Source organism: Stenella coeruleoalba (assembly GCF_951394435.1).
Source record: "Stenella coeruleoalba genome assembly, chromosome: 5".
Lineage (NCBI taxonomy): Eukaryota > Metazoa > Chordata > Mammalia > Artiodactyla > Delphinidae > Stenella > Stenella coeruleoalba.
The window spans coordinates 48,471,548-48,593,753 of NC_137150.1; the positions used below are offsets into that span (position 1 = coordinate 48,471,548).

The window sequence follows — 122,206 nt, forward strand, 5'->3', positions numbered from 1 at the left end:
CAAACTATGAGAATAAGACCTACCTCTCCTCTTTAATAAAGCCATTAGAGGAGCTTCCGGGAAGATGGCGGAAGAGTAAGACGCGGAGATCACCTTCCTCCCCACAGATACACCAGAAATACATCTACACGTGGAACAACTCCTACAGAACACCTACTGAACGCTGGTAGAAGACCTCAGACCTCCCAAAAGGCAAGAAACCCCCCACGTACCTGGGTAGGGCAAAAGAAAAAAGAATAAACAGAGACAACAGGATAGGGACGGGACCTGCACCAGTGGGAAGGAGCTGTGAAGGAGGAAAGGTTCCCACACAGTAGAAGCCCCTTCGCGGGCGGAGACTGCGGGTGGCGGAGGGGGAAAGCTTCGGGGCCGCGGAGGAGAGCACAGCAAAAGGGGTGCAGTGGACAAAGCGGGGAGATTGCCGCACAGAGGATCAGGGCCGACCGGCACTCACCAGCTCGAGAGGCTTGTCTGCTCACCCGCTGGGGCGGGCGGGGCAGGGAGTTGAGGCTTGGGCTTCGGTCTGTCGGAGCGCCGGGAGAGGACTGGGGTTGGCGGCGTGAACACAGCCTTCAGGGGTTGGTGCACCACGGCTAGCCGGGAGGGAGTCCGGGGAAAAGTCTGGAGCTGCCGAAGAGGCAAGAGACTTTTTTCTTCCTTCTTTGTTTCCTGGTGCGCGAGAAGAAGGGATTAAGAGCGCTGCTTAAAGGAGCTCCAGAGACGGGCGCGAGCCACGGCTAAAAGCACGGACCCCAGCGACGGGCATAAGACCCTAAGGCTGTTGCTGCCGCCACCAAGAAGCCTGTGTGCGAGCACAGGTCACTCTCCACACCGCCCTTCCGGGGAGCCTGTGCAGCCCGCCACTGCCAGGGTCCCGGGATCCAGGGACAACTCCCCCGGGAGAACGCACGGCGCGCCTTAGGCTGGTGCAACGTCACACCAGGCTCTGCCGCCGCAGGCTCGTCCCGCACTCCGTGCCCCTCCCTCCCCCCCCCCCCCCCCGGCCTGAGTGAGCCAGAGCCCCCGCATCAGCGGCTCCTTTAACCCCGTCCTGTCTGAGCGAAGAACAGACGCCCTCTGGCGGCCTACACGCAGAGGCGGGGCCAAATCCAAAGATGAGCCCCTGGGAGCTGTGAGAACAAAGAAGAGAAAGGGAAATCTCTCCCAGCAGCCTCAGAAGCAGCGGATTAAAGCTCCACAATCAACTTGATGTACCCTGCGTCTGTGGAATCCATGAATAGACAGCGAATCATCCTGAATTGAGGAGGTGGACTTTGAGAGCAAGATTTATGATTTTTTCCGCTTTTCCTCTTTTTGTGAGTGTGTATGTGTATGCTTCTATGTGAGATTTTGTCTGTATAGCTTTGCTTCCACCATTTGTCCTAGGGTTCTATCCGTCCGGGTTTTTTTGTTTGTTTTGTTTTTCTTAATAATTTTTTTATTTTAATAACTTTATTATATTTTATCTTACTTTATTTTATTTTACTTTATCTTCTTTCTTTCTTTTTTTCCTTTCTTCCCTCCTTCCTTCCTTCCTTCCTCCCTCCCTCCCTCCCTCCGTTCTTTCTTGCTTTCCTTCTTTCCTTCTACTTCTACTAATTCTTTCTTTCTACTTTTTCTGCCTTTTATTCTGAGCCATGTGGATGAAAGGCTCTTGGTGCTGCAGTCAGGAGTCAGTGCTGTGCCTCTGAGGTGGGAGAGCCAACTTCAGGACACTGGTCCACAAAAGACGTCCCAGCTCCACATAATATCAAACGGCGAAAATCTCCCAGAGATCTCCATCTCAACACCAGCACCCAGCTTCACTCAACGACCAGCAAGCTACAGTGCTGGACATCCTATGCCAAACAACTAGCAAGACAGGAACACAACCCCACACATTAGCAGAGAGGCTGCCTAAAATCATAATAAGTCCACAGACACCCCAAAACACACCACCAGACGTGGACCTGCCCACCAGAAAGACAAGATCCAGCCTCATCCACCAGAACACAGGCACTAGTACCCTCCACCAGGAAGCCTACACAACCCACTGAACCAACCTTAGCCACTGGGGACAGACACCAAAATCAACGGGAACTACGAACCTGCAGCCTGCAAAAGGAGACCCCAAATACAGTAAGATAAGCAAAATGAGAAGACAGGAAAACACACAGCAGATGAAGGAGCAAGATAAAACCCCACCAGACCTAACAAATGAAGAGGAAATAGGCACTCTACCTGAAAAAGAATTCAGAATAATGATAGTAAAGATGATCCAAAATCTTGGAAATAGAATAGAGAAAATGCAAGAAACATTTAACAAGGACCTAGAAGAACTAAAGATGAAGCAAACAAAGATGAACAACACAATAAATGAAATTAAAAATACTCTAGATGGGATCAATAGCAGAATAACTGAGGCAGAAGAACGGATAAGTGACCTGGAAGATAAAATAGTGGAAATAACTACTGCAGAGCAGAATAAAGAAAAAAGAATGAGAAGAACTGAAGACAGTCTCAGAGACCTCTGGGACAACATTAAACGCATCAACATTCGAATTATAGGGGTTCCAGAAGAAGAAGAGAAAAAGAAAGGGACTGAGAAAATATTTGAAGAGATTATAGTTGAAAACTTCCCTAATATGGGAAAGGAAATAGTTAACCAAGTCCAGGAAGCACAGAGAGTCCCATACAGGATAAATCCAAGGAGAAATACGGCAAGACACATATTAATCAAACTGTCAAAAATTAAATACAAAGAAAACATATTAAAAGCAGCAAGGGAAAAACAACAAATAACACACAAGGGAATCCCCATAAGGTTAACAGCTGATCTTTCAGCAGAAACTCTGCAAGCCAGAAGGGAGTGGCAGGACATATTGAAAGTGTTGAAGGAGAAAAACCTGCAACCAAGATTACTCTACCCAGCAAGGATCTCATTCAGATTTGATGGAGAAATTAAAACCTTTACAGACAAGCAAAAGCTGAGAGAGTTCAGCACCACCAAACCAGCTTTACAACAGCTGCTAAAGAAACTTCTCTAGGCAAGAAACACAAGAGAAGGAAAAGACCTATAACAACGAACCCAAAACAATTAAGAAAATGGGAATAGGAACATACACATCGATAATTACCTTAAATGTAAATGGACTAAATGCTCCCACCAAAAGACACAGATTGGCTGAATGGATGCAAAAACAAGACCCATATATTTGCTGTCTACAAGAGACCCACTTCAGACCTAGAGACACATACAGACTGAAAGTAAGGGGATGGAAAAAGATATTTCATGCAAATGGAAACCAAAAGAAAGCTGGAGTAGCAATTCTCGTATCAGACAAAATAGACTTTAAAATAAAGACTATTAGAAGAGACAAAGAAGGACACTACATAATGATCAAGGGATCGATCCAAGAAGAAGATATAACAATTGTATATATTTATGCACCCAACATAAGAGCACCTCAATACATAAGGCAAATACTAACAGCCGTAAAAGGGGAAATCGACAGTAACACATTCATAGTAGGGGACTTTAACACCCCACTTTCACCAATGGACAGATCATGCAAAATGAAAATAAATAAGGAAACACAAGCATTAAATGATACATTAAACAAGATGGACTTAATTGATATTTATAGGACATTCCATCCAAAAACAACAGAATACACATTTTTCTCAAGTGCTCATGGAACATTCTCCAGGATAGATCATATCTTGGGTCACAAGTCAAGCCTTGGTAAATTTAAGAAAATTGAAATTGTATCAAGTATCTTTTCCGACCACAACGCTATGAGACTAGATATCAATTACAGGAAAAGATCTGTAAAAAATACAAACACATGGAGGCTAAACAATACACTACTTAATAACGAAGTGATCACTGAAGAAATCAAAGAGGAAATAAAAAAATAAGGGTAGGGTAAGCTGTGACAAAGCGAGAGAGAGAGGCATGGACATATATACACTACCAAACATAAGGTAGATAGCTGGTGGGAAGCAGCCGCATAGCACAGGGAGATCAGCTTGGTGTTTTGTGACCGCCTGGAGGGGTGGGATAGGGAGGGTGGGAGGGAGGGAGACGCAAGAGGGAAGAGATATGGGAACATATGTATATGTATAACTGATTCACTTTGTTATAAAGCAGAAACTAACATACCATTGTAAAGCAATTATACTCCAATAAAGATGTAAAAAAAACCATTAAAGGTAAGTCTTAGTATATCCATTTAATAAATGTGGAATCTGAAGTTGGGAGACTTATACTAGATTCTTTTGGCCAGGTCAGAACCCAGGTTAAAATCGTTTGACCTTTTCTTCCTGTTTCCTTTTTCTCTCAAGGAAGAAATGAGAATTTGAAGATACTGTTATCAAACAAAGTTTGTGTGCATGATGCAGAGTGAGGACAAATAAACCAAAACGTCAGAGTTTGGAGCAGAGGAAGGTTTATTGCAGGGCCAAGCAAAGAGAACTGGTGGCTTGTGCTCAGAAAACCTGAACTCCCCATTGGTTTTTGGGGAAGAGTTTTTATAGGCAAAATTTGGGGCGAGGGCTGCAGGGTGTATGACTTTCTTCTGATTGGCTGGTGGTGAGGTAACCCAGGGTGGTGCTCCAGGAATCTTGTGCTCAGCCTGAACTTGCCATCCTCTATCTGGGTGGGGACCTTAGTTCTGCCGAAGAACTCAAAGATATTGTTATAAATATTCCTTGAGGAGGGACTGGGACCCTGCCCCAAGGCTACACTATTGCTTCTTGACTGCTCCTCCCTTCTTTCTGCATTCTCTCTCCTCCCTGATTAGCAACTGTTTGAACCTGCCCTTTGAAGCTCAGGGAAGTTCATGGAGGCTAAGTGAAGCCTATTTCCTACAAACTATTGGGTTGGCTAAAAAATGTGTTGGGGTTTTTCCATAAGATGTTATGGAAGGCACAGTGGTTAAGAATCTGCCTGCCAATGCAGGGGACATGGGTTCGATCCCTGGTCCGGGAAGATCTCACATGCCGCGGAGCAACTAAGCCTGTGCAACTAATGAGCCTGCGCTCTAGAGCCCACAAGCCACAACTACTGAGCCCACATGCTGCAACTACTGAAGCCTGTGTGCCTAGAGCCTGTGTTCCACAACAGTAGAACCCACTGCAATGAGAAGCCCGCAACGAAGAGTAGCCCCTACTCGCCACAACTAGAGAAAGCCCATGCTCATCAACGAAGACGCAATGCAGACAAAAAAAAAAAAATGTTATGGCCAACCTAATAGAAATGGGCGACACAGAAAGGATTTGTACCCAGGAGCCCCACAGGGTCCTGCTTGGTTTCAATACTGCACACTGTGATGACTTTCTAAGAAGGGAGATCTAAACCAAGGTGGAGGAAGGGTATGGGAGAAATGTCCTCAATTCCACCAGGTGATGGTACAAGCCTCCTCATGTTACCAAGTCCAAGCTCGCTCTGCTTGCTGCATGACAGGCCAATGAGTCGGGAGATGAGGTGTTGAGATAAGGAATACAACTTTATTTGGAAAGTTGGCAGACCAAGAAGATGGCAGACTAGTGTCTCTGAAAAACCATCTTACTGGGGTTTGGATGCCAGTTTCTTTTGTAGAACAGAGAAGGGGAGGAAGTAAAGTAAGAAGGCCATAAGATTCACATATGTCCCCTGGAATGGACAGTCTCGAGGAGGGGATATGTTAATTTCTTCTTTCTTCAGCTATCTACAGGTGGACAGGGTCAGGATGTTTCCCTGAACAAAGGCACTTTTGTTAAACATTCAGGCAGAGGGGCAGTGTTCCCTGAGGCAGGCCATTGTGTATAGACAGTATCCTTTTAGAGAACAAAAGCAACGGGAAGCAAAGGTTAAAGTAAAAGAAACAGATCCAGCTTGTAGTCAGATTTCGCTCTCCCATGTTACACTCACAGCCCCACCAGGATCTGACAGAATAGACACTGAAGGACAGGCCTATGCCTCAGGCTGATTCATAGAGCAAATATCGTAGGTGTCCTAAATGTGGGGGAGGAGTTCCAGTTCTATTTTCAGAATATTATTAAAGTTTTATTTTGAAATTTCTGTCTTTAGTGATATTCCCAGGGGCCTATAAAAGATGCTAAGGGCATAGCCTCCTTTCACATACAATTACCTTGCATAGGCCTTTAACTGGTGGGATGGCCCAAACTCCCATACTTCTGGGAAAATCATTCCTGACTTCTAGTATCATTGAATTTGCGTAGGCCAAAGGTCACAGATTAGTAGCTATGATGGGCCAGACTTTTCCTCAAAAGGTTTTTTGAGTGGCCCATTGCAATGACTTCTGACACCAACACCCAAGTTAGGCCAAACTTCACAGGTTAAGGGCGCAGTTCTCCACAAGACTGCCCTTACTTCAGACACCAGCTTAAAGTCTGGGGTTCCCCAATCCATCCCCACTTCTGACCAGCTGGCTACAATTCAGCTGGCTAACCCTCAGGTTAGATAATTCACTGGAATGACTTGCAGAACTCAGAAAAGTGCTATACTTACGATTACAGTTTTATTATAGAAAAAGGATTCAAATCCAGACCAGCCAAAGAGAGAGATGTATAGGGTGAGGTCTGGGAGGGCCCCCAATGTGAAGCTTTCTCACCCAAGCTTCAAAGTGTCCAGAGTTTTGACTGGGACTTCATTACATCAGCATGATTTGTTGAGTCATTAGGCAGTCTCTAGCCCCACTCCTCTCCTAGGAGGTCTGGCTGATAAGGACATGTTTGGTCTTGTTGATGTGACCAGTCCCATCTAGGTCATCCCATAAGCTATTAGGTGTTGTCTGAGGGGCCCACCAGGAATAAGAAAGGCACTCCTACCAATCAGGAAATTCCAAGGATATGGAAGCTACTTCTCAGGACTCAGGAATAAAAGCCATCCAAGTTCTTTATTATACACACACACAATATGTAATTTTATTTTAAATTTACTATCAACATTTTAAAATCAGTCTTCACGTAAACTAAACTTTTTGTCTCCCCCTGAAATATTTCCAATTTTAGGCCTCCGTTCCCACAAGGCTGCTTCCCCTTTAAAAAGGATATTTCCCCACCATCTCCACAGTCTTATTCTTGGTGTGATTCACTCCTTTTGTTTCCTTCTGGTGCACTGCAGACATTTAAATTTGCAAACCTTGGCCTAAGCCTTGGGTGTTTTTGCTGTTTTTACTTCCATCACACATTATTACCTTAAAAGAATAAATGGGGAAGGAATGACAATTACCTTTTGTCATTTCATTCTCACCTTAGTTTAATTTAAAACTACTTTTCCTCTACACTTTGTGTGAGTGAGGGTGCAGGTGTCTTCTATTTGTCTCTTATGTCTTGAGCCAGGCCAACATGGAATTTTTAACCGCAGAACCAGGACAAACTAAATTAAAACTCACATCATCCTCAGAATCAAAAACTACAGCCAACCCAGGACCTTGGAAAATAAGCCTCTCTTTCTAAAGACAAAAACAAAACCCATGTTTCTCAATATTTTTAAAGCTGTAATTTCCTTCACAAGCATTAAATTCTCACATTCTCCTTTATTATTTGAAATTCATCATAAGTAACTAAAAATAAATAAATGAGACAAATAGTTATTTTCAAATTTCATTTACCCCTTCCCCCATTAAAACCCTTTGCAAATCACTGTTTAAATAATCTTAAAGGCATGAAATAAGCCCCAAGTACTTCAGGGGCCATGTGGATACATGCAGTCTCTCTCAGGTACAGGGGTTGCACAGACCTTGAAGTATAGGCAATCCTCAATATTTGCAGATTCCATATTTGTAAATCCACCTACTAAAATTTATTTGTAACCCCAAAATCAATAGCTAAAGCGTTTTTACAGTCATTCATGGACACATGCTGAGCAGTGAAAAATTTGAGTCACTTGACACAAAGTTTCCCTACTGAGGTCCAACAAGGTGACACGCTGCCTACTTATTCCAAAAAGAACACTGTAAACAAGTGCCCTTTTTATGATCTATTTAGTGGAACTTTTTTTTTTTTCATTTTTGTGCTTATTGATGATTTTGCTGTTTAAAATGACCCCAGGTATAGTGCTGAAGTGCTGTCTGGTGTTCCTAAGTGAAAGAAGGCTGTGATATGCCTACAGAAAATATATGTGTAGATAAGCTCATATACAGGCAAGAGCTATATATAGAGTCGTTGAATATGAGTTCAATGATAATGAATCAATAGTATATATTAAATAAGGTGTCTTTAAATAGAAACACACATAAAACAAGATTATTCATTGATCAGTTGATGAAAATGATGTGACTAGAGGCTCTCAGGAACCTAATCTTGTATTTCCCCTAGGAGAAATGGTTTCGTATTCACTAATTCAGTGTTACGGTGACTTTATAGAACGAACTACCACAAATAACAAGAATAAACTGTACTTGTAAACTAGTGAAACACACAATGGACTTTCCAGCACAAAATCCTATCAAAGAAGGTTGTGGAGGGAAGAGAGCAGGGGATGAAAACTAAGCTCACAGGCAAGTAACCTTTAAAGATGTTATTTTATTTTAAACCAGAAAATGGTGGTGGAGCTAACACTAATCATCTTTCCCAGACAAGCCAATGCAGCATTAAGGTGCCACAGAGTAAATAGAACACTGGACTTTAAAGTTCAGGGGGCTAATTGCTGGTTCCAACTCCGCAAAAAATTAACTTAGCCAAGGGAGTTTCTTCATCTGGTAAAGGGACTCAAATCTTGTAGCAATAAGAAGTCACATTTGTCATAATTATTATCTCCAAAATGTTATCATGTAAATTATCTCATTGGTTGAACTCTATGGCCCCTTCTTGCTCCAAAATTATATAATTTAAGGAAGAGAATCATTCTGCCAAAACAGAAAAAAATATATCAGATGTTCATAATACTGAGAATTTTCCTTTGGAATGTTTATAAGACATTTGTCAAGGAGAGGATTTCAAGTATAAGAACTAGAAAACGGCTGTGGTCTTTTAAATTGTATTTATTAAATCACTACTTTCTTTTTTAAAAATGAGAGAGAGAGGGACTTCCCCGGCAGTCCAGTGGTTAAGACTCTGGGCTTCCACTGCAGGGGGCATGTGTTTGGGAAACCCTGCAGGCCTCAGGAGGCCGAAAGAAAAAAAGAAAAAAAAAAAAAGAGCTTTGTCCCCAGTAGGTGGCCATCCTTGCCTCAGGGCAGACTCCATCACAAATTTTGTACATGTGGAGAAGCAAAAGTACCACTAGATGGAGCAGGAACAAAAGACATCTATTTATTTCTAGTTCAAGGAACCCTGGCAGTCTTCAAAAGCGATCTTAAAAAGTCACTTTCTGAGTAAATGGAAGCTTAGTGAAGCTAGCTGAGTTACCTGAAAAACCAAGAAAAATCTTTGGCAAAATCAGAACGAGAACGTCATTCACTAACTTACCCCATGTTCTTTCCACAAAACCATGCTGATGGGAAAACTTTTTCCTTCTTAGAGAACATTACCAGAAACAGTGCAGTCCAGGTTTTTCACATTTCTTAACTGAAAGCTAAGAATTGTATTAGACGACACTGAGGGACCTACTTCAGGCAACAGGATGAAATGCTAGACATGTTCATGTAGATACTGACATGGTCCTGATTTTTCTTTTCCATTGTCGGGTCCAGCTCCAGGCTGGATATCACACTGATAATTTGCCTTTACAATTCAGGCTGCAGGGTACTCTCTGTCCCAGCAATTGCCGCCAGAAGAGCTGTCTCAAGGAAGTGAAGGCACTGACTTCAATTCCCACATAAACCTGGAAGTTAGATTTCGGAGACGAATGGGCAGAATGACCTGTTGATTGTTTCCTAATGGGCCTTTTTCTTCCCCCCCCCCCTTGGCAAAGAAACCTCACCCAATTCTTGGGGGGGGTGGGGGTGGGATATATATTTCTTCGTACACTTTTCCGTCACCACTTAATACTTTGCACCCAAAGACGGAGACAAAGATGAAAAGCAACGACCATTAAGGAACAGAATTTCCACTGTTTTAAGAACAGACTAGATCGTCCAGTTAACAAATATTAAGTGTTTAATAATCTCACAAAAAAACACTTCTCTTCCATACCCGATTGTCGGGACTGATCGGGATATACTTTGGAAGAGGCAAAAACCTCGACAAAATCCGCAGAGCAGGAACTGCGTTGTGATACTATGATAAAGGGCAACAAAACCAGAGGAGAGGGAGGACAAAAAAGCCCTACACAGGAACGGCCAGCTGGCTATTCGTCTCACTGCCCATTCACTGGGACCAATTTTGGAGGTGCCTCCACGTGTCCTTCTGACAGTTGATTTGCACGCACTGTGGTCCAATCTGCAAGTTTGGAGGCCCACAGGCCCACCACTGACGGCGAGGGAAGACGGACGCGCACCAACGGAGTCCCTCCCAGGGAGAAAACAGACTGCCCGCGCCCCACCCCCGCAGCTCCTCCGGCTGCAAGTGTCTGAGCCGAGTCCCGGGTGCACGTCCCACAGCTCAGGGAAGCGCACCGCGCGCGGGGACCGGCTCCGTTCCTTTCCCTGCGGTAAGAGCCTCGCCTCGGCCCCCCAAGCGACCCGCGGCTGACAGAGCCCAACTCTTCGCGGCGGCAGTGGGCGCCTCCGGAGAAGCCCCGGCCGACCGCGGCCTCAGGCGGGGCGCGGGGCCTGGGCGGGCGAGCCACGCAGGTTCCCGGGAGAGGTGAGCGAGCCAGCGGCTGACATTTTTTGTTTGCTTCGGTCTGGATTGTGGATAGCGGTAGGCCGAGGCTTTTCCGCCCGCTGAAAGTCAGCGAGAAAAACAGCGCGCGGGGAGCAAAAGCGCAGCGCCTACGCCAGTCTCAGTTAGGGTTAGACACGAAATGGCAGCCACCACTCCCGGGCCCACCCTCCGCAACCCACAGCGCCTCCTCCAGCGTCTCCTTATAAAGGGAGTGGCCGCCGCCTGCGCGGATTGGCTGGGGCCAGCCCGCCGCGGCTCTCGCGAGAACCGGTCTCGCAAAATTTTTTTTTTTCAAAAGTTCTGTTTCCCGCCATGAGGACAATCGCCGCCCCACCCACATGTTCCTTACGGGAAGATTGGATCTTTTCTTCAGACGTATTAACTTGTAATTTGAAAACTAACTTGAATGCTTTTTAGCGCTGTTTTCCATCTCTTACAGACCAGGCGAGGTGCACGTTACTATCTTAAAGAAATGGAGTTCATACAAAAATTGTAGGGCCAAATTCTCAGTTCGGATCATCACGTTTGTTAGAGAACTTTACCAAAATAGATTCCCGAACAGAATCTTGGCTTGGCTCATTGGGCTGCCTCCGCGATCCTGACCTGTTCCCTTCCTGAGCAGAGGTTGTTTTATTACGTATAACTACTCTCTTCTCGATCTCAACATTGAGGACTGAATCTCCCTTTTATTAGGAAATAAAGGCTTTTCAGTCATTGACTTTGCTTTAATGTTGTGTCGTGATAGTGTTAAAAAAGAACAATGCACCATAAATTGTAGCAGGTTTTTATATTGGCCGGTACATGCTGTTTTTCATATAACTGGCTCATCTTAAAAGTTGAACTCTTCAATTGGGTGAACTTCATGGAGTTGTCGCTAGCGGCACCGCGATCTGAAAGAAAAGTAAAATGTTAAGGGGATTGGTTCGATATGGTTTAAGATAGGGGAAAATATAACTAAACGCAAATTTCACATTTTATTTCCTTTCCCTAGATTACCTGAAAAGGATCATCCATGACCCCAATGAAGAGGCTAGAGTCTGTACAGAATATTCCAGGCTAGTTGTTGGGTTAACTGCCTAAGAAACCACAGTTAAGGACCATGCCCCTGCCTAATCTAGCAAGCTACTTTGGAGAACACTTTAAATTTACATCTCTTAACCTCTTTACATCTCAACTTCTTAATTTGTAAATGGAAATACTATTTGTCTTGCCCATCTCTCTGGGATGTTGAAGTTTAAATTAGATAAATGTATCTAAACAGGTTAGCCGAAACTTCTTTTAGGAAAAAAGCACTTTAAGAATTCTAAAGTGAGGGGGTTGGGATCATTCTGTTAGGGGAACCACTGACTGAAACCGCCTGCCCTGGCCAGGTACCATAGTAACCACTTGCAAGAGCTATCTTAAGCAGGAGGTCCTGGTAAGGAATGCGGAACTAATAAGCTACCACCAACCGGAAGAATTTGGGGAAGATCAAAAGGAGAGAGGAGGGCTTCCTTGGTGGCGCAGTGGCTGAGAGTCCGCCTGCCGATGCAGGGGACGCGGGTTCGTGTCCCGGTCCGCGAAGATCCAACATGCCGCGGAGCGACTGGGCCCGTGAGCTATGGCCGCTGAGCCTGCGCGTCCGGAGCCTGTGCTCCGCAACGGGAGAGGCCACAACAGTGAGAGGCCCGCAAACCACCCGCCCCCCCAAAAAAAGGAGAGAGGAGACTCCAGTCCATGTGTTGTACCAACTTCCCAGAATCCTTCTCGCTAGAATCCATCTTGGCTGAGTGATGCGTGTGCCACCAGGAAGGATCCTGAGTCAGAGTGAGTGGCCAGAGACAACACAGAAATCAACCCAATTACCATAAAACCCGAGACTGCGAGCCACGTGGCAGCGCAGTTCTCCTGTGTTCCCTTACCCTGCTGCTCTCTGCCCCGCCGCCCCTTCCCAATAAAGCCTCTTGCTTTGTCAGCATGTGTGTCTCCTCGGACTATTCATTTCCGAGTGTTAGACAAGAGCCCACTCTCGGGCCCTGGAAGAAGGGGTCCCCCTTCCTGCAACAATTCTCTCTACAGTGCTTGTGACTCTAGTGAGTACGGCATCGACTCTTCAAACTGCTCTCAGATAATCATTTTCTACACCTTATCCAATCTAGTAGTTTTGCTTACAATCACTAAAATGATAAACACATGTCAAAAAATGAAATGCACCTCTTCACAAATGCTTCAGGCCAAACTGAATTACTTCCTGCTGCTTGTACATGCCCATGATTTTTACACCTTGGAGGCTTTGCCCTCATGTTCCCTCTGCCATCAGTGTGCTTCTGGTCAATTCTATATAACTGCATATCTACTGGGAGTGCACCACAGAAGTCATCAGGGAAGGGGACAGAGATGAAAAGAGAAAGCCCACAATCCCTGTCCTCTAAGAACATATCTAGTAAGGGAGAAAGACAAGCAAACCAAAAGATAAGGCTGCATAAATTAAATGGTCAATAAAAGTACAAGTAATATAATGTGCTGAAGGATACAAATAATCGATTTTGACTATGGAGGAAGTAGCATGAGCTGGACCTATAAATAGTCTAATTCTATAAGCAAAAAATAACATTGTGAAAGTTCCCATAGAGACATTATCTCATTTGTATTTCATAAGGACCCTGTGAGACAGATAGGGATTAGGATTAGCAACCCCACTTATCAATGAGGAAATTGATCTTCAAAATATTTAAACAATTTGTTTAAATCATGCAGCGGGTAGGTGGCAGGGCCTGGACCTGAACCCACATATACTGCCCCTAAATTCAGAAGGACGGGCACTCTATTAGGTTTAAATTTCAGCTTCAAGCCCAGTCCCCAAAAGCCTTCCCTGAGCCTTCAAGTTGTTTTCCCTCCTGTAAGTCCCCTTTTTTTTTTTTTTTTTTTTGCACGGGCTTACTCACTGTTGTGGTCTCTCCCATTGCGGAGCACGGGCTCCGCGGCCATGGCTCACAGGCCCAGCCGCTCCGCTCCGCGGCATGTGGGATCCTCCTGGACCGGGTCAACGAACCCGTGTCCCCTGCATCGGCAGGCGGACTCTCAACCACTGCGCCACCAGGGAAGTCCTGTAAGTCCCATTTTATATTTCTCTTAGAACACTAAATCACTTTCCACCTTATATTATTGCAATTAAAGTATGAATTTCACCTCTCACACTGGACTGCTGTCTTCTTAAGGACACAATCTGACTCCTGATTTAGCACTTACTGCACTTAGCACAGTGCTTTCCATAGAGCAGATACTACATACTTTGAGTTATGTCAACATTGCCATCATTCTCTCAGCTACCTTCGTCATTTCAGACCCTTCTTTCCCCTTCATAACTAATTAGGCACCAAGACTTGTCAGTTTTTCATAATTTCTTCTTTTTAATTCCTATTGCTTATAATCTTGAGTATAAGACTTGACTACTTTATATCTACACTAACAACTTTCTAATTGATCACTGAATCTCCAGGGCCTTTCGCAGTCCAATTTAGCCTCCAAACTACTACCACATTCATCTTAATTTCCTTATGTCTCCTCTTTTCAAATCTTTAAAGGCTCCTTTTTGCCTATAGGACATTTAAAACAAAGCCTTCCAGTCTCTGGCCTTAATTTACCTTCCTAGTCATTGCTCTTAGTCTGCTCGATATGAGCTCTTCATTTTTAACAAAACCAGTGTATTAAACATGCCTTGAGTATGCTTTGTTCATCCTATCTAGCTTCTTGCTCATTTCCACTATGCTCTTCTGAATATCTGCCCTCTTTTATTATGCTCCCACACCCATCCTAATACCACCCTATTCATGATGGCATACCTCTGCTATGAAATCTTCCCTTATAGCAAACTTCCTTCCATAAACTTCAACAACCTTCAATCTGTATCACTCATTTGGCACATATCTTGTTGTACCACAAATTGCTCTCTCCCTCCAAAGGAAGTGTAAGATCTCCAAGGTAAAGAATAACATCTTCTCAGGACTTCTCTGGTGGTGCAGTTGTTAAGACTCCATGCTCCCATGTTAGGTGGCCCGGCTTCCATCCCTGGTCAGGGAGCTAGATCCCAGATGCATGCTGCAACTAAGGAGCCCACCTGCTACAACTAAGACCCGGCACAGCCAAAGAAATAAAACTAAAAGAGTAATGTCTCCTCTAGCATTTAATTTGGTTCTACTCAATAAATATGTTATTTGACTGCTTCATCATTATTTTCCCCCATTATAGAAATGCAACAGAGACATGGACCTTCCAATAACTGAAATATTTTGTTCTCCCAGAAACATATAATATCCAAAGTTTTCTGTCACATGTACTCAAAACATTTTCTTCTAACCATTTTATCTGTATTCAGAAGCATCTTTGGTGTACTATGTTGGGTCCGACTTCTTTAAATTCTGCAGCGGTGATCCACATGTGCTGGAAGGCAGAGAGGGATGCAAGAATAGAGCCTCCCACCCACACTGATATTTTCCTTTCTGGGGGAGCAATAACCTGCACAGGGGTGTTGGCAGGCACCACCTTTGCTATATCTTTAACTAGCCGCTTATCTAAACCAGGGAAAGAGGTTGATCCCCCAGCAAGGATAATATTGGAGAAAAAGGAATTCCTCAGATCTGTATCACATTTCATTATGCTGCTGAAGCACATCTTATCAATGCCAGGGGTCTCAAGATGCAGGAGACTTGGAGAGAAGAGGGCCTCTGGACAATGAAAGAGCTGGTCATGGAGTTTGATTGTCTTCCCATCAGGTAGTTGGTAAACCTTCTCTATACAATCAGCTTTCTTGGCCTTTTCCTCTTCAAAGTTCATTGCCACATAACAATAGGTTTCCTTAATGTCTGTGACAATCTTTCTGTCTGAAGCACTAAGCAGCATGATGCCGTGCTCCTTCAACAGCATCATGAGGTAGTTGGTAAGGTCAAGACCTGCCAGATCTAGCTGCTGGACACTATGAGGCAGACAGTAACCCTCAAAGATGGGTACACACTGGGTAACCCCAGCACCTGAATTCAGCACAAAGCCAGTTGTGAGGCCAGTAGCAAAGAGAGCTAGCACCCCCTGGATGGACATATAGAAGGCAGGAACCTCCAGATGCTCAAAAAACACTTCAGTGACCCGTTGCCGGTTGGCCAGTGAGTTCAGTGCTGACTCTGTAATCAAGACTGGGCCATCACAGGGCTTTAGCTTCAGGTTATCGTCGTAGATATGCTTCCACATGATCTCCATGTCCCCCCAGCAAGTAATGAGACCACGCTCCACTGGGTAGCTGTAGGAAAAGCAATAAGATAAATGGCAGCTTTAAATTTTTCCAGTGTCTACTCTCTTCAAACATGGGTTAATCCCCATATTTATTACCAGTAGCACTTTATGGGCAGTGCCCGCCAGAGCCTCTCAGAGATGGTAACTGCCAGCAAAAGATAGCCCAGCTACCTTCCTCTGCAATTTTTGTTGCTTTCCATCTTCCCTGCCTCTTTGGAATACCCCTTTTGACTTTAAATATATATATAGGGAAATCTTCACAGTTTTAATATCAGTTAGTTGAAAACAAATAGCCCGGAAGACAAAGGTACCTTGAATTAACATTCCTAAATGAACTTGTATTTTATGAACGATAACTGTGTTTGTACGTTTGAATACATTTGAATAGATACAGCGAGCAAGCAATGTTCACTCTTTAGGTATGTGGTACCCTCAGAGATTTGCGGCTCGAGCGTTTGCAATAATGATAGCTGGCAGAGACTTTCCTGTTCCTCACTTCTTATCCTTTCTCTCAGTGTTGGGCCTCTCCTCTGGGATCCCCCTACTTTGCCTCCACGCGGGTCCTGCCCGCCGGGAGAAGGCGGTACCTGATGGAAAGTGCGCTTCTCCGCTGCTGAGCTTGGTCTCCCACGCACACTTCCTGCGCGCCCTCTGCCCCCCGGGTCTGGCCTTTGGCGCGGCCTATAAAGTTCGGGTAGACAAACTGGGGCTCCCGGGACCCAGCCAGGCCCGCCTTGATCACTCCTGAGCCGTTGTCGATCACCACCGGTAGCTGGTAGTAGCTCATGACGCCGCCGCCTCCTGTCGCCCGGCCGCTCGGGCTGCCCTGGCTGCGGGCTAGGCGGGGAGCGCGGAAAGTGATGTGCCGGTCAGACGACCTGGAACGCCGCGTCATAGAGACCCCGGCACGGCCCCGCGGGGCCTGAGCCGGGCTGGAGGGAGCCGGGGGCTGGCGGGGAGGCGGGGGGGAGTCCCAGGCCGGGGACTCGATGGATGCAAGGTGCACTCTAAAGTGCCACCCACGATTGCGTCTCACCCGGGTTGGGCCACTCCTCACCCCCTTGGAATCCGGGAATACCAATATCAGGAAAACCTGACTTTCTTCCCAGAAAGCTAGATACAAATCTAACCCTTCACAAGAGGCTTTCTCTAATACCTCGATGAGCCATAAAAACAGTTTTCTTTCTCAACGTCATTACATTCTGGTTCGTAGATATCTGTCCAAGGGCCTGCGGGAAGCTCTGAAATGCGCCCTCGAAACTGGAAAAAGGTGGAGAGATTTGACAGGGTAAAGTGTCGTAGCGGGGGAGGTACGGTTCATGCTTCTGAACTTCTAAAAAGAGAATTTCGTCAACTTGTAAAAAGAGAAAGGGAAAAAGTGCTAGGACTTAAAGTGGGTTTTAAATACTTTTATTATTATTTCTATATATTCTGGGCAGTACTTTGTTGTGTTTCTTTCCCCGTGTTTTCTAAGCAAAATGTACTCAAAACCAAAAAAGTATAATCTCACTTTTAAATTTTTTAAGAAATCCCATCAGGTTACCCACCCCACGCCCCCGCCCTCGGTGTAATATGGAAGCTCATTCTCATTCCCTAAAAATTCTTGATTTTTAGGCATAAGGATGTGTCTGTCTCTTTGCAGGAAAAACGATATTCCTTAGGTCATATGAAGCTCAGGCTTAGAAAAATTTATTCATGTTGCGTGCCAAAAAGGTGCATCTCGATGTCTGATTTTCTTTTTTAACCTCTTCAATTTTGCACACCCTGTAGAAGATTTTAAAACAAGTGCCGTCTAAAACAAGTACAGAGCAGAGGAAATTCAAAAGTCCCTCCACCAGAGGCTGAAAGGATCGCTTTCTCGCTAGCTAAGTAACAGCTAGGGAGTTTGGTGCTGCGCGGAGCTGCGCCCCGCTGCGGGAGCCGGGACTCCGGGATTCGCGTGCGGCCAGCCCTTCCTAGCCCGCCAAAGCCCTGAAACTCATCCGGTACTCTCAACAGAGTAACGCAAAATATAACACTTCTTTTCCGTAGAAGAAAGTAAACCGCAAAAAAGTGCAACCAACGGGTGCCCGATTTCTAACTAGGGGCTTTGCAAAAAGTGTATGCAAATTCCAACTTTTGAAATGGTAATACTGTTCAACTGGACATACGGTTATTTTTCCTTTTTTTTGGTTTCATTGTTCTTTCTATTAAAAGTTACGCTAACCCTACCTTTAAGCGCTCGTGAATTGCACGTTACAACAGCGATATCAAGGACTTTCTCAGCCATTGCTGACAGGCGGGTTTCCGTAGTGTAGTGGTTATCACGTTCGCCTAACACGCGAAAGGTCCCCGGTTCGAAACCGGGCGGAAACAGTGTTCTTATTTTTCCCCTGTTTACGTCCACTTACTTAACAGAGTCTTAGGATGCTCCTTATGTTTGCCCACTTACTTAACAGGGTCTTGTGATGATCCTTACGTTTGCTTTTTATTTTATTTTTCTTTACTCCTTTTCCCCCTGTTTACGTCCACTTAAACAGGGTCTTGTGGTATTCCTTATGTTTGCTTTTTATTTTTTTTAACATCTTTATTGGACTATAAGTGCTTTACAATGTTGTGTTAGCTTCTGCTGTATAATAAAGTGAATCAACTATATGCATACGTACATCCCCACATCCCCTCCCTCTTGCGTCTCCCTCCCACCCTCCCTATCCCACCCCTCTAGGTGGTCACAAAGCACTGAGCTGATCTCCCTGTGCTATGCAGCTGCTTCCCACTTGCTATCTACTTTACTTTTGGGAGTGTGTATATGTCATATGTATATGTCTCTCAATTCGTCCCAGCTTACCCTTCCCCCATCCCGTGTCCTCAAGTCCATTCTCTATGTCTGCGTGTTTATTTCTGTGCTGCCCCTAGGTTCATCAGACCTTTTTTTTTTTTTTAGATTCCATATGTGTTAGCATACGGTATTTGTTTTTCTTTCTGACTTACTTCACTCTGTATGACAGACTCTAGGTCCATCCACCTCACTGCAAACAACTCAATTTTGTTTCTTTTTATGGCCGAATAATATTCCATTGTATATATGTGCCACATCTTCTTTATCCATTCATCTGTCAATGAACACCTAGGTTGCTTCCATGTCCTGGCTATTGTAAGTAGTGCTGCAATGAACATTGTGGTACATGACTCTTTTTGAATTACGGTTTTCTCAGGGTATATGCCCAGTAGTGGGATTGCTCGGTCATATGGTAGTTCTATTTTTAGTTTTTTAAGGAACCTCCATATTGTTCTCTATAGTGGCTGTATCAATTTACATTCCCACCAACAGTGAAAGAGGGTTCCCTTTTGTCCATACCCTCTACAGCATTTGTAGATTTTTTGATGATGGCCATTCTCACTTGTGTGAGGTGATACCTAATTGTAGTTTTGATTTGCATTTCTCTAATGATTAGTGATGTTGATGAGCATCCTTTCATGTGTTTGTTGGCAATCTGTATATCTTTGGAGAAATGTCTGTTTAGGTCTTCTGCCCATTTTTGGATTGGGTTATGTTGGCTTTTTAAAAAACATAATCCTGATAGTAATTTGCACTACCTTGGGAATTTGAACTTTCAACTTGGATGTTATTTTGCTTGTTCACCAAATGTTTTTTTATTAACGGCTTGCACATGGAAGAAGTGTTTCAGACTTTAAAAAAGTTTTTAAAACTCACAACCTGATACTGAAAAAATAATATAATGTACATCCTAATAAGAGTAATCAAACACCGCGTAAAAAATAAGCTCTGTTGCCCCCAGCACTCTTTGTATTACAAGTCATTTGGTTTTCCATTAGTTTTCCCCCTGAGATTGCTGATTTCTCTAAACGCCAGAGACCATGTTTTATGCTTTTTCCATATTCTTAGTATCTGACACCTAGTAGAGACAAATATTTCTGAATTAATAAATTACTGAAAAGGATTCTGACAAAAATAAAGTGGAATCAGAAAAAAATTATATTCATAAAAATGAAATCAAGAACGAACCAGCCTCATTTTTTTTTTCTTATAAACCTAACGGTTGTGGGTTTTTTCACAAACATGATTCTTACCGGGAAGAAAGAATTTACAAAGAGAGCAAACAATCTAGTTGTAAAAAATCTCAAGAGAGAAGAAAAGAATAAATTCAAGTTGAGACTGTCCTTTAATATAAAATCACGAGTAAATTTCCTGTGGTCCTGACACAACTTTTTTTTTTAGTTGGAGTATAGTTGCTTTACAATGCTTTGTTAGTTTCTGCAGTACAGCGAAGTGAATCAGCTACATGAATCAGGATATATACATATATTCCCCCCTCCCTTGGACCTCCCTCCCACCCCACCCCGCAATCCCACCCATCTAGGTCATCACAGAGCACCAAGCTGAGCTCCCTGTGCTACAACTTTTTTTTTTTTACATCTTTATTGGAGTATAATTGCTTTACAATGGTGTGTTAGTTTCCGCTCCATAACAAAGTGAATCAGCTATACACATACACACGTTCCCACATCTCCTTCCTCTTGCGTCTCCCTCCCTCCCACCCTCCCTATCCCACCCTCCCAGGCGGTCACAAAGCACCGAGCTGATGTCCCTGTGCCATGCAGCTGCCTCCCACCAGCTATCTATTTTGTGCTACAACTTTTAACAAGAAAAAATGTTGACGTTTTGGTTTTCTTAGATTATGTTGTCCGCCGGTAGTACGAAAGAATTCACCCTAACATATCAGCACGACTTATCTTACCGTTTCTGCGTCTTTTTATATTACGCAGATAACTGGCACCCCTTTCCCTCACTGTACAAAATCTGTAAATAATTGTATTAAAAATTTTCTAGTCCAGACGCAAAAGAACCCTTTCCGGTACAAAGCCCACCTTTCCCCATGCGCATGCCCAGTGTACCCTACTGCTTTGCTCCGCTTTCATGCAGCTCAGACTGCAATCACCACGTAAGGGTATCCTGGAAACTGGGCTCCAGTTGGCTGATGCAAACAAGACTCGTGGGTTCCCAAGAGCTTTCGGGTACGTAAACTAAAAAGGGGTGATCAGTTTCAGCTCAAAAATTCCCATGGCCCAGAGCCCGAGTACACGCAGCAGCTGCTCCTACTCGTGGGGCCACAAGGAAGGGGAGGATGATGGGAGAAGACGAGCAACTAACTACAAGCCCCAGCATGCAATGCGCTATTTGGCTCCTGGAAAGAGGCCCGCGGTGCAGCGCGGTTCAGCCTCGGCCCAGAACGCGGGCGGAGCCCAAGATGCCGACTGTCCTCCAACCAGAATGCTCAGAATGAGGAAGACAGGTGTGGCGCTGTGAGCGAGCCCTTAGATCTCGTATCCAAGACTCTCCCTGTTTCTCCCTAGCTCCTGGCATGCTAGGTAGCGGTGTCTCTGTACGCCAGACTATTCCCCACAGGCCGGCATCGGCCCTCCGATGTTGCGTACGGTGTTGCCACGGAACGCCCGGAGCCGGATGTGACGTCGCCGTGGAGGAAGAAGGGAGAGGTGGAGCGTGGCGCGGTGACGTCCTTCCAACATGGCGGAGAGAGAGTGAAGAAACTGTGTTCCCCTTTGGGTTACTATAGGTGAGTTCTGTCTTCGCCCTCAGCCTGCTGTCCCCGCTCTCTCCAGACCCAGGGGCACTGGAGGGCAGGCTCCTTGGAGTTCGCGCTCAGGTCGGAGTGAAGGTGTTAGTGTGGAAAGCTTGGGCGAGGCAGCCCCCGTGTTGGCCTTGGCCACAACCTCTGCTGTGGGAATTCGCGGGAGTGGGAGCTCGGCGAAGGGAAGGGAGGCGGAAGCCAGGAGAGACCGGCTTTCGCAGTCACTCTCCGATGCCACCTCGAGTGGAGGCGGGGTAGGGAGGGGTGTGGCCTCCTGGGGCGAGTGACCTAACCTTTGACAACTCTTGGCCCTGCTGGTTCTCCGCCCCCTGGGCGCCCACCTTGCGTTTGAAGCCACTATGCTCCGAGGAAGCTAACAGGTTTCAGTGATTTGAGAGTTTTACATTTGATCTTAGCCAAAAGGCCGAGAAGCGATTGAGAGCAATTTTAAAGAACTCATACCGTGTCCTTTACCCCTTTGTCCCAAGAAATCATTTCTTAGTGGTTTATTAATTTTTTTCGTAATATACGTGTGCCTGCTGAGCTTGAAAGTCTGAAGGTTCAACTGATGCAAAAGCGTGAAATTTTGCGGTGCTTTTTGTTTTTCCACTTTGTGGAAAATGTTTTCGCACATCGCCATTTATTGACGTGTCCAAAGGATTGTGTTAGTTTACCAAGCTAAAATAAAAGCTAGAAAGACATTTATCCCTTCGGCAGTTTTATCCATATCTGTTTGATAAGAATTTTCTGGGGATATAAAATGAGAACAGACTTTATTCTAGTTCATGTTCTGTGTCTCTTCACTCACCAATTGCTTGGGTGAAAAGTTTGATGAAAACTTAGGGTTACTGATTTACTATTTCTTTTTGTTTTTTAGAGCAAGGGTAAAATTCGATTCTGATATCAAAATGCAGTATTCGCACCACTGTGAGCACCTTTTAGAGAGACTGAACAAACAACGGGAAGCAGGTTTTCTTTGTGACTGCACCATAGTAATTGGGGAATTCCAGTTTAAAGCTCATAGGAATGTGCTTGCCTCGTTTAGTGAGTATTTTGGTGCGATCTACAGAAGCACTTCAGAGAACAATGTCTTTCTTGATCAGAGTCAGGTGAAGGCTGATGGATTTCAGAAACTGTTGGAATTTATATACACAGGAACTTTAAATCTTGACAGGTAAGGTACACATTTTATTTCCACTTATAAAAGCTGGTCAATAGTCTTTAGAGCTAAAGCAGATTAGTTTTTTTCCATTTAGTCCCTGAACTCTGAGTCTTCAAACATTGATGTGCACAGTATTGTTTTTAATAAAGAAGTCAGTGTCTCTGATTTGAGATAAACAGACCACATTTCATAAGCACAAAAAGTATAGATGTTAATACGATTAAAGTATGGTTTTTGATACATTTGATTTATCTACTGAAACAAAGCTTGTGATTTCAGTTTTGTAAAGTTAAAGATCAAAATATGATGAATTTTAATTGAATTCCAATTTCCCCTTGCTTTTTGGTCTTTATGTTCCTCTGGTCTTCTCTCTCACTCTCTATCCCCTACCTCTTAAGGTGTTAGGGGTGGGGAGGTATAGGTGGAGAAAGAAGGAAGAATCTCTGTTCATTTAATAGTGCTCCCATTTCCAGCTGTAAATAGCAACCTGCAGGACCTCTTCCTGATCTTGATTTAGGAAAATAACTTCATTGGCGTGTTAATGGCCATGACTCCTGTTGCCTGGTAGAGCTATCAGTGCTAATGCTTAAGTCTGGTCTAAGATGCTAGGATGCTTCTCTGAGATGCTTAATGCTGTCACTGCACTGACAAGAAGTAGGTTCTGAGGAATCTGATAATGCAGGCATTTTGTGTCTTTCATACGTGATGAACTGTATAATTAGATTAATACTAATATGTTTACTCGTTGTTGAGGGAAAGGTGGTGGGGATAAAAGGAAAGAGAAACCAATCAACTTACTCCTGTCTTCTTTTCTCCATCTTTTATGAAAGTGTAAACATGAATAGATCATCATCTGACATAGAAAGATTATGGGCTTTAGAATTAGATCTTGCCTGTCAAGTCACCATGTCTCTGAGCAAGCTATAGCCTCTCTGGACCTCAGTTTCTCCATTTGTAAAAATGAGATGATAACTACATTGGTTGTTACTGTGAAGATTTAGGATTTACTACCTCCCAATGAACATTACTTTCCTTCCTTTATTTCCTCTTCTCTATCCTACTCTACAAGCCCATTAATTCTGCATTTATTGGAGAAAAATTAGGGAAAAAACAAAAAAGGAAACACCTGAAATTCTGCCACCCACTGATAACCACTCTTAACACTTCGGTAAATATTCTTTCCTTGTTTTCCAGATGATCTCTATAGATACATGCATGTACACATTAAGCAAAGTTCTTCCCTCTCTTTACACTGCAGCTGATCGTGGAAATATACTTATTGAAAAGCTGGAATTAGGATGTTCCTTAATCCTATTGAAAAGGAACCATTCATGCTGTTTGGAATTGCTTTTAAATTTTGATGTAATGAAATTTTTGAGTCAGTTCCGTGTAAGTTGATTAAAGGAATAAAGCAGTGTCATAGATAAATGTCATATGATGTTATTTAAATTTACTGAATATTTGGCTATACAAGTGCCTCTGATCTAAAAATTTAGAATACATAATATAAAATAATCACAAAACCAGTGAATTTTGGTTGATCTTCAATTTAGTGGTTTCCCTTTTTCAAATAACTTTACCAAAAATCTTTTTTTTTTTTTTTTTTTGCGGTACGTGGGCCTCTCACTGCTGTGGTCTCTCCCGTTGCGGAGCACAAGGCTCCGGACGCACAGGCTCAGCGGCCATGGCTCATGGGCCCAGCCGCTCTGCGGCATGTGGGATGCGGGATCTTCCCAGACCGGGGCACGAACCCGTGTCCCCTGCATCGGCAGGCGGACTCTCAACCACTGCGCCACCAGGGAAGCCCCAAAAATCTTGAACTAATTGGAACACAATGAAGAGCGCCTTACTTTGACCCTTCATGCAAAAAACCAATGTGAAGAAGAGCCAGATGTTTGGCTCAATCTTCTTTTTTTTGATGTGGACCATTTTTAATGTCTTTATTGAATTTGTTACAACATTGCTTCTTTTTATGTTTTGTTTTTTTGGCCCCAAGGCATGTGGGATCTTAGCTCCCTGACCAGGAAATAAACCCGCACACCCTGCATGAGAAGGTGAAGTCTTAACCACTGGACTGCCAGGGAAGTCCCTGGCTCAGTCTTTTTTGATACATGTCTTTCCTGGGGAGCTGGGGAGCTAATTGTTTGAGCTCAGACACAAATGCAAGAGAAGACATATACCAAAAATAGAAAGTCTGTACAATTTAGTGATTAAGAAAACAGTAATAAAGAATTAAGTGGACTCAGGAGCTAGATTACCTTGGTCAAATCTTAGTTCTAACACTCTGTGATCTTGGACAAGTTACTTAACTTCTTTGGACCTCTGATCCTTCATTTGTATGTAAAATGGGGATTATAATTGCTCATATAAAGCAGTTAGCCATATACCTGGCAATATGTAATTAAATGACTTTCAGTGACTATTCAAAAAGTGAAAGCAAGTTTGCAGGCACTTTAACTTCATGCTTATAAACAAAAGCAGATCAGTTATTGACATAAACAAATGCTGATTCTCTTAACTGTAACTGAGATTATAGGCTATCTGTGAAATAGACAAATAATTTGTATGAATTACTGTTTCAGTACTGAACAGTTAGTGTGTGACTCAATACTAGTTTGTATTGGTCTTAAAGGCTATCTCACCTTGTTGGTGATTCATTTTATGAAGCACTAAGCACAATTATAATTTGAGACCTAAGTATAATAAGTGATGGAGTAAATTTGGTTTTCATTCTAATAGTTTCTCTCATTTATTGTAACTTAATAATAGACTGTGTAACAGAATCAATAAAAATGCTTAAGAAATGTAATGTTTTTAGAGAGTGACAGTGCTATATACATGCAAAAAACATTTTGTATGGAAGATGAATAAGATTGTATTTATGTTTGGGGCATTCATGCTATATCTTTGCAAACAGGGAGTTAACTTGATTACAAAGATCATTCGTTATTTGCTCCAGAATTATAGCCAAAGGCCATAAGAAAAGACTATTGTAAGTAATGTTTTCTTAGCTAAGGGAGTCAGTTTACAAACAGATTGTTTTCCAAAAGTTTATTTGTAGTATGTTTAGGAACTTGGGATGGATTTTCCCAGAGAATAAAATGTTCACTAAAAGTGGTGATTAGGTTTCCAAACTAGCCTATAAATCTACTTAATTTTTCTGAAGAATTAAATAATATCTGGGGAAAATGACAACTAGGAAGGTTACTTGAGGGTGTGTGTGTGTGTATATATGTGTATGTTTATGTATGTATCCATTGTCAGATAATTAAAAGGGCATATTTTTAGTGTTAATACCAACTCAGCTCTCTGACTTTACAGCTAAGAAAATTGAAGCACCCAAAGATGCTGATTTATTCTAATTAATTCAGCTAGTGATCCAGAGCCATTGCTAGTGTAACTGAACAGCCAGCCTTTCACTACATTGTAAACTTCTGGAGGGCAGAGACTATTTGATATTTCTTAATATCGCTCTCAGTACCACACATGGTAAATGCTCAGTAAATTTTTTTTTCTTTTTCTTTTCTTTTTTTTTCATATTTTATTCAATACATATAACAATACATATTAAAAGATTTAACAGTAAGGAGATTTTTAATTTTTTGCTTTTATAAATTGCTTTTCTTTTTAAAAAATTTTTTTAAAAAGTAAGCTGCAGGCTTTGGCTTTGGCTTGGAAAATACCAGGGGAGTGGGGGGCATAAACCTGAGGCTGCTGCCCCTTATCTGCCTTCACAGTACTGTCCCCTTCTCCCAGCTCCTCCCTGACTGTGTGAGCCAGGCCTCAGACCTTCCAGCTAACCACTTCCCATGAGCCACTACTCTGATGTCAGCCTATAGCCAAAGGAGCTGGGTGTCTGGGCCTGGTGACCAACGCTTTGCCACCCACTCAGTCAGGGTGCTCCCCACCTGCAGGCAGGCGGCAACACCCTATCTGCTACCATCAGCCCCTTCCACAGCCCACTGCCCCACCCCTCCCTGTCTAGCCCAGCCACATGTAGCTCTGCCCCATCCAGGGATGCTCTCCTCAGAGATGGGCCAGCAGGGCCGCCACAGCCCCTCTGGTAGGCAAAGACTCTGGAAACTTCTGGGGTCCTGTGTTCAGCCATGTGATCCCAGGGGTGCACATGGGCCCCTTGGGTATCTGAACAGAAGGGCAGGGGAGGGAGGGCCGCACCCCTGCAGTCCTGCTCTGCTGGTCTAATGGGCAGCTGCCCACCCTACCCCACCCCGCACTGCAGGCTCCTGAGTTGGCAGATTAAGCATTTTATAAAGTGAAATGCTCAGTAAATATTGATTCGAATGTTGAACATTAATTTTTTCTATATAACTCTAATATGACAAACTCTCTAGCTAATTTGGATTGGGGATCATACACAAAAAAAGCTGAGAAGGTTGCTAGAGAGAGCTTAATGCATTCTAAAACCTTGTTCTTCCAAACGTGATCCATGGACCAGCAGCATTGGCATCACCAGGGCGTATGTTAGAAATGCAGATGCTCAGGCCCAAAGCAGACCTGCTGAATCAGAATCTACATTTAACAAATCCCTGGGTGACTCACATGCACAGGAAAGTTTGAGAAGTGCAGTTGAAGTTCTTCACAGGGGAGCAGAGGAAGATAATAATTTCTTTAGACTCTTCTTGTTGCCAGTCCAGAAAAGTTGGTTGGTATCTGAAGAGGCCTCAGGAGAAATGGGAGGAGGCAGTAAATTGCTAACAGCCACTTTCGTGTTCCAGCTGTTTTCTTAACAAGTAGAAATTTTAACATTTTGTTTTTCCATGGTTGTACATATGAATAATCCATTACTTTTCATCTTTTCAAGTTCTGTAAAACTGGAGATTTTTGCCTAAACATTCTGAGTGAATAAATTTTTTATAAATTTGTTCTCTTAGGCCTTTTGTATCATTCTACTTCATTAGGTCTTTAAAAGACAGAAATATTTGTGTAGCTCTGTTTCAAAAACGTTTTTTCTTTGATCAGAACATTGTCATTTAGCCTTGTTTCCTTACAGTTGGAATGTTAAAGAAATCCATCAGGCTGCTGACTATCTCAAAGTGGAAGAGGTGGTCACTAAATGTAAAATAAAGATGGAAGATTTTGCTTTTATTGCTAATCCCTCTTCTACAGAGATATCTAGTATTACCGGAAACATTGAATTGAATCAACAGACTTGTCTCCTTACTCTACGAGATTATAACAGTCGGGAGAAATCAGAAGGGTCTACAGATTTAGTTCAGGCAAATCCTAAACAAGGGGCTTTAGCAAAGAAGTCATCTCAAAGTAAAAAGAAGAAGAAGGCCTTCAACTCCCAGAAAACAGGGCAGAATAAAACAGTGCAATATCCCAGTGACATTTTAGAGAATGCATCAGTTGAAGTATATCTAGATGCAAATAAATTGTCCACACCTGTAATAGAACAAGTTGCACAAAGAAATAATTCAGAACTTGAGTTGACATCAGTTGTGGAAAATACTTTTCCAGCACAAGATATTGTGCAAACTGTCACAGTGAAACGGAAACGTGGAAAATCACAGCCAAACTGTGCTCTGAAAGAACACTCTATGTCTAATATAGCCAGTGTCAAGAACTCTTACGAGCTGGAGAGCTCCGGGGAAGAGCTGGATCAGAGGTATTCCAAGGCCAAACCAATGTGTAACACGTGTGGGAAAGTGTTTTCAGAAGCCAGCAGCTTGCGAAGGCACATGAGAATACATAAAGGAGTCAAACCTTATGTCTGCCACTTGTGTGGAAAGGCATTTACCCAATGTAACCAGCTGAAAACGCATGTAAGAACTCATACAGGTAAGACTGGTTTGTGGAAAGTATAATTGTTTTTATATTGTGACCGGAATAATATTTTTATAAACATATTAACATACAGTGTTGACTGTGATCAAAATTTGGTATATACTTGTATTCATAAAAGTATTGAGCATGTTAGACTTGAAAATGTCTTTGTAATTGTGACCAAGTATTTAATGGCTATTTGTTTTGTTGTAACTGATACTCTGAAGTCCCAGTGTGTGAACTCTTTAAACCATTTTCCCTCACAATTAAAATAAGCATAAATTTAGTTCTACCTTGCTAAATATTTAACAGACAATATATTAAAACTGATAAAAAGTAATTACAACTCAGGCTGATTCTCAGATTTTACCAACACATCTCACCACCTGTTTCTTTGTCGAACTTCTGAACATAAATTATATATACATTCCTTCCTCAGCCTCTATATTTACCTTTATTGGTACACTTAGATTTGTGCTTTTTAAGATGCATTATGTATTTCTCTGATTGATAACTTTTCACTATTATGGACTAAGAAACACTAATTTCTTTTAACTCTACTGGTGGTTTCAGTAATCAATCTGGAAAAATATCCTATTTGCTTTTTTACTTCTAGAGTTAATATTTTCTGAATACTGAAACTAGTACTGGTTGATGAACTCTTTTGAAAGCTTGTATGGCTTAAGCAACTAAAACAATATTTCCTTCTAAATATAAATTTTATTTACTTTTCTTTTAGGTGAGAAGCCATACAAATGTGAATTGTGTGATAAAGGATTTGCTCAGAAATGCCAGCTAGTCTTCCATAGTCGCATGCATCATGGTGAGGAAAAACCCTATAAATGTGATGTATGCAATTTACAATTTGCAACTTCTAGCAATCTCAAGATTCATGCAAGGTAAAAATAAAAACAAAAAAACAGATGTTTGATCTTTGAGTCTGTCATTCACTATAGCCTTAAATAGACTATTGTATGAGAATTCAGGACAGTAGAGTTCTAATTGTGGTACCACCACACAGTATTCTTTTTTTTTTTTTTTTTTTTTTACACAGTATTCTTAGTACAGTGAAGGAACCGCAAGGGAGCCATGGTGCCTGGAGGGGAATAGTGAGGGAGGGAAATAAGATCAGAATGGTGTTAGGGTGTCCAGATGGTGAAGGTTTTGTAGGTCATTATAAAGCTTTTACTCTTGAGAATGAGAAGTAAGTGATGTAATCTTGCTTGTATTGTAAGAGGATCACTGTGGATGCTATGTTAAGCAAAAGATTGTAGGATTGCAAGAGTGAAAGCAAAGTTACCAGTTAGGAAGCTATAGATAAAACCCAAGTGAGAGTGACAGTGTTCAGGTCCGAGAGATAGCAGTGGAAGAGATAAGTGGTAGTCAGATTCTGGATGTATTTTAAAGGTACAACAAACAGAATTTGCTGCACACTGGATGTGGGGTATGAAAGAAAAAAAGAAGAGTAGAATTAAAAATGATTCTCAGGTTTTGAGCCTGAGCATCTGAAAAGATAGAATTACCATTAACTGAAGTGGAGATTTGTGGACAAAGCAGTTGAAGTAGGAGTACAGGAGTTGAGTAGAGTTCTGATCATGTTAAATTTGAGATGACTATTAGACATCTGAATGGAAACGTGCATTAGATAGTTGGTTATCTAAGTCTGGAAGTCAGGACTGGTTTGAGTAGATAGTATTTAAAGTCATAACATTAGATGAGGTCACCAAGAGAATGAAGATGGATAAAAAAGAGATCAAAGGATGGAGTCATAAGGCACACTAACTAAGAGTTCTGGGAGATGGGCAAGTCACTATAAGTGACTAGGAAGGACCAACCAATATAGGGGCAAACCAGAAGATTGGGCTGTCTTGGAATCCAGGTGGAGGAAATGATTTCAGAGGGAGTAATCATTGTGTCAAATTCTGATAGGGAGATTAAGAGTGAGAATTGACTATTGGATTTGGCAAAGTGAGAGGTTAGCAGTGGTTTTGACAAAAGCAGTGTTAGCAGAGGCTAGTAGAGAAGAAATGAAAGTAGAACCATTGGAGACTCAAGATTTTACTAAAGGGGAACAGAAAATAGAGGAGCAGGTAAGGTCAGGGGTCTTTTTTTTTTTTTAAGATGGGAGATATTTCAGTATATTTGTATGCTACGATCCAAAGGGGAGGTGAAACTAGATGATATAGGATGGAGGAAATTGCAAGAGTGATCACTGAGTAGGCAAGGAGGATAGTATCTTAAGTATATAAACTGGAGTACTTGGATTCAGAAGAACTGTCATTCTCATATTAGAGTTAAGAAAAGCAAACCCTATAGATACAGATGCCTATAGGTGGAGATTTGTGTGGTAGAAATTTACTTCTGATTCCTTAAATTTTTCTCAGTGAAACAGGAAGCAAGGACATCAGCTGAGAGTGAGGATGGGTGAGGAGGTGCTGAAGGTTTGAGGAAAGAGTTTTGAAGATTGAGTGAATGGACAGACAAAAATAATTGCCTGCAGTATTATGGGCACACTTGACTACCACATAAGGCTGATGGCAAAACTTTGAACTAGTCTCAGAACTAATGTTTTGAAAACCAAAACATTTATTCTTGACAGTATACATTGAAAACTGTTGATTTTAAATACATATTGTTGATCTGTTAAGATGAAATGAAATAAGATACTGCATGAAGAATTTGTATGAAAAATGTTTGCTGTGTGGCATGATCCTTAGATTGTTTTACTTGCCAGCATGTATCTTTATATTTATTTACTAACAGGAAGCATAGTGGAGAGAAGCCATATGTATGTGATAGGTGCGGACAGCGATTTGCCCAAGCCAGCACATTGACCTATCATGTTCGAAGGCATACGGGAGAAAAGCCTTATGTGTGTGACACCTGTGGGAAGGCATTTGCTGTCTCTAGTTCTCTTATTACTCATTCTCGAAAACATACCGGTAAGGATTTGACACAGAGGTGGCTTAAAACAAGGAAAGTTGTAAATAAAAGAAAAAGGGAAATTGAGCCTTTACAAAAAGTAGGTTATAGGCTTTGTAGTTATATCTGTTGTGTCTGTGCTTCTTGAAGCTTTTTGTGTTTCTGATTTTCACATAAATATTAGATATAAAAGCAGACTTATTTTCTAGAATAATACACAGTGGGTGAAATTTTTTATCATGTAACTTATATACATTAAAATCAGATAATTTTGACAATATATAAACTTGAGTTAATAAGACATTTTTTATGACCTTAGAAGAACTCCTTAGGGTCTTGAAGCTTCATTTCCCTTGGATAAAACTGTAAAGTTAAGGGGTTGGGGTGAATTTGGGTAGAACGTTGATTTAATAACTTCTTAGGACTTTTTCTACAGACATTGTAAGATTTGCAAATTAAATAGATACTTCAAACCCAAAGTATCAATTTTGAAGCAAAACCTGTTGTTCAAAAATTTTCATTTTTTTGTAGGGTAATTTTTTAATAGATCTTTCCTAAATGATTTTATTCCCCTTTAATAATCTTACAGATAGCAAAAATTGAAATATGGATTGATGAATTTTCATGTTTTTAATTATATAAAAATCAGACTTTTTGCCCACCTCTAGTCTACTAGAAGGATATTTGGAGAAAGTTTTATTATATGAAAAGCATCAGGTTACATGCACAGTGTAAAGTAATTACTAATGTTCATTTAAGTTGGATCACATTGAAAATACCTCTGAAATACAATACAAAGAGGTTTTAATTTAAATAATATTTTAGAACAGCTTACTTTAGATTATTGTAATTGATAAATATTATATTGGTATAGTACACCACTTCGCTATCTTTTATTTTCCATCTAGGTGAAAAACCATACATATGTGGTATTTGTGGGAAAAGTTTTATTTCCTCAGGAGAGCTCAACAAACACTTTCGATCCCATACAGGTCTGTGTTTAGGGAGAACGTATTATTTTTTGTTCTCTCTAATTTCTTTTTATGTAAACCTTGACTTTAAACCATTATGGACTAGATGGTATCTAATCATACTCTAACTGTAGCTATATTTTAATGTATGAATATCAACTTTTTATTTGTTTATTTTTGTTTTTTTAGTTGTTTGGATTATGGATTAAATTTGGTCAAGAATTGTGTAGATTTTCTAAGAACTGTGCCAGATAATCAATGGTTTTTAAATGATTTGGATAAAATTACACAGATAATACCAAAAAATGAAAAGGAATAGATAATACCAAGATAATATCAGATTTTCTTATTAAACAATGTTCAGTATGCACGTTTTAGGAATATATTTTAATATTGACATGGTTATTGTAAAAGGTAGTATATAAGTAGTATGAAGAAAATATGAAATACACACAAAAATTTTTAAAACAAAGGAGAACACCACTTTGAAAATGTACTGTACTTTTTCTTTCTAAAAGTTATTTCTTGTAATCCCTATCTAGTATTGTGTGAGCACCTAGTAGTAAACAGTTAATAAGTTTACTGGCAACTTCTATATCCTCAGTTCCTTACTTTTGCATTATAAAGCAATGAACAGTTCTCATTTCAAAAGAATTATAATTTTGTAGTATTTTTATTCTGTGAGTATTTTTAAAGGATTTTCTAATTTATACGCTACCTGAGAGCAGAAACCATAATTACGCATTTTTCCTCCAGCTACATCTCTTAGCCAGAGTCTGGCATATAATTGGCACTCACTAAATGTCTGATAGAAATAAAAAAGTAAGTTTTTTTTAGTTTGAAGGTTCTGTTAGTGAAAATGCTCGATTTTTCCTTGAAATAGGTACACTTTGTATTATAAAGGAATGGAGTGCCTATGCGTATAGAAGTTTTCATTTCACTATATTAGAACCAAGAGATTAAAATGGTAACTTGAAACTAAATTTAAACAATATAATGTTTGCATTGTGTTCGTGAACATTGATATTTTTGCCTTAGTAGCTTCTGAAATACTGAGATTTTAATTTTTTAACTTGTTTTTCAGGAGAAAGACCATTTATCTGTGAATTATGTGGAAATTCTTACACAGATATTAAAAATTTAAAGAAGCACAAAACGAAAGTCCATTCTGGTAAATGCTTCTGTTTTTTAAAAATTTGGTGCTCTCATATTTGTACTATTCCTTAAAATGTTGAGATACACATTGTAACAGTTTATATTAGATATATATTTTTAAAAACTAGGTGCACACGTATGAGGAAGGTAGCTTTATAATGTGCAGATGAGTTCACTCTGAATTTCTTTCCATATTGACCTTGTAATAAACATTGCTTGAAATACTTCCTCCTTTAAAAACCTGATATATATATATATATATATAAAGCAATTAAACTCCAATAAAGATGTTAATAAATAACCTGATATATGAACGATTGCAAGAATGAGAGAATACATAAACAACTATATATCACTCTTTCCCATACTAGAATCTAGGTTAACTGGGGTTTACTGTAGTTATGCGAAGAAAGGAGCATCATGAACGCTAGTCCAAAAATGTATAAGAGGAAATAGGGAAACAGGTATCCCCAAATTGTTACGATGCATGAAATGGAAAGCCAGACTACACAATTTTTAGTCTGTTATTTAAAATGAATCCTTGAGAAAGTTTCACTGTGCTTACCATTCTGTCATGATTAGAAACAAAACACTAGTCTTCTTCACTGTGTAGAGATGATAGTCTTTGATAGTAAATATAAACATCGTAAGGATTGAGGTAGTGATGTCTGAAAACTTCAGTGAGTCATTAATTCAACAGGCATTTATTAAATACCTCTAAAGTACACATAACTATGCAGGGTACATGAAGTTGAGCAAGGCATAGTCCTAGTCCTCAGAGAGCTTACCATCTGGTGTGGGAGACCAGAAATCTACATAAATAACTGATTACAACACAAAATACAGGATATAATAGAGATGCAAGAATACTGAAGAAGAGATTAAGTCCTTCTGAGGTGAGTATTGGAAAGGCTTAATTCTAGGGAAACTGAAAGGTGGAGAAGAGTTCAAAGGGTGGAGATGGGAAAGGGAATGTTCATCCCAGGCAGAGAGAATATTGTGAAGAGAGTCATCGCAACAAGAGAGCGCAGGTTGTATTCTTGGCTGGCTGAACTGAAGAATAGTCTGGCAAAAACAGAATCATAACTTTAAAAAAGCAAATATGCAGTTTTGTCTAACAAGGTTAGTGAGATTCAAATCACGTCAGTACTTGGAAGTGAGAAGAGCGTGCGTGGTAAAGCTAGTGGAAAATTTGAAGGGAAAAATGTATCTTTAGTCAGTGGGGTAATTACTCCCTTGAGTAACACAGAATTTCTTCTGAAAATAAATGAAAGTGCCATACCTCTGAACTTGAACTCACAGAATAATATGAACTATTCATTAATACATTCACTGAATAAACTGGGTACTTACTATGTGTGTAGCACTATAAGGTACTTTGAAGGAATCAGAGAAGTATAATTAGACATTTACTTTGAAGGAATTTATAGTCTGTTGAGCATTCAAGGCACACCTAAGTAGAATGTTACATACCAGTAAGATAGACAGATGTCACAAGGTGGTATATGAAAAACTGACAAATGAGTGATAGATAGGAAACAGCTTACCCTGGTCTAGCACAGTTAAGTCCATTTTTATAATGGTGCTTAAACCTAATCTTGAGGCCCCGTAATGGATTTGTATAGATAATGCTAAGGGCAAATCAGCAAAAAGGAAACTGTGTGACTAAAGCTGTGGGGCTGAAATGCAAGTTCTGGGGGTGGTAAATAGATTGAGTCTTCCTCATGGTTTTTGTTTTGTTTTTAAAGATGGTGAATTTTTTTATCTTCCATTTCAGGTACAGATAAAATTCTAGATTCCAGTATAGAGGATCATCCCTTGAGTGAACAAGATTCCATACAAAAAAGTCCTTTATCAGAAACTTTGGATGTGAAGCCTTCTGATATGACTTTACCACTAACTCTTCCACTTGGGACTGAGGACCACCACATGCTTCTGCCTGTTACAGATAATCAGTCTCCTACATCAGATACATTGTTGAGGTCAACTGTGAACGGGTATTCAGAACCACAATTGATTTTTTTACAACAATTATACTGACTTTGTGAGGAATATGGAATTGCTAAATCGTCTCTGGTAGTAAACATAAACATCTCTGGTAAGGTGCATATATTCATATTAAATTAACCCTTCATTTGAGTTGTGGCCATTATTTTTCATTCACTGAAGTAAAAGCACCTGATGCTGCATCATAACTGTGCAATGCTTATTTTGATATTTGGCTTTTATGTCTACATTATACACACAGCTTTTAAAGGAATGAATTATACTACAGTAGCACTATTTGGGGTGGATAAGTTTTACTGTCTTTTAGAGCTGCCTTAATTCCATATTTATTTTCATTTTAGAATTGCCTTTCATTTACTCAAGTGGAATCTATCAGTTTATGATTCACTTATGACCTGTGGGATGTGTTTATTTTCTTCCCCTCAAAATTTAAACAAAATCCATAATAGTATCAGCCCAAGAGTGGTGCTGTTACTAAGCGCCACAGACCAGTACATAAACTATGGGGGAAAAAAATTCGTATCTCTGCCTAAGACAATTTAGGTACTGAGTAAGAATTGTGCTATTTCTCTATTAATATAGTCCATTGGAGGTAACTTTTCTAATGAAACAAAAAGTGCTTCTCTTAAAAACTAGAAAACTATGTATAAATTTTGTTCATTTAGAACTCAGTATTCTGGATAAAACCAATGGTCAGTACTTTTGATTTGAATTATCTGAGACTACATTTTCAAAGTGAATTTTAAATAGATATTTGGTGTTTTTATCTTATTAAAGACAGTTTCAGATTTGATGCAGATTGTTTTAATAGGTTTCTAGATTACTGGAGATGAGGAAAATATACTGAGTTTTGATAATTTTTGATAAGCCTCTCATATTCTTATGCACTTTTTAAAATATAAAATCCTAAGAAGAATTTTCTAAATAGAAACTTAATGCATAGTATAAAACACTTGTCTTCTGAATTTGTAATTATATTCATAAATAGTTAAGAAATTAACTTCAGTTATAAGTGAACATTTGAGTTATCAGAAAGCCAGTTTATTAAACATTTTATACTTGAGTTTTCTGTAAGTTTCGAGTTTTACATTTTTATAGATTAAACCACAACAGTTCATGGTGGTCGCAGTTTCACAGTAGTCCTTTTCCTTCCTAATGAACTTAGAAAATTCAGATTTATTCTGATATTTACTACCACTCTTCCCCCTCCCATTTTTCCCACATATTGATTTATTTCACTGCCTAATCTTTGGACAGTAAATTATCAGTTCCTCAAAGTCAGTTCCTATACTGCTGATCAGACACCATGGTGACATTATTTCTTATTTCTGCCGTGCATCATTTGTTTTCTGCTTTTAAACTATACCTGTAACAAAATTAATGTATTTTCTATTGGTATTGATTTCTTTAGTTGTATTTTCTCTGGGGTTCCTAGTCATAGGAACCAAGTAGAAGACTTAGTAAAACTAAATTCTTCTAAACTGTAGAGATCATCACCATTTTACAGCACATGCAGCATTTTTACAATAAATTGCCACCAGTGGGATTGACTTAATTAAATAGAGTTTGAAATACTGCCTTTGTATAACATACATCAAACTTAGTATTTAATTTATCTAAGAAATCTAATTATGCATATGTATTAATTTAATATACTGGGTTTAAATACAATTTATAAAGTTATAAAAATGTTCAACTAATCTATTCTGGCTTAAATTCAATAGGAATTTATTGGAATGTGAAGAAATTAAAGAAAATTAAGACTCAGCCTTTTTAAGAAGTCTGCTGAAATGGAGAGGCTATATTTAATTCACATCTTCATTAATCCAAGCATCTAATGAACAAAATTTCTTTTTAAAAGCTGCTGTAGTGATGTCATACTTCTGTAAGGGTAGTAGTTACCAAATTTCCTCTAACATGATGATAATTAGCATTTGCCTTTACATAAATTAGTCTTTAAATTTATTATATTTAGGATTATTGGAGTGACTGAAGTTGATCTATTCTCTTCATCACATTATCTGCTTCTTAGCTAAAATAATTTTATTTTAAATTGACATGGCTTGACGCTCTTCCAGAATGACATGTAAAGAAAGCTTGAAGACTGAGTATCTTTGTCTTGTCATTCTTCTCATAATGCTGTATTATTCTTTATCATAATATGCATGTATTTTAGTTGTATCTGCTATCATTGTAACACTCACAATTATCAGTTAAGTTCATCTTTAAATATATTTGCTACAATGCAGTGTTTTGGGAAAGTTCTATTCTTAATTATGTAAGTATTACTAAGTTTTTTGAAAGTCTTTTTAGGATGCTGAACATCTTATTGAGAAATTATTTTCTAAGTTAATTTTGTTTTGTATTTGTATTAGATTATTCTTTCTGTATCGTTAGGTTTTAGGCTTTTTAAAAAACCATAGATTATATATAAATGATTTTTTGCTGGTATTTGTTTTATGTTTAATTTCATAGAATGATTTTGATAGACAGATTTTAGAAAATTGTTTTATTTTTTTCAAAAGAAAAGGTTCTGTCATTTCTCTTGCAACAATAGTGTGTCACTTTTCTGTATGTTTCATTTCTACAGCAATTGTACAAACGAGAGTAGTTGAAATGTGCTTATATAAAGACAATCTACATGTACTCATTTTTTTAAATATCCTAGAACAGTAACTGACATTTGATGCATATGAGAAACATAGCTTAAAAATAGTGGTGTCCAAGCCCCACCCCACCTTAGGCTCTCTGAATCAGACGATCTCCAGAACATGCTGAAAAGCTCCATAGGTAATCTTAATGCATACCAAACACTGAGAACTATTATCCTAAACATTTCTTGGTGTTCTTCCTTTGGGCTCTTGATACGTGATATGTAGGCTCTATTTTTTTTTTCTTTTGGCCGCGCCACGCGGCTTGCAGGGATCTTAGTTCCCCGACCAGGGATTGAACCCGGGCCCTCGGCAGTGAAAGTGCAGAGTCCTAACCACTGCACTGCCACGGAAGTCTCTCTGTGGGCTCTTGATAAATGAAGCTCTTGATATAACTTTTCACTTTTTACTCAGAGATTTTGAGTCTTTAGAACTTGGCTAGAAATACCACCAAATAAAAAGAAATTGTACTTTAATGCAATTTCTGTAAATTCTACATTTTTACTCATTATGTATGAACAATACCGATATTTAGTTATTGGAGCATTTCTTGAGACAGTGATATGGTCTACTCGCCTGTCCTCTACAACCCCTGCCCCCCCTTCACTGAACAGAGATTTGGTGTATTTGCTTAAGGAATTTAGATAATTATCATGTAAACACAGTAATCATTCAGAAATAGGGTATTTAATTTCAAGAATATACTGAAATAAACACCATGGATGTGAATCAGATATTTGGATTAAAATATCTGGCCATTATTTCAAATGCTGGAAAATTATTGAAATCAGAATACATACAGCTGTAAAGATGAATAAAATGATCTCCTCTTTTAAGTTTACAGTCAAGTGGGAAAGACAAGCCTGAATGCCAAGTGTTATAGTGGAGGAAGGAAAGAAAGGAAATGCTGAGCAGTCAATGGAAGTTGAGTGGACAGAGAAAGGGCTGTTACTCCCCTGGATAGGCAAACAAGAGGAGATTGCTAATGGGAGGAATTTGTACACAGCTGACTGAGGTAGGGAGAATGGAGAGAAAGTCTGAAAGGTGGTGGCAGAGATAGGAATCAAAGACACATCTAGCACTATCTATACCACCTTGAAATAGTCCTCTACCTTTAGCCTGTGCTGAAAGAGTGGGATTAGATAGCCATGTTTATAATCCAGGATCTCACACACTCAACTACAGTTGACTGCTGAAGGGCAGGGATTAGACAGCCACACTTGTAACATATGATTCTATACTTGTGACCACAGCTGACGAACAGCTTACCAGGGAGAAACAAGTCTTAGCCAAACGGAGCGACTTTCTTAAGAATTTGAGCTATGAAATTCAGAGACTTCCTAGGTATTGGTGTACATGGAAAAGATCATTTAGATCTGGTCCAGAGTCACTGAAGCAAGCCAAAGTCTAAAAGAAATAGTGAAGAAGCAGAGAAAGCTGACCTGTAGAGCGAAGCAAGGGGATGAAGTAGGTTTGCAGAACCAAGCGACTGAGGCCCTGTGAGAGAAGTGGCTTGGTTTCTGGCTTTGCAGACCTTTCTTGAGGTCACACAGCTATGCTTCATTTCCTTGTTCTGCATGCCAGTGATTTTTGCCTATTAAATTCTTACAGTAAAGCCCCCTTTCCTTTTTCTTCTCTCTCTTTTTTTTTTTTTTTTGCCGTGCCGCGCGGCCTGCAGCATCTTACTTCCCCAGCCAGGGACTGAACCCGCAAATTCCCTAAATCCACCTTTTCTTAAGCAGGCTTGAGTCAGTTTCTGTTGCATGTAGTTAGGCAGTTTCAATTTAGAATCCTAAGTTCTGATCCTCAGCGATTGAGTATATGGAGGTGCCATTAACTGCTAGGCAAGATAAGGGGGAGGTTTATGGAAGAGAAGACTTTATTTTGTATGTGCTGAATTTGATCAGTGGTGAGATACCTATGTGAAAATGTCTAGCAGTAGTTGGAAATGGGGACTGAAACCCAGCAGAGTTTAAAGCTAGAGAAACAGATCTTGCAGCATAAGGCTAATAATTATTGTGATAGAAATGATTTAGGCAACCCTGGGAGATGGTAAAGAAGAACAAAAGATGAGGACAAAATCTTGGGGGAAATGCATTGTAAGAATGAGCAAAAGACAGAAAAGGCGATGGAAAGTGATAATAGGAAGAAAACCAGGGTGATGCAAGTTTCACGAAGACAAAAGTGGCTTTGTACTGATCACGTGGTACAGAGAAATTAGATAGGATGCAAATCAAAGACAACATTGGGTTGAGTAATTGGGTTGGGTAATTGGAGCATGATGATTCCCTGAGAAAGGCAGCTGCAGTAATAATAGTGGGAGTAGAACCCAGGTTGATATGGTTTGAGTAGCAGATAAGACATAATGAATACTACCATTTAGTTTGAAAAGCAGAGTGCGTACAGCAAACAAGATCATTTTATCAAATATCTAAAAGGTACAAACCACTTTATTTCTTGCTTTTTTGCTTCAAACTTGAAACTTTGTTAAATGATGAGCATAATAGAGTCTGTAACACTGTAATTTGAGCTGGATCTTAAAGGATGATTGCTAAGAGGAAAATGGAAGGAAATGTATAACATGTATATGATTGCAGATTTGCTCGTTACAATTCAGATGTGCAGAAGAAGGGGAATTTTCCTACAGAACTCTTGCACCCAGTGGGAAGTCTAGAAAAAAATTAACTTTTAGTCCTAGGCACTTTAAAACCTAATCTGATACAAAGCAGCTAGAATTTATAATATCTTAAGGTAGTGCTTAAACATTTTGAAAATTGCTGTCTTATTTCTACCCTTTGTCTTCTAAAATGCTGTCCACATATATGGGGAGGAGAGGAGGCTTGCATGACAAAATGGCATCAGGGAAGACACTGTCTTCACTCTACTCTCTGAGCATCCTGCTGGCCTCTCATGCAATAGGCAACAGCTTGTAAAATATGTCATCAGGTTTTCCTTAGCCTGGTCAGAGCCCAGTAATTCTTGGCTGACCTGGCTTCACCTTAGTTCTCTTGGATGTGGAGAAGAGAGCTCTGAGACTTCTGCAAAGATGTCTCAAGCAGTCCCGTGTAAGTCAGGTTGCAGGTTTAGCACATGCCACTCCACTGCAGGCTCCAGATAAGCCTACTTCCCATTTACCTATTTGCTTCCCACTCAGCTACCTTGTCAGTCTCCCCTTGGGAGAATAGAGGAACTTGTGGGTCCCCTCTGTAGTACAGAGGAACAGAGAGTAGCTTGGGAAAGCAAACTGCATTAGGAAGGTTTACTTTGATATGGCTGTGTCCTAGCCTGGGAGTATCTCTTCCAGAATCCTGTGGACTCCTCTACTACCCAGCATATTATGGAATACTTCAAAACAATGAAAGCTGAATAGACACTGCTACATTAAACAACATGAACGACTTGTACTAATATAATGTACAAAAAAGTCTGACACAAAGCGTATATATACTGTATGATTCCATTTATATAAAATTCCAAAACATGCAGAACTACTCTGTGATGTTAGACATCATGATAGTGGTTGTCTATTGGAAAATGGTTGGAGGTGGTTCTGGGGAAGCTTATGGCATTTACTATCTTTATCTGGGTCCTGGTTAACACAGATGGGTTAGCTTTGTGATAATTCATCTCGCTATTCACTTAGATACTTCCATTTAAAAGAAGTATATATTAAAGAAACTAATTTAAAGAAAGAAAACCAGAGCATTGGTTTTCAAACTTCAGTGAGATTAAAGATGACCTGGATTGAAAAACTGCGGATTCCCCAGACTGTCCTCAGAAATTCTGATTCAGTAGCTCTCACTCTAAGAATCTGTATTTTTAACATTTGCCCCAGGTGATTCTGATGCTCCATACTTTAAAAAATGCTGATTTAGTATCTTCAGTTTGAACTGTCTTTTCTCTTTGGACAGATGTTCAAGTGTCTGTGACAGAAGTCTGTCATAGTGTTTCTCAAGTCTGAGTTTATTGGCTATCTAATTGCTAGGAGTAGCATTTCCTCACCAGCTTAATGTTTTCCAAATGTAATGACAGTTGTTAGAAATGTTTGTATTTTTTCCTACACCATGGTTTTCTTGCACTCATTGAATTCTGCAGTTTTTCAAATTTGATCAAAAGACAAAATTTTTTTAAATTTCCTATTGCATTTTTAACACTATAGACATGACTTTCCTCGGACACACAACTTTTTTTTAGATACAGTTAATTATTTCTAGCTATATTCAGCATGTAATAATGTAAAAGAACTTGGTAAAAAACAGCTAGTCTCTATATCTGCAGAGGAGAGATCTTAAAGTGGAAAGAAAGTAAGATCTGAAACATGTAGAGAACACTGGAAACTAAAGTTTGATAAAAGCTAATAACTAAGTAAAATAAGATTCATCTCTCTGAAAGCATGAGAATGGATTTGGTAAGGCATTTAGGTCTTTTCTGGCTCAGCAGCTCTAGAACATTAAATGTAAATCATGGCTCATATAATTTATTCAGATGTTCTTCCCATTTCATAACCACCACCACCATCTGTGCCACCCCTTCATCACCACCACCCCAGTTTCCCCAGGGAGTATGGAAGTGTGGTATGAGGTGCTGAATATAAGGAAAAACCTGTTAAACTTTAAGAATCATTAAGTAGTGAGTAGGGCATATTTAATTCTTTAATCTATTAAAGGAATGGACAATGACAGATGTGGGGGTTTTCTGTAATGTTAAATTTTTTGAATAAATACAGCTGTGATTTGAGGAATTCCCAGTACTTTAAGTGAAGGCCAATACTTTGACAACTGTAAAGCTATCACCTTTATTCCTCTCAACATTTAGAGACAGATGGTTTTTCCATTTAGACTGCAGAACTTCAAGTAACCTCTTTAAATTGTTCACATAAAATTTTTTTTCTCACACTTTGCCAGCTTTAGCAGTAATAAATCATTCAGATTAAACAGTTAAGTGGTATGTATGAATTAATTTGTGAACATGGGTGTGTAATCAAAGGATCGTGGTGTCTGTTGCCTCTTCATAGAAATTTTAATTTGAAAACAGGATTGACCACAGACAACAGTAATTGTTTGCCATCAAATCATGAAAATGTTATTGGCATCCTCCAAAAGAGAGAATTATCTTTTTTAAAAGTTCACTGGCAGCACTGACTTGTTTGGAAAGTATACATTTATATGTATTTGTATATGTATATATATATTTGCCTGTATTTGTGAAATTGTATCAATACCCATTTGTAAAATACCTAAAATACTTTTTCAACCTCTAAACCCCTTGACAGTCCCTGGAATCTGCCACCTGAAACCTTTTTACCACTTCATGACAACTTTCAGTTAGGATACCTCTAATGACCTTTCCTTGTATGCTACTTTACTCTTTGGGTATATTTTCTTTATAAAAAGAAATTAGTTCCTTGATTTCCTTCTCCAGGTGTTCAAATTTTAGTCCTCTTTTGCTAAATTTCTTTGAAAAAATTACACTACTCAGTTTTTCACAATGGACAGTTACTCACAGTTTAGTATCTCTTTTCATTGTTCTAATTTATGAAAGAAAATTTAATAGACAATAAAATGTCATCTCCGTGAAGAGTAATAAGACAAATATATGAAAATTAAAGCTTGTTTTTCATAGATATTGACCTACTGGTACAAGAGTAAGACCTGCATTAGATGATAGGCTGCAAGCTTCTCCATAACCTGGTGTCCAGTAATAATGCCTTTTAAGGCCATTGGAGACTTCTGCAAGGTACACGTGTCCATCCACCACATATGGCTCCACATCTGTATTGTCTGATTTTAGACGGCCCATGTGAATTAAATCTGAATATGCCTAGGATTTTTAAGAAAAACTGTATCATTAAGAAAACAGTTTATTCATTTTACAGTGCTTAAACAAATATCAACATTCAAATTAAATGTGATAATTTATAGTTTAAAATATTCTGTATAACACTGCTGAATTTTATTTTCCAGGCATTGTAGTTTTTATTAATTCCACACAATGTAATTACAATCTTGCAAAACTTATTTCTACATTTTAACGTTATTAGGCATGTTTTGTTGTTTCATGACTCCCCGAGATAACAATTCTACGTATTACCAATTTTGTGGACCAGAGGTCTCATGGTCAAAATTTTCAAGTCCTAAGGTGACTGACTCATAAATAAGGATGGAGGGCTGTTGTATATGCCCTTGAAGATCCGATGACAGCCAGGGATCCATTTTTCAGCAAAATAAACAATCACAGATTTTGGCATACAACTGTATGGAGTTCATGGACCCTCTGAAGATAATCTATAGATTTAGGCTTAGACTAGAGACCATAACCATAGTATGAGATGCTGGCCTGGCTGGCCACTAATTATTTCTTCATTGTAGAGTTTTCTTTGTATATCTCTTATGGATCATTGATATCTACATCAAAGTGTCGTACAAACATGTTAAACTAGTTTGTCAGTAAGGTTGCGATTATAGAGAAAGGCAGAAATTAGACAGTAAAAGATTCAAAAGTCTAGTTGCTTTCTGCTGTAGCTTGTCATTAGTAGTTCCAACTCAGCTCAGCCTCTAGTGTATAGAATGTGGATATGATGTTTTTCTGAAATCAAGGGTTTTTTTTTTCTTTTTTTCTTTTTTTTTGCAGTACACAGGCCTCTCACTGTTGTGGCCTCTCCCGTTGCGGAGCACAGGCTCTGGATGCACAGGCTCAGTGGCCATGGCTCACGGGCCCAGCTGCTCCGCGGCCTGTGGGGTCTTCCCGGACCGGGGCACGAACCCGTGTCCCCTGCATTGGCAGGTGGACTCTCAACCACTGTGCCACCAGGGAAGCCCAAGGATTTTTTTTTTTAATAGTGTACATTTTATTAGCCTTTTTAGTGATAGAATTCTGGTTAGTCTTTTGGCAATTTTTGAGAATTCGAACATATATATATATATTTTTTTGGCTGTCTTGGGTCTTTGTTGCTGCGCGTGGGCTCAGTAGTTGTGGCTCACCGGCTCTAGAGCGCACGGGCTCAGTATCTGTGGCACACGGGCTTAGCTACTCCGCGACATGTGGGATCTTCCCAGACCAGGGCTTGAACCCATGTCCTCTGCAGTGGCAGGTGGACCCTTAACCACTGTGCCACCAGGGAAGTCCCCTAACATCTTGTTTTTCTTTCTCTTCTTTCCAAATGAAAACTATTTGTTACTATGCTTTTTGTGTGTGTTGAAAGCAGTATCAAGGGTTCTCTGTATTTACATAAGCAACACACCAAATATTTTGACAGCTTTTACTATATCTCTCTAAATTCTGTGTCTTGGTTTAATTATTGGGTAGCAGATTGGAGATTGTGCCACAGCAAATTTAAAATAAATCAACAATTGTGATTTAAAAAAACTTTGGAGAAATTGGGACTGTGTAATTCAGTGACCTTTATACTAATATGTAGTATTTGATATCTTTTCCTATTTCAACCACAAAACTTTCCAATAGCTAATTTTTAGGACTTAACATTAAAATTTATCAAAACTGCAGTGTCTCATTATACTTTGTAATCACGTCTAAGGCATCTGTATATAACATCTGACGTTATAGGGAAAACCCCAGAAAAAGCCTCAGTGAAGAAAAAAACTTACCACACATGTAGCTTCATCAAATTTGTTTCCCCACAGGTAGATATTAGAGAGTGTGGGATTTGTTTTCATTGATTGTGAAAGTGCAACAAGTCCTTCTCCCTTTATGTTGTTGCTTACCACTGACAACCTTTGGAAAACCAAAAAGTAATAACCCTGGAAACCAACAGTTCCACAAAGAGAATGCGTAAGCTAGCAACAGCATTTATTACACACATTTTTTTGTGTTAAGTCTTAGCATTAAATACATTTAATGTATAATCAAAATATTGACCTAATAATTCCTAAAATCCAAGAAACTTAGTTTTCTAATTGGATACTTCATGTACCTAAGTAGAGCTACCTACATTTTGGAAATAAACAGCCTATTGTTTTCTATTTATTATTCAGTAAAGGTTTGGGGTGGATTACAGATATATTTTTCAAGGTAAAGTCATCCAAGTAATATTTTCTTTGATTCATTCTTATTTTAGAGTCTTGATCATATTGAATGATTATAATTTTTCTGTTAGAATTCAGGATAAAATAAGAGTTTTCTCATTAATTTTAAGCAGTCATAACTAGAATCAATCTAATTTTTAAGATTACTTTTGAAAAATAGAAGAAATTGAAATGTTTCCTGTAACTTAATATGTCAGTTTAGAAACTGAGTTTTCATATTTCACCATGAATCTTAAGAGGTAAGAGGTTTAAGGTTAATATTCTAAAAAATTTAAGGTTTTCTTTGTTATTTTGGTTAAGTATAAAACCATACTAACGCTTTAAGAGTCCTGTTGTGTGAAGCAAGAGTGTCACTGAGATAGTTTGCTCCTGCATTTTCTATTCTGTTAAAAGAAAGATCTATTACTTCCAGGGTAGTATTCTTTTTCAGTACATCGGCCAAACACACCATTCCATCCTGAGTTATTTTATTGCTGGGAAAGGAAAAATATGTAGTTATATTTGGAAATATGAAGTATTCTTTTATTCATAGAGATAGCATGCTTGAAAACTTATATAGTAATAAGTACTTTCTATTTTAGTTAAGATTTATTTTAATCACTCAATTTCCAAAAAGTTAATAAAAAGTTGCCATAAAATGTTGCTTCTATTCTGGTTTACATATTTAAATTGCTCTCAAGTTATTATATCGGTATAAGCCGAATAAATACTAAGGCTCAAGATAAAAAGTTGACAACAATGGCTGCATTTTCTAATTTCTGGAATTAGTGTCTAACAAAGAATCTTATCTACAGTGAATATTTACAGAGATTATTCCCATGATTTAACTCCTGAATTAATATATAAGTTATCACTTACCAGCTTACATCAAGGTAGCGCAGGCTTCTGTTCAGATACAGTGCATCACATAACTGTTTCATACCACAGTTTTTTATGTCATGCTTACACAGGTGTAGTTCAACAAGGCACTGATTTTCTTTCAACATGTGGCCTAGATGAACTGTGGACTCTTCCTAAAAATAGACAGTCTTTTTTCTAGAATATAATTTTGAAGCAGTACATGTTTATTCCAAACATGCAAAGTTATTTAAATTAGCTTTTTAAAAAGATTTTATCAGTTAAGACTATTATTAGTCTACGATTTGCAATTTGTTTGGCATGGCTTTTTAAAAAAATCATTTTGCCACAAATATCTTTACTGTCTTAGAAACAGGCAGCAGGCACTAGTAAAGTGCAGTGACTAAGTGATTTAAGAGATGCTGGTTAAAAAAAATCATTACTAAAAAAGCAACAATCATCTCAGCAGGAAAAATAAATCAAAATAATTGGTCCCATGATTGAGCATGAGGGAATTCCCTGGTGGTCCAGCGGTTAGGACTTGGAGCTTTCACTGCTGGAACTCAGGTTCAATCCCTGGTCAGGGAACTGAGATCCCACAAGCTGCATGGTGTGGCCAAAAAAAAAAAAAAAAAATTGAGCATGAAAGCTCCTTTACTGCTGTCCACTCAAGACAAGGTGTTCTTGCCCCTTACAGATGTTTCTAAACTTTGCTCTTGATCTCCACTCTTTGTAGTTTTTAGACTCCCTCCCTCCCTCCCTCCCTCCCTCCCTTCCTTCCTTCTTCCCTTCCTCTGCTGCTTCCAGGCAAAAGGTATATAACCTCAGTGAGAATCGGAACACCAAGCACTTTAAATTTTTAACAGAATCAGAGCATGTCTTAAAATGAATGGGCCAAAGTATTTTATGATAAGAAGTCCTGATGCATTATTGCTGTTTTTATAAGTTTTATAGTCACTGGAAATGCTGATCATGGATAGCCATATATGCTCGAATTATCTAAAAGTACTTTGAGAAAAAATAAAAGTTAAATAAAATCATATAGCAATAGCAGATTGTATATGAGCTTTAAAATAAAACTGTCCAAATGCTAGCTTTACCTTGTACTAACTTTATCACTTTGGGCTAATTATTTCATCTAGCTGAGTCCCAGTTCCCTTTTCTATATAAAATAGGTAAAATTTTACTTCCCTCACAGAAGTAAATAAATTAACAGAAGTACCTGGCACAAAATTGGTGTTCTATAGAAAACCACAACGCATTTATTATTGTTCAATATTCTATAATACGGTATCTGATTTAAGTTATTGCTTTGACACTGAAAATACATATGCAGAGGGAAGCTGTAGTCTGAAATCTTAAATGAAAACTGACCACTTACGAGGTCCAGTATTGCTCTGCATAGTGCTGGAGCAGAGGATATACTCAATACAGATATGATGTATGTCTCGACTGCATTTTTAGGTCAAGAAATTTGAAAGAGGGACCATCCTTATTAAGAAAGGGAACTAGTATCACAAATAGTAAAGGGTTTTTGTTTTTTGGTGTTTTTTTTTAGCTCCACTCAGTTTGTGGCTTAGTTTGGCCTAGGGTGGCACCTAGCATCAGCGTTTTTCTAAGCTCCCCGGATAATGAACAGTAAAACCCTTAAATGAAATAGGTTTGCTGGCTTGTATTTGGGAACAGCAGGTATGAGGAAGCACAAGAGGATTCTACTCCACAACCATTTAAGAGAATAGTACTGTCAGGGATAGAAGATGGTGGTTGCCTTGGAGAGGAATAGAAAGCAGGCTAGTTTATCTGACTGCCCAGAAGCACCAGGCTAAGAGCAAGGTCTGGGGCCTGAGAAAGAGCCCTGGGCTTTTTAAATTTTTATTTAATAATTTATTTCGGGCTGTGTTGGGTCTTTGTTGCTGCGCACGGGCTTTCTCTAGTGGGGGGGTGGGGGGGTGGGGGGGTGGGCCCTGGGCTTTCAATAACTATTCTCAGATGGATTTAGGAGTAATGACACTGCTCAACATTTAAAAGAGGGATTGTGCTTCTAATATAATTTCATATAGTTTAACATACTTCCTCAGGGCTTTAATCCGGGAAAGTTTGACTCAGCCTTCATATCTCTTAACATGTCCTCAATCTGAGAAGCTTCCCTGCCACCTCTCATCCCCCTGCATTGATTTCTATGTCTTTTCTCCTGCTCCCAAGGCACCCTGAGCATATCACTCTCCAGACTTGTGGATCTCCCTCCATGTGGACTGAAAAAAAGCTCTTTGAAAATGAGGGCTATGTGCTTTGAGATTATCCCTGGCACCAGCATTGTTTCTTGTTTAGGGTTGCATTCAAATATTTACTGAGTGAAGAATGAGAAATGAAGCAATTTACTGAATGCTTACTTTGAGCCAGGTATTTTGCTGGTCTTTAAAGGAGGTTCTTCTATTTGAGGATTCTGGTTGTCTTTTTGAGATTAAATTTGTAAACATGAAGCAATTAACATGATGTAAAATTCCAAAATTTTTTGTACAGGAAAGTACAGAGATAATTCAAAGGGAGAGATCTATGTAGACAACGAATGCAAAATATACTTACAAATATGAAAAATATTTTAAAAATATGGTTAATTCTCAGTTACTCATACTAATGGGGAACAGTGAAGTAGCTGATTTAAAGACCAAAGTCCTTGAACTTTTTCTTTTAGTAGATATTCTGTTTTTGTTTAGACCAATAGTAAAACGAGTTCTTATTCCCTAGCATTTTGCTGATAAGAGAGGAGAGCCACCTAAGAGTGTTAAGGGGCAAGGAGAAGCCTTGAGAGTTGGAACCATGTTTTTACCGTCTTTCTGTCTCTAGCCTGCAGCTTACCTGAAGCACCAAGTCCAGACCTCCCAGACTGCTATTCATATGCAATTTGCCATTATAGCTCAGGATTTCAAATGTAATGGTTCATCACATCAGTGTAACAAGAACAAACAAATCACAAAACAGTTCACACTGGGCTCTTATAATCCTCCAGCCTTTAAAACTTTCATCATTTATGCTTTCATTTTAAGCCCTCTGCCCCTCACAGGTTTACTCACTGAGAATGAGTTTATAAGAAAAATAGACATGTTTTCTGTTTAAATAAGCAACATCTAAAACCATATTTATAAAACTTTTACCAAGATTTTAAAATTTTCAAGTTTTTCTTTGTAAACAGTACTTTACGGTTCTAAAAATACAATGCATTCATGAATCTTGACATAACCTTCAGTAAGTAGTACCTTCATTTTATTCACATGTAGCCTTATTAACTGCTCACTTTGAATACATACCTGTTCACCATAAAGTACAGGTCGGTTTAGGTTTAATCCCTTAATTGTTTGGTTTTGAGTTAGGACTGTAGCGAATGCTATCACACTCTGCATTCCCTAAAAACAGGTAAATTCATTAAGGAAACTGACAAAGTATATAAATTAACCCCTAATATTTCAAGATCACTAATCTGGATTCTGACAAATCAAAATCGTGTTTTTAAAAAGTTTAAGTAATTTCCTGATCCTTCAATTGTAGGTTGATCAAATTCAGAAATGAATTGTTACTGTGTTATTTTCTCTCTGCCCTGAAATCTGTAACATACATGGGGAGTTTCTTAAGGTTTCAGTATCCATTTCCTCCGGTGTTTACCTCTAGGTTTGCTCCTAACCCCTCAAGGTTCTATATGATGCACAGAAATACAGACATACAAGTGGATCCCAGCTAGGGCTCTATACTACTTATAGTGTATATCCTTAATGCAAGCTTTCTTTTACATTCATACTAGTACTTTAGGTGTGTGTTTGTGGCAGGAAAGGGTTACTAATCACATTTTTCACTGCTGCCACAGGCCTCGCTCTACCTTATTGGAAGGGCCTAGTCCTCCGCCATCTCTGTGATGCACACGCATCTAGTTGTTATGCCAGAAAACCTGGGCTTTCTTCCACTTCACCAGTCAGTCCTCTTACTCTCCTATCAGTTGATCAGCAAGTCTTACAGATTCTGCCTCCAAAAGATGTTTCAAATTAGTCCATCTCTGTAGCTACCACCCCAACGCCAGTCCTCATCACCCACCTGAATTACTGCAGAAACTGCCTAAGTGGTCACTGGGCTTCCTCTCACCACCCTCTAATTCCCCACAGAGAGACAAGAGTGATCTTTTACAAGCACCAATCATATCATGTCACCCTTCAACTTAAAGCCTTTCCATAATTTGCATTTAACTCCCTTTGTGTAGCTACTCTGGCTTTTTAGTTCTCAGACTCAGTATTGCATCATTCATGTACTCCCCTCATGATTTTTGCCATATCTGAGTATCAGTTTTACTCTTTACCTAATACTTTTCCATTAAATCAACTCACTTTTCACTTATATTTATTTTAAAACTGTTTCACTACCATAAATGGAAAGCCACAATCCCTTGAAATAAATAGAAAGCATTTGTAAAAATAAATATGTATTAAAATTACCTCAAATTATGTCAGTCAGTATGCTACCCATACCACACTTGGGGAAGCACTAACCTAGAGTCTGTGGGTTCTGGACCCCCTGCCTGGAATGTTCTGCCATGGACCCTCTTCAAGGGAGCTCTTTCTCATCCTTCACGACTCCTAAGTATGACCTCCTCAGGTCTTCGGGGAACCATCCTATCATGCATATTACCTTCTGCCCATTATCAGAGTACTTCGCCAACTTTGTAGCACTTTTCTCTAATTTACTGATGTTTTCCTAACTAAAATATAACCTTTATAAGGGCAGAGATCATATCTGATGCACTCCTGTATCCTTAGAATCTAGAATTGTGACTGGTATGTGTAGACAATACACAGTTGACCCTTAAAGGGTCAAGGATCAACTGTGTACCGTGGTAGCCATGGATTCAAACAACCTTGAATCCTGTAGCAACTGTAGTATTTACTATTGAAAAAAATCTGCATATAACTGGACCCCAGCAGTTCAACCCGTGTTATCAAGAGTCAACTGTGTATTGGATTAATACTTTCCCAAGACCATACTGGCTGCATCTACCCGCTTCTTAAGCTTTAGAGCCTATTACCCCAAAGAGCCTCCTTGGCCCATCTTACTGTTTTCCTGTCCCAGTAATTTTGCATTAACCTATTAAAAATAGGTTCCTAACAGTAGGCCTGAAGGTTTGAAGGCATGTTTGAGAAAATGAAGCCTAGAATTTGAAGACGTGCAAAACAGACAAACTTCTCATTATCAGTCCAGATGAAGGCTCAGAGCAGCTCTTAGCATCATCTTAGGTTTTATGCTATAACATAACTACTCACTGCAAAATGTTTCCATAAGTAAAAAATTTATATTATACAAATGAAGTAGTATTTGTTTAATTAAAAGGAACATAATCATCTTCTTTAGAAAATCCCATACAAGTTAAGAAGGGTAACAGATGGAAGTTTAGGAAGATTTTTATTACACTGGATATTCTTCCATATTATTATAATCTGATTCTTATTTAAAAAAATATTTTCTCTGATATTAGACCTTAGAGACAAGCTTAATCATTCATAAGACTGTCATTTAGCTGGTCTCTGACACTTCTCTATGCTAGTTTCCAGGGAGAATGATCCAATATCTGAGTGACTATCTCATACCCAATTTTACTCACCAGATCACAGTCACCCAGATCTAATTTCTCTAAGGATGAATTAATTTGTAGCATTGCAGCAAAAAACATTCCACCCTTATTTTCAATCTTGTTTCCAGTCATTCTTAGGTGTTTGAGAGTTGTATTCTTCTGAAAAGGAAAAGAGGCAAAACTTGGTTAAAATTTTAACCCATCGAATTCTCTTTAGATTACATGAGTTAGGAGACTATATTACTATTTGCAGACTCATCAGTTTTTCATGGAGATAGAACAGGATATATTCCTTAAAGGTAACATTCAATTTCCCATAACAGATAAAAATCTAGTTTAATAGTTTAGTAGAAAGAATGCCCAGGAAATAGATACCAAAAATAATGACCAGTGAATGAAGCAGATTTTAATAACTTTCCTTTCATTAGAAAATCTATAAATTTATCTTCTAAGAAAATTATACCACCTTTTAAAATTGAGATGAAATTCACATAACACAAAATTAACCATTTTGAAATGTACAATTTGGGACTTCCCTGGCGGTCCAGTGGTTAGGACTCCATGCTCTCGCTGCTGAGGGCCTGGGATCAATCCCTGGTTGGGGAGCTAAGATCCCGCAAGCAGCACGGTGCAGAAAAAAAAAATAAGCAAGAAAATGTACAATTCACTGGATTTTACTACATTCGCAGTGCTGTGTAGCCATCACCTCTAGCTAATTCCAAAACATTTTTATCACCCCTAAAGGAGACCCTGTACCCATTAAGCAATCACTTCACATTCCCCCGTATCGTTTTGAAAGTGATACAATTTCTCAGACATTTGCAAAGTTTAATTCCTTCTCTTATTTCATTTCCTTTGATAAATCTTTCACAAAATTACATACATTTCATTGTCCTAGTGAATAAATATCTGGACATACAAGTGTAAATAATTAACTTTAAAATTAAGTCAAACCCCTTTAAGAGTGGGAAGAAGGCAAGGATGTCCACTCTCACCACTTCTATTTGACATTGTACTGGAGGGTCTAGACAGGACAATTAGGCAAGAAAAAGAAACAAAAAAGGCATCCAGGTTGGAAAAGAAGTAAAGCTCTTGTTTGCATATGACATGATCTTATATGTGGAAAATTCTAAGGAATCCACCAAAAAAAACCAAACCAAAACAAAACAAAAGCTGTTAGAACTAATAAATGGGGAATTCCTTGGCAGTCCAGTGGTTAGGGCTCTGTGTTCTCACTGCTGAGGGCCCAGGTTCAATCCCTGGTCAGGGAACTAAAATCCCACAAGCTGGCCAAAAAAAAAAAAAAGAAGAACTAATAAATGAGTTCAGCAAGACTGCAGGACACAAGATCAATATACAGAAATAACTGTATTTCCATACACTAGCAATGAACAATTCAAAAATGAAATTAAGAAAATTCCATTTATAATAACATCAAAAAGAATAAAACATTAGGAATAAATTTAACAAAAGGGCAAGACTTGCACATTGAAAACTACAAAGCATCAAAGCATGGTTGAAAGAAATTAAAAACAACCTAAACAGGGACTTCCCTGGCAGTCCAGTGGTTAAGACTCCGAACTTCCACTGCAAGATGCATGGGTTCAATCCCTGGTCGGGGAACTAAGATCCCACATGTAGTGCAATGTGGCCAAAAATAAATAAATATTAAAAAAGTAAAAAACTAAAATAAAAACAACCTAAGTAAATGGAAACACATCCCATGTTCCTGGATTGGAAGACTTAATATTAAGATGGCAATATTCCCCAAATTGATCTAAATATTTAAAGCAATGCCTCTCAAAATCCCAGTTGCATTTTTTGCAGAAATTGATAAACTGATCTTAAAATTCATGTGGAAATGCAAGGGACCCAGAAGAACCAACACAATCTTGAATAAAACAAAGAGGACTCACTTCTTGACTTTAAAACTTACTACAAAACTACAGTAGTCGAGATATTGTGAGACTGGCCTAAGGATAGACATATAGATTAAAAGAATAGAATGGAGAGTACAGAAATAAACCCTCACATTTATAATCAACTGACTTTCAACAAGGATGTCAAAATTAATGGGGAAAGAACAGTCTTAACAAAAGGTGTTGGGTCAAATGGATATCCACATGAAAAAGAATGAAATTAGACTCCTACTTCACATCATATATAAAAATTAACTCAACATGTATCAGAGAACTAAAAGAGCCAAATCAAAAAGCTGTTAAAAGAAAACGTAAGTGTAAATCTTCATGACTTTGGATTAGGCAAAGTCATGAAGTTGTAGCCTTCTTAGGTACATCACCAAAAGCCCAAACAACAAAAGAAAAAATAGATCAAATGAATTTTGTCAAAATTAAAAAATTTTGTGCTTCAAAAGACACCACTAAGGAAGTTAAAGGCAACCTACAGAATGTGCGAAAATATTTGCAAATCACGTATCTAATAAGGGGCTCCAGAAAGGGCAAAAGATTTGAACAGATAGTTCTCCAAAGAAGATATACAAATGACTAATTAGCATATAAAAAGATACTCAACATCTTTATTCATTAGGGAAATGCAAATCAAAACCACAAAACCTCTTCATACCCACTAGGATAGCTCAAATCAAAGAGACAATACGGCTTCCCTGGTGGCGCAGTGGTTGGGAGTCCGCCTGCTGATTCAGGGGACACAGGTTCGTGCCTCGGTCCGAGAGGATCCCACACGCCGCGGACCCGCTGGGCCCGTGAGCCTTGGCCGCTGAGCCTGCACGTCCGGAGCCTGTGCTCCGCAACGGGAGAGGCCACAACAGTGAGAGGCCCGTGTACCGCAAAAAAAAAAAAGACAATAACAAGTACTGGTGAGGATATGGAGAAATCAGAACACCCATACATTGTTGGTGGAATTGTAAAAAGGGACAGCCACTTTGGAAAACAGTTTGGCAGTCACTCAAAATGTTAAACAGAGTTTCCAAATGAACCATTTCACTCCTAGGTATGTACCCTAGAAAACTGAAAACATACATGCACAGAAAAATGTGTGCAAAAGTGGAAACCCAAATGTCCATTAACTAATGGATGAACAAATGTGATATTTCCAAACAATGGAATATTATTTGGCAATTAAAAGAAATGAAGCATGTTACAACATGGATAAAATCTGGCCAGTCACTAAAGGCCACAAACTGTACGATTCCATTTATAAGTGGCCAGAATCGGCAATCTACAGGTAGAAAGTAGATGTGACTGCCAGGTGCTGGAGAGTGAGAGAGAGAAGCACAGAGAGGGATTACTGACAGGTACAGGGCTTCTTTTTTGGGGGAAAATGCTCTAAAAACAGTGATGGTGCTGATGGTCACATAACTGTGAATATAACTGACTGTTGAACAACACAGGGGTTAGGGGCGACGACCCTCTGTGCAGTTGAAAATGAGTTTAACTTTACATTTGGCCCTCTGTATCCGAGGTCCTGAATCCTCAGATTCAACTGACAGTAGATTGTGTGGTACTGCAGCATGTATTTAGTGAAAGAAATCTACATATGAGTGGACCCATACAGTTCAAATCTGTGCTGTTCAAGGGTCCACTGTATTCAATATACTAAAAAAACACCGAATTGAACACTTACAAAGGGTAAATTTTGTATATGTGAATTATATCTTAATAAAGCTCTTTATGTTTTTATTCTCTATTTTTTTAACTGAAGTATAGTTGATTTACAATGTCGTGCTAATTTCTGCTGTACAGCAAAGTGACTCCGTTATACACATATATACATTCTTTTTTTATATTTTCCATTATGGTTTATCCATAAAGCTGTTTATTTTTAAAAATGAGTTCAAAAGTGCTCATGTAATGTCCAGATTTTAATAAACTGAAGTGAAATAAAAAATATACATTCGCACAATATTAAAATAAGTTGACATTAACATTTGTTTCTGTTGGTTCCAAGCTAAAACTAAAGAAGTTAAAATTCCCAAATAAAATGTTAGTTTGAGGTATACGAATGCTTACATGTAGTGCTTTAGCAATCAGTTCTCCACCTTCAGGCCCGATGTCATTAAACATAAGGTTTAAGTAAATGAGATTATGTTGTTTCTAAAATAAGGAGAGAAAAGAAGCTATTACATATATATTATTAGAAATCAATAATATGTTAAGAGCTGCTTTTTAAGTAAAAGTGTTTACCTCCAAAAAAAATCTTTATAACCAGGAAATTTCAAGGTCCAGCAAAAGAAAGGACCATTAAGGGAAAAAATCAACATGATCATTTAAACAAATATAATGGCAATATAAAGAAAAGAACTATATTCATTTTTGATCAATGATTCAAAGTATGGATGTGCTTTATGTACTTAACCATAGTGTATGAGTTTGCAAAAGATGACTCAGGAGGCTCTAGGTACCAGCTCTACTGAGACCAAATACACAAATGGGTTTTTAGTATATTTCAAGTGTTATAAATATGGCACAGAGTCAGGACACTTGACATTTTGCAAAACTAGTGTTTTGTGTGTGTGTCATTAGACTAGGTGATTTCACCGTAAACAGAACTAAGAATATTTTGATGACGATGCTTTTGCAGCATTTTTATTTGTGGTTGATGAAAATAACTTGGTTACTTCACTTTTTTTTTTTTAATCCTCACTCTGTCCTTACATTGTGTGCCATTTCATGGACATGAGAATTTTAAGTTCATTTTAAGCTCATTAGAAGCACTTGTAGCAGATGAGAATGGAACAAATAGGAAATTAAAAAGCCAATTTAAGGGAAGGATAAAAAATGATATATGCTGCTTTAAACATTTTATTTTAACTGAAAATACAGACATACATACGTATGTGCCAATCTTCTGAGGTTGAAACAAAGCCTTTTCTTTAACGACACCTATTCTGATTGGTGGGCCACACTGTCTTTCGCAAATAAAATGCAACCATAAAACAGCATTTCAGCTTGGGTATCTCCAAAGTGAAGTCTGCAATAAAGGGTTAGCTTAGCAGGCTAGGGGTGCTGAAACCCTGCACGTTCCAAAGAAAGGGCTGGTTCTTAACTGGGTCCTGGGAGAAAAAAAAAATTAACCAAGAACATTTTGTAGTAAAATAATACCTGAAGCAGTTCTGCAGCATAGGATGCACCAACATCACTTATGAGGTTATATCTAACATCCAAACCTGAAGAACACAGATGAATAGAAGCTGATATTCCTTCTAGTGAACACTTAAAATCAGGAAAATGAAAGCTGGAAGGAATGATTCTTAAGGAGACATACCATTAATATATGGATTATTCTTTAAAATTCTGCAAAGAATCCAAAAATCTTCACCTGTTACTCTTTCTACTGGCATTAAGCGACAGTTACCAGCAACATTTAATGTGATTCCTGCCAATCTGTTAAAATATAAAAAAGAAATCCAGTAAAGAAATAAAAGTATTTTTCCTTCATGTTTAGTAACATCATGGATAGAATTTACTGGAACCAAGTATGTACCACAGTACAGGTTTATATCAAGTAACTTAAAACTACTGAATATGCTACAGCTTTTGCAAAGCACCTTAATATATGCATAGTTTAGGGCTTCCCTGGTGGCACGGTGGTTGACCGTCCGCCTGCCGATGGAGGGGACGCGGGTTCGTGCCCCGGTCTGGGAAGATCCCACATGCCGTGGAGCGGCTGGGCCCGTAAGCCATGGCCGCTGAGCCTGCATATATATATATATATATATATATACACACACACACATATGTGTGTGTATATATATATATATGCATAGTTTAATTTCTCAACCACAAGAAAACCAAAGTATTCCCACTTGACAGATAATGACATTGAAGACTTCAATGATTTGCATAAGTAAACCCAGCTCACAGGAGTTAAGGACAAATCTGGAACTCAGTAAACTCCACTACCTCCAAGACCTAACTATGTCAATCATCTGTGCTGAATCAAAAAGTATGTCCACTTTATCAAGTATTTGCAAATGGCTTTCAAATCACTCAGTGTTCCAGTATTTTCACACAGATGAATATCGGTGAATGTTACTGATGTGATCAAGTATTTGTCTTCCTTACCCCTTTTCAATTTCTTCATCCACTTTTTGGAGTATATGCAATATAAAAGGTTTAATTTCCTGGGACTTTTCCACACATAGCTCATAATAATATTCCTGTAGACCGCCAATAGGTTCTGCAGCTTCTGAAAAATAAATGCGTTACCCTTCATCACATATACATTATCCCAGGAGCTTCCCCCCCGCCAAAAGAAAATCAAACTTCTTTCAAAGATACAAATGTGTGCGTATAGAGTTGAGGGCAGGGTGAAGAATAGGAGATGACGTTAAGAATACAGAAAGGGAAGAAAAATAAGAAGGAATGGGAGAGAAGAAAAATGCTGTTTGGAGAACTAGGGCCATAGAAGTACCCACTGAGGGTGGGCAGACACTAACTTCGAAGTGACACAAAGGGAGAACTAACCTCTGTTATGTAACAGGCCTGGCAGCTGAGGAAAATGATGTCCAGAGAAATTACGTATTTTGCCTAAAATCATACAGATAAATAAGGGCAGAGTACAGAATCATACTGACTCCAAAGTCTCTTCCTACTCTGCTATAATGGGTTAGGGTGAGTCAAGGTTGCTTATCATGGCTTCAAACAAAGACAATTTTATCACAGAGTCTAAACTCAAAAGGGATCTGAAAAATCACCAAGTCCAACAGGCTTCTTGGAGACCCTCTATACAATGCACGTTGATGGCATTTGAATACAGCTCTGTCTGTGCTTCCCAACACCAAGTTGAGGCCTAGCTCACAGAAGCACTTCACCTACCCAGGCCTTCCATTTCCTCTTTCTAAAGGTGATTTTCCCTGTCCAGTCCTTAGTAAGGAAGACAGAAACAAAACAGGAGTTAAGAACTTGTTCCTCTGTTATACCTGCACTTCTCCTTAATGGTCTTATTATTTTCAATATTACTTTTTAAAAAATTTTTATTGGAGTATAGTTGATTTACAATGTTGTGTTGGTTTCAGGTGTACAGCATAGTGAATCAGTTATACATATACATATATCCACTCTTTTTAAGATTCTTTTCCCATATAGGTCATTACAGAGTATTGAGTAGAGTTCCCTGTGCTGTACAGTAGCTCCTTATTAGTTATCCATTTTATATACAGTAATGTGTATATATCAATCCCAGTCTTCCAATTTATCCCTCCCCCCTCCCCTTCGCTATTACTTTAAAAGCATCCTTTTTGAGGCCCAGGCCTTCTTGGGTAGAAGGTATGCTGACACTTTTCTTAGAAGCACACACCACTGTCTGTATTTTCTGTCCTACCTTTTGGGTATGTCTCTTTAAGAGTCCATGCTCAGATATCACTACTCAATCAGCCTGAGGTCTTTAGGATCCAGCTTCTCTAAGTCTCTACATCTCAAAGATCTTATTTGCTGAGTGGATTTCTGCACTATATGAACTAAAGAGTTTGCTAAACAAATATGCAAAACAAGATTTAAGATGAGGAACATCATATTACAAGTGCAAGCAAATAAACTTTTCTTATAGTTTTTTAAAATAAACTTAAAAAAAATAAATTTAGGGGACTTCCCTGGTGGTCCAGTAGTTAGGACTCTGTGCTTTCACTGCACTGCAATGCAGCCCAAATAAATAAATAAATAAATTTAACCCACACTATTTCAGATAACTTGGAAATTTCAATATCAAAAAGAAAAAAGAAAAGAAAAGAAACATTCATCAGCAATCCCACTACCAAAGAACCACCACAACTGAGGTCTGGGGCTATTTCTTCCCTATAATTTTTCTTTTTCTATATCCTTTTTTTCTTAAGTTAACATTGTGAGCAGCTTTCCCATATCATTAGATATTCTCTGAAAATTTTTAATATCAGCATAATTTCTGTCTTGTGGATAGATGTACATAAGAAATCTTTCACTTACCAGATATAAAATAGATAAACAACAAGGACCTACTATATAGCACAGGGAACTATATTCAGTATCTTGTAATAGCCTATAATGGAGAAGAATGTGAAGAAGAATATACTTATATATACATATGTATAACTGAATCACTGTGCTATACACCTGAAACTAACACAACATTGTAAATCACCTACAATTTAAAAAAATTTTTTTAAAGAAATCTTTCACTTACTTTAGGAAATTTTCATGTATTTAAATAATACTTTAGCACAATATTTCCCAAATTGTGTTTTGTGGAATACTAATCTACAAGATGCTCCAAATAGAATAGGTTTTACTGTCAAATAAGTTTGGGAAATGATGAATTGAACAATGCTAAACAGATTCCTATCTACAACACTTCTCAGGACATTTAAAACTCTCAGGTGCTCAAAGATTCCTCAGATTGTTGAGCCTGGCGGGGAGGGAGGTTAAAAGTGCTCCCAGACTTAGGACTTTCGTGACCATGGTTAACATGGAATGCAATCCAAAAAATGCTAGTTTAGCGTCCTCAACAGAAAACAAAGCAAGTAGATCTCAAACGGATTTACTTCCTGCAGCTGGGCTCCCACTGGGTTTCTTTCCTCTCTTCTGGCTACTACTTTCCTCCGTATTAAAAATGTTAAACAAAATTTCAGAAATAGAGACCTGATTGAAATAAAGACGTGTTTATTTGGGGTTTGTTAGGACTGCAACCCAGGAGACACAGATCCAAGAAGCACTTGAACTGTGTTCCACCAGACTACAAAATGGTGGGGGCTTATAAATGCAAAAAACCCACGAGGTTACATAAATTGTTTGTCAAGAATTAGGATTGGAGCTGGCAAGAAGTAAGGGTGCTTGGTAAGCAAGGACTGGTTAGGAGTCTGAAACAATTACAAAATTGCAAAGGTGGGGGTAATTTAAAACTACAAGGTTGCAACCAGCAGCTGCTAGCAGATTCTGTTTTGAAAACAGCTGGTAGTGTCCTTGAGTCTGATACAGTTTAGAGAAAATTCAAGTTCTCAGTGATGAAGGAATGCATCTGAAATCATATCCACAGTGGCCACTTGGCTCCATGTTGCATGCCTGTACCACAGTTACTCCATTTTGATTTCTAAACGATCTTAAGTATGTCATCAAAGAAGAGAGGATTGCCCTGAGAATTTCTCTGACGTTCATTCTGCCTGCCCTCAGCTGGCACGACCGTATCCAGGACATGCAGACAGACAGACTTACAGGTCATGTTTTTGTGAAGACATGAAGGAATCTTAGATTACAAGCTAAATATAGCTAAAGAAATTTACAAGAATATTTCTATTTAATTACCTGGCCATGGATGTCGATTATTTTAAAGCTTCAGCTATATCTCTCTGCTACTCTCTCTTTTATTTAAAATTCACCTAAGTATTGTATGTCAGGATTCTACGACACCAATAATTTATTTCCTATAGTGTATTCATATTAGGAGAAAATAATAAACCAGTCTGCAAAGTGTAAAGCAAAACCTAGGAATAACCAATTACACAAGAAAATGTCAAGACTCTAACCTAGATTTCATTTTTAATCCACACCGGAGTCTTGAATTCCAAATAATTTTTACTTAACAGCCTGTTTAAAAAATTCTAGTTAAGGGCTCGTTTTGGAGGTGGTTCCCAATGCCCTCCTATACTGGAACAGCCAAGTACTGGGAAATCGAAGGGTTGAGGGTGTCATACTTGGGTGCCTATCCAGAACGTCTGTGTGACGCTGAACAAGTTACTTAAATTCTTCGATCTTAAATTTCCTCTTATGCTAAAAGCAGAGTATATCAATGCTCATCTCATGGTGCTTTGAGGAATACGAAGGCTTCTGGCACAATTCCGTATCTACAACAAGTGTCCAAAATGGAAATGGTGGAGGGAGAGGGCGTTCACACTATACCTAACTTGCTACCGGATAATTCATGGGTGCAGAAATACTTAAAACCGAGCTGGCGTCGAGGTGCAAAGAGCGGTTTCCAGACCCTCTCGCCCACCTGGGCCCTGCTCTCTGGAGACTGCACAAAAAGGGGCCCAAGAAGTATATCCAGACAACCTTCTCAAAGACCGTAAGAGCAAAGCGACACACACACTTTAGTACTTCAGGACAACCCACCGCGCGAACAGCGTACCCGCTGCGGGAACTTGGGGCTCCGCTCCCGCCTGCGTTTGGGGGCCCCCCGAAGTTCTGGCCACAGCTGGGGTTCCCAGGGGCACCCTCCCGCCGGACCACCTCTGGCCCGAAGTCTGCTCGAAGGAATGGGCCTGGCCCCGACGGCCCTCGCGCGTTTTGTCCGGGCCAGGCCGGCGCCAAAGGACCCTCTATTTCTTACCGCTACCGTCGGCCGCCGCCCACGGCGGAGTAGGGGTCGTAGATGGCGCGGAAGGTGGGGTCCGGGACTCAGGCCTGGCCTCCTGCGGGCTACGCTGCATGCTCTCTGCATCCCGCGGGCCGCAGCAGCGGCGTTGTCATGACGACCGCGCGCGTGCGCCAGCCGCCCCAGGCAGCCAACGATCCGCGCCGGGAGCGGATCCACCGCGCGACCCTGAGCGCCGGAACCAGCCGGCTGTGGCGACCTTCGCCATTACTCCCTTGGTCCCTGAGGCCTGATTGGGCGGGCAGTGACTGCCGATGCTATGGAGGCTCCTAGGTCACCCCGTCTGGGTCCAGGTCACCTGCCCTGGGTTAAAGACACACTGAGGGAGGGCACCCTGGCTCCTTTGCAGGGAGAAGTTCTCGAGGTTTAGGGGGCCCAGCTGATGGGCTAGGGCCCGGGGATACAAAGACGATTATGACACAGTCCTTTCCCCAAAGTGTGCACATACCTGCGGAGGCCAGGCGCAAAAGCACAGAGTGGCACTAGCACAGATAGGGCGCGAAGGTAAGGGAGCATAAAGAGGCTTGTCGATCAGTCTTGTGGAGGGGTGGGGGCATCAGGGAGGGCTTCTTGGAAGAGGTATCATTCTGACTGGCCGGGGTGAACCTGCCAGAGGGCAAAACTGCTTTGTGCGTTTCTGGAGATGTGCAGGTTCTTGGGGCTGCCCAGATGAGCCCAGACTGTGTATTGGGGGCGAAGGGGGAGCTGTGTGGCAAGCGAGGCCAGATCCACGTGGAGTCCTGTGCATCCTCTGAGAAGCAGAGCTGTTATGGGGCAGGGCGCTGGGAGCTCTCAAATGGGGAACAGCTGATGGAGGATGGATTTGACACGACCTAGGGGAGATGCAGTATGAAGCAGCTCAGGAGAGATCATAAAGCATCAGCTAAGACTGGACTTTGGGGAATGAGAAGGAGACAGAACCCAGCGACAGTTACAGGGTAACATGTTCAGGATTTGGTACTTGGGCCTGGGGGAGAGAAAAAAAGGAAGGAGGGAAGGAAGGCCCTCTATTTGGGGTTACCATAGATCGAAGAGAAGTGGAAGGCCCCTGTAGAGCAGCGGTCCCCAACCTTTTTGGCACCAGGGACCGGTTTCGTGGAAGACAATTTTTCCACAGACGGGGGTTGGGGGGGGAGGTATGGGGGGGTGAAAGGGGCGGGGGATGGTTCAGGCAGTAACGTGAGCGATGGGGAGGGCAGATGAAGCTTCGCTCACTCACCGCCACTCATCTCCTGCTGTGCGGCCCGGTTCCTAACAGGCTGCGGACCGGTACCGGTCCATGGCCCCGGGGGTTGGGGACCCCTGCTGTAGAGGACTCTGGAACCAGTCAGAGACTCCTTGGCCTGAGCAAAGGTGTAAGGAAGATCCTCAAGGTAAAAACAGGCCAGTTAGGAAGACAGTTCAAAGGTGAAAAACAAAATGTCTGAGTCCTCTCTTCTTCCCACTACCCCACCAGCCAATTCCAGACCACCGCTCCACTGCCAAGAAATTGTGCCAGGCAAGGCAGAGGTCTCTTGAAACCCTGTGCCTCAAGAGATTTTTAAGCATCACCCACAGATTTTAAGCATCACTTGTATTTCTTCAGATTACACATGATGATGATAGAAAAGACAATTATATTTTCATTTATCCCACGTGCTACCAACAAAGTTGAGAGGTAGCCTGAAATACTCAAGTGTGAGTGTAGGTGCAATTCAGCACCCGCCCTTCCCTATTCCTCCCTTAAAGTATTTTGAGTTAAGAAAATAGGGGAAAGAGAGGTTGAGGATTAATTAATTGCTGCTCCAGGGGAAGGGAAGCATACTCTTCCAAAGGAGCAAGAAGGGCAGAATTAGACTTTTGTTCTAGAGAGTGACTAACAAACAGGGTCAGAACAGAATAACCAGGAAAGAGCTGCTTTAACCAGGCAAACAGCACCTACAGCACTGTTCTCCCCATCTGCCTTAGCAAAACAAAACAGTATTTACACAGAACGACAGCCTGCAATGTCAAAATGCATATCAAATAGGATGGTCAAAAAGACACCACATGTATAGCTCATTTCCATTAATACCTTTCTCATCACCCCCAGTGATTTCCAGGTATGGAGGAGGGATGTAGTTTGGGAAAAAAAAAAACCCTCCCTGATTGGAGGGTAGGGGAGCAGGGGAGAGGGATGCTGAGTGGATTCACTGGGTGCTTATGTGTCAAGAACTCGGAGTAGAGGTCTAACTCGAATCTGAGATTTCTAGAAGTCAGAACCAAAGAAAATATGTGAGGATGTCATTGTTCCTTGTCGTCTCTCGGTGTCCTAAGGGATTAGTTCCAGGACCCACTCGGATCCCAATATCCGTGGATGCTCAAGGCCCTTATATAAAACAACATAGTATTTGCATATAACCAATGCACGTCCTCCTTGCATCCTTTAAATCACCCCTAGACCACGTATAATACCTAATACAATGTAAATGCTATATAAACAGCTGTAAATACCATGTAAAAGCTATGAAATAGTTGCCAGGGCACGGAAAATTCAAGTTTTGCTTTGTGAAACTTTCTGGATTTTTTTTGGGGGGGTGGTACGCGGGCCTCTCACTGTCGTGGCCTCTCCCGTTGCGGAGCACAGGCTCCGGACGCGCAGGCTCAGCGGCCATGGCTCACGGACCCAGCTGCTCCGCGGCATGTGGGATCTTCCTGGACCGGGGCACGAACCCGTGTTCCCTGCATCGGCAGGTGGACTGTCAACCACTGCGCCACCAGGGAAGCCCTCTACTGGCCTTCTTTACATCCACAACTCTCTGGGGGATTTAAGGAAAAATGCAATTTTTGTTTCGTTTTTTGGCCACGCAGCTTGCGGGATATCAGTTCCCTGACCAGGGACTGAACCCAGGTCATGGCAGTAAAAGCCCAGAATACTAACCACTAAGCCACCAGGGAACTCCCCAAAATGCAGTATTTTAAAGTACTATTTTTTTCCTAATGTTTTCTCGGTGTTTATGGTAAGATCAATGATCTTTTGCAACCTTCCACATCCAACCTGAAAATAGAATCAAAAGAGGCATTTCTAAAAATTGAAATTAGACAATCCTTCTTTTAAAATATAAGTCAACCTGTTAGGAGAAAGAGGGGTATTCTCCCAACATGAAACACAAAAGCCTACGTTTTATGTTGTGTTGTAGTGAGCACTCAATTTAATCAACTAAACTTTATTTCTCTTAAGGATACCAAATCTGGTGGCAAGTAAACTAATATTTTTTTTGTTTCTTTTCACAATATTTCAGATTTTGAATATTTGAACTTTCCATCAGAATAATGTCAAATGACAGCACAAAATCAGAACATTCATCTAGAATTCATCAGAAAAATGATCCACAACAGGTCTCTGATAGAACATTTTTCATTGACGCTTCTAATCAGAGCTTGCTTACCATTCCAGCGGAGATTTTAGGCTTACGAGAATTAGAGGAAGTGCATCTGGAAAACAACCAGATTGCAGAAATCCCCAAGGATATTCAGCATTTAAGGGATGTCAGGATCCTCTACCTGAACAAGAACAAGCTGAAGAATCTGTGCCCCGAGCTGGGGAAGCTGAGCAACCTGGAGGGCCTGGACCTGAGCGACAACCCGCTCCTGGCCTCGTCCCTTCGGGTCCTCGGCGGCATCCGCAAGTTGCGTGAGCTCCGCCTCTACCGCACGGACCTGGCGGAGATCCCCACCCTCGTCTGTAAACGCCTTCACCACCTCGAGCTGCTCGGACTGGCGGGAAACCACCTGAAATCTCTGCCCAAGGAAATAGTGAACCAGACTAAACTGAGGGAGATCCACCTGAAGCAAAACCAATTTGAAGTTTTCCCTCTGGAGCTGTGTGGTCTCTTCAACCTGGAGATCATCGACCTGGATGAGAACAAGCTAAGTGCCATCCCAGAAGAGATTGGGAACCTGACGAAGCTGAAGAAGCTCTACGTGGCCTACAACAGCCTGCCTGCTCTCCCGGAGTCGCTGTGCCAGTGCTCCAAGCTGTCGGTGCTGGATTTATCCCACAATCGCCTCCACTCCGTCCCGCACACCCTGGCCGAGCTCTCGCAGGTGACGGAGATTGGGCTGAGCGGGAACCACCTAGAGAAGGTGCCGCACGTCCTTTGCAGGTGGACCTCGCTGCACCTGCTCTACCTGCACAACACCGGCCTGCGGGTGCTGCGCCGCCCCTTCCGACGCCTGGTTAACCTGCGCTTCCTCGATCTCAGCCAGAACTATCTGGAACGCTGTCCATTGCAGATCTGTGAGCTGCAGAACCTGGAAATCCTGGCGCTGGATGATAATAAAATATGCAAGGTACCGATCCCCTTCCTGGCTGTCGCTATGCTCCCACCAAGGGCCCTTCTGGCCCTAAGCTGGTGTAGTTCTGTGTCTAAACATCAGGAAATTCGAACTGAGTTTACGAGTGAAAATCCGGGGTTAACAGATATATCCAACAGGGTCACCATTTATGTTACTTTTCCTGCTCTGAATAGCAATAGTGATCATAAATGGTAGCTGATGTTTACTTACAATATGTACGTGCCGGTCACTGGGCTAAATGTTTTACATGTATTGATATTATCCCATTTAATCCTCACAATAACTTTTCGACGTGGGTGATATTATCCTCAATGATCTATGAGGAACATGAGGCATGGGGAGCTTAACTAACTTGTCAAGGCCACACACCTGTACATGAGAGAGTCAGGATGCCAACCCACAGCACTGGGTTGCAGGGTTCATGTTCTTAACAAGACTACCTCCTACCGGGGTTTCCTGAAACAGCAGAGTTCTCTGACACATACAGCCTTAGGCTTTAATGTTTCATTCACGGGAAACTGCAAAATCAGTTTGTCCCTAGAGAAACTCTCCCACATGTGTGCAGGGTGGTGTGTTCAAAAACGTTCATGGTAACATTGTTGATAATCATGACGTACGGGAGATAATCTAAATGTCAGTTGGTAGAGGAATTCGCAAGTAAATTGCGGTATGTTTGTAAAATGGAATACTACACAATAACTTAAGTGAACTGGAGTTATACGTGCCAATGTGGGTAGATCTCAAAAGTGTGATGTTTATTAAAAAGTAAAACACCTAATGGCAGAATATTATATCACATATAAATCTTTAATCACACAAAACTACATACACACAACACACAACACATTTTATGGATATTTTTATATGTAATAAAAGTATAAAAATATGTACTGGAAAAAAACCTCACAAAATTCCTAATAATGGCTGCCTCTTGGAAGAGGGAGGAAGTCAAGGAAATGAGGATGGGATCATAACTCAATTTGTTTGTTTGTTTTTGCGGTACGCGGGCCTCTCACTGTTGTGGCCTCTCCCGTTGCGGAGCACAGGCTCCGGATGCGCAGGCTCAGCAGCCATGGCTCACGGGCCCAGCCGCTCCACGGCATGTGGGATCTTCCCGGACCGGGGCATGAACCTGTGTCCCCTGCATCGGCAGGCGGACTCTCAACCACTGTGCCACCAGGGAAGCCCCAAGTACTCAATTTTAATTGCAGTAATTCATTTTGTTCATTAACGAAAGGTTTGGATGGCGGGTACAGATGCTTTTTTTTTTTTATTTTATGTTTTTATTGAAATATAGTTGATTTACAATGTTGTGTTAGTTTCAGGTGTACAGCAAAGTGATTCAGTTGTGTATATATATGTTTCTTTTTCAGATTCTTTTCCATTATAGGTTATTACGGATATTGAATATATCTTTTTTTTTTCATATTTGAAAATTTAAAAGAACAGAGTTCTGTTAAAAGCAAAAGACAACTGTAGAGAGAGAGAAAGGGAGGTTTGGAAATCAACAACAGTAACCAAATATTAGGTCTGTTTTTCCTAGCCATGAACAGCACTCTCATGTACTTCATATATTATAAAAGACCTAGCCTTAAAGTTGTTTTTTGTTCTTTTTTAATCTTTTACTTGACTTTCAATTTCTAGGACTTTGGGTTTTTTGTTTTTTGTTTTGTTTTCCTCATTGCTAGAGAGTTTCAAAACTGCCTTTCAGGAAGTAAATATTTTGATGATGACTTTAAGATTTAGGAAGAGAATCTAGGACTCAATCTCTACTTAAGTAGCAGCCCACCTTGGAGGATTTTAGAGGTTCTATGAGAAGCCCTCTGCCCGGCTCCCAATTCTTCTGCAGCTCATGTAAGAAATTCCTTTTATAGTGAACAAAGACTGTCATTCCACAGTTGGGAGTGAAAGGCTCAAAATATAAAGCACCCTTGGGAAGTTCACTTAAATCCTATTGAGTCACGAGTGATACCTAACCCTTCCCTGTGAGACATTTTAAGAAATCAGGGTGGAGGAGGGAATCAGACACAGATGGCTCCTTAACAAAGATTAGCCTCACCCAACACCAAGTTTTACTGCAAGTCAAACTGCACCTAAATGTGAACACGTTCAATGTTATTATGTTGAACATGAAAATCTCCATGTACCAGTGCTTATTATTCTTCAGTTCTTATGATGGTATTTCTGCGGCTTTTGTCTTCCTTTTTCAATTCCCTATTATGCCTCCAGCAACCTCCCAATGCATTTCTCTCCATAATGACACGTTGCCTTTAAGCCAATGCCTTTTCACACCCCAAAATTTGCCTCATGGGCTTCTGGCGCTAGAAGCCTGGCCAGTTGCTTTTTCTTTCCTAGATGGAGGCAAAAATAGCTAACTTTCAGTGTGTATCTAGATGGATTTTATTTGTATGGTATTGTTGACTGAAAAAAGACAGACAACCTAAAAGTTGAGAATTATGTTTTATTTGGTGGACAAAACTGAGGACTTAAGCGGGGGATGCAGCCTCTCAGATAGCTCAGAGGGTCTGCTCCACAGAGGGAAGGGAGGAGCCGGGATATATAGGACTTTTTGCAACAAAGACCAGGTAGTCGGAACTTCAAAAGATTACTGTTAAATAAAGAAAACCAAATTCTCAAGTTAAGGAATTTAGCGCATTTCTGTGTATGGGAAGATGCAAGAGTCTGGGCTCACTGAAATCATTCCTTTGATATGCACCTCAGCTATCTAGGGCCATTCTGAGTCTCCTCAGGGTGCACCGTGGAGGGTGACTGCAGTGGCTGAGGGCTTGGGAGTGGGCAGCCCATTTGTCTCCATCCTGAGTTCCCTCAGGGCTCACTGTCAGGTGGCTGCAACATCTTTTGTTTTACTGATTTGGCTGGTAAGATTTTTCATTCACACTATTAAGGGGGAAAATTCAACCTCAGAATGGCTACAGCTCAATTATAGTGTCAGCAATAATTGTTCTCATTTGACGCTTGGCAGGTTTTCTGTACATCCAAGTTTACCTACACTATACTTTGATATGACTATGATGGGATTAATTATTAGATCTTAAATATCCTGGGGGAAAAAATCTTTAAAATTCAATGGGCTTTTGAAAAAGAAAAGCTAAACCTATGAACGAAGTAAACAGTAATAAGAGTGAAATGACTAGGTTGTAATGAAGTGGTTAGATTGAAAACTCTTTCCCCATTATTTTGGACTGCATTGAATGCAGATGCTTCCCATTGAAGGGATCTAAGGGCCTGATGAAGAATTTTGAAATAGCCAAGAAGGAAAGCTTAAACATCAGTTTCCCTGGAGGTTGACTTGTTCTGAGTTTTTTTTTTTTTTTTTAATGTTAATAAATAAGTAAAACTGTAAGCAGTTTATAACTTTTTAAGAAAATGAACCCTCACACTACACAATAAAGAGAAAAATGGCTTATGGCAGATTCCAAGTATATGAGACTTTGGCCTGTAGGTCAAAAGAAAGCCCACTATAGAGATAATCTATTCACTAATTATTTACCTATTCCACCCATCTAGAGAGAGATTGGGTTGAGCCAAACCCTATTAACCATTGTCATGAAAAGTAGAGTGACAGATTAGGGAATGGGTGGGAGGAAAGCCCAAAGGCTGAAGCAGGGACCCGTGAGGAAGGATTTGCCAGGGAACTATATTTCAAAATGAGTTAAGGAGCTATTAAGACACAGAGTTGGGCCTTTTTTCCTACAAGAAAATAGGTATTTCTGTAACATAATCAATAGGGTGATTGTGTCACATATTTTAAGAGTGAGATTTTTCCATGTGGTTCCAGAGGGCCAGAAAGAGGCCAATAGGTGGATGTATTAGTGACACAGATTTTTGGCTTGACAGGAGAAGGAAATTTGGTAAGTAGTGGTCTTCAGCCAATGAGCTTTTCATCCCAGGAGGTGGTGTTTAAATATGGGCTGGATGGCTAGCATGGAACGTGTTCCACCACCATATTAGAGGATTAGAATAGACCTTTTTAAGGCCTTCCAACTCTGAAAGTCTGGGAGTGGGAGTCTGTGAAATGCCTGCCTAATACCAGGACAGATAGCCTTGGGATTCACTGGAGGGCAGAAGATATAACAGTAATTCATTTTTTCCTTCCAACTGAGATTTTAACTAAAGTTTCAGAATTGCTGAGCTAAAGCCTTTAAGGGTGAGAGGTCATGTCACTAAATGGATCAGTTCCAATAACAGAATTAATTATGAATATTATAGTTGCAATATTACACTAATAAGCGTAGTACTTTTTCTTTCAGTAGTGTCAAGCATTTGATACACTACAGCTTAAAAATTTGCAATAAAGTAGGTTAAAAATTGCTCTAGTTTTATCCAGTGCGTAAAAGTAAAGAGCAGAGAGGCTGGGGGAAAGGTAGAACTCCAGACTTTATATATCTATGAGTATAAATACTATATATGCAAACATATGGGCTAACTTTTCATCAGTAGGAGATGCTAAATTGCTCTACTTATTTTTTAAACATTCTGCCTCAAAACTAAAAGCCCAATTTATTTTCTTACTGTTAAAAATAATCTTGACCTGAAACTTATCTTTTTGGAATACTTCCAGTTACCGTCAAACTTTGGTTTACTTTCAAAACTGAAGATTCTTGGACTAACCGGAAACCAGTTTCCTTCCTTTCCAGAAGAAATCCTTTCTTTAGAGTCTTTAGAGAAATTATACATTGGCCAAGATCAGGGAGCCAAGCTTACCCATATGCCAGAATGCATTAGGAAACTCCAGGTAAGCCTCCCCAAACGAGCAGGCAAAAAATTATACGCCCTGATTCCTTAAATTGGCTGATACTGAGAAGACATGGTGTTGTTCTCACAGGTTGCATGTGGAATCATCCATACAAGATTCCTAGCTCCCAGCAAGCAGTCACTGTTGCACTTTGAGGCTCCCACTGTCTTCCTAAACAGCCCCGGGATCCATCCTCCAAGAACATTTTATTGTAGTTGCTCTTGGATATGTCAAGCCATACTTGTTTCTACTGTGTGCTTTGGCATGTTTTATTTGCAGAAACTGAGCCATACCACTTTGCAATTAATTTCCACTTTTAAAAACTATTCCCTGAAAATGATACTATTTTGAAGTTAAGGTATCATACAGATGACATGGCTGGGAGTCTGCATTTTGGATGGGACAGTCTGATTTCCCTCCCTGCATGGTGGAAGGCGTATCATGGTGTACTTAACTATTGCACCAGGTTCAAGCTGAAGATGGGTCCACAGCACTATGCTAAATCCTAGCAAAGCAATAAGATGACATCATTCAAAGTAGCCATACCAGTGTGTCTTTATGTATGCGTACTTTAAAGATTTTTTTTTTCATGTTCCTGGTGCTACACTTTAATAATGATAAACTAGGTGTAACTTTAATAATGATAAAGTAGGTGTAACTACATAACTCCCAGTCCTGGAACTGAGCAATGGCATGTACAGAACAGGTACGTCTCACCTATTCCTAATTCTCTATTCCTTTGCCCTGTGTTCACAGAACTGCTTTCATCAACTTGCTCCTTGTACATGTCACGCCACACTCTCCAAAATCTTAGGGCGAAATGCAAACATTAAAATCTTGCCCAGTGAATCTGAAAATAGTTAACCTATTCTCTGTACATTTTGGTTACATCCACTTGGGCAATGTTGGATTGATGTCTGTGGCAATTGCAATTCTGTAGCAACTGCCACAGAGAATTAGCTGTTGAAAGGAAGCAAATGATATTTGTAGTTAAATGATCCAAACTGTTTTTCCATAAAGTTCTCGTGAACCAAATAAACACTAGATTCCCATGTTCTCTTTTCCCTGCATACGTGAGAACCGCAACTGATGGCTTAACTCAAAAATAATTGTAGTTTTTGATGATGATTCTTTAAATGTGTGTTTTTCCCTTTACCCCAATGCATAATATCCCCATTGAAAGAACATGGAGGGAATTCCCTGGTGGTCCAGTGGGTAAGACTCTGCACTCCCAATGCAGGGAGCCCAGGTTTGATCCCTGGTCGGGGAACTAGATCCTGCATGCATGCTGAAACTAGGAGTCCACATGCAGCAACTAAGACCCAGAACAGCCTAAGTAAATAAATATTAAAAGAAAAAAAAGAAAGAACATGGGAACTCACAGGTGATTCTGGTTACCATAATTCTTTTATCAATGTAAGGGTCATTATGGTATACTCTCATGTTATTTCAGAGTCTTAAAGAGCTGTATGTAGAGAACAATCATCTCGAGTACCTGCCTGTATCCTTGGGATCGATGCCCAACTTGGAAATTCTTGATTGCCGCTGCAATCTGATTAAGCAACTTCCAGATGCCATTTGCCAAGCACAAGGTGAGGAATCTCTGTAGATCCACAGCCCAGTGGAGTTTGAGACCAGCGTTGAAGGCTTCCTTGCCCTACTAAAGATCAATCTCAGTGACGAGAGCTTAGACCTACCCCATCACCTCCTTGCAGAGCTTCCTAGTAGTGTGGGGAAGGCAGGTGCCAGGTTAGCACAGCTAAGAGCCTCACAAAGGCAATTAGATTGTTTATTAAGAATTGAAAAGAAAATAGCAACTGCTAAGAAAGTTAGCATTCATCCATAGAGTCATTATGCCATGAACAAGAATTTACTGAATACCTACTATCTGCCGGAATTTGGAGTTGGGGGTCCTGTATTAAATTTGCTTTAGGTCAATAAGTCACTTGAATAAAAGGAAAAGGATTGACCCAGAGTAATGAAATTAGCAAGGGGGGACTTTTGGAGCTACATGATTGACATGAGAAATCATACATGATTCGTATTTGAACATGCAAACATTTTCCACTAGGCTAAACCACTATTTGTAAATCCATCCATTCACTGAACAGGCTTTTGCTGAGATCCTACAGGAAACAAACAAAAACTTTTTCTTTGCCATAATGTGCTGAATCTTCAGGTTTATAGATGTGTTTTCAAGCTATGACTTATTCTTTAATGAAAGAAGGATGAAGGAATATGAGTGGAAGCTGTTGCCTGCCCATACCCATAGGACATAATTCAAAGATTAGCGGCAGGGGTGGGTATGAGGTACTCCTTAGTCATGCTCCAGACCATGCATTTTTTTTTTTTTTTTTTTTTCAGATCATGCATTTTTATCCTCTCTTTGATCCCTGGAGCAATGGAACGTTCTCAACATTTTTTAGTATTTACTATTTTCCTGTCTGTAACGCTGATTTACACTGGCTCCAACAACTTTGAGTTGTTATGAAAAAGAGAACTTGGTTTGCCTCATTAAATGTGCCGTCTTTTGTTACATGGCATAGGAGGAAACATTTCAAAGTGATTGGACTCAAGAATGCATGCTTTAATTTTGCTTGTTTTTAAGACAAATTCATTATTTAAAAAAAATCATTTCAGCTTTGAAAGAATTACGGCTCGAGGACAACTTGATCACCCATCTTCCAGAGAATCTGGATAGTCTAGTGAATCTAAAAGTTCTGACACTGATGGGCAATCCCATGGAAGAACCCCCAATGACAGTGTGTGCCGAAGGCGCTGAGGCTGTACGGGCGTACCTTAAAGAAAGAAGAAATATGAAGACAATGGCAACAAAGGTAAAATCAGCAAAAATTTTGTATAACGTATTCACAGTTGCTTGGAGTGGGATTAGTGTTAAACTATAGATATATGAGGCTGCTCTTTACACATCTATACCTTGAGAATAGAGATTCTTATTTACTTTTATATCCCCAGGGCTAAGCGAGAGAGTTTTTAACATCATCCTAGCATTTTTTGTCTTTTCTGTTCCTTTTCTCTGTGTCAGATGAGAAGCCGACAAATAGGCAAAAGAAACCAAAACTTCAAATTCCCAAAGTATCTAAAACTGTTGGACTATTCACTGGAGTGAAAAGCTTATGTTAACAACGTCAGTAAGATGAGACTGAAAAATTAGAAATGAAAGCATTTATGGATCAGAGGTCTAGAGACCAGAGTTCTGCTCTGCCCCTAACTTAGCATCAAAGGGCTAAGAGCCCTGTCACTCTCCTCCTTGCCCACCAAGCCCATTGAAACATAAGGATATCCCAGACAGCCCAGGAACGTGTCCACTTCAGTCAGTATTCAGTATTCTTCATTCAACTGGTCCAAACCCCCATCATCTCAAACCCAGATGACTGCATTAGCCCTCCAACTAGTGTCCCTACTTCCTCACCTGCTTCCCCTGTGATACATCTTCCACTCAGCAGTCAGACCTACGCTGTTAAAACCTAGGTCAGATCTTGCCATGCCTCTGCTGAAGTGGACAACTCTCCATGTTACCTGAAATAAGAGTTAGTCTTTGGTCTGTAAGACCCTTTATCAATGGCCCTCAATCATATCAGACCTAACATCCTCCCTTTCCTGGTAAATATTGTGTGATACCTCCTTTACGCTTCTGAAATTAAACTCATAGATAATATAAGCTACCACAAACATAATTTTAATAAATCAAAATAATGCCCGAGCTGCAACATAAAGGAAAAAAGTTTATGTTAAAATATTAATTTTAATATGTATATACTCAGGAATGAAAATAATATTTGGGGGATATTTCTTAAAAGCATTTTGAAAAGCCATGCACCCTCTTGCACATTTTAAAATTGATATTTAACCTTTTTTGTCACTAAGTTTAAATCATTGCAAAGGATTTACTTTCCAGTGAATTTTACATACTGACATCTTAAAATAGAGTTGTTATATCAGTATTTTAAATGTATCCAATGGAATCTTAAGTACCATTATGATTTGGTATGTCAGTAGACAAGTTCTTATCTTACATGCAAAAATTTTATGTCATTTCTTTTTCTTCTTGAACGTGTATTTCCATTCCACTTTCCCCTCAGAATTAACCTTAGTGTGTGTGTGTGTGTGTGTGTGTGTGTGTGTGTGTGTGTGTGTGTGTGTGTATGTCATTTACGGATCACCTCATACTTCTAGGCTACAAAAATATTTATATAAATTAAAATTTTAAATTAAAATTTTCTTCTATGATCACAGTGTTGTAATGTTCTGGATTGAGTCTTAGTGAAATTAGTAGTAGTATAAAATTGACCAAAACAATATAAAATCTATTATAAATTTTGATATTTAATTATTTGACTTACAGGAGTTTTGGAAAGACTTTTTCACATAGTTTATACATTCTTGCATAACTATTAATTATTGCTAGAATGAGATAAAGTTTGGCATCAGTTCCATTCTTATTTTTTATTTTACAGATGAGAAACCTCGTTTAAATTCTTAAGTTGACAAGAATGGAAAAAGGTGTTTTTTTTGCCTATATTGTTTTGTTTTAAGTGACAGGGCCTCACATATCTCTGAACTTCTTCCAGATATATCCCCCAAAATAGATAGCAGGCTCTAAGCTGACAAATTAACTTCACTTTTCTTGAAGGCAAAGAGCCGGAAACCACCTGACTTATAAAAGGATTGGTTACCCAGTCTTTAGAGCCAACATCAATATTATTATTATTTTAATACATTTATTTATTTTTGGCTGCATTGGGTCTTCGTTGTTACGTGCAGGCTTTTCTCTAGTTGCAGCGAGCAGGGGCTACTCTTCATCATGGTAGGTGGGCTTCTCATTGCGGTGACTTCTCTTGTTGAGGAGCACAGGCTCTAGGTGCACAGGCTTCAGTAGTTGCAGCACATGGGCTCAGCTGTTGTGGCTCGCGGGCTTAGAGCACAGGTTCAGTAGTTGTGGCTCACGAGCCCAGTTGCTCTGTGGCATGTGGGACCCTCCCAGACCAGGGCTCGAACGCGTGTCCCCTGCACTGGCAGGCAGATTCTCAACCACTGCGCCACCAGGGAAGCCCCATAAATTTGTTTTCTAAGTCTGTGAGTCTCTTTCTGTTTTGTAAATAAGTTCATTTGCATCTTTTTTTTTTTTTTAGATTTATAAGGGTTTCAATTTAATGAGATGGTCAGGGTAGGCCTCATTGGGAAAATGACTGTCTTAGCTCAGGCAGCCATTACAATGTATCATAGCTTGGGTGGCTTGAACAACAGAAATTTATTTTCTCACAGTTCTGGAGGCTAGAAGTCCGGGATGGTCCATGGTGCCAGCATGGTCAGTTTCTGGTGAGAGCTCCCTTCCTGGCTTGCAGACAGCTGCCTTCTCACCGTGTCCTCACATGACAGAGAAAGAGCAAGCTTTCTGATGTCTCTTCTTATAAGAGCACTGATTCCATCATGAGAGCCTCACCCTCATGACCTTATCTAACCTCATTACCTTCTAAGGCCCAATCTCCAAATACCACCACATTGAGCATTAAGGCTTTTCAACATACGAATTGCGGGAGCAGGGGACACAATTCAGTCCATAGCAATGACAATTGAGCAAATTCTTGAAGAAGTGGAGGGGTGAACCATCTGAATATTAGGAAGAGTGTTCCAGGCAGAGGAAGCAGTAAAGGCAAAGGCCCTGAGCTGGAGCAGTGCCTGCGTGTGTCTGCATTGCTGGAGCAAGTGAGCAAGGGGGAGACAGTTAAGAGATCAGGAGGGAGGGGCAGATTGGATAGGGCTTTGTAAGCCATTGCAAGGCCCTGAGTTTTGGGGGGTGGTGGTTGTTTGTTTGTTTGTTTTTGTTTAAGACGTGGATTTATTTAGAGAGATACACATTCCATAGACAGAATGCCGTCCATCTCAAGAGGTGAAAATGACCTTGGTAGAAACATACTCCACAGACAGAGTGTGGGCCATCTCAGAAGGTGAGAGGCCAGGACTTGAGTTTTTATTCTGAGAGAAACAGGGAGCCACTGGCAGGTTCGAAGAGTCTACTACAGAAGAGATTTCCTGAACAGGTGCGAAGGAATAGGATCTCAAGAACAGGTAAGGGCCGCCTGTAGGTAGGAGCGCAGGTAGTCCAGGAACAAGAGGAAGGCAGGGTACAGGCATACCCATTCCCCTTGCTGTGCACTGTCACCTCCGCCATCTGGCAAATTATACAGTCATGTATTTATTGTTTATCGTCTATTCCCCTCACTGGGATGTGAGTTCCACAGAGTCAGTGACATTGGTATTTAGCTGCTGTTTCCCAAATGTCTAGAACAGTGCTTGGCACATAAAGCACCAAATACTTGAAAAATGCTTTGCCTGGATGACTGGCCAAGTGAGAAAGAGAGAAAATAAGGTTCAGAGTTCTAGTGACATTCATTCTCCACATCTTGAAAACTACATACCAGAACAAAGAGCTGTAACCATCCCCAGTCCACTGTGGTACGAGCTGATGCTGTTCTTGTTTTCAGATTCAGGCATGGTGGCGTGGAATAATGGTACGCAAAGGATTTGGGAAATTTGAAGACCTGCTAAAATTGCAAAAGAAGGGGAGGAATTCTCCAAAAGATAAGAAAGGAAAGCAGGATGTAAAAGGAAAATCTGTCAAGAAAAATAAGAAATAATTCTGTAAATGTATGAATTGAGGTAATGAACCCTGATGGATTAAGAATCTCTAGGAATTAGATGCCTACCACACAAAAATTATTCACAGAGTTATGGTTATATATAAAAATAAAGGTTCTTTTACTGAAATGTTGATGGATAAAAATGCTATGATGACTGGGAATTGCTTCAGAATAATATCAGGGAGAGGTAAATGTGAAGAATCCAACTGAAACAAGATTGGCCAAAAAGAAGCATGTGATAGGTACATGGAGGTTCACTGTACTATCATGTCTACTTTTAAAACTTTTAATTATGAAATAATTCACAGGAGGTTCCAAAGAAATGTACAGGGAGGTCCATGCATCCTTCACCCTCCCTCAGTGTTGACATCCTACATAACTATAGTATAGTAACAAAACCAGAAAATGGACCTCACTACCAGCCACAGAGCTTATTCAGATTCCATCACTTATACATGCACTTTTGTGTGTGTGCATGTGTGTGTCTGTGTGTGTGTGTAGTCCAATGCAATTTTCTTACATGTAGCTTTTGTGAAGCCACCACCACAGTCAAGATACAGAATTGTTCTATCAATCACCACCAATCTCCCTTGTGCTATTGCTTTTAGTCACACCTACCACCTACCCCTCTTCCAATCCCTAACCTGTAATTTTGTTATTTCAAGAAGATCACGTAAATGGAATCACATAGTATGTAACATTTGGGGACTGGCCTTTTTATACTGTATAAATCACTTCCAGTCCATCCAAGTAGTGCAAGTGTCAATAGTTCATTCCTTTCTGGTTGCTGAGTAGTATTGCATAGTTTGTTTCACCATTCACCCTTTGAAGGGTGTTGCTCTGTTTCCAGTTTTTGGCTAGTATGAATAAAGCTGCTATGAACATTTGTTCATAGGGTTTTGCATGAGCACAGGTGTTCATGGAATTCATGCGAATGCTGAAAGAAGTGAAGAATCATTACCTAAAACATCCCCATTTATACCACTCAAGACCTCCTCACCCCCTTTTTTTTTTTGGCCACACTGTATGGCTTGTGGGATCTTAGTTTCCTGACCAGGGATTGGACCCAGGCCAACAGCAGTGAAAGCAGCGAGTCCTAACCACTGGACTGCCAGGGAATTCCCATGATGACTTTTTCTTTTAGAGTGGTATTGATTTCAAATTCTACGTGTCTTTCAAGCAATGATTGCAGTATGAATTATTAGTGTAGCAAGAAGAAAGCAAAACATAACTTGACTGGAGCATATCAGAATAGAAATGTGTGAACAGACCCCTCTGCCATGCAATGAATTTCATGCTCTAGTAAGAGAAAAATAAAAAATTCCAAAAATCACTTAGAGCAGCACAGAAACTTTAATGAGTTAAGTAGGTTTTATGTGGCAAATTCCATGCCAAAGAAATGCTCAGAGGTAATATGTTAATTTGTTTATTTTAGCAATAAAATATTTTACTTTATTTTCACAAGGTATTTTTTGATACTGGGTTTTGAATTTTCGACCACTTTTAATGAAGATTTGTATGTCAGTGGCCATTATTAGTGTTCATGGTTTATATCTGAGATAAAAGCCAAGAGAACAAAAAATAATATACCACTGAAAGGAATACTTTCTGATAAAAATGTGAGTGGACCACATTAAGATACGTATAATGGTAAAGAATATGAAAATGTTCCACAGTTTGTGCCTTTCACATTAGAATTTCACACACACACGCACATACACATAAACACACACCCTTATATTTAAAATATTTAGGAAAAGAGAGGCAGAAAATTCCAGGGCAAGACAAAGGGAGATGCAGTACCAGAATCTAAGCGTTTTTGTCAGGGCTTCTAAACAGCAAGTGAACTAACTATATATCAAAACAAATGAAAATCCATTGAAAAGTATCATTCTTGTTTTATAAAATAGAGAATAAAGACATGCTCACATTAGATTATTATAGACAATATATATTTACAAAGCTCTTGTACTGTAAATCCCACCAAACAGCCCAGAAGCTGGTACTCCTTGATTTCACCGGGATTCACTCTTGTTCTTTTCCTCCCCCTTAGGATGGTGTGTAGCTTAGTTGAGGCTTGAGAAGTCAGCTTCCTGAAACCCACCATGGTCAAAGTGAATGCTGCTTTTGTGATCTTGGTCAAAGCCTTCTAGTTCTTCCTCTTGTGAGGCTGGGAGGACCCACCTCTTCATTCCTATCTCGGTGATCTCAGGAAGTTTGGTCACGGCACATAACAAGTGTCTAAACCATTGTCCACGCTCCTGAAAAGCTGATGGCTGAAGGCTAATATCCAGCTCGGTTAACTCTTTGAGGAGCCACAGGTTTTGGCAGAAGATGGTCCATTCTGCATCACAGATGCTGTCATTATAGCTCAGGTCCAGCTTCCGCAGCCTGGCCAGGTGACCTGTCTGGATTACCGATGCTGAAAAACAAAATCACTCTAAATGCTAAAAGCCAAGGATACTTTCTAGTGTGACCATTTCCCACTTCCAAAAACACAACACAGTAGCTCCAGGATTCGTAATGACAAGACTGATACTTAGTAATGAAATGTTATTAGCTAGCAGTTTTATTCAGGGCATCTGAAATTACTCTAACAAATTTCCTCTCTGCATTTCATGTACAGCTTGAAAATGGATTTTTCTTTCTCTTTCCAAATCCCATTCCAAAGAGTGTCTTTTTTGTCGAGTTCCTGCTCTCTGCTCCACTGGAGTCCCAACTCTTACTGCAGACTTTCTCTAATTAAAGGGGAAGAGTGATGGCTCACTGGCTTTAACTCAGGACCATTTCTGAATAGTTTTCATGCTGTTTAATGCTGTTTAACTATTCATTGCTTATTCATTCTTCATTCAACAGTTATTTAATTGAGCACTTTCCATGGGCAAAATATGCTTGGATAATTTCTAATTCATGGGTCAATTAGAGACTTTAATACATGGATCAAGTTTTCCTTTGAATAGCACATATCACAGTACTACCCATAATGGCTCTCAATAAATAACAGTTAATGATGAAGCTAAGAAAAGGAGCTAGGAGAGACAGCCAAAGCAGACAGGACATGCTTCCCTTTTCAGCCAAAAACAGGAATGGATTACAGAGGTGAGATGTGTAGAATCTCAGAGTTGGAAGGGACCTTGGAGGGCTCCTCATTCAACCTGATCAATGATCAGAGAGAAATCCCTCTCACAGCTTCTCCACTGGGGACCAGCCCAACAGAGGGCCTGAAGTCCCTCTTCAGGTTGCCCCAACAGAGGGAAGCAACTCTCAGCAGGAGGAAGCCATGTCTCTAGGCCCTATCTGACTTTCCCCACTGCCCACCTCAGCCTGCTGGGAACCTCAGCTCCTTCCTTGTGCCAACCATGCAGTGTTGGACAACAGTCAGGTCCCCTCAAATGTCCCCCCTATAGGCTTAAACACGCCCTGGTCCTTCAATCATTCCTCACACATCATGGCTTCCACACCAAGTGGGATGCTCCATCCCCATCATTTTCATCATCCCGGTCAGGACACTCAACAGCTGCATTTGGTCCCTAGGTGTTCATGTTGATCGTGTCCCTTCCTATCTTTCTGTCTCAGAACATTACTCACCATGTTCTCAAGACCTAGCTAAGTGTTAAAGATAATGTGCATGCTTTTTCCCTTTAGAAAATTTTCTATTACAGACATTTTCAAACATATAAAAAGTAGATGGAATAGGAGTGAGAACTCCCATGTTCCCATCAATCAGCTTCAACGCTATTTTCATTACACTGATCTTGGCTCATTCAGTCCCCTTCCCCTAATTTTTGTTTGTTTGCTTTTTAGTATTTTAAAGCAAATCTCAGACATTGTTTTACCTTTCCTATACTATCTGAATTTTCCAATGATGTGAGTACTCTATTTATTATATTTTAGTATTTTATATGTGTTATATTTTTTAAAATCTGGGTAATAGTATCATAGGTCATGAAAATACTATTTTTGTAGCTTACTATATGAAAAAAAACCAATGCTGTTATTTACAAAAGAATAAAACACAAACTACTAGGGATTAACAAATTCTTAAAGTTTCTATTAGAAATAATCAAAACAGTTAAGTGACAATGCTTAAAGCCACACACAGCAATACTTATCATTGACTAAAAATTGAAAGAACAAAAAATACCCTTGACAAAATGTAAAAGTATAAATTTGACCTGAGGAAGAAAACCTGGTAGTAAAAATTAAGAAACAATATATAATGGCTGGAGCTATGATTAATAAAATATGATGCAGACCAAAAAAATAAAAAATTGAAGAAGCAAATTTTAATAACTTTAAATGAAATAATTTAAATATGTTTAATGGTGTCCAGGTCAGGAAAACAAAACAAACCAAAGGCTTATTCTTTGAGAAGATTGGTAATATTGATAAACCTCTTGTGGTAATCAGAATTCTAAGGTGACCCCAAGATTTCCACCCTAATTCCTAGGACTGTGTATATGATGGGTTCCCATGATTGGGTTATATTACATGGCACACCTGAGTTTAGGAAACGCAGACCCAAGCGAGGTTAACCTACTCACAGGAGCCCTTTAAAAGCAGAGAATTTTCTCCAGCAGGTGGTTGAAGAGGAAGGAGGTCACAGAAGAAGTAGTCAAAATGATTATGAGACATTAACAGGATTATAAGAAAACAACTTTATTTCCATAAATTCAACCTAAGTAAAATGGGCCAATTCCTTGGAAGACACAAAGTACCAAAACTCAAGAAGAAAAAGATAACCTGAATGGTGCTATATCTATTTTTTAAACTGAATTTGTAATTTAAAACTCCTCACAAAGAAAACTCCAAGTTTAGACAGGTTCAGTGGTCAATTCTATAAAGTTTCAAGTTAATGAAAAAATAATACCAAGTCTACAAAATCTTTCCAGGAACTAGAAGAGGCAGGAACACTTGCCAACTCATTTTCTGAGGTCATTATTACCCTGATACCAAAGCCAGACAAAGATATTACAAAAAAACTAGTAGGCAATTACCTCTCGTGAACATAGCCACAAACATCCTCAACAAAACATCTTCAATTCATTATAAGAAATCTAGCCAGGTTAGGATTCCTTTACCTGATAAAGGGCACATCTACAAAACACAAACAAAAACCTATAGCTAACATTATACTTAATGGGAAAGACTGAGTGCTTTCCCCCCAATATCAAGAACAAGGCAGGGATGACTGCTCTCACCTCATTCAACACGTACTTGAAATCCTAACCAGTTAAATAACCAAGAAAAAGAAATAAAAGGTATAGAGACTGGACAGGATGAAATAAAGCTGACTCTAATTAGAGATGACATGATTGCCTACATAGAAAATCCTACAGCATCTACCAAAAATCTCATAGAACTAATAGATGAGTTTAACAAGGTCTCAGTATAAAATGTCAATATATGAAAATCAATTGTATTTCTACATACTAGCAATGACCAATTGGGAATCAAAATTTAGAAACCAGTACCATTTATAATAGCACCAAAAAATTAAATACTTAGATATAAATTTAACAAAGTGTATGCAGGATCTGCATGGTAGAAACTACAAAACACCAATGCAATAAATCAAAGAGGACCTAAATAAAAAGAGAGATACACTGTGTTCATGGATAGGAGTGCTCAATATAGTTAAATGTCATTTCTCCCTGAATTTACCTATAGATTCAATGCAATCCCAATCAAAATTCCAGAGGGATTTTTTGTAGATATTGACTAGCTGATGCTAAAATTTATATAGTAATGTCAAGAAACTAGAATAATCAAAATGATTTTGAAAAAGAAGAACAAAGTCAGAATGCCCATGCTACCTGATTTCAAGGCTTACTATAAAACTTTAGTAATCAAGACAGTATGGTATCAGTAAAAGAATAGATGCATAGACCAATGGAACAGAACAGACCAAAAATAGACCCTCACAAACTGGCCAATTGATTTCTGACAAAAACGCAAAGGCAATTCATTGAGTCTTTTCAATTAATGGTGCTTGAATAATTGAGCTGTCATATGCAAAAATATTTTCAGCCCATATCTCATGCCTTGTACAAGAATACTCAAAATGGATAATAAGTCAAAATGTAAAATATAAATGTAAAACTTTTAGAAGAAGATCTAGGAAAAATCCCTGAGAACTTGGGTTTTGCAAAAAGTTCTAAGATGCAACACAGAAAGCTCTATCCATCAAATTAGCAAATAGATAAATAGATCTTTATCGAAACTGAAAGTCTTGGGACTTCCCTGGTGGTCCAGTGGTTAAGACTCCACACTCCCAATGCAGAGGGCCAGGTTTGATCCCTGGTCAGGGAACTAGATCCCGCATGCCACACTAAAAGCTCCCTCACGCTGCAACAAAGGTCCCACATGCTGCAACTAAAACTCGGCACAGCCAAATAAATAAATATTAAAAAAAAAAACAACACTGAAAGTCGTGCTGTGCAAAAGATACTGTTAAGGGGTTGAGAAGACAAGTTACAGACTGAGAGAAAATATTTGCAAGCTATAGATCTGATAAAAGACTTGTATCCAGAAAATCTAAAGAACTCTCATTAAGAAGAAAACAAACTATCCAGTGTTTTAAATTAGGCAAAAGATTAGAACAGACACTTCACCAAGGCATATATGCAGTTTACAGATAAACACAGATAAACACATAAACACATAAAAACATGCTCACCGTCATTAGGGAAATGCAAAATAAAATCACAATGATTTGTCCACATCTTCTAATTACAGTGTTTGGCCATAACACTTGCTTTGAAAACATATATTTGTTCCAACTAGATTGAAATATCAGAGAACAGTGTGAACATAACACAAATTTCTTGTTTGCTTATGCATAATTTGTCCACAGGAAACAGTAGGTGAACACAGAAAACTGCACCCAGCTGAGCCAAGGTGGGTACAGGCGTAAACAAAATCCACACATGCACACACCTCTCAGGGACAAGGAGCCCCACCCATCCACATCCAGTGTTCCAACTTTCTATTCTACATCAGGTAATCCTCCTTCTTCCACCACCATATCTATGTCTATCTTCTTTTTTCTTTTTCTTCTTTTTCTTTTAATGTTTGGCCGCACCTTATGGCTTGTGGGATTTTAGTTCCCCAACCAGGGGTCGAACCCTTGCCCCCGGGAGTGAAAGCGTGGAGTCCTAACCACTGAACCGCCAGGGAAATTCCTCCATCTCCTTTTATGAAACACTCTCCACTGTCTTTTTGGTTTCAGAATTGCCCTTATCTGTTTTAACAAGCTCTCTCCTAAGCAGATGTCAGGGAGCAGGGAAGATGCGCAGAGGGCTTAGCTCCAGGCCTCGCTGCCTTCTCCACCTCCCTTGTCCTGGACTGCCAGAGCAGGCGCGCTGGGCTCTGAGTGCCAGGACTGCTTTGGATGGAACCAGTAGGTAAAACCCAGAAGAGCCACGTCCTCTGTCACCAGGGAACAGCTGCTCAGCCTCAGCACCTGAAGGGACGCTGAAAGCTTTAGCGTTTCCAGGAGCAGCTTTAGGTTGCTGCCAACACACTTATTCCAAGAAAGGTTGACTATTTCCAGAGCAGGGAGGTGAACGCAGGCTTCAGCTGAAATTGACAGTGATAAGAATAGCAATAATTTAGGTTTCCTTAGAGGCCATAAGCCTTGAATTTGAGGAACCTAGGCTAGGGCAACATGTTTCTATCAGTGAGGTTAAGACAGTTGTAGAGACCGTTTCTCCTGCCTGAAATTCATGGCCTCAATTTATGTTGTCTATTTTTATTGGGGAGAAATGTTGGAAACTTTAGAAAAGTAAAACTTGATTAAATGGGGACTTCCCTGGTGGCGCAGTGGTTAAGAATCTGTCTGCCACTGCAGGGGACATGGGTTCAAGCCCTGGTCAAGGAAGATCCCACATGCCGCAGAGCAACTAAGCCCGTGCGCCACAACTACTGAGCCTGTGTTCCAGAGCCCGCGAGCCACAACTACTGAGCCCCCGTGCCACAACTACTGAAGCCTGTGTGACTAGAGCCCATGCTCCGCAACAAGAGAAACCACCGCAATGAGAAGCCCGCGTACTGCAACTAAGAGTAGCCCCAGCTTACTGCAACTAGAGAAAGCCCACATGCAGCAATGAAGACCCAACGCAGCCAATAAATAAATAAAAATTTAAAAAACTTGATTAAATGGAATTCACTATTGACTGGGATTTCTTTCCTTCACTTCACATTTAAGAGGGAGAAAGAGACGAACAGTTTTCACAGTTAGTCACGATTTCCAGAGTGTGTCCTGGTTTTACATGTCCTGGTTGCTGTTGAAATTCAGAGACAAGGCCAAACCTCCCTAGAACTCTGAAACACCAAAATGTATTTGTGTTTACTTAACTGCAGTTAACAGAGACAAAGAAGGGAAATAGTATATATTGGAAAGATTTTTAAAGGAAATTCAAAGATTTTCTGCTTAGTTCTCGATTTCCCCTAACATTAAAATTAACTAGAGGGCTTCCCTGGTGGCGCAGTGGTTGAGAGTCCGCCTGCCAATGCAGGGGACACGGGTTCGTGCCCCGGTCCGGGAAGATCCCGCGTGCCGCAGAGCAGCTGGACTCGTGAGCTGTGGCCGTTGAGGCTGCACGTCCGTAGCCTGTGCTCCGCAATGGGAGAGGCCACAACAGTGAGAGGCCCGCGTACCTCAAAAAAAAAAAAAAAAAAAAAAAAAAATTAACCAGAGCAACTTATCCACGAGGTATAGCCACTAATTACATTTTAAACTATTCTTCCTTCTTTCTAAAAAATAATATCCGTTTGAAGGGTAGATATATATTCTTTTTATAATATCTAACAAGAGCACCCTCCCACTCCTATGGTACAGAGACGTATCAATAAGAAATTGAACTTTATTTTCTCAAAGTGATGCAGAGAAATATGTATTTACTTGATTTACTTCTTTTTTTTATTGTTGATTTACTTCTTAATTCAAATCGGATTAAACAGGTCTCCCTCGACTTATAGTGGGGTTACGTCCCAAGAAGTTGAAAATATCTTAAGTAAAAAGTGAATTTAATACACCTAACCTTCCGATCATCATAACTTTGCCTAGCCTACTTAAACATGCTCAGAACATTTATATTAGCCCATGGTTGGGCAAAGTCATCTAACACAAAGCCTATTTTATACTAAAATGTTGAATATCTCATGTAATTTATTGAATACCATACTGAAAGTGAGAAACAGAGTGGTTGTCTGGGTAGAGTGATTGTTAAGTTTACCCTCGTGATGGCATGAGTATTGCACCACGTATATATTACTAGGCCGGGAGAAGATCAAAATTCAAAATTCTAAGTATGGTTTCTACTGGTGTATTGCTTTTACACAACCTTGAAGTCGGAAAGTGTGAAGTCAAACCGCTGTAAGTCAGGGACTGTCTAAAGATTTATGTCAGATGATGTAATTTTGTGTAATATCTACTTGATTATGATCCATTGATTGTGTAGCTATAATTGAAAAGAGTTGTGCCTTCTGATGGCAGAAGACACAAACTTAAAAACAAAATTTTATTTAAAAATATTCAACATTTTCCATCTAGGAAGTATATTTATGAAATCTCATGTTGTCCCCAAATTTATCTTTTGTGGAATTTTCCTAACAACATTAGTCTGAGCAGTGGAATGTGGGGTGTGTGTGTGTGTGTGTGTGTGTGTGTGTGTGTTTACCTAGCCATTTTGGGGATTATAGCCCCCTTTGAGAAATTTGTCTGTCTGTCTGTCTGTCTATCTATCTACTAACCTGCCTATCTACTTACTGACTTACTTAACTAATACCGAAAACGTGCTTTGAAGGATGCAGTGAAGAATAAACACAATCCCTGCCCTCAAGAGGGTAACAGTCTGGGAGAAGTATCAACATTAAAAAACCACACAAGTAAATACATAATTATAAATACTGATAAAGGCTATAAGGAAGATACAGGGACTTCTAATTCAGAGAGAGGCTGTCTTAAAAGGGGACATTTACACTGAGACCTGCAATCAGAGCTCCCCAGGAAAGACTGGGGGGTAGGGAATTCTAGAGGACAGGAAGGTCAAATGCAGGAGAGAGCTCGGTGATATGAAGGAACAGAAAGAAGCCAACTGAGGCTGGGTTCAGGGAGCAAGGGGGAGAGCCGCCAGGGGGCCTGTTAGATCACATGAAGGAATCTGGATTTTACCAGAGGTTCTCCAGGCAACCGCTGGCTTTTACAATAAAATTTACTTTTTTTTTTTTTTCCACACCGTGTGGTATGTGGGATCTCAGTTCCCTGACCAGGGATGGAACCTGCACCCCTGCAGTGGAAGTGTGGAGTCTTAACCACTGGACCGCCAGGGAAGTCCCCAAATTTACTTTTTAAGTAAAATTTATAGACTCTCTCCCCATAATAATATTCACAACTGGCATATATTGAGCATTTACTATGAGTCAGGCACATTTCCAAGAATTTCATATGTAATAACCTGCTTAATTCTTATAACCCTATGAGATATGATCCTATTATTCCATTTACAGACAAGGAAACTGAAGCACAGAGTTGTTAAGTACCTCAGGTCATGAGAGCTAGAGCCAGGATTTGCTTTCAGATGTCTGATCCCAGGTGCTTTGGAGCCAGAAAAATGTACCATACATTCCCCACCGACAAAAGAATTGGAATCAAAAAAAAAAAAAAAAAAAAAAAAAAAGAATTGGAATCAGTTTTAGGGAGTTCACAGCCCCCTGCCCAGGCATAACTATAGACTGACTCTCTTAAGGGAGGAGCCGTGGACCTCAGATTAAGAGACGTACATATCCTGCTACTTTTCCCCATCCAGACACGTGGCCAATGAGATGAGCAGTGCTGGGGGAGGGCTGGGAGCAGTACATGGCAAGGACCAAGACCCTGTGGGTCGAACAGAGTACTTGGGATGAAAAGGAGAGCAAGAATACCTTAAATAGAGAGTTCTTAGAATTTGGGATACATTATATGTACTTATTTTTATTAACAGATATTAATAAATAACTACTTGTTATTTTTTATTAATAGAATGCCTCTTTTTCATTAATAATAGCCCTCTTGGGTCCATAGGACAATTCATTTTTAAGGGAGTGTCAACAAACATAACCCTTGAGGGAAGGCCAGAGAGAAGGGCTCTGTTTTCACTGTTACCCAGGAAGCACCAGAATCCAACCACACTAGTCTTGCGCATGTGTACAAAACAGAGTTAACCTAGCGGGCCTGAGACCACTATCCGTACAAAGTCCTGCTGGCAAGGTTGGCCCTTGGCTGACATCTGGGAACTTGGAAGTGTCGTCACCATTCCCTAACTTATCAGGGTGGTTTGTCGTGCCTACAGTGTTTGTGTACAAATAAGATGATTTATGCTGAACACTAGCTTTCCTTCTGTGAGTCTGGAATGTTGGTATGTGTTTCGTAGAGGGTGCCTGCATGACCAAGCCCCACTAAAAACCCTGGACTTGAAGGTTCAGGCGAGTCTTCCCAGGAAACATTTCAGACCATGACGTCACAACGTGCTGCAGGAACGGAGCGCATCCTTGTTACTCTGCTGGGAAAGGAATCTTGCAAGCTTGGGCCTGGTTTCCTCTGGACTCTGCCCCATGCATGTTTCCCTTTGCTGATTTTGCTTTGTATCCCTTTGTTGTCATAAATCTCAGCGGTGAGATCTGTGAGTCCCTCCAGTGAATCACTGAAGCTGGATGTGGTTGAGGACCCCTGGCACCATGTGCTTAAAGTGTTGGATGCCTGGGTGGTATATTTGGGAAAATTGGGCAAAGTCCCTTTGCCTCAAAATGTCTCCCTCTACTCGCTGACAGTGCCCTTGCCCCAGCATAGGCAGAAATGTCAGATTTAGTAAATCCCTGATGTAGGCCAGGCTGTATCCATGGTCTTCAGGCACGCCAAGATTCCTGACAGAGGACAACAAACCCTGTTGGGACTAGGTGCTAGGCAGCCAGCTAGGCTCACACACTAGTAAACGCCTCCCTTTCCAGCAATTCCAAATTATACTGTACAAGTTACCAGGAATGTGAGCCTTCAGAGTTGGTTATACAGCCGTCCCTCCGTATCCACAGGGGCATTGTTTCCAGGACACCCTGCAGACACCAAAATCCATGGAAGCTCAGGTCCCTTATATAAAATGGCACAGTATTTGTGTATAGCCTATGCACATCCTCCCATATACTTTAAATCAACTCTAGATTACTTATAATACCTATTACAATGTAAATGCTATCTGTGTAAATTGTTGCCTGAATGAGACAAATTCAAGTTTTGCTTTTTGGAACTTTCCGGAAATTTTTTTCCAAATATTTTTGATTTGCTGTCAGTTGAATCCACGGATTTGGAACCCATGGTTACAAAGGGCCAACTGTGTACACTTTAAATTTTAAATTTACAATGCTAGAAATCATTCATGTGGCTTTGAAAGTCAGTTTCAAGAGAGCATATTTCCTGAAAGAAAGACAAATTAATACTTTACGTTGCCTACAGCTGAGCATTCATTTGTAGGCAAAGAGAGGCCTCCCCTCTCAGATGTTATGGTACCAGTGCCTGCAGGGATTTGGGGAATGCTCTGACCCAGGGCAGTAAAAGTCTCACTTTCCAAAGCACAGTTGTTGATTAACAATGGCTTCAGTGCTGGTAAAAATCAGAGCCTGCTGAGTAGTTTTTCAGAAGAGCTGCCCGTCTTTCTGTTGGCAGATAAGTCCAATTCTTGAAAACTCGAGAGGAAAGGGATACCTGGGCTACTAAAAAATCAACAGTGACATGTTTTAGGCAGCATCTCACAAAGGGTCTTCTGGGTGTTTGGGTCCCACAGTCTTTTTTTTTTTTTTTTTGCTGTATGCGGGCCTCTCATTGTCGTGGCCTCTCCCGTTGCAGAGCACAGGCTCCGGACGTGCAGGCTCAGCGGCCATGGCTCACGGGCTCAGCCGCTCCGCGGCATGTGGGATCTTCCCGGACCGGGGCACGAACCTGTGTCCCCTGCATCGGCAGGTGGACTCTCAACCACTGTGCCACCAGGGAAGCCCCCACAGTCTTCTTGATCAGCAAGCACAGCTCTTCCCTCTCTGACCCCTGCCCTGCCTTACGCACAATTACACACCACATACACACCAGCCATTCTTCCCAGTATGCAGCTTGGGCTCTTCTCCAAGCCTCTCTCAAGGCTAGAAGTTAAGAGCAAAGACTTTGGAGACAGAACTGGTGATTCTAATCCTGGACTTGCTACTAAAGAACTGTGTGGTTTCAGACAAGTTACTTAACTTCCCTGAACCTCAGTTTTCTCAATAAGAATAACACTACTACTTCACAGAGGCAATGGGAAGATAAAACGACTTGGTATATGTAAAGTGCCTGGTACAGTGCCTGGCACACACTAATTGCTCAATTAATGTTTGATACGATCATTCTTTTCTCAGAATATAAGTCAGAAGTACTAGAAAGGCAATGAAATCAAGAAATCAGAACAGATATCTGTGGCTAGCAGCACTGGAGTGGGGCCCTGAAGGCCCTTGCTGTGCCAGGTGTTACCCCCGCTTCGCTATCTTCCTGCTGCTTTTCCTGCTTCTAGACCTTTGCCATAGTTCTTTCGAATGTGGGAAATGCAGTATCCTGGGATCTCTGTGGGGCTGGCTCACCTCCTCAGAATCTTCCAGGGCCACCAAACCCACAGTAACCCTTTGGTCACTACTACATCTCCCTATTTTCTTTTCCTCCCAGCACCCCCGTTACGTGATTTGTTTGTGTATGTGTTTGTCTTCTGCCCTCCCTCCCCAAAGGTGAGCTCTGTGTGTAGGGGCTGCTTCGTGCCCGGAGTGTGCCTCAGAGCCTGGAAACCAGAGGCACAAATGTTAGTGGAAAGACGAAAGGACAGGAGAAAGGAAGGGGAAGGGAAGGAAAAAAGGGCAGGTACTTGCTGCGGTGACTCCCTCTTCTAACGCCCCCAGCACCTTGTACTTCACCACGTATTTGGTTTATTGCTGCCCCCACCAGATTGAAGCTTCTGCCTGTGAATTTCCCTCAGCCCACAGAACAGTGCCTCGAACAATTAGATGATCAATCAAACGTTGTTGGCTAAATGACCTGTAATTCCATGCCTTTGGAGCTATCGAGAATGATCAGATAAAAGAATGTTCAATTCTTTAACATCATGAGGTATAAACAGGATGTATTTTCAATTCCATCTTTTCAAACTTAAGCAGGAGAACAATGCAATTCACTACAGTTATTAAATAACCATTACTTTTCTGGGGCCATTTACCCGTGTTGGTGGCAGATCTAGATAAGAGAGGCTAATCCCTCCGTTGTACTAGCGTTAACAATTCAGATCCTCTAGCACTTTAATCCTCCTCTGAGCAATAAGATGAGACAGGACGTTCGTGTTATTCAGTTGTAGCGTGGGAAATTCATTATTTGGAATCTGGTGGATTGGTAATTCAGGAGTGTCTCCACGGGTAGGACATTCATAAGAGGATGGTGACACTTCACAGTCTCCACCTGGAGCCCAAAAAGGAATGGTTTACTACTTTAAAATCTTCATGAAAGCCTTGAACTCTTCTCATTTTCCCCAATTGAGGGATAAGAGTCTAAGAAATAACTTAGCAGGGCTAAAAATCAATATGAGACCTAAAGACCTATTTTACTGTTTTTCTCCCCCCGTTGTACTAAAAACAACAAAAAATTCTTTTTCTCGTCCTTTATTGATTGATTCATTCAATCAATCACATTCTCAACAAGCATTTACTGGCTGCCAACTATGTGCCAGACCCTGTGCATGAGCAACAGAGAGATACTGAAAAAAAAAAAAAAAATCCCTACGCAGGAGGAGCCCGTAGTACGGAGGGAGAGCAGAGCACGGCTGGTGTACACGAGCGTCAGCACACATGCTGTGGCTGGAGTAGCCAATGCGGGGGAGGAAGAGAGAATGCAGTCAGAGTGACAGAGGAGCAGGAAAACCATCTGGACTCTTGTAATAATCTAGGCATGAGGTGACAGCGGGCTGGACCAGGGTAGCAGAGGTCTAGATGGTGAGCCATGGTCAAAGTCTTGATGCATTCTGAAGGTTTATTTTGGCTGTAGGTGGAATAAAATCGATAATCTCAAGCGTACGCTTGCTGTTTGTTAGGGGAAACTGCACTTATACATGACAGGTCACAGGACTATGTCTGTGGTAGGAAAGTAAGCGTAGTGACCTGAAGTTGTAACGTACACCCGTCATGCACCGTCCCGCCGACTTTCTGTAACTTCCTTTGTTTCTAAGTGCCTCGGCTTCACTTGATTAGCGAGAAAGACTCAACACCCTCCGTTTTGGCTTTCCTTCTACATCCCTATGTGTAATCCACTTTGTAACAGTAACAGATCCGTTTCTAAACAGCCACATACATTCAAAAATTTTCTCCCTCAAGTGCCACATCCATCCTTTACAGATGTGTCTAGGAGGAGTTTAGATTCACCAACAATTACTGGGCACGTAATACTATATTGGGGCCTTCACAAAACTTTTATGATGTGGTCCTTCTGGTAACTTCATAAACAGCACATCTCAAATTTGCCAGGTTTGCAAACACATGGCAAGGCTCCAAGCGTCCTCCCTCGGCTCTGCAGTACCTACTCAGCCACATCGTGTCGTCGGCCATCAGCGAGCACTGGTGAAGATCCAGCCCCTCCAGATGCTCGAGCACGGCCAGCCCCGGGGAGTCTTCAAACCCTCCACTCACCTCCTTGTTGCAGGAAAGGTCTAGCGTCTTCAGCTCACACAAGTATCTAAAAGCAGCATCTACAAAGAAGGTCAGAACCCCATTCTGACATATTACAAGGCGGTCGGCAGGAGAGGGGGCAGGTGTGGAGAAGGGAGACTGAGACAATATGTACACTATGTTGACAAAAGCCCAGACAGTGGGATAACTGTCCACTTTGTACCATCTACCCCTTTGGACCTGACAGTGGCTTCAAATACACACTCCCTGGGATCTGCATTGATCATCAATGGTTTTGATCAAAATCTTTCAACTAATGAATCTTCCCCTGCTATCCTTGAGCATTGGTGCTGTCATAGCATTCTAGACTTATTCAAACTGCCAGGGAGAAGGATTTTACAGGCTCTAGAAGTTGAAGGGATAGATACACATTTCATTTCCTATTCTTTAATGTGGATACTCTATAGCAGAGTCAATTTTAACTACAGATGTCACTGAAGCTGTTCTTTTTATCAATACCAATTCCTTCCTACTACTAAGCATAAAATAATGCTGCCATTTTCAAAAGTAAGAGAAAAATGGGGCTTCCCTGGTGGCACAGTGGTTGAGAGTCCGCCTGCCGATGCAGGGAACACGGGTTCGTGCCCCGGTCCGGGAAGGTCCCACATGCCGCGGAGCGGCTGGGCCCGTGAACCATGGCCGCTGAGCCTGCGCGTCCGGAGCCTGTGCTCCGCAACGGGAGAGGCCACAGCAGTGAGAGGCCCGCGTACCGAAAAAAAAAAAAAAAAAAAAAACAAAAAAGTAAGAGAAAAATGGACAGCTTTAGTAGCACACTTATTTTGCACAGTGTCTCTCTCAGACCTAAAATATCCTGGCCTTTTCAGAGTCAGCTGTTTTAAAAGATTATTTTTGTAATCATGAAAGTACATGCTCACTGTAAAAGACTTAGAAAATCAATAAAACATGAAGAAGATTTAAATCACCCATAATCTTATTCCCCAACATAACCACTGTTTATGTTTTGTTGTATTTCCTAACAGCTTAAAAATTCCGTATAATATAAAGTTATATACAAACTTTAGCCATTCCTAACTCACCCAGTAGTTTGACACTCTTTTGTGATAACCCACATGAATGTAACTTCAAGACTTTCAGAGTTAAGGTACTTTTTAATCCCTGAGCAATACTGTTGAGACTGCCACCGATGTTTCTGTTAATAGAAAGATCAAGTACTTCAAGGTTTTGCAGCCTAAGTAGCAACTGACCTGGAAGGAAGGAAATCCAAAAGACAACTCAGTAAAGATGCAGGGTGTGAAAGTTGGGGCAGGCAGGAGGGAGGTACGTCTTCATGTGACCTGGGATATAGTGAACCACTCCTTCAATTCAGGGTGAGAGAAAACACAGCCAACGTTGATTTCCAAGCTATCCAATCATGGGTGCCTTCACATGTTTTCCTGGGAAGGACTCTTCCAAATTCCACTTACCCACAAACGCCCCATCTTCTGACGTGAGGGCGTAGTCCACAAGCTCAGGCATTTGTATCTTGCTCCCTTCTCGGAATGTCCGGAGGATCAGAGGCAAGTTTCCTCCCACTTTACTGTTCCAGGACAAATTCAACTCAAGTTCAGGCAGCGCTTTAAGTGCTTCTCCTGTTACAAAATGGCCCAAAGATCAGGTTGATCGCTAATCCGCAAAGCAGGGACTTCGTTTCAAAATCAATACAGCCATTGTTTACGGAGTATTGAAGCCGGGCCAGCTACTGGTTAGATGCCAGGGAACAGGGAGGAGAAAAGGACCCAGTTCTTGCCCACTCCCAGCACGGTGAGCTTCTACATACAGGTACAGGCACAGCAAGTCTAGTCCCTCCAGAGTTCTGAAGCCATGCTCGTAAGCAAACGTTGTGTAAAAAAAAAAAAAAAAAAAAAAAAAAATCCACCTGTTAGTAGGGGTGGTTTTACCGAATTGTTTTCATGGTAGTAAATATTTCTACCAATCCATCTACTTTCTCTCATCCACCTTCTCCGGGGATCAGCATTGCTGAGAAGCTCGGCCAGAGGTAGAAGTGTGAAAGACTTAGAAAATAAAACATGAAGAAGATTTAAATCACCCATAATACTATCCCTCAGCATAACCACTGTTTACATTTTGGCCAGAGGAAGATTGGTAGAAGCAAAGCAGGGCACTGGCCACCACAGAGGAAAAGCTCACTTTGACATCAAGAATATCACACACAACTGATCCAACCACTGTGGGGAGGAACCAGTAAGAGAGCATCAGGCACTAGCAGCTCAGCAACCTTGGGGTGGAGGAGGATACAGTGAGGGGGGTGAAACTTGACATTTCTGATACCATTTCACACAGGAAACATCTGAGGGCTACAGAGTGGAAGCTGGGAGAGAACAGGGCAAGTGTGGGGAGATCAGCCCTTAGGAATAATTTCCACTGCTTTGGGGGCAGAACAGAATGGTGAGCCACACACATGACAAAGGTGCTTTCTCAATGTCTGGAGTCAATTTTAGCACCAGTTAAGAGCGTTGGAAGGTCCACTGTGTCCAGAAGCCTCTCTTCCACTGTCCACTACTGGTCTGGAACTTCTGCCACTGGTTATTTATTCCATGGTTTCAGGTTTTTGGAGTCCAGGAGCCTCAGGTTAAAATGCAAATTCTCCAGGAGTTATAATATCATAAGCCAGGGATAAAAAGGTGTCATTTTGTATGCCGTGGCCAGTCAAAGGGGCGTGGATATGTATTGCCCTGAGGCATCCCCCAGGATCAGGGAGAAAGAGTACATGATTGTCTGCAGCGCATATGGTACTGGAGGGCCTAGGCATTTGCAATCTTGCACTAAGCAACTGTAACAGGTGCAATAATGTTGAAATGCCTCTGATTTACGTTTTCTTATCAGTAAACCATTCATTCTCCTTATACTCCATCTGCCATTAAGGCTAAGCAGAGTATGGATGATAAGATAGCCCCTCCTGGTGGAGAGGATGCAGAAGTCCTTCCAGAGAGGATAAAATCTCGGGGAGAGGGGAAAGGACACAAAACGTTAGTGACAAGGGTGCAGACTCTCTCCTGGACCGGATGAGTTTAGAGTGGGTCCCAGGGCAGAAATTCCACTTCCTGGTTTCTTAAGGATGGTGGATCATGAAAAAAGATTAGATTAGTCATAGAAAATAATCTATACTTCTCTTCATGACTGAGTAACAGTATGTTAAATTTGAGACCCTGGTACACAATAACCAGCTGCTAACCAGTGGGACTAAATTGATCATGAAAAACCACAGAAAGGTAATTTTGGATGAGGGAATAGGGAAAGAAAGAATTATTGAGCGCCTACTAATGTGTCAAGCACATAGTAGGTACTTTACAGAAATGATTTAATGCTCACCATAATTTTTTTTGAGGTGGATATCACCCCTTTTCAGAGATAATAAAACTGAGGCTCAGAAAGTTAAGTATTTTGTCCATGGTCACAAAGAGAATTAGAAGTGGGACTAGGATTTCAAAGGGTCTGGCCAGCTCTGAGATGTATAACGTTTTTCCTTAGCTATAGGAAGGGTGAACCAGGAAACATCAGCTGGCCCCTATTTTCTAGGGAAGGATTAGAGAGAAGACATTGGCATAAATTTTGTTGCTTTTACAGAAATCTTTGCAGAGATTTAAATGATCAAAATACATGATCGAAATAAGAAACTTCAGACAAAAAGAAGACAGAAAAAGTATTAATTGCATCTAAAACCAGCAAGCATTCTAGATAACCCAGCATTCATAACCCAGTAAAGCAGCTGGGTTAATAGCATGACAAATTTTATCTTATGTTCTATGTTATCCAATGTTTGATATACTATAAACTAACTTAATTGAGGTTCTAGTCCTATTTAAATCATTGCTTTTAATTGGAAGATCTTGTTTTGATCATTTTTTAAAAAATAGGAATGGGAAAATAGAAGAGAGAAATACTATTTTGGAATTGGAAAAGAACTTAATTATTATCTATCCCAGCTCCTCTAATTTACAGATGAGGGAACAGACCCAAAGTGAGCAAATTCTACAGTTACTATCTCCACTTAAACTCCATGAGAACAGAGGCTTGGTCAGCCTGTTCCCTTCTCTGTCCCAGGGCTTAGCACGATGCTAGGTGCAGGTTACACAGCTCCTTAGAAGGTATACAAGAGCTCAACACAGCATCACATCATGTACAGGCAACACTCTCATCCTCGTCCATGGGCACTTGAGGGGGTGGTGACCCAGATAATTCGCCCCTGAGGGTTTGGGTTGCAAAGATCCTTCCAGGGGAGCCATCTCTTAAGGGAAGCATTCATCATACCCTGTGCTTGAACATCATCAGCAGTAAGTCTGCATCTACCCAGCCTCAGGATTTTTAACTTGCTGACAAGATGCATTTGCTGCATGAGTAAATGAAGGGTTCTGCCTATGAAATCATTCCAGGAAATATCCAGTTCTTCTAAGTCTGGAAGAGAAGGCAGCAAAGCAAGTAGAAGGGAACACAAGAAAAAACAGATTTGCATGTGTAATTTGTGATTTGTAGTCAATAGGATCCACTGCCTGTTGCTCTGGTAAGCGGATAGAAGGAGGGTGGACTTGCTGACTTTCCACAAAGCAGGGATCTCTCAGCCGCACAACTGGAGACATTGTGACATTTACTTTACCTATTTCTTGGGACATTTTCTATTTCTGCCAAATAACTGCATTCTGAAAATGCGGTGGTGTTTCCATAAGATTTCATAAGAACTCCTTTATTGTAGTGGAAATTGTAATTCTACTGCTAGGACTGTTACTACCACCGTCACTGTAATGTGTATACGGGTCCTTTTATTTCGCAAACCCCCCTGACGCCCGTCACCCTGTTGTCCTATTGGACCCTCAGGCTGAAGGTCTGGGGAATACTCCGTTGGCAGGACCGCTGAGACTGAGGGTGCCCGTTACCTTTTCTTTCTTATCTTGATCACCTGGGTGTCACCACTTTATAAAGTTCCTGTTATACCTACATGGGCCAACATGTGCAGGTTTAGACACACAAACCCTGACCAGAATCTTCTCTGAGTCTCCTCCATTGCTCACGAAAATTGAAGCTACTCTCTGTGAACAAGATTCTCAAAGGTCATCTTTATCTCCTGCAGCAACAAGACTTAAGAGTGGAAATGCCAAAGTCAGGGGGTGAAAGTGTCTTTGCTTGCTTGCTTTTAAACATCTGTCTTGAATGTTAAAATAGTGTCAGCAGTCAGATGCTGCATGGTGAGCTTCTAGAGTTACAGACATAGCAATTCCTGACCTTCCACCATTCCAAAGAAATTCTAAAAACATGCTTAGGGGGCAAAAAAATATGTTTTCTTTCTACTAGCATTCAAAGCACTTTAACAACTTCATCTTGTTCACCACGATCCTAACTTGATAAAGTATGAAAGACTATTGAACACATGAAGAAGGAAAAAAACAGGATTCCCGGGGCCCACCCTCAAAGATTTCAATTCGGTGGGTTTGGGTTGGACTCAAGTGCCTGCATTTCCACAAGTTCTGCAAGAGATTCTGACATGTACATAGGCATTTGAGAATCACAGACATGGTTAGAGCTCCCTCATAAGAGATCTGTCTCAAATATAATGGCATGGATTTTAATTAAAATACTCAAGGACCCCTCACTCAAAACGCAGTTCTTTTGATACCTCTGTTGGTAGACACACCTAATTTGATTCAAGATTTGATTTAAGGTATCTGAAAAAAGAGAGTTTTTAAAAAAGGTGGTGACAGTGGTGTTGGGAAGATGGTTCTTCACAACCAAACTCCTGCTACAGTGTCACAAACAGTAGTTGCACTTTTGTGTAAAACGGTGTGAGCAATAATTGCTGGTAGTGATAGTTTTCATTCCACAAATAACAACGAGATGCCCCTTTAAATTCCGAGCAGGGCTCAGTTTTATGGATGAGTATACATCCTATGCAGGAACAGGTGTGTTTCAGGGAGCTAGAGGTAATCAGTAGAGAAGTAAAATTGCTCAGGAAAAACAAACAAACCTCCCTCTTAAACTCGGCTCAAATCTTTGAAGCTTGAGGAAGAATCAATTAACTTGTTTAAAAAAAAAAATAGCGTTGCATCTGCGCTTCCTGAGTTGTCTGGGCCACCCTGCAGACCTAGCACTACCAAGTGAGGACCGAGCACTTTCCCTGCTCATCCCAGCCCGGAGGCCCTCTGTGCCTCTGCGCAAGGTCAATTCCATACAGACCTGGCTCCCTCACATCCGCTGTTGTTAGTCTACAGTTGTTCAAATCTAGACACTTGTCGACAGGGTTTTTGCCCAACTTCGGCGGGAACAGTTTTTTCCTCCATCCTGGGTCTTAATTCCATTTCTGAAGTGATAGTCTTAGCTGTATTATAAAAATAAAGAAAAATTTGCTGTGAATGACAGAGTGTATTAAAGATGCATAATGATCACCATAAGACAAGTGAGAAGACGGACAACAACCCTGAACTGGTCCCTTGTGAAACCTCACCTCAGAAGGGGACAAAACCTGACCTCTGTTCCTGCGGTCAGTGCTCAACACTGGCCGCTCCAGTGACCCGTTTCCTACAAAGGAGCCTGAGGAACTCAGTGGCTTTTCTTTCCTGGCTTGACCTGGGCTTCTTGCATGTAGATGGAGCTTTGCTCCTGGACAAAGAGGTAAACTTGGGCTTCCCTGGTGGCGCAGTGGTTGAGAGTCCGCCTGCCGATGCAGGGGACAATGGTTCGTGCCCCGGTCTGGGAAGATCCCACATGCCGCGGAGCGGCTGGGCCCACGAGCCATGGCCGCTGAGCCTGCGCGTCCGGAGCCTGTGCTCCGCAACGGGAGAGGCCGCAGCAGTGAGAGGCCCGCGTACCGCAAAAAAAAAAAAAGAGGTAAACTTGTTATTACAGCGTTTAAGACAGCGCTGCTGGAAGGATGCACAAACATCTTTGGTGAATGTAATGCTGGGGGTATGCCCAGGCACTGGCCTCCTAACCAGACAGGTGAGGAAGGGGAAGCACTGCGGTCACCACTGATGAGCCTCAGATGGCTAAAGAGAGCGAGTGAAACCCTCGCTGCTCATTTCCTAGACCCCTCAATTGACGCATCCGGAGAGAGTAGTCCCTGGGAGAGCTTTTGTATTTTCTCAACTCCTGCCAGAGAATACACTCAGAAAGCCTCATGTGTCCTCGTTATTAGGGACTTTTTAAGTGGCACCCTTACCAAGTTCCACTGTAATACCACACTACATGATATAACTACAACTTCTTTTTAAATAGGATTTACTTTTTTTTTAATAAAAAATTAATTAATTAATTAATTTTGGGCTGTGTTGGGTCTTCATTTCTGTGCGAGGGCTTTCTCTAGTTGTGGCAAGCGGGGGCCACTCTTCATCGCGGTGCGCGCACCTCTCACTATCGCGGCCTCTCTTGTTGCGGAGCACAGGCTCCAGACGCGCAGGCTCAGTCGTTGTGGCTCACGGGCCTAGTTGCTCCACGGCATGTGGGATCTTCCCAGACCAGGGCTCGAACCCGTGTCCCCCGCATTAGCAGGCAGATTCTCAACCACTGCGCCACCAGGGAAGCCCATCACTACAATTTTTAAAAGTTAAATAAATAAAAATAAAAAGCTATGATTTTATAGAGTGCCTACTGTGTACCAGGGCTTTACCTACTGAATGTGTCAACATTTAAGACACACGTGAAACACATCATACTTTTGTAAGGAAAAATGAATAGGCATGTATTGACAGTGACTTTAAAGAGGTTTTGCAAGTGAAAATGCACAGTTAAAAACACATGCAAAGAGTATACTGGAATCCAATAGGAAAGCATAAATTCTGAATGTGCAGTAATACTCTACTACCCCTGACAAAACGTATACAACCACATAGCAAAAAAGAAATATATTAGTACCAGTGGAAATGAAAAGATGATGGCATGACAGTAGTAGTAAATTTAGACTAAAATATTAGCAGGATAATAAAAATTCCCCCTCTCCTCCACAGTGTGTCTGGTGGCTTGCTATTTTTGTTTTGTTTTGTTTTGTTGCTTTGTTTTGTTTTGTTTTCTTGGTGGCTTGCTATTTTTAAGAAAACCACCTACAGGCTGTACATCTTTGTGGGGATAGTTGGTGTTGTCACATTCTACCAGTAGGAGGCAGCATCATCCACCTACCATTTACCTCTTCATTTCGACCTTCAATTTTTATTATGGTACATTGGATACAAGGTATTTTGTTTTGGGTAGGGTTGCCAGATTTAGGAAAAATAAAAATAGCACGTCCGATTAAACTTAAACTTCAGGTAAACAAGGAATCATTGTTTAGTAAAAGTATGTCCCAAATATTGTGTGTATTTTTTCTGGCAACCCTAATTTTGGGTGAGGAGAGCTGTGGATGGAGGATGTGAGTACAGGGCACTTTGTGTAAACTTAATGCAAAGAGTCACAAGTACACTATTTCATAGATTTGGAAACTGAGACTCAGAGAGACTGTTAAGTAGTAAGCAGCAGAGGCAGAATTTGAACCCAGAGCAATCGACTCCAAAGCCCATTATGTGCAGGTGCTTTTTAAAACTTTTGTTCTTAAAAAAATTTTCTCTGCATTGTATCTTATTGCTCTCTCTTTTGTTTTTTAGCTTTTTGTCTCCATAGGCTCAACCCACAATCATGCTCAAGTTCCAGCCTCAGCAAACCTTCTTTTTCTTTGTTTTCTCCTCAAACCACTGTTCTGTCAATCATTTCCTTTACTGTCAAATGTTTGGAAAGAATGGTTTGTATTTGCTGACCCCACTTCTTCACCACAGTTACCAATTAACCCTCTACATTCTGGTTGCCACACTGGCCTAGCCAAATAAATTGTTTCTCAGGGGTCACCACCAATGACCTACGTATGGTCAGGCCATTCAAGATGGCTGTTCTCTTGCTCTCCGTCCATCCCCTGTTCCACCAGGCCCTGCTTCACTCACATGACTCTCCAATCCTCTTAATTATAGGGCTTAATCAGTAACTGCCTGCCGTGCTTGCCCCCTGCCCCTGCTGCTGGTTTCCGTGGTAACTGATGAGCCCACCTGACATCAGTCCCCCTATAAATGGTAGCCTCCTTCTCCACCAAGTAGTGGAGGTTGTTGCCATGTCCTGTCTGCTGCCGGCCATCCGTGGAAGGAGTGTTGCTCCAGGACCTTTGTGTAAGATGCCCCTTAACCAATGAGCTTTGATGTCTCTGTTGTTGTCTCCAGGCTTTTTCTTTGGTCTCAAGGCTGAGCAGCTACAAGAGTTGCAGGCTGGTGGGGTGCGGTCCACCAACCAACCAGTTGACAGATTCAGAAATCGCTTCTCAGACCACAGCCTACTTGGGCGCTCTGTAATATTTATATGATTGGCAAGTCCAAGGCAGCACAACGGGAAAACCTGGTTCAACTCATGGGTCCATCAGGTAAGCAAGTCACTTAACTTCTCTGAGCCTTGGTTTACTCATCTATAAAATAGAAATTATAATTCCTGCCCGGTTCATTTCTCAGGAGCATAGTGACTTAAAGTTACTGAGGCCTCCCAGGAAGATGGGACTCTGCAATGCCTTTTACATCAGAGGCACTTTGTAAACATTTGTTGAATGAGCAAATAACTGAATGAATATTAGTTTTGCAGTTCCTCAATAACCAAAATAAATCAAGATGACAAATCTTTATCAAACCACCTAAGTATAAATATGAGTACCAATTTATGAGGCCCCTGAACATCTCCTTACAGGCCATATATTTCTTTTTTTTAATCTATAAATCCCTTCCTTCAAAAAATATCTTATGTCATACCTCATTATATAAAACAGACGAGTCAGAGCTGCTACAGGTTGGCTGAGGAGGGAGGGCTGGCACTCCATGGAGGGTGCAAAGTGACCACACGTAAGCAACTCCATGGAGTGACTCGGGGCCTTTTCTGGCGGCTTTACTGCTGAACCGAGCTCTTGCTTCTCCAGGTGATTCTGTGAGCCAAGCAGTATCTTCTCATTAGGTTCCTTTCCAAGCTAAACCTGTAGGGGCTTGTTTCCGTTGTTTACAACCAAGAATCCCGATGCTTTCATAAAACATTTTTACATGTTTGTAACATGGGTGATGCTGTACAGGGAACCAAGGTAACAAGTTCCTGTTGCCAAGGAGCTACCTGTCTGATGGAGCAGACAAGAAAGCCACAGAGGGTCCAAAGTCCAGTGGGTGCGTCTTGGGAAGCTTCCAGGTGAACGTGGTAGATAAACTGCACCTTAAAGGGTGAGTGAAAGTCAGCCAGGTGGGTGGATATGAGAGAGGGATAAATGGGGGAGGGGTGCAGAGGGAGGATGCCACAAGGGAAGGTCTTTCTAGGCACAGGTACCCATTTCAGGGGAATGTGGCCAGTTCAGGAGAGAGTCAGTCAAAACGTCAGGAGTAGAGGATGAACATAAGATTGGGGGGAAGGCAGAGGTTGTGAAGAGATATTCAACTGATCACAAACACCTTGAAGACCATGCTTGCGAGTATAGACTTTCTCTTCAAGGCAGGAAAGACTCAGTGAAGGATTTTAAACCGGTGAGAGACACCACAGTATCTGTGGTTTAGAAAGACCACCCGGTAGCAGTGTGGAGGACAGGCTGGCCACAGAGCAAGACCAGGAGCAGAGAAACCAGGGAGAAAGCTGTGGCAGTGGTCCAGGCAAGAGACGATGAAAGCCAGGACAGCAGCGAAGAGAAGGAACGAGGTCCCAGAGCTGTTCGGAGGTCAGAATTCACATGACTCCAGGGGCCACTGGACTTGGGGAGAAATGGAAATGGAGAAGCCATGCATGGTGTTGCCCAGCTGGGGTAACCAGCTGACTGGTCTTGCGCGGTTAATTTAATCATGGTTGTGGGTATCCATGAACCATGTTCCTGAAGCTCCAAATCATACTTTAGAACAAATATCAACAACTTTCTGACTGCCCTCTTTTAAAGGTAGACTTCTTAATTTTCTCCTTCCAAAAATGCATTCAATCTGCTTACAGGTAAAATGATATTTTTGGTATTTGGTGCAAATAATCTGACGGACATGAGGGTAAGTTTAAATGAAACAAGATTGGCCATGGATTGGTAATTGTTAGAGGGAGGTGGTCTTGGGGACTTATACTGTTCTCTCTTCTTTTGTATATGTTTGCATAAAAAGTTTAAAGTGTTTTAAAAATACATTTAATCTAATAATATAGTGACGGCATTGTATGTGACATAACTTTAGAGAGAGATTTAGCAATATTTTCATAACCCTTGTATTTGTAACCTCTGTTCTGGGAATTTGTGCTAATTAGCTGAAACAGACTGAAGCAGAAAATAGGGGAGAGGGGAAGCCAAAGATATTCACTAAAGGGCAGAAAAGGAACTTAAGTAATTCTGGCATAGGCATGTAATGGAATATTATGCCACTGTCAAAATTAGCATATGGACATCACGTAACAATACGAGAACTGAGCGGTATAATAATATGTCTCAGTAGGATCACAGCTCCGTGTCAGATCAAGCGGGCTTTATAAGCTCTTATAACCGTACAAAGTACGTCCGTTTGGCCCCAGCTACCTCTCTGACTGGTCTACTACTCATCCTCTCTCCATCTCTCATCCTGCTTCAGCATGCCTAGCCTCCTGGCTTGCTCTCAAGCACTCCAGGCTCACTCCCATCTTGGGCCTTTGCATTTACACATCCCTTTGCCTGGAAAACTACTCCCACAAATACCTGTGTAGCTGGCTTCATTCATTCTACGTGGCTGACTTTCAGATCTCAGCTCAAATGCCACCAAATCAGAGACTCCTTCCTTCCAACCACATCTAAAATAGCACCCCCAGCCCATCATTCTCTGTCTCCTCAGCCTACTTTGTCTTCATATGACTTATCACACTGAAATTATATCTGCTTTTGGTTCTTTACGCAAATGTTCTCTTTTTCATGGCTGTCCTTCTAATAAAAGTGATTGGCACAGATGCTCAGTGTTTGACTTGTTGGTTGACCATAAATGCATGTATATGAATAAAAGGCTGAAAAGAATCTTGAAGAAATGACCATTTGTGTTAGAATGAAAGGAAATAGGGTATTTTTCTCTAAACCTTTCTGCAACATATTACTTTTGATAATTTAAAAGGAAAGTGAGGGGAATTCCCTGGCGGTCCAGTGGTTAGGACTCCACGCTTCCGCTGCTGGGAGCCCGGGTTCAATCCCTGGTTGGGGTCCCGCAAGCCGTATGGCATGGCCAAAACAAAAAAGTAAAATGAGCAAATTATTTAAAGCATTTGACAAAATAAATGTTTAGAACAGACTCATCATATTAGGTTTCGGTGTCTCGTCGCTGGGTCGAAAAGCAGTTGTTTTAAGGTCATTGCTCTCTTTTCTGTTTTCAGCTTTGGGGGACCTGAATTTTGACCGCCTGATGCATTTGTTGACAAATAAAGTCTGGGGTTTAGTTTCTCCATCTGAGGAGCTCTTGTTCCCTGTTTGACTCATGGACAAGTTGAAGGGGGTCTTTCTCAATAAGCCATCTTCCTGTGGTTTTCTGTTTTCTAGGATTTCAGAAGAAAACAAGAGTCTGTCAAGCCTGTGTGAAATCCTAACTTCCCTACTCCTGTCTTTATTTCCCCCTTACTTTCTGTTTTTCTTGCTGGTAGTGTTTAACATAAAAATAAGAATGCTGCAACCCAGGATCCTGGAACTAACAGATGATAGCAGATAGAAATCCAAAGCAAATTTGAGTTTTAAACTTTGCCCTATTTTATTGTGAGATACAATTCATTAAACACCACTTTGGCAAGTGCATTAAATGTGTCAATACTTTTAAAATTTCAACAGTCAGTTACAGTTACCTTCCGGGAGAGAGAGAGTGTCAGAGCACTTGGCATGCCTCTGAGTTGTCTGGGCGACAGTTTTGCAAAGGGCCAGAGGAATCTGCTTCCAGGGACCCCAGTCGCATCTCTTGGCTTACCGTTTCTTTTTCTCGTGGCATTCTCACCTTCTCTGCTGCAGCCCTTCACCCACACCCCATAAAAACTCATTGGCAGTAAAGAATTAATTCACTCCATAAACAGAACTCACTGTTCTCGATGCTAAGAGATTCAATGATAAACAAGACACAGCTCATGTCACTGAAGTCTTAACCTGGTGGAAAGATGGTTACACTGGAGCAAGGGCTGTCAGGGAGGAGAGACCCACGTAGTCAGGGAACTCACAGTTGGACCAAGCCTGTCTTGGAGCACAGCCTTTGAACAATGAGTGGCATCGCCTGGGTTTTGAAGAACTGAGGTAGCTAAAAAGAGGAGAGAGAGGGAAGTGTCCCAGGAAGAAAAATCAGGCTCAGAAACTTCCAGGTATGAAGATCTAAAGGAGCCTGGGGTTGCCTCTAGGAGTGAATTCTGGTTTGCCTGGAGCAAGAATGGAGGATGGAGGTTAGGGGTAGTTCTGGGATGATTTGAGGCTCAAGATTCAGAAGGGTCAATCTACGAATCCCTCCGGGGATTTGCTTACATTTTAAGGGAGGGTTCAAGACTTAAAGGGATGAAACTATAAATGGAATTTTAGATTCTGTTAATAAAATTTAGATTCTGTCCTTAGGCTAGGGCCTAATAGGTATTCTTAAAGTTACAATGTTCATGGCTTCCTCCCTATAAAATAGGTCTTACAATGTTCCAGAATGGTTCAAGAAACATTTTGCACAAGGGGATCCTCAAAATGACTTTGCAGAGCCCACCTCCCTGCTTGGGGGATGGAATGTTCCATATACCCGGAGTACTATTTTAGAAGTCACAACTGGGCATCCTTTTTTTTTTTTTCTCCAACCTAGAAGCAGGATCCGGCCCACCAGGTTCACGCAGGAACAGACAGCAATGGAACCAGACAGGTGTCCCAGCCACAGCCCCGTAGCTGACGGAGCCTCAGTAGGGTGGGTGGGAAAGAGAGACCTTCAGCTTGTGAATCCAGCCACAACCTGCTGCCCTGACTGCCCCATCCTGATCCCACCGTCACGCCGGGGGGCGCTTTTCCTTTCACTGGTCCCCTGGCTCCCACCCAAGACTTACCTCTATGGTCAGTTTCACTCATTTTCACCTTTGGGAGGTTTATACACTGCTATTCTTTGGAGAGCCATCACAGTAAATGCTTTTACTCCCCCCCCCCCCCCCCCCCCAGTTGCTGTGACTCCATCTCTCACGTCTTAAGAAAACACTGCTGGATGGCGCTCCAGGATGTGGTAATTTCCCCAAGTGAAACTCCACCCGGCTGGTGAGGCCCCGCTGGGTTCTATGTGCAGATGAGTACACCACAGAGCAGGATGGGAAAGACCAGGGAGCCAGGGAAGGTCAGAAAGTACACAGGACTTGAGTGATCGGGAGAGGAAACAAAATACCACAGGGAACAAGGAAGGCAGAAAGGAGAGGAAGGCAAGAGAAGGAAGCAACTGAGAGCTAACAGGGAACCAGAAAAGGAACAAGTGCGAGAAAGGCAGATTTGTGAGAACAAGGGGGAGAGCACCTGCATGTTTCTTAATATACAGTGGGTTAAGCAGTAGGTTACCATGCGCGTGCTTAGAAAAGAATTTTTTTCAAAATGTATTTCTCTTTATATACAAACTTGTGCAAGTCCTCAGGCTTCCCACACCAACTCGAGCTTTAAGAATGGCTTCCCCCTCGTCTCTGCACTGGGTTTTACTCTGTGAAGGTAAATCCTGGAAACCGAATTTGGGGAAATTTTCAGATCACAACATAACCAGACTACAGCAGCTAAAAACAAGGGTTTTGCCTCTCCTCCCAGGATCAGAGGCATTCACTGAAGAGCCCTCTGGGAAAACTAATGGCTGGCATTTAACAGAGTAGTTACCGTATCATATTTACTGTATTATCAGTAGGTAAGGTTACTTGCCATGAAACCCCAAGGATAATACATATTTGGCATGTAATTTCTCTTGCACTGAAGCGATTTTTGTTTTTGTAAAAGTGAGGTATACGTTTCTTTCTTTTCCATCCTTAGGTTTAGGCTTAACGTATATTTTATTTTATTTTAATTTTTTTAACATCTTTATTGGAGTATAATTGCTTTACAATGGTGTGTTAGTTTCTGCTTTATAACAAAGTGAATCAGCTATACATATATACATATGTCCCCATATCTCTTCCCTCTTGCGTCTCCCTCCTTCCCACCCTCCCTATCCCACCCCTGTAGGTGGTCACAAAGCACCGAGCTGATCTCCCTGTGCTATGCGGCTGCTTCCCACTAGCTAGCTATTTTACGTTTGGTAGTGTATATATGTCCATGCCACTCTCTCACTTCAGGCTTAATGTATATTTGAAAGCATTTTTGAGGAATGCTTTCAAAGGCCTTAAAATTTTTGATCCAGTGTTTTCAGAGTGAATCATATTTTCAGTGTTGCTTCTTAAGGGGAAATGCATTTTCTTTCTCCACAAAACTTACTTTATTAAAAAGCATAACACATGCTACAACATGAATGACACTTGAGGACATAAGAGAAGAAAGCCAGTCATAAAAGAGGCAAATACTGTATGATTCCTCTTACATGAGGCATATAAAGCAGTCAAATTCATAGAAACAGATAGTAGAACGGTGGTTGCCAGGGGCTTGGGGGAGGAGGAAATGGGGAGTTGTCTAATCCGTACAGAGTTTCACTTTTGTAAGATGAAAAAGTTCTGGTGATCTGTTGCACAGCGATATGAATATATTTAACACCACTGAACTGCACACTTAAAAATGGTTAAGATGGCAACTTTTATATTATGTGGGGCTTTTTTACTACAATTATTTTTTAAAAATATATTTAAAAAACATGATTCAGGTGGCTAGGACTCTAAATGTAAAGAAGTTTTAAGAGTACCTTAATCAATTTCTGCTTTTATTTTTCTTCTTATGTATGTACAAGTACGACATGATTTTTAAAAATCCATACCTGAATGTCTAAATGTTTTAATAAGTATAAAGTAAAAATCCTAGGTAATTTTTAAAAACTTACTTCAGTCACTCAGCTCTAAAGCATTCTGGCGGCATGCAGTGTCTTGAGTTACATGTCTGATGGGCTTACTTCAGCCCTATTCAGACCTCTTGCCTTGAAAACATATTACTGTAGATATATTTCTACCGTTAGTTAGTATTACTATTCTCAATTAATTTAAGCAGAAAAGGGATGTATTAAAAGGATGACAAAACTTCTATTAAAAAGATGACAAAGGTAAACCTGTGTTTACCTCCACTCCTTTTGAACCCCATTTAAACAATTAAGGAATTAAAAAAAACACAATCACTTCATGAATCTGTAAGGATAAAGAGAACTGGACAGATTCCAACAAAATTTTGGAATCTAGAGAGAATGAGGAGGGTATGTTTACCTGACTTTACAGTTAATTACCTGCAAAGTTTGGGGTAACAGATTTTTCAAATTTCAGAATCCCCAGAGGTTCAGTAAGTGAACCAGTAATTATACCAGGTAACTCTGAAGGAAGAGGTAGGAATGGGCAGGGCTGAAAACAGGATGATTAGTATAAAAGTATAAGAAGTTAAACTATTAAATTCCATTTGTCACTCCGGGGCAGACAGGAGACCGTCCTCGTCCCCACCCTGGAAAAGACAGAAAGTTTATTTTCAGAAACTGTTGAAACACAGAGGTTCTGGATTCAGAGACACTGGTCATGGTTCAAGTACCGTATTGGATAGGGGGTGAAGTAAAGTCTGTGCACGGAAGCATGAGATCTCTCCCTAAGCCCCCTTTAGTTCCTCTAGGAACACACTGGCAGGCAAGCTTAATCACCCTCTTCCCCCGCCCAATAGAGGCAGGTGCGGGGACACCTACCTGGGAAACTGACCAGCCCAAGAGAAAAAACCTGCAGCTATTGACTGTGTAGAGTCCCTCAACTAAATGAATCTGTTGCTGCCCAAGCAATTACAGAGAAGCCCACTGATTGACAAGTCCTACCTATATACACAGAGCCCCTCATTCTACAAGTGCTTGGAGGACCAAAGACCTCAAGATGGTTGAGGAAAGACTCTGATATGAAAATGAGATGTAGAAACCGTAAGAAAGAGGGAACTTAGAGAAAATAAGGACAAAGTAAGGAGAAGAAAAAAAAGTTTTTAAATCACTATTATACTTAGTTCTTGGGCCCATAAACCAAGAATCAGAAGATGTAAAAAGGGGGAAATCTAGGGAATAAAGGAACTTCTAGAGATTAAAAATGTGATCATTTCTGTGCAAGATTAAAGTGGCAATCGTGTAGTTTTGAATCTACCTATTCCTCTAACAGTAACCACCACCACAACAAACGCACAACAATTATCTACTATAAAAATAGTAAGGTATCCTGTGAACTTCGAATACAAGGGAAGGGCGGATTAACTGACAGCAGAAAGACCCACAGGGTATCAGCAAGTGGGCAGGAGGACGTCGAAAGCAGGCAAAGGGTCTTCTGGTGGCACTGAACGGCATCAGACTTGTAATCAAACTGCCAAAGGTACTTACCCTAAAATCTAAATGTGCCCACTCAGCATAGAAAGCTAATTGGGTTTTTGGGGAACAGTGCCAGAGCTAGGTTCTAAGGGTGAAGGCAAAGGAAAGATTAGATGGTGCGTGACAGTCTGGGCCCTATTAAATCTCAGAACTAACCAATTGACTCTCCTTTCCAGGACAAAGTCCCTCATGGAGAAGGATCTGCTGGCAGTAGAATCTAAATTGAGCAGCACAGAGATACTATGAGCAAAGGCAAGAGAAGATCCAGATGAAGTGGGAGAAGGGGAAGAAAAGGTAATTTCAAAAAAGCATAAGGCGGGCTTCCGTGGTGGCGCAGTGGTTGAGAATCTGCCTGCCAATGCAGGGGACACAGGTTCGAGCCCTGGTCTGGGAGGATCCCACATGCCGCCGAGCAACTAGCCCCGTGAGCCACAATTACTGAGCCTGCGCGTCTGGAGCCTGTGCTCCGCAACAAGAGAGGCCGCGATAGTAAGAGGCCGGCGCACCGCGATGAAGAGTGGCCCCCGCTTGCCGCAACTAGAGAAAGCCCTCGCACAGAAACGAAGAACCAACACGGCCATAAATAAATAAATAAATAAAATTTTAAAATAAAAAAGGCAAAATTCCTTTAAAAAAAAAAAAAGCATAAGGCAATATTGTTTGACTCTTTAGCATAAGAACAGCAAAGCCATCGAGCTAGGAAAGCAGTTCCGGTGTACCCTCCTCTCCTAAGGTACACCATGTGGGCCTCTTCATAGGGCTGCCTGATATATTCTCACAAGCTGGCAGCTGACATGCCAGAGCACATGATTCGTGGGTAAAAGCAAGGAGGAAGCTGTGATGCCTGTGATGATGACACCATCCCTCGCACCGTATTCCATTCGTTAGAAGTGAGTCCCTAAGTCCAGCCCATACTCAAGGTGAAGAAAGAGATCCACTCTTTGAAGGAAGGAGTATCAAAGAATGGTAGGCATTTAAAAACTGCTCTGAGATACAAAAGGACCAGAGAGAAAGCGAGAGCTGTGAATAGAAGATAGGCAAAGACAAACCAACATTTGTTTGTCAACAGTTTTGAGGAACTGCCAGACTGCCAAAAAGTAAACGCAATCCAAGTGTCCATCAACTGATGAGTGGATAAATAAAATGTGATTTCATGCAATGGAATATTATTTGGTCCTAAAAAAAGTAATGAAGTACTGATATATGCTAGAACATTGATGAACCTTGAAAACATTATGTTAGGTAAAAGAAGTCAGACACAAAAGACCACATATAAGATTCCATTTATATTAAATATCCAGAATAAGCAAATATATAGAGACAGAAAGTAGACTAATGATTGCTTAAAGCTGAGAGGGGTAAGGGAAAGTGGGGTAGGGGAAGATGATAGTTAAAGGGTAAGTGGTTTCTTTTCGATGAGATTAAAATGTCCTAAAATTGTTTGTAGTGAAGGTTGTACAACTCTGTGGATCTACTAAAAACCAGTGAATTGTACACATTAAATGAGTGAATTATACTTTGTGAATTTTATTTCGATAAAGCTGCTACTAAAAAATGAAGCTATTATTAACTACAGGAAAAAATGTATATACATTTCTGACATACTTTATGGTTAAGATGGGAACAGTTTTTACATAGCTGTAATAATATAACAGTAAATGTTATATTACAAAACTGGAATAACCATATTGAAGGACTGTGGAAAGGGGAAATTTGTAGAAGTTTACAGAAATAAATTCTCATCTGCCCTACCAGGAAGACAATAGATAGTACCAAAGTTGAAATGACAGTGTAAGTGTATTATTTAGAAATACAGATGTAAATAGTAGACAAAAGAATAAAAGAGTTGGAATATATTGCCTGAATAAACTCTTATTACATTTAGTTTTTCTCAACTACTTCTTTTTTTGTGTGATCCTGGACATCTGTACCCTCTAAGACTCAATGCTGTCTTCTGTAAAATAGAAATCATAGTAACATATAATAGAGTATTTTGTGATGATTAGATGAGATGATCCATGTCAGATGCTTATTGTAGTGCCTGTGACATCGCAAGAACTCAATAAATAGATTCTGATGTCATCATGATCATAATCATTACCACCACCAGGACTATGAGGTAGCTGGCATTTATTCCAACCATTAGGGCTAATCGGATGCTCATGGGAAGATCTAGAAATAACCACCAGGAAGTAGGAATGATGGTTTGTCTTTGCTGTGAGGCCCTGCACTTGTACCCAAGGCCCCTCTGGGGTCCCAGGATAACAGAGGACAGAGACCAGTCTTGAGTGTAGGATCTTAGGTGCAGCCAATACCTTCCGGGCCTCTCCACAGCCCCTAATACTTAGTCCCTTATATCATCATCCACCCACGCATCCCTTATTATGCAGTGAGTTATCACGAAGGATGTAGTGACAAGCCTGCCCATGGGATCTTCTCTCCTGTTTTAGGGCTGTTGGTCATTAGTTGTTTCCTGCAGTGAACCCGTCTCCTTATTGGCAAATTGTGACACAGAGGTCCCCCAACCCCCAGTCCCTGGTACCCCCGGTACCGGTCCACGGCCTGTTAGGAACCGGGCCGCACAGCAGGAGGTGAGCGGCGTGCCAGTGAGTGAAGCTTCATCTGCCGCTCCCCAGCCCTCGCATCACTGCCTCAACTATCTCCTCCCCCATCCCCCGCCAACGTCTGTGGAAAAATTGTCTTCCAGGAAACCAGTCCCTGGTGCCAAAAAGGTTGGGGACCGCTGTTGTAGCATAAGGAATGTATCCATTTGAGCTCAAAAAGTCACCAGATGGGTTTAGATGCTCCCAACATTCTCCTTACCTAGATATCACCTTCCCTGTGCCCAGCACCAGGAGATCATCAAGACTCACAGAATTCTGAGAATCAAAGTTCTACCTAGACATATCCTGATCATGAAAGCAGCCCAAGATAAAGGAAATGCAAAGAAAATTAGAGAGTTGTAAAAGCACTGTCCAATTAGTCACAGAAAATAATATAGGCCTGGAGAGGTCTGAAGGATCTACCTTCCTCTGGTCCTTAAGCTGGAGGCTCAATGCAGCTCATCCCAACTGCATTACTTATGCTCCCTTTTAAATGTTCTCAAAACAGGAGCAGCTTCCTTACAGAGGAACTTAATGAGACAAATAACATTTGTATAATAAGCATGTATGTGTACCTTATGCAGTGCTGGGTTCTGACAAAGCTCATCTGTGATAAGGAACCTGCCCTCTTACAGCTTCTAATGTTCCTAAAGCAAGGAACAGATGGAGAGAAAGGCACATGCTTTAGCCAAATACAAAAGAAGTGGAGTAATAACACTTTTACAGTGGCTTTATTCTTGATAGGGGAAAAGATAATAGAAAGACGAGGAGAGTGGCACTAGATAAGTATAGGATTTTAAAGAGCTAATGTGAGAATTGGAAGATTTTCAAAAGGGGGATCTCACTTCGATTCTTTCGATATGTGGTGTGATGAACACCATGAATTACATGCTCAAAATCTCTTTCAACCCCGTCCAGCAGGTTTTCCCTACTGCAGAGACTACAAACTTAAAATGCCTTTTCCCAGCCTCCCCCAGAGCTAGGCTCTGGATGTGATTAGGTTCTGCTGATCCGCTGCATTTGTGCAAGCCTTGAATTTGCAGCTGAGGTACATGGGGAGAGGGGCGGGTTACGTGACGTCCAATTCCTGATGTGTGTGGTTTTGGGTCTGCAGCCGTAGCAGCTGCTTCCAGTTTCAACAGGCAGTGGCCTCATTGTGACAGGGCAGCAGTTTTCTTGGTGGCCCAGTAATATGGGGTGGCTTTAGGGTCTTCCTGGAAACACAACTCAGAATCCATTTCCCCATGATTCCATAACTGATATAGTACCTGTAACAAATCCCTCTTTGCCAATCTAATCAGAGCAGATCCTGGTCTCTTCTGAAGAATGCTGCCCGATACTGGGTGGATGGGATGGTGGGAGCTACAGAGGAGTGGGAGACACCAGTCAGGAACCTCATAGGACAGGAGTACGTGCTCAATCTCTCAAGTTGCTTAAATCTCTCTCAGCAAGAAGGAACTCCATGCCATTCCACAAGGGCTTCCAGGGTGGAGAAAAGTATGATAGGAGGGTGATACATGACCATTAATTGTTTCAGGAATACCCAAATAAGTTTTAGAAAAAGAGATTGAAATCTTTAACAAAGCCCACCAGGCCATACAATGTGATTTCTACGTGTTTCATGAACCTGGTGGACTGTGCCCTCACTTTCTCTTGTCCAGCCATGCTGGCCTTTTCTTCTTCAGATTCACTACTCCCTTCTCTGCCTCAGAACCCCAGCTGCGGATACTCTTTAACTGGTAACTCTTACTTGTTGTTAAATGAACTCTCTCATTAGACCTCAGGATGTCCATGTGATGTGCTCTCTTGACACGTTCTACCTCCCTTCATGAGTCCCAGCCAGAGTTAAATGCTGATTTATATAAGTCAAAAATATTAATAGATGTCTGCCCTGCAGACAGGAAAGTCCATGAGAGTAGAGGCTGTCATATCCTCAGTATCTAAAAGTGATTTGCACACAGCTGGGGCTCAGTAAGTATAGGTTACGTGTACGCACTCCATCTTCCTGCTCCGGTTTTGTTGCAACTCTATCTGAAAACCTGCTCCCATGACTGTTGCAGCAAACGAAGATAGATTGGAGACTTGGCCACCGGTTCCTAAATGCTTCTGCGAGGGAATGACATGCATCACCTCCATGAATACTTCGTTGGCCAAAGCAAGTCACAAGGCCACCTAGCTTCAAAAGGGCAATCCAGGAAGGGAAGGAGAGCTATGAATACTGGTCTGCTGCAGCCCCCTACCCTAGAAGCTGACCTAAACATTAAGGTTAGAAGGGGGAAAGTATTGATTATTCTATAACTCGTGACTTGAGTCTTACTTCCTAAAGCAAGCACATCATATTCTTTGTTCTGAGGCATATTTTCCCCATTTCACTTTTATTGTCATGTTCTCTACTGGCTAATGTGCATTCTTATCTAGGCAGTCCTAAGCTCAGGGCTTTACCAGAAATGTCCCTGTGAAAATGAACTTTAGGCCAATAGCAGAATGTGCTTACCCAAGCTGGCTCATCATCTATTCATTGCCTCAATGAGGACAAGCACATTTAGTCCCTTTGTTACACATGACCCCTGGCTGTGCTGCTGTTCTCATTCATTTGCCTTGAAATTAGCTGCTCTGGGAGCTTGGCAGCATGGGGCCAGCATCCACAATCAACCGCGTACGGATTGATCATCTGTTACCCATAGTTCCTTTACCAGGTGTTGATAGGTGCAGAGAAACACAGTTCATGACTCTTGTCCTCAAGGAGCTAACCCTTGAGGAAACGAGATGTAAATCCCCCCACTACTACCTAAATTCATGGCCGTGTATGTTTAAATACAGAATGGGTTGTCGGGCAATGAAAGAATTTCAGAGGCAGGAGAAAGAGGGGGGAAAGGGAGGAAGACGATCAGCTACAGTTGTAGAGGAGAGAGCCCCCGCCGTCAACGGGTGTGGGGGGCATGTTGCTGAAGTGGTGGGGAGAAATCCCGAAGGCCTCCCCTCGGCCCAGTTGTCTCGGTTCTGACTTTGAGTCTTCCCAGGTCATGACTGCACCTGGGATTCCAGAAATTCTACATCTTCTGGGAGTCCAGCATTTGGATTAATCTGAGAATGCTACTCCACATCAGAGATCTTTGTGTCCCAACTGACATCCTCCGAGCCCACAGCTTGCTGCAGGCGTTGCTGGGACAGCCGAGTGTGTGCAGGCCTCACGGGACAGCGCTGCCTTGGCGAACCCAGGAACTCTGCTTCTTGGCCCTGGAGCTTCTCTGCCGCCACCGTGAGGGAGGCTGAAGGGAGCTGCCCAGAGTTCTACTGCAGGTGCAAGCCTGGGAAGTGCCAGGAAGTTCACACGCCACTTGGACAAACCTTGGCCAAGGGGAACTTGGGGGCCGTGCAGCAGTTACATGCTCCCCTCTTCTGTCCCTTGAGCTGACAACTGTGAAGGTGTTTTACACATTTTCTCAGGAGTTCCCCAGAGGGGAGTAAACTGTGAAGAGTAACCTCCTGTTTAACACACACTGTACTGACTTTTCTTCCTTCTGTTTCACAATTCCATGTCCCCCAATGAGCAAATCCTATGCCCAAGTTAGGACACCCCCCCCAAAGAAAACTGTTTAAACTTCTTTACTTCTTCAGTAAAGCATTTACCCCTTTGCTTCAGAGTTATTAATTAAAAAATTAAAATTAAAAAAGGCTAATTCTTTGCATCTTGCTCTTATACTTTAATAAACTGGGAGATCTTTTCATGTTAGGACAAAAGTATCTATCTGATTTTAAAAATAATATTCACTCTATGGAATATCATAATTTATATAACCAGTTCTCTATTCACTCTTCTGATAAATACTTTGATGGACAGCTTTATCTGTGTATATGTCCTCTTTTCCCAAACTGCCCTTTATCTTTGTTTTAATATCATTTCTCCTGACCAAAATACTGGGAGAAATATCCTGGCCTGCGCTCTATTAGGATAGGTCAGGATTGATGGGTTTCAGGCAGCCCAGCCGAGCTGGTAGGGATTTTTGCAGGCCATACAGATGTGCCTTTAAACTTGTGAGAGTTTAGCCAACTGAGAAGTGAGAAGAAAACAGTCCACAGGAGAGACCAATCTCACTACTAACACAAGTTGCAAGTTCAGGGGTTCCCAAGACCACTCTTAGGTTTGATAATTTGCTGGAAGAATTCACAGAACTCACTGAAAGCTGTTATGGTTATCCTTTAATACAGCTAAACACTACAGATTAGAATCAGGCAAGGGAAGACGTACACAGGACAGAGTCTAAGAGAGTACGAAATGCTGTTTCTGTTTCCTCTTCCCATGGAGTCGTGACACCGTCACTTTCTTGACATTGATGTGTGACAATACGCATTGAATATCATCAAGCAAGAAAGTTTACCCCAGCCTCGGTGTCCAGTCTTTATCCAGTGGGTAACCTCAAGTTCCAGCCCCTCAAGAGGTCCACTGATACCACCTCAAAACACCCATCCTATCTCACTTTGTGACTAATTGCCTGGCCCCCAGGCTATCAAAGACTCTCCTGTCAAGAAGCTGAGGACAGCGTAGGTGGGTTCCCTTCTCTCCACACCCTCTCCAGCATTTATTGTTTGTGGATTTTTTTGTGACAGCCATTCTGACTGGTGCGAGGTGATATCTCATTATAGTTTCGATTTGCATTTCTCTAATAGCGATGTTGAACATCTTTTCACGTGCCTGTTGGCCATCTGTATGCCTTCTTTCGAACCCTCCTACAGTGTTGGTGGGAATGTAAATTAGTGCAACTACTATGGAAAACAGTATGGAGTTTCCTTAAGAAGCTCAAAATAGAGCTACCATATGATCCTACAATCAATCCCACTCCTGGGCAAGTATCTGGAGAAAAACGTGGTCTAAAAGGATACATGCACCCCAGTGTTCATTGGAGCACTGTTTACTATAGCCAAGAAATGGAAGCAACCTAAATTTCCATTGACAGAGGAATGGATACAGAAGATGTGGTGTGTGTGTGTGTGTGTGTGTGTGTGTGTGTGTGTGTGTGTGTGTATATATATATATATACACACACACACACACACAATGGAATATTACTCAGCCATTCAAAAGAATAAAATAATGCCATTTGCAGCAACATGGATGGACCTAGAGATTGTCATACTGAGTGAAGTAAGTCAGACAGAGAAATATCGTATGATCACGCTTATATGCGGAATCTAAAAAAAAAATGATACAAACGAACTTATTTACAAAACAGAAACAGCGACAGAGACTTTGAGAATGAACTTACGATTACCGGGGGGACGGGGGGGATAGTCAGGGAGTTTGGGATTGACAGGTATACACTGCTATATTTAAAATGGATAACCAACAAGGACCTACTGTATAGCACAGGGAACTCTGCTCAATATTATGTAACAACCTAAATGAGAAAAGAATTTCAAAAAGAATAGTTACATATGTATGTATAAGTGAATCACTTGGCTGTACACCTGAAACTAATACAACATTGTTAATCAACTATACTCCAATATAAAATAAAAAATTTTTTTAAAAAAGCAGCAGCTGAGGACAAAGGCCAGACCTCTTTTTGCAGTAAAAGATAGACTCTATAGTACACAACACCAAAACAGAATTGACTCCATTAGATTTTTCTAGGGAAATATCTAATTAACAATGTCTAATTTTTTTTCCCAAGATAGTTATTTAATCAAGCAAAATGGGAATGACCATCAGTTTGCTCAATAGCAAAAAGTGTCCTTGACAGCAGTCAGCTCAACATGTCGCAAAGAAGCCCTGGTCAAATGGTCCTCCCAACCTCACACCCTGCCCGAACATGGCAAACAACAGGCTGCACTGGCCACATAGTTTCCCCTTGGGCTGGGATCTCTGTTTATTTTAAGGGAAATAAAATCCTTATGTTTCTGAATCATTTACACTTAACTCATTAAAAAATTTCACAATGGAAATTCTTTGGTTCTCTCCTTCTTTAGATCTTGGGGAGTGGAGTTGTAGGAAACAAAGAAGTTTATACTAGCAGGTATTTCAAACATTCAACATACTGCAAACTTAGTTTCAGGCCAGGAAATCATGAAGAATATTGCTGGTGTTAGTGATACCACATGACTCTATTCTTCTAGAACTTGAGTGCTCAGATCACACCAGATCCACAAAGCCTTCTCCCAGACAGGAGTTTTCTTAGTCCCTTTGGGCTGCTTTAACAGACTGTGGGGCTTATAAACACAAATTTATTTCTCACAGTTCTAGAGGCTGGGAAGTCCAAGATCAAGGTACCAGCAGATTCAGTGCCTGTTGAGGACCTGCTTCCTGGTTCATAGACAGCCATCTTGATCTGTGTTGGTACACGGCGAAAGGGGCTAGGGAGCTCTCTGGGGTCTCTCATAGGACACGAATCTTATTCATGAGAGTTCCACCCTCACGACCTAATGACCTCCCACAGTTCCTACCTCCAAACACCATGACATTGGAGATTAGGTTCAACACATGAATTCTGGGAGGACACAAACATGCAATCTATAGCAGAAGGGATCTCTCAGCCTTTTGACTGTTTTGCCACACCTCTGCTCTGATCTAATATGATAATAATAATGCAATATAATAATAATAATACAATGTTGCATCTCTGTTCTGATCTAATATTACCTTGAGTGCTTATCTCTACAACCAAAGTGTTATCTCTACGCCAGAGTAGGAGGACACCTCATACCTGTGCATACACTGCACATTGCCCAGCACAGCACCCTTTGATGATACTGATGACAGAGCATGTAGTGGGGTTCAATAAACATTTGTTGACAATAAAACAATTTATATTTTTGCAAGTTCTTTTGCATATATTTATTTGTTCTAAATTTTAAAAACAAGCTCCTTTACCCTCCTGTCCTCATTCTTTAGTTACAAAGTACTGTACCACGAGTTCCAGTAAAGCCCTCAAGAATAGCGTTCTATACCTATTTATCACGTATCTTCTGCACTACGCTGAAAAGATGAAAGTAAACATGATCGAATGCAAAAAGAAGCAATCTGAGTGTAGGAAAGGAGGGATTTTGCCATTGGAATTTTACTATGGTTTTTAATTTTTTTTTCTTGCTGAGAAAGTAAGCAATTAACCTCAAGAACCACTGCACAACAAAAACCTACTGACTTTTTTGTTCCTTAAACAGGCTTTATGTAATTTATACATTAAATGAAGTTAGACCTTTCCTGGAGGCGCAATTACCACTAGTTCTCAAATTCTGTGGTGAGGAACAGTATCATTAACACACAATACCGGGTTTCTGCACATCACATTAAATTAACCCACTGGTTCAGGCACGACTGACTGGAAGACCATGTTCTGCCCTAAAAGAGCCCTGAATGACTAACTATTGTTGTCTACGAAAACAGTGAAATTCTGTGCCATTCAGAAAAAATACGGTCAGGGGACTGTTCCCTTGATGGCTTATGCAACTCCAGGCGTTTCATTTAGTGGGCCAGTTTTCAGAGGAATTTGGCCATAATAAAGATTTTTTAAAATCCAGTTTTAGATGCATCTTTAAGGCTCTGAGGACAAGCATTAATCAGATACATAAGCATTCCTTGTAATTTTTGGCCACTTTCCCCTACATTACTGAGGCTCCAGCTGTTTTATCTGGTAAATATTTTGTAAAACTGGGAACATTGTTGACCCTCTTTCAATGGTAACTCT

General features: G+C 40.9%; 5 protein-coding genes across 12 annotated transcripts; 2 read left to right on the forward strand and 3 right to left on the reverse strand.

Moving 5' to 3' along the window:
- Positions 1-15,045: 15,045 nt before the first annotated feature.
- Positions 15,046-16,744, reverse strand: ACTRT3 (actin related protein T3; the record flags this gene model as incomplete). Its single annotated transcript, XM_079922434.1, has 2 exons — positions 15,046-15,964; positions 16,545-16,744. The coding sequence occupies 2 exons, from the start codon at positions 16,742-16,744 to the stop codon at positions 15,046-15,048; spliced, it is 1,119 nt and encodes a 372-aa protein (XP_079778560.1).
- A 3,926-nt stretch (positions 16,745-20,670) lies between these two features.
- On the forward strand, positions 20,671-37,800 carry MYNN (myoneurin). 4 transcript variants are annotated; one of them, XR_013828598.1, is made up of 10 exons: positions 20,671-20,973; positions 21,365-21,533; positions 22,426-22,722; positions 27,722-28,512; positions 29,237-29,396; positions 31,261-31,439; positions 32,328-32,411; positions 33,475-33,561; positions 35,323-35,643; positions 37,277-37,800. XR_013828598.1 is itself a non-coding variant. In XM_079923372.1 (9 exons), exons 1-9 carry the CDS (start codon positions 20,835-20,837, stop codon positions 35,583-35,585), a joined length of 2,169 nt encoding a protein of 722 aa, XP_079779498.1. In that variant the 5' UTR covers positions 20,671-20,834; the 3' UTR covers positions 35,586-37,800. The 4 variants fall into 4 exon arrangements, 3 of the variants coding, with proteins under 3 accessions (XP_079779498.1, XP_079779499.1, XP_079779500.1); XM_079923372.1 differs by having other exon boundaries at positions 35,323-37,800; XM_079923374.1 differs by having other exon boundaries at positions 20,875-20,973; positions 21,313-21,533; positions 35,323-37,800.
- Positions 37,801-37,945: 145 nt separating this feature from the next.
- Positions 37,946-63,196, reverse strand: LRRC34 (leucine rich repeat containing 34). 5 transcript variants are annotated; one of them, XM_079923378.1, is made up of 12 exons: positions 62,963-63,196; positions 59,134-59,196; positions 58,732-58,855; positions 57,986-58,050; positions 57,769-57,833; positions 56,677-56,760; positions 52,718-52,846; positions 50,388-50,483; positions 47,104-47,258; positions 46,563-46,718; positions 45,808-45,934; positions 37,946-44,023 (listed from the first exon to the last, which is right to left on the reverse strand). In XM_079923378.1, the coding sequence occupies exons 1-12, from the start codon at positions 63,060-63,062 to the stop codon at positions 43,820-43,822; spliced, it is 1,368 nt and encodes a 455-aa protein (XP_079779504.1). In that variant the 5' UTR covers positions 63,063-63,196; the 3' UTR covers positions 37,946-43,819. The 5 variants fall into 5 exon arrangements, with proteins under 5 accessions (XP_079779504.1, XP_079779502.1, XP_079779501.1 ...); XM_079923376.1 differs by having other exon boundaries at positions 57,932-58,050; XM_079923375.1 differs by having other exon boundaries at positions 57,769-57,857; positions 57,932-58,050.
- Positions 63,197-66,298: 3,102 nt separating this feature from the next.
- On the forward strand, positions 66,299-78,739 carry LRRIQ4 (leucine rich repeats and IQ motif containing 4; the record flags this gene model as incomplete). The annotated part of the gene is made up of 5 exons (XM_079922633.1): positions 66,299-67,318; positions 71,907-72,080; positions 73,534-73,672; positions 74,721-74,917; positions 78,587-78,739. The coding sequence occupies 5 exons, from the start codon at positions 66,299-66,301 to the stop codon at positions 78,737-78,739; spliced, it is 1,683 nt and encodes a 560-aa protein (XP_079778759.1).
- A 2,069-nt stretch (positions 78,740-80,808) lies between these two features.
- LRRC31 (leucine rich repeat containing 31) lies at positions 80,809-106,928 on the reverse strand (the record flags this gene model as incomplete). The annotated part of the gene is given in 11 exon segments (XM_079922906.1): positions 80,809-81,164; positions 86,156-86,323; positions 91,317-91,386; positions 91,390-91,486; positions 94,347-94,515; positions 95,533-95,700; positions 95,920-96,084; positions 98,765-98,932; positions 100,679-100,773; positions 100,775-100,820; positions 106,745-106,928. Coding segments are annotated over 11 exon segments (1,686 nt in total).
- Between the last annotated feature and the right edge of the window lie 15,278 nt (positions 106,929-122,206).

Excerpts from the sequence above, each read along its gene's own strand:
- MYNN (XM_079923372.1), top strand. The coding sequence starts at position 20,835 with ATGCGCATGCCCAGTGTACCCTACTGCTTTGCTCCGCTTTCATGCAGC. Across the intron at positions 22,723-27,721 it reads GGAACTTTAAATCTTGACAG|TTGGAATGTTAAAGAAATCC; the intron begins GTAAGGTACACA and ends GTTTCCTTACAG. Across the intron at positions 33,562-35,322 it reads CAAAACGAAAGTCCATTCTG|GTACAGATAAAATTCTAGAT; the intron begins GTAAATGCTTCT and ends CTTCCATTTCAG.
- LRRC34 (XM_079923375.1), bottom strand. The coding sequence starts at position 63,062 with ATGCAGCGTAGCCCGCAGGAGGCCAGGCCTGAGTCCCGGACCCCACCT. Across the intron at positions 57,858-57,931 it reads GAATAATCCATATATTAATG|CTTCTATTCATCTGTGTTCT; the intron begins GTATGTCTCCTT and ends AAGGAATATCAG. Across the intron at positions 45,935-46,562 it reads CACAACAGGACTCTTAAAGC|GTTGTCAGTGGTAAGCAACA; the intron begins GTTAGTATGGTT and ends GGTTTTCCAAAG.